Source organism: Phyllostomus hastatus, unplaced genomic scaffold, assembly GCF_019186645.2.
Source record: "Phyllostomus hastatus isolate PE091 unplaced genomic scaffold, TTU_PhHast_1.1 phas_scaffold_39, whole genome shotgun sequence".
Classification (NCBI taxonomy): Eukaryota; Metazoa; Chordata; class Mammalia; order Chiroptera; family Phyllostomidae; genus Phyllostomus; species Phyllostomus hastatus.
In genome coordinates, this window is record NW_025334028.1 from 33,679,581 (window position 1) to 33,823,759 (window position 144,179).

General features: G+C 41.0%; 2 protein-coding genes across 6 annotated transcripts; one reads left to right on the plus strand and one right to left on the minus strand.

Annotated features, from left to right (window-relative positions):
- Positions 1 to 17,216: 17,216 nt before the first annotated feature.
- On the minus strand, positions 17,217 to 93,603 carry LARP4B (La ribonucleoprotein 4B). Of its 5 annotated transcripts, XM_045819963.1 has the most exons (21): positions 93,273 to 93,603; positions 78,146 to 78,275; positions 64,116 to 64,250; positions 63,194 to 63,253; positions 59,940 to 60,019; positions 56,056 to 59,104; positions 51,252 to 51,402; positions 50,804 to 50,944; positions 44,177 to 44,255; positions 42,916 to 43,052; positions 41,004 to 41,107; positions 39,350 to 39,460; positions 38,314 to 38,367; positions 38,021 to 38,230; positions 35,165 to 35,271; positions 34,229 to 34,480; positions 29,849 to 29,894; positions 24,795 to 24,956; positions 21,960 to 22,084; positions 21,778 to 21,877; positions 17,217 to 20,645 (listed from the first exon to the last, which is right to left on the minus strand). In XM_045819963.1, the coding sequence occupies exons 2-21, from the start codon at positions 78,221 to 78,223 to the stop codon at positions 20,373 to 20,375; spliced, it is 5,454 nt and encodes a 1,817-aa protein (XP_045675919.1). In that variant the 5' UTR covers positions 78,224 to 78,275; positions 93,273 to 93,603; the 3' UTR covers positions 17,217 to 20,372. The 5 variants fall into 5 exon arrangements, with proteins under 5 accessions (XP_045675919.1, XP_045675921.1, XP_045675922.1 ...); XM_045819965.1 differs by lacking the exon at positions 78,146 to 78,275; XM_045819966.1 differs by lacking the exons at positions 78,146 to 78,275; positions 93,273 to 93,603 and adding an exon at positions 73,064 to 73,122.
- On the plus strand, positions 69,149 to 69,325 carry LOC123806685 (COMM domain-containing protein 6-like). Its single transcript, XM_045819969.1, has one exon. It carries the CDS (start codon positions 69,149 to 69,151, stop codon positions 69,323 to 69,325), a length of 177 nt encoding a protein of 58 aa, XP_045675925.1.
- Positions 93,604 to 144,179: the final 50,576 nt, after the last annotated feature.

The following is a 144,179-nucleotide window of genomic DNA, read 5'->3' on the forward strand; positions in this document are numbered from 1 at the left end:
AGTCACTCATGCCCACAACCCACGCTGCAGAGGAAGGGCTGGAGCACAGGGAAGCCAGAAGCAGCCACAGTGTCAGAAGCGCCTGCACCTGTCTGCCACAGCTCCTGCAGTGAGGGAGAATTCAGCCCTTGTCTCCTCCCAGCTCCATGTGAGCTCCTTCCTGTACCTCCTTCCTGTGCCCTGTGTTCCTAACTGCGAGCTGCAGCTTCCAGAACCACAGGAGTGTGTTTCTGGGTTTCATTTGCTAGTTACTGCTGCAGGGTGAGGGGCTTCGGGCAATCGCTAGCATTTGGGCACAACATTGTATATAGTGTGTTTCTTTTAATCTTTTAGATTTTAATCCTGAATCTTTTCGATCGCAATTGCTTGACTTAAAGAAGGAGGGTGTTTTCTTCCCCCACAGTTAACACGTGAAGAGTAAAGAACAACCAGATTATAACAGGGTACCAAGGCAGTTTTATTTCTTAGTATTTCATTTCTGATCCCTTTTCTCCTCTTTCTATGTCATTTACTCAGATGATTAGCTTTAATGAGCCCCTGGAGAGTAACTGACAAAACACTAGAGGAATTCATAGCCCAATAAATAGGAAAAGGGTACTGTTCATGCTTGAAAGCATTCCTCCAGGAAACGCACCTGATGGTCTGAGCGCACAGTGTGCCCAATGAAAACGGATGGAATGTGCACACCTGTCACTCTAAGGCAGCGTGTTCCCCATCAGCTTCTACTTTCTCCCAATTACAGAAATCCATAAGGAAGCTGCTGCAGAGTGAGGCATTCATTTGCTCTCATCACTGTAGCACCTGCCTGGGTCATCATTTCTGCCACCTAAAGTGTCCTTCGGAGCCCTGGCTGGGTAGCTCAGGTGGTTAGAGCATCATCCTAATATATCAAGGTTGTGGGTTTGTTCCCCATTCAGGGCACATACAAGAATCAACCAATGAATGCATAAATAAGTGGAGCAGCAAATCGATGTTTTTCTCTCCCTTCCTCTCTCTAAAATTAATAAATAAAAAAATTGTTTAAAGTCTCTTTCAGAACCTAACTGAAGAGTGTTTCTGTAGGCTCTCAAGATCAAAATTTACAATAGCTGTCACAGCCCCGACCCCAGGCCCAGCCCCAGCCCAGCCTAGCTGCAGCACGATCCATAATGAGAGGCAGGAGCACAGTCATTTCCATCCCCTGGCCCTCTCTCCTTCCCCACCAGGAGCATCATGTCTGAGTGAGCTCTCGTGGTAAGGAAGCCCAAGCGCCTGAGTCTCAGAGGCAAAAACCATTGTGTGATGTTCACTGATGCTGAACTTTTCCCTCCTTCCTTCCCACATGAAAGGAGCCTGCACCTGCTGCCCTGGTCTCTGCTGAGGCTGATCAAAGAACCACAGTGCTGGAGCAGGTGACCCAGCTGATAGAGGTGCTCATCCCCCTTCTCCTGCCCACCCCCCACATGCACTGGAATTGAATTTATGTGTGAGCTTTGAAATCTTAACAAATGGAGAACAAAACACAGATGGCAGAGAGCAGTGAGCACCCTGGGCCTCAGCACCTCGGTGGCTGGACTGTGGGTGTGTGCTCTGGAAAACATGGGTGCCGACCTGGAATGGCAGGTACCAGGGAAAGAGCAAAAGTGCAAGGAAGGGAGGTGGCTCTGCTAACTCAGTTGGCATATCCTGCTGCTCTGTGCAGTCTCCATGTGCCCTCGTCCATCCTTTCCAAAGCCACATACATTCCCACGCGTAGCTCCATCCCCCCTAACACCACCACCACTGCTGCAGGCCCAGAACCAGCACGCAGCTTCCTTGTTCCACTGTGGCTGCGGGTTGAGGACCCTTAGACTGAGCCATTCATTGGCAGTGGGGAGGAAGAGCACAAGTCTGCTCTGAAAGGGAAATGGGAAGAAGTCTGGGCTGGTCTGACCCCTACTGGTTATAAGAAAAGAAGCATTTGTTTGAGGAGAGGAAAACGGAGGGGTAAAGGTTCAAACAAAAACGTGTCGTCTACATTTCCAGGCAAACTCTTCAGGTTTGGCGAGCTAAGGAGACAGGAAGAGTCTGAATGCCTACAAGCCCAGCCCTCCAGGATGTCCCCAGACCCAGCGCTGACCATAGCTGCTCCAGTGGGGCCACCTCAGGATCTGGGGTAGCCAGACCAGTTCTAGTTAGAAACCACGTACATCCGAGAAGTTGGCCTCAGAACAAGATAGGAAGCGCCTGGGCCGGGTACACAGAAGCGCGGAGGAGCCTTCCACCTAGCGACCTGAGCACTAACTGAGCCCACGCCCCGGGTCCCTTAGGGACAAAGCTGAGACTTGATTTTGTCGCCTTGGGAACAGTCGGCTGCATTCTTCGGAGTCTCTCTGCTGCCCTCTGGTGGCAGAACTGGGGTAAGGACTCGGGACAAACATGTTGCCTTTTATGGGGTGAAGACTGATCGGCTTGACTGGATCCATCCAGCAGGTGCTGCCGTCACAAAAGGGGTAAGGGCACGATGGACTCAGCCCGGGAGGATAAGTGTGGGCGCAGAAGTGTGACCACTTCCCTTCATCCAGGCCAGCACAGGAGCAAATATTGATTCGACCATGTGCCGGGGATGAATGTCAACTTGAGTCTAAAATTAGGGACTGTTTAGGTGAACTGTCCCAAAGGAGGTGAGTCCTGCTGCTCCCTCTTTTACGGACCTCCCTTCTGTCCTATGTTCCCCTGCTCTTTGCAGAGACTAAATTGGGGCTGCCTGCCCACCCTGCACCTCTCTCGGGTCCTTCTTCCCAGCACACTGCTCAGTCCTCACGAGATCATTGCACCATCCTCCAAACCGTTCCCACGGTCACAGACTCAGCCCCTAGAGGGACCCGGCTCAGAGCCTGGAGAAATCCAGATAATCTTAGACTGTCAGTATGTGTGTGTGCCTTAAAAATCAGTTAGAAGACTGACCCATGCATAAATGAAAACTCTGAACAGACCAATTAATAGTAAGGAGATTGAAGCAGTCATCAAAAACCGCCTAACAAACAAAAATCCAGAACAAGATGGCTTCACTGGTAAATCCTACCAAATATTTAAAGAACTTTGTATGACAACTACACATTTATTCAAAATAAAAAATATTTAAAGAAGAAATGACACTAATCCTTCTTAAACTCCTCCCAAAAATAGCAGAGGAGGGAGCACTTCAAGAGACATTCACAAGGCCAGCACTACCCTGTACCAATCCGGGTGGGAACGGTACTAGACAATCACAAGCAAATTTCCCTAATGATTACACATGCAAAATCCTCAACAAAATACTAGCCAACTGAATTCAGCAATACACTAAAAGATCATACATCATGATCAAGTGGGATTTATTTCTGGGGTGCAAGAATATTTCAACACAGGCAAATCAATAAATTTGATACACCACATTAACAGGATGGAGGATTAAAAAATCATATAATCATCTCAATAGATGCAGAAGAAGCATTTGACAAAATCCAGCATCCATTCATGATAAAAATTCTCAACAAAGTGGGCATACAGGGAATGTACTTCAATACAATAAAGGCCACATATGACAAGCCCACAGATAACATCATACTCAACATTGAAAAGCTGAAAGCTTTTCTTCTAAAAGCTGTAAAAAAGCAAGAATTTCCACTTTCACTGCTTTTATGCAGTGAAAACATAGTACTGAAGTCCTAGCCAAAAGAATGAAAAGTCATCCAAATTGGAATGAAAAGCAGCAAAACTTTTTATTTACAGATAACCTGATTGATTATATATATATATATATTCTTAAAGACCCCACCAAAAAGCTGTTAGAACTAATCAATGAATTTATTAATTCATTAAAGTTGCAGGACACAAAATCAAAACACAAATATCAGTTTTGCTTCTACACACTAACAAAAACTATCATAAATAGAAATTAAGAAAAGAATCTCATCTATAAATGCATCAAAAAGAATACCTAGGAACAAATTTAACCAAGGAGGTGAAAGACCTGTACACTAAAAATTACATGACATGGATGAAAAAAACTGAAGAAACAAATAAGTGAAGACATTTCATGCTCATTAATTGGAATAATTAATATTGTTTAAATGTCCATACTACTCAAAGCAATCTACAGATTCAATGCAATCCCCATCAAAATTCCAATGGATTTTTTCATAGAAATAATTTGTATTGTACCACAAAGACCCCAAAGAGCAAAAGCAATGTTGAGAAACAACAAAAGAGTAGGCATCATACTCCCTAATTTAAAACTTTATTACAAAGCTATAGTAATCAAAACAATACAGTATTGACATAAAACAGACACACAGATCAATGCAACAGAAGAGAGACCCTAAACCCAAGCATATATTGGGTTGGCCAAAAAGTCCATTTAGTTTTTTTTCTGTAAAATGAAAGACACATTTTTCATTTTCACCAATAACTTTATGACTTGAATATTTTGAGTATGTTGGCTATCTCCCATATTGGCTTCTAGTGGGTAGAGGCCAGGGGTGTTACTAAACATCTTCCAGTGCATAAGACAGCCCCATAGCAAAGAATTAATTATTTGGCCAAAATGTCAATAGTATCAAGGAACTTCACAAACCACTTTGACATGTTTGATCAGTCACAGTACCTTCTCCATACACTGCACAAATCCTTTTTTTGCATTTTGGTTGCATTTTTACCTTTTTTTGAAATAATAAAACATAATATGCCCAAAATGCATATTTTCTTCCATCTTCAATATTAAAATGGCTGCACAAAAATTCACCAATGTTGATAAGTTTTTTTTAAATGCACTGTGATACAACAGCTATCACAATGCAATATAACAAAACTGTTTTGAATGCAGTTAAAGACAAATAAGCACTACTAGAGCCATCATATGGGAAAAACTAAATGAACTTTTTGGCCAGCCCAACCCAAAAAACAGTAAATGGTGTTGGGAAACTGGAGAGCCAAATGTTCAAGAAAGAGACTGGACCACAGTCTGACACCGAACACAAAAATTCACTCAAAACAGATCAAGGGCTTGAAAGTAAAACCTGAAACCAGAAGATCCTAGGAGAAACTGTAAACAGTAAACTCACTGACATTGATCTTGGCAATGATTTTTTGGATCTCACACCAGCAGCAAAGGCAGCAAAACCAAAAATAAACCGGTGGGACTGCACCAAACTAAAGAGCTCCTGCACAGTCAGTCGAGGACACCACCAACGAAACAAAAAGGCAGCCTGTGGAACAGGAGAAAGTATTTGCAAATTACATATCTGATAAGGGCTGAATGTAAAAAATATAGGAAGAACTCATACAACTCAGTAACAAGAAACAACTATTTAAAATGGGCAGAGGAGCTGAACAGACATTCTTTCCAAAGAGAAAAAACATGGTAAACAGGTACATGAAAAGATGGTCAACATTGCTAACCTACTCATCAGGGAAATGCAAATTCACACCACAGTGAGATAGCACCTCGCACTCTCAGAATGGCTATTATAAAACAGACAAGAAATAGCAAATTTTGGTGAGAATGTAGAGAAAAAAGAAACCCTAGTGCACTGTTGGTGAAATTGCAAATTGGTGCAGCCACTGTGGAAAACAGTGTGGAGGTTCCTCAAAAAGTTAAAATAGAGGTATCTTATGACTCATCAATTCCACTTCTTGGTGTTTATTTGAAGAAATCCAAAACACTAATTTGAAAAGATATATGCATTCCTATATTCAGTGCAGCTTTATTATAATAGCCAAGGTATGGAAGTAACTTAGGTGTCTATCAATGGATAAAGAAATTGTGATATACAAACATAATGAAATATTATTTAGCAGTAAGCAGGTCCATGCATGGACCTTGAGGGCATTATGCTAAGTGAAAAAGTTAGACAGAAAAAGACAGAGCGATAACGTGTGATCTCCCTTACATGTTGATTCTTAAAAAATAGAACTAGACTCATAGATATAGAGAACAGATTGGTGGTTGCCAGAGGCAGGGAGGGTATGGGGCAGGCAAATGGTGAAGGCAAAAAAAAAAAAAAAATAGGTCCTGGAGACGGAATGTCAAGCGTGCGGACCATAGTCAACAATACTATACAGTAATCCCTTTCCACCCGAGCTCCGAGGCCCCCAGTGGATGTCTGCGACCACAGCAGTACTGAGCTCACGCACATTGGTTTCCCCCGGATGTGCACATCCTCACTGCCAGCTCTTGTCCTGCAGGCTGGGTCAGGATGACTCGAACACGAGCATTGGGGCACCACGGCAGTTGATTTCATGACTAGGATGGCTACAAAGTGACTAAGCACCAGGGAACACACGTGAGGGGACCCAAAAATGGAATTTATTTATAAAAAATTGTGTATTTATTCTTACATGTTTAAATTTCAGTCACCTTCAAAGCGCTCCATTTCACGCACTACACCTATCAAGATGTTCTTTCCACTGCTCAAAACGGGTTTTGAACTCATCGATTTTGATGCCTTTTAGAGTGTCTGCCTTTTTTTGTTTCACCTCTTCCACACTGGCAAAACATTTTCCTTTGAGGACAATTTTTATCCAGGAAAACAAAAAAAAGTCACTTGGGGTGAGATTGAGTGAATAGGGAAGCTGGGGCTCAGGGTCATGCTGTTTCAGGTCAAAAACTACTGAATATTCAGTGTGGTGTGGGCAGGTGCACTCCTAAATCACCCACCATGAAATAGGCAAACACACTGAAAGAATCTTCAGAAAAATATTAACTGAAGCCAAACACAGCCTCTTGCAACAATGCCAGCTGGTGGTACACTGATACAGATGGGTTCCTAGAACACTCACCTAGCAGGGGAAGCCTGTACTGCAAGGGCCTGCCCTCCAGAAGGTGATTCTAGTTTTTTTTTTTAGTCCCCCCTCATATACAGCATGGATGCACCAGACACACAGACAATTCGTGTCCTGTGGGGGACGGAGCAGGGAGGTGCAAAAATTCAGCATGCTGCTCCAAATGGTGCACAATTTAAAACTTATAAATTGGTTATTTCTAGAATTTTCTATTGCATTTTTTTGGACTGTAGTAAACCATGGGTAACTGAAATCACAGAAAGTGAAGCCTCCTATGGGGGTGGGGGGGGGCGCTATTGTATTGTACACAGTAAGTTCTCACTTAACATTGTCAATAGGTTCTTGGAAACAGTGACTTTAAGTGAAACAACATATCAGGGAACCAGTTCTACCCTTGGAGAATTGACGTAAGAGTTAAGACAAGGGTTAAGCTCCTATGGCAAATTTCTAATCACAAAAACATCATCAAACTTCTGAATAAATACCCCGAACACTTTTAATGTTAAACATTGAAGTAAATGTGAGCCATACATATGTTTAAGAGAAATTAATTAAAACAAATTAGATTTTTATTTTCTACCCACTGATCCCATTTCATGGTCACAGGTGGCTGGAGCCTCTCCTGACAGGTCAGGGCACAAGCCTGGACTGCCCCTGGCAGGACACCCTGCACTGCATGGCCATTCACACCCATACCCACACTTAGATGGGACAATGTAGACACAACAGTCACCTCACATGCACATCATTGAGACATGGGAGCAAACTGGGGTCCCCAGACAACCCACACAGACATGGGGAGAACATGCAAACTCTGCAGACAGGCCCCAGCAGGACTCAACCTCTTTCCCTCATCAGTGTCTCAACAAAAGGATGTTGAATGAAACTTCAATGAAACAATGTCATGACATTGAATGAAACAATGTTATTTAAGGTTCTGCTATATTTGAAAGTTGCTAAGAGAGTAAATCTTAATCATCACATCCCCCAAAATTTGTTAATTATGTGAGGTGATGGAAGTTAGCTAGACTTACTGTGGTGACTGCCTCATGATATATGTACATATCATTGTTAATATCAACTATATCTCAATTTCAAAAAAAAAAAAAAGGAACCCTTTAGTTCCACCTCTTAGGAAACACAGTCTCAGGGGGACACCCTGATGTGGACAGGCACAAGGCCACCTCAATATGGTGCCAGCTCCCTGTACTTTCCTCTGTAATTCTCTCCTTTTCAGGCTAACTCACTTCTGAGGGTCCTGGGCTGGACCTTCCCCAGCTGCCCTCATCCCTAGGACTCCTGGGATCATGCCACCCTGCACCTTTTGCCCCTGAGGACAGGCCACCGCCAGGGAGTGCTGGGTAACTGCTGTGGGCCAGCCAGGGTGCGATTCACCAAGTCATCAGAAGTACCGTTTGCCCAGAGATGGCCCCTTACCTGCTGGCAGTGTTATGTGCATCTTCTGTCGGGGGACACGGCTCTGGTGGACAGGGCACTGGGAGCCAGGATTCCAAGTCTCACAAGATGCACCTCTGGTCAGGCCCAGGGATTGTTCTGGACAGGGAGGCTATTAGCCTTGGTCCACCCATCTGTGGGGAGCTGTTTATCTCCATGATGGTTCCACCCAACAGGTCTGGGAATGCCAAGATCCTGGGGAGCTGGCCTGGGGACCTGCTGTGAGAAGGCCTGGACACGACGTTGAGCCTTCATGCAGGGAAGGGAAGGGTGAGGACACCGAGCTCTGTCAGCAAAGGTGCAGGCACACAGGGGAGCAGCCTCGCGGAGGGGCCTCTGCAGGGCCCGGCAGCCCCAGGCTGAGTGCACCAGGCTTCTGGGCAGCCCAGTATCACCACAATCTTGGTGCTTCTGACAACGGGAGCTGCTCTGAATTAGGCGATGCCGCTGATGGAGAGTGCAGGAATCCTGTGTGTGTGTGCACAAATGTGCATACCTGGGCATGTGTGAAAGTACGTGCATGTGTGTGCACAAGTGCAGACACCATAGCCATCTTGAGCATCTTGGGTCACACCTGCCATCAATGACCCTGTGCTAGACAATAAACCCGAATGCCTGTCTTTACCAGAACCGAGTTCTCACTGTCAGAACCAGGTGAGGCCCAGGTTGCTGAGCTCCCACAGAAGCTCCAGGTGATTCCCACAAGGCTGAAGTTTCAGAGCACAGGGTGGAAACCTCAGATGATGACACCCAGTGCTGCCCCTACAGCCCTACTGAGTGGAAACACATGGTCCTCGAGTGGGCAGGGCAGAAACTCGGCAAGTGGCCCCCTGGCAGGTGGCAGCAGGTGGCTGCAGCTGTGGCAACTTCAGGTCAAGGTACCACCCACTGGCATAAGTATGAAAAAATTAAAGTATGTTTTAAATATTTAAACATTAATTTTAAAAAGTTTAAAACCACCCTGGCTGGTGTGGCTCAGTGGATTGAATGTCAGCCTGCCAACTGAAAGGTCGCCAGTTCGATTCCCAGTCAGGGCACATGCCTGGGTTGCGGGCCAGGTCCCAGGTAGGGGGTGTATGAGAGGGAACCTATGGATGCATCCCTTGCACATCGATATTTCTCTTTCTCCCTCTCCCTGCCCCTCTCTCTAAAGATAGATAAATAAAATCTTGTAAAAAAAGTTTTAAACCTCTTTGTGGATTTTTTTAATGGTTATTGTTGATGGCAGTTGCACCAAAGGCCCAAGCTCCAGGTTGCTCTGTCAAGTTAAGTGATTGAACTGAGTGATGACAACCTATGTTTCCATGGATTTCTGGTGTATCAGACACTCCAGAGAAATGCATAAATGGGAGAAGATGGAGCTGGAAAACAGGAGAGATGTGGTGCGACTCTCACTTAGAAACTGAGCTAAAATCACGATTTTCTATCCAGTGTTTTTGCTTGGCCCCACTGGCTTTCTACAGTTTCATTCTCTTAAAGTAAATGAATCTGATGGAAAAACCAGTGCAAAGCCACACTTTTCACACTCGAATGTGTTTTTGAATATTTTTAATACTTAAAGCTTTGAGGGCGGCTTCTGAGGGAGAGGACACAGGGACACAGGGTGGAAACACGAGCTGAGCGGCTCGAGGCCGGGAGGTGCCACCAGCTGTCTGTCTGGACAGTTTACTGCACCAGTCCGTGGAGAGCGTTTCCACTTTCCATGAGGCGTATTTGATCCTGTAAAATGGGCAGGGGTAGCTGCTGATGTTCAGGTCGAAGGCAAATTCACAAGGACTCAGCGAGACTAGACGTGTCCCAAGTGTTAACCAACAACGGGCCACAGTGAGCGGCGGGGCTGGACTTGGAACCAGCAATGACGGCTGAAACGAAATAAGCTCAAGATACAAAAGCCAATTCATTCCATTTCCATATGCTGGCAATGAACAATAAGAAACTGAAAAATGCCTTTGATAATAGCATCAAAATATGAAGTATTTTAATGATAAATTTAACAAGAAATGTGCAGGACCTGTGCATTAAAGCTACAAAACCTCACTGAGGGAAATTAAGAAGACCTCAGAAAAGGGTCAGGGGACTAAAACAATGCAGCTCTCCCCCAGTGGCCGGGGGACCCTGGGCTGATGGACTCAGGCCCGCTCAGGCCTGGCCACGGGCCCCAAGCCCGTGAGAGCACAGGCCTTGAGGAGCAGGTCTCCCTGACATGAGGGGAACCATATAAAATCGCTGATATTCGACCATTTCTCTTACCTCCCAAAATTGCCATCTCAGACGGTTTAAGTAAATGCAACTTAAAGTAACAGATGCCCAGATGCGACTAGGATTTGAGCATGCGGACACGCGTAAGCTGGAAAGGGCGAGCTGCGCCTGTAACTATTCTGCATCAGTAGCTGAGAAAAAGGAGGTAAAGTGAGAGCCACGAGGCTGATCACCCGAAACTGGGCTTGACGCGGCCCCATGACCCAGTTAACCACAGGGCTTGGCACGAGACCTGGTGGAGAGGCAGGAGGCCACGGGCCCTCGGGTTATTTCCAAACAAGCCCACAGGTCTCTCTAAGGAAGCCAATCAAGAACTTTCCATATCAAGAACAGCATAAAGCCTCTGGGGGTGAAGTTGACTAGAGGGGTAAGAGACTAAGAGTGCTAAGCCACTGGTGTTTAGAGCAGAAATCCTGAGGCAAAACCAACGCAAGAAGCTTGTAAAACCTCCACGAAGGAGTGACTGCTGGAGCTGAGCAGCCCAGGCAGGCACTCCGGGAAATCCCTGGTGATAGCAGATCCCTCCCGGGAAGCACCTGCAGAAATTCCCTCCACCCAGAAGCCCTGCTGCAGGGGAGTTCGGCTTTGTCTGGCCACTACCCAGCTGTTTTGTATAAATGACAATGTGAGCTGTAGCACAGCCCACACCTGCTCTGTGGCTACTTGAGTTGTGTCAGCGGCAGATGCCGCCCAGGACTTGGACAAGCTGCAGGAACTGTGAGGGAAGCAGACCCACTACCCCATTAAGTGCCCATCTCTGGCTGGGCTGTCATCAGCGGCTATTCAACCTTCCCCAAGGACACGGGCTGACAGGCCTGAGTTGAAAAAGAAAGGAGTTCAGGAAGAGGAGTTCCTGAGAAGGCCCAGAAAGGCCCCTCTGTCATGGCCTGGACACAGTGAACCCCCATTTCTCAGGCTGAAACCTCATGACTTTACACACTAGGGGCTGGTGCCAGATTTCAGAGGACTGAGCGATAGCAGGGACCAGCAAATCTCCTTTCACCCCGATGCCTCTTTTCTTGGAGGAAATACTGGGCATATTGAGAATTGATCTTGTTACCGGACAGGGGGCCTGGCCCTGAGCAGGTCTGCCTAAGGCTGGCCAGTAGCATGTGTGTTCTTGACTTTGTGCAGGGAAGATTTCACAACAGGAGTCCAGGTGACTGTGAGGACGTGTTTACTGAAGCTGGGGGCAGTGACACAACAATGGGCCTCGAGTAGAAGAAACAAGGAGAGAGCCTAGGCTGGGCTGCCTTAGCTCACTGGGAAGTCAGAGAAAAGGGGGCAGGGCCTTGGGGACAGGTTCAGGAGATGAGCCTGGGACAAACTGACACTGCCCATTTTTCCCCTGGTTGCAAGTCTCCTGGGGCCCCTTCGAGTTTAGATGTGTGCCTGTGGGGGAAGGGAATGGCAGGGACTGCTCCCCAGAGGGAGAGTGTAGTCCTTTATCTTGAGGATTTTTTCTCCCTCCTACAGGCAGGAATCTTAGGGGAGGTCTCCAGAGGTTTCAGTAGAATATTCATCAGTTTTCCAGGTGGGCCTTTTCAGGGTCATGGTCTCCACTGATTGGTCAATGACAGGGCAGGGGGTCATCAGTCACAGCAGCTGGTCCCCACATCACCCACGTGGGTCTGGAGCTGAAATACAGCTGAGGCCTAGATGTTATCCCCAGGGAGGCAAACTTCTGCATCTGGCTATAAGTTGCTCGGCCAGTTTGTTCAGCTGTGTTTCCCCATTCCAGTTATCCTGGCTTACTGGCCTGCCTCATTGTCAAGGACACCTCAACACTCCAGGCTACCAAATCAAAGGGACACATGCTGTCCCAGCCTCTCAGGGCCTCAGCAGCCACGTTGCTCCCTCCTGCTTCCCCACTGGCCTGGCCTGCTGGCCTTTCTCTGGATCCTCCCTCTGTCCACACTCCTCCCCACTCGGAGGTCCAGGCTAAGGTACCTCCTGTTTGTTGGACACCATATTCCACTCCATGGTTTCAGGGGCCTCACAAAGTTAAAATGTCCAAAACAGAACTCTTGATTTCCCTTCTCTCCAACCCATTTCATCCTCCCATCTCCCTCATCTCAGGAAGGCTTCACCACCCAGGTTCTAAAGCCAGGGACTTGTGAACAAAAAAGGGACGATGCAATGCACCTGACAAGCTCAGGGGCCACATGGCAGGTCTGGCAAGCTCGGCGACCAAAACTAACCACACATAGTGGTCTGAACACAAATGACTCACTGGGCAGGTCATAGGGAGTAGTCACGTCACAGGCCCGCAGCTTCCTTAGCTAAAGGCCATTCTTCGCTTTAAGGAGCCCTGTCTTTAAGATAACATACTTTTGAAATGTCAGTCATTTTCTTTTTGGACTGCTCTCAGCACCAGGGCGGGAGACCACAGAACCCCTCCTTGTTGTCCTGTAGACCACATGCCATCTCTATGGTGCTTACTCACTGTCCTGTACCCAGCAATGTAAAAGAAGTATGTGCCTCTTCATTTTGCTTTTTATCTCATTGCAGGTATTTCCCTGCTTTGCTTTCTCCCCCCTCCTTAATCTACCACCAGTGAGTAAATTTCATGTACCTTCCTTACATTTTCTCCTTTGATTTTAAACACATTAAAGAAACTACAAAACTGCCATTCTCTGGAGCATTTTCTGAATCTGTTGAGATTTTGCTTCCTGGCAATTGTCTCAGATATACTCATAAACATTCTCTACAGGTTTGGACGTTTCTTCCATCGACAGATGGAATTCACCTTTGATGACGTCCCTCCCTCTCCACCCTAGGTGCCTGTCGCCAACGGCTCTCCGTGTGCGACCCTGCACATCTGGCCAAGCGTCTCCACTCCTGACCTCTCCCTCCACTCCATTTCCCACAAGGCAGCAAATAGGGCCTTCTAAAAACATAAATAACTTCATTCAACATTTCTTCAAAAAATATTTTTAAGTCCTGGCTGGCGTAGCTCAGTGGATTGAGCACGGGCTGTGAACCAAAGTGTCGCGGGTTTGATTCCCAGTCAGAGCACATGCCTGGGTTGCAGGCCACGGCCCCCAGTAACCGCACATTGGTGTTTCTCTCTCTCTCTCTCTTTCTGCCTCCCTTCCCTCTCTAAAAAATAAATAAAATCTTTAACAACAACAAAAAAAGAATCAGCCCTTAAAAAAATATTCTTAAGGAGTTTCAAAACATTTCCAGGCCTGGAGAAACAGCTCTCAACAAATAAATATACAACTCCCCTCTCCCCAAATCCACTCTGCCCTAACGAATGAAGTGTGCATTTGAGGGGAGGCCAGCAAACAGCAAACAAGACACACGGAAACATTCCATTAGACGGCAGTAGGGACCGTGAGGAATACAGAGCAGGAAGGGAGGGCAGGGAGGCTGGATGCAAGTGAGCCTCAATTAGCAGATAACCAGAGGCCAGTTCGAGGGGTGCATGGCCCACTGAGTCTGAGGACTGGCCAGTTATCCAGGGCACGCTGGGAGGTGGGCCCTTGGGTGGTTCTGAGCGGCACTGAGGTCAACAGGATCACTACGGTGTCACGTGAGAAAGGACAGGAGGGCTGAGCACAAAAGCCGCAGTAACTGCATTGGTCCGGAGGAGGCAGGTCCATGTCCTGGAGAAGGACGTCCATGGCAGCTTGGGGAGCGAGATTTCCTGAGGTGGGACGGGAGAGAAAGCAGTCACGGGCAAGTGCCAGGTTTGGGGCCTGAGGAGTGGGCTGATGTGGCTGTCACTACCAGAAGGGAGCAGGTTGTTGAGGAAGCATCATAAACTCAGCCTCGTTGCCTTTGCGACGTCCACACAGAGACGGTGGGCTGACAGTTTAAGGAAAAGGTCTGGGGCAAGTGAAACCGTACTGGCCTTGAGTCTGCAAGTGTCAGGGTTTGGAGGGCAGGTCTCATCATTGGGCTGCTAAATCAACACAAGAATGAATTTATGAGATGCTTGTAGTGGGCTGGGCTGCTCTGGACACTGGGAAGACAGAGGGAATTTGAGCCAAGAGCAAGTAAACAAATTAGATGAAATACAGATAAACTAAGATGGGAATGAGATAGAGGTGACTTAGGATGGGCTCAGGGACAGGCTCTGTGAAGGGCCAACATGTGAACTCGAACTCGAGTGACAGGAAGAGCTGTCAAACAAGAGGAAGAAGGGCCCCAAGCTGAGGAATCACCGAGGCGGGGCACCTGGCTGGGTGTGGTGAGCAGATGGAGGCAGAGGGCATGGATCAAGGGCCAACCAGTGGCAACGCAACACTGGGCAGCTCACGGGTGAGTGACCGGCTGGCTATGCTGTGTTTGAACTTCAGTTTACATCTTGGGAACAATCGCAGTGTTTAAGCCAGGGAACAACTTGAGGGTCCCTCCTATTGGCGTGATGGGGCCTGGAGTGTTGGGTGACTGGAAGAAGCCAGTTAGGAGGCTTATAAAAGGTGACCGTGGCTCAGTAGGGTGATGGGAGGCTCTTATGAAGTAGAGGTGACAGGAACATTGATGTATTAGATATGGAGAGGAAGAAACGAGGAATCAGGGATGGTTGAGCTGTAAGTCTGAGATGTTGACTAAATTCAGGCAGCCATGTCAGGTGGGCAGTCAGATATACAAGCTGGGAGCCTGAGGGAATGCCTGGGTGGGGACATCCCCAGCAGCCACAGTGGGTCCCGGCCGGTCTCGGGCCCTGCCCACCCTGGCCCTACCGCAGACCTAAATGGTCTGAAAGCCTCACTGGTTCAACAGACATAGGTTCCCCACTCTGACTGAAATGTGAAATTTACTGCAAGTGTGACATAATTCCTAAATGCCACACAGAAACTCCCTTTCCTCCCCTGGATAGTAACATGGCTCGGGCAACATCCTGCTTCCTGGGGACAAAGGCAACACTGCGGTGGCAGGACAGAGATGGAAAGGGCACAGGTCCTTTGGAGACATCTTGAGCTTGCTATTCACTCAGCGACACAATTTGTTGGTGCCAAGCCCCAGATGGGCTTGGATTTCAGGTGCTGTGGAATCACCTGCATTTTGATGAAGTAATGGACCTGCAGGAGACTGCCCAGTAAGAAGGTGCAGATACAGATAAGACACACCTGCCTGCTGGCCCAATGAGATGTACAAGGTGAGACGAGCTGGGTGTGACCCCGACCCCCACAACCCAAAAAGGCCCAGACCAACCGATACACACATTCATGAGCAAGTGCAGTCCAGCTGAGCCTACAGTGGCCTAATCCCCATATATGACTGTCATTTTAGGCCACTGAGTTTTGGGCAGTTATGCAGAAATACCAGTTAAGACATTACTCTATTTCTCCCCAAATTTCCCAGGCCAGTGCTGCCCACAGAGAATACATACTCAATAAATATTTCATTAATTTGACAAATATTTATTGAGCATCTACTACATCACAGTGTACAAAGAACAGGGCATATAATGGTGATCCAGGTGGACTTAATTCCCGCCTTCATGGAGCACATTTAGTTATCATTGTGCTGAGTTTTACAAAGGAAATTCTTAGAAACACAGAACGACGGGTGAATGGCATTCTGTGGTGTCAGCCAGGAAACAACCATAGACGGTGGAGAATGAAAGCCAAATAAAGATGCATGCATATGTGGGAACTCTGTAACAAGAGAAGCATTACACAGCAGCGAGGAGGTAAGAAACTAATTAGTGGTACAGAAAAAACTTTCCATGTGATGCAGAAGTAAAGTTGCATCACAAGTAAAGATGCAGAAGTGAAGTTTTCACCTCAGACCCTAGACACACACATACAGATGAATGAACTCCAGATGGACTGAAAATACACACACATAGATTGTGACTCTGGAGTAGGGAAAGACTTCATAAACAAGACCAAGATGCTTGAACCCAGAGGAGAAGACTGATAAATTTTACATGATAATTAAAAACTTTAAGATAGGAAATACTCTGAATAAAGTTAAGACAACTGAGGGGGTGGAGGGATTGAGCACAAAGGAGAAAAGACTCATGGGCATGGGCAATAGTGTGGTGATTCTAAGAGAGTATAAGGGGACTAAATGGTAATGGAAAATAAGTTAAGACAACTGGTCAAGATTGAGAAAATATTTGTAACACATATAACACATAATTAATAGCCAGAACTGATAAAGAATACCAGTCAATAAGAAAAAAGATAGCCTAACAGAAAAATAAAAAAGGATATGAACAGGTAATTCATCAAAGAAAATTGTTAACATCTAATTGGGCCTACTAAATTAATATATTATACTAAGAAGTTCCATACACCTTCAGCCTTTTGCTAGTGTTGGCATCGCCACTGTATAAAGGTAGATTACTTTGTTTTTGAGGCTCTCTTACGGTCTGAAGACCACATGACCCTAACAGCAGCCTTGAGGGACTTTATGGAGACATCTCAAGAGACATGGCCCTTTCACACAAGAAACAAAAGATCCTGACACAGGGCTATTTACTTTTGTGGTAAATCTTGGGTTTAATGAACAGTTTCCTTATGAATACTTGATTTTAATGGTTGGTCTGAATATCTTAAAACATTAAGCCAACTGGAGAGAACCCTCATGCTACAGATAATTCACACATGTGCTAAGAAGTCTTTAATAATCCAAACACAAGTTGGAGGAAATGCGTATTTCATTCTCATGTACACTGACGGGAATACACAAAAAATTATTTTTAAAAAGGTACATTCTTAAAGAATATTTTAATTTTTAAAAAATCAAAAGAAAAATTGAACAGTGCCTAAATCTTTATTTTTCATAACCTACAATTTTTCCAAATTAGACAGTTTTACACTGAATGACACAAAAGGAAACTTAAATTACCAATAGTTACACATAAGCTTGATTCCAGTCTTAATGAAAAGAATAGAACAAAAACAAAAACCCTCAAGAAAGCTTCCACATTACACTCCTGTTTTGTGAACTGGCAGCTGTTGGCTCTCCTTCAGTCTTCGATTGTCTGCTGCTTTCTGTGTAACCCCTACCGACAGCTCACACCCTCCTCACCTACTGACATCGGGAGAAATGGAACCTGCTGCACTCCTGACTACAGCTAGGGACAGCCGGTGGTGAGACTACAGGAGGGCCTGATACGAAACATCGTGACACTAACTCTTTAAGAAGCAACTACAATACTTGAAATTCATGTCTGGAGAAATGGGGCAGGATTCTTTTATTTCCAAAGTATCATCACACAATTGTACAAGTTAAAATGTCATTTGTGATTGCTGTATCTCTGATTCTATACCTCAAAATACTGCTGGGGAAAAACAAAGAGTTACATTTTTAAAAATGTACAAAAGCTATATACTACTAGCTGTATGTGATAGCTGTCATCTGCATCACAGCTTCCAGTTGTGCCAACTCCCATTCTTTTCTGTGAGTGGAAATCTCAAGAGTAGTATCAGAAAGGCGGTTTTTGGGACATTATACAGCTATTTGGCATATCACCTTTGCTTAATTAAAAAAGATGCTATAAAAATTCATCACAGCAATGTTTCAACTCTGGATGCCATGCACGGTGGCTACAGGAGCAGTGGCTGCAGCGCACGCCTCACCACACCCGCTGCCTGGCCTGCTGCGGTCACAGTGACCACCTCCATCCCGGAGGCAGCTGCTGAACTCCGCACTCACCGGCTACAGGGGAGAGCTCCAGCAGGCTCCAGCAGGCACCACCTCAGAGAAAAAAAGGCTTTTTGTTATGGGGTTTGAGGACAACCATGACTACCTCTTCCAGCAATGACCACAACACTTAGGAATTCCCAGGTTTGGAGCTTGCCTTTTCAACTCTCTACAGGACTCATTAGTTGGGCACTTATTTCTGATTTTTTTTCATTGGCTATCTGACAACCACAAAGAAATAATTCCCATGTTCCTTTTACAGGCATTTGCAAAATATTAGCACTATGGTGTACTTCTTGGTGTGTAAATGATGCTGGCTGCTCTGAGGAGGGCACCTTCCTCTGGCAAGGTAAATTATGCTGGGCTGTTTGTGATTTTCAGTAGATTCTTTTTCACTTCCCTTGAAGATACTGCCAGTTTCTGCTTTCTACATTACACTTCAAAAACCCTTTCACACCAGCTATGATTAGCACATATTTACATACTTTTAGGAAGAGCATGGACACATCCAAAGGCTTTCAAGACTGTCCACTTCCCTTTGCAGTAGCAAAGAGGCAGAATCAGCTCAACACATCAGTTTAAGAGGGGAAAAAACTTCAACAAATTAAAATAATATTCAAACCACAACATTTAGTTTATCTACATCCAGCTCAATAGCAACATTTATAATATATCAATAATTTTTATCAGATTTTTCTCTTAAGGGTACCCTTTTAATATGTTCTGATTATTTACAACTGTACAAGCAAAGCACACACTCCCAAGTGCACATATTTAATACAGTATCGACTATTTGCATTTACAGGATTTTTAAACAATCTGAAAAAAGATCAACTGTGTAAGATCTCCAAGGTATATTACAAACACGACGGCTAGTTCTCGTACTCCAGTACGCTTACTCAGGAAAACTAGCGCCAGTAGATCCCACATCACTGAGTAACTGCAATCCACTCACGCCAACCCAGGGGCCGGTCTCCAGGAACTCTACGCTGTCTTATACAAAAGTTAAGGCAAAGTCATTTTCAAGTTTAAATAAAATTCAAGTCTTTAAATATTGGATGGAAATAATTTTTTTTAAAAAAACCCTCAGTCTTGTTAAATAACATTTTGTGGAATAAACCTGTATGGTTACATTTAGCAGGAAATACTCTTATTTTAATGTCTGCTGCTTAGAATACTTAAAGAAAAAATTTAGGCATTTTAAAAGAAAATAATTTATATTTAACTTTATTATAAACTGCTAGCTTTAGTGCATGCGGGTTCAGAGTGCAGCACTTTCGGAAGGGAATTAGTGAGACCCTCATCTTGGAGGTAAAGAGAGCGAGAATTCTCTTCCTCCATCACCACAGGGCACCGCAAACACATTCTCCCACGATTAAGTAACGTTCAGTCCATGTGCCATTGGGAGGTACAAGGAGGTGCCCACAGAAGCCAACTAACGTGAGGGAGACTTGGCCTCCCACCAGCTCATGGGAACAAAACAACACCAGGGTACAATGTCATGGTAACATGTCAGTGGGCAACAAAGTTTATGTTTTCATTTAAGTTCTATTCACAATGTGCTTTGAATTTATCTTACATAATAGCCACTGAGACTGGAGTGAGGAGCTGGTTACTCGCTTCGCAGTGCATCAAAACTCAAGGTTTTAGGCTCTTGGGGGCTCTTTGCAGGTTCATTTGCCCAGTAGATCAAAAACGGACTGTACTTTTTACAAAAATCTAGGATCTAAATGAGTACTTGGCCCTGGCCAGTGTGTGGCACCATCTAACCCATCTCTCCTTCAGGCTACACCCACAGCATCGCCTTGTGCCCCCAACCACTGTCTTCAGCTTTGCCCGTCAGTCTGATATCCTTAGCGATATGCACTTGCTAACCAGTTATTTTAAAAAATGAAGTAGCACAGTTCCACTTAATTTAGAAAAACTCACTATTTATAGCTTGCATTCATAGCCACATGGAGGCTTAATAAAAAATATCAATTTGTTAGGATAAATGCATTTTCTATCCTGAAAAAAATCAGACTTATGCATCACCTCCAGTTAAGCACCAACCTAAAATAAGGTTTATATTAATTAAATCCTGAAAAATAGATTTTTTTCAAGAGGGGGAAAATCCGACTCATAGAAGAAAAATAACTTGCAGGCATCTCACGGGCCTTGTCTACACTGCAAGCTCATAACCAGTGGCTCATTCTTGGTACCGAGTGCGACAGTGCTTAGTTGTGGCGACCTCAGCTCCTCACAGCCCTCCCTGACCCCGGCGCTCACTGAGGGGACCTGGGAGGGGTGCTCTGTTCTCTGTGTGGACGCTTTCCTGTAGCAGGAGGTGAGGGCCTGCGGCCCGGCGGCCTCCTCTGGTCCCTGGGTGGTCCTGGGTTGGACTTGGGGGCAGAGGGCTCTTTCTCTGTGAGCTTCTTTTCTTCTTTCCCACAACCAACAGTGTTTGGCTTTTGTTCTTTTGCGGGTGGCAATGGGGAGGACGAAGGCTCTCTACTCGTCCTCTGGCAAATCTCGGCGTAGCTGGGTTTTCGCAGTTCCTGGGAAAAGACACAACTCTGGGATTACACGCACAACATGATGTCTGCAGGGCAACAGATGAAAATACTGTCCTCTTAAGGTAAAGAACTTTTTAACTGTAACTAAATTTCCACATTCAAAAGTATATTTTTAAAGACTCCATACATTTCCACAATGCAGTTTCCCCTGTGGTGCAACTTTTCCTCTAAGAAACTCTAGAAATATCTTGTAAAAATGGGTAAAACTAGGAAAGTTATTGGTGCATAAGTGTTGAATGAAACCGTTGCAACTTGAAGCATTCTTGAGCCACATGAGGCCCAAAAAGAGGCCTAAGAAAACCAGGTGCCCCAAGAAGACAGGCACCAGCTTTCTCTGCCCTTGCTTCCTCCAAACATACCGCCATGCAGCACAGTGTAACCCAGCTTACAAATGAACTTCAAAATCGTCTTTAAAAATTGTGTACTTGTCTCTAACTACAGAGGGCTGTGGTATGGGTTCAGGAAAGAAACACAGTTAAAACAACCTTAAAAAAAGTTAGCAGGGTTTTCAGGTAAGTGGGAACATTAAGGCTAAGTGATAATGAGAACAGTTAAAACTATTTGACCTTTATAAATCATTTGTTAGCTTAAAAAATAATTTTAACCTAAAAAATTGTTTTCTTTAAAGAGTCAATCTAGTGGACAGTAAGGGTTTAACTCCTTGATTTGAATGGCACAAGCTCACCCAAGATCAAACTGAGGACAACACAAATCAGAACAGAAAAGGCAGGGTCCCCCCTTGAGGGAAGGGAATGAGGGGTACAGAGGGCACATTGTCCCCCACCGTCTACTGAGCCAGTAGACTGTGGTCACAGTGCTGGCAAGGAACAGCCATGCTCAGATGAGCATGTATCCTATGGGAAACAGGAGCTAGACTCTTGTGATTGATTACTCAAAAGGACTACTTCATTCAGCTGACACTGAAATAGAGTCTATGGCAGTGGTGACAAGAAATAAACAGTTGGCTGAAATTGTTAGCATATATCCAAGGTATCCTGCACAGGAAGCACACACCACTCAGCAATAAAAGCCCATCAAATCAGACTGCACTGACAATGAGCTGATCTGAGGAGAAGGAGCCGTTTTTCTCCCACCATGTGCCCCTGGCACTTACCGTGGTGGTGCCGTTCACCTGCACCGATTTACTGGCGGTAGTGGAAGTAAGTCTGTCTGCACTCAGGGCTTCCCTCGGCTTCTCCGCCACTTTGGGGTCCCTGTGAAAAGGCCACCCAACAGGTGAGTCCCACATGACAACATTCCCAGTGGATCAGGAGGAGGCAGAAAGATGGTACTTACTCGGGCAGGTGAGCAGGGGAAGGGGTGCGCTCGTGGGCCATGGACAGGGTGCAGGGGGCTGGACCTGGGGGCTCTCTGGGGGTCACTGTGGGAAGAGTGCTCGTGCCTGCATCCGTGCTGTGACTCTGAAAACCGTCGAAGTCAGAGTTTACAGTCAGGCAGAGAAGCATGGGTCATATCTCTAATAATCTACAACACACCAACAGAGGTACCAGCCTGACTCACATGGCTGCCCACCCTCCTACGGGGCACCAGCTAGGTCCTGTCACGCAGAGTGCGCAGAATCAGAAAATGAAACATAGTTCAAGCCTGTCCTCCTAACAACTCATTCATAGTGTTGGGGCCCTCTTCTGTGTTTCTGCCATATTATCTGCAAGTTTGTTTTCCTAAATAAACAAATATCAAAAATACCTATTCATCTCCAACAATCCTATAGCCTAGCACAGCCTGGCATATATCAAATACAGATATCTGTTAAATGTGGAATTCCTAGTACAATTAAGTAAAATCAACAAAACCCAAAAATGCCAACACCTCCACACCAATGTAATTTGGAGTGTCCTTAGGTGAGTGGCAGGTGCTGACAGCTGTCCCCACCTGAATTCAAGAACAGCCTCAGGGGGAATGATGTGCTAACTCTCCCAATTTAACACGGGAAGAAATGGAACTCAAAACTTTTAAGTCAATCATTCACGATCATGAGTGAAAGACCAGACATCGATGTTCTTACTCCAGCTACTGACCACCCTTCCCTGCCTCGTGCAGTGACAGCTCATACACGCACGGATCTTCTTCACGATGTACAATTAACAAGATAGGAGGGGAGCAAATAAGTAATTGAAAGTGAGATTGTCAAAAGACAACATTTTCTTAATATTTAACTTTTCAAAGAAGACAAAAGGTTCAGAAGTAAACTGAATAGAGAAGTGCTGAGGGAGACAAATGGAATGGCACCATCTACACCCCTCTGGTCCCAGCAGGGGTGACCAGAGACATGCAGCCTCCCTAAGAATCATCATCTTTTACAGCTTCATGCTCAAGGTTGGTGGGAATGTGGGAAGGGAAAAAGCCTCCATTCTGTAACAGCTCAGTTACCCAGGATCTGTTCAATCCTGACACGCTGGAATGTGAGGACTTAGGACGTGACCAGCACCTTAAATCCCTAAAGCCTCCCCACCAGCTCCGAAACTTGAGTGTCACGGAGACAGAAAAAGCTACTGTAGTGCAACCCCAAGAAGCAGGGATGCAGGCTCTCACCTGGCCATGGATTCAGGCTTTGACTTTTTAAAAGTAGCAATTGTTTCTTCCAAAGAAATTTTACATAACTCAAAATGTAAGACACAGTATTGGTATTTTTGAAGTGGGTGAAGGCCAGCTTGCTCTGCCCACCACTGGGGGGAGAGTAAAGTCAGTCTGTAAACTAGAATTCATGATTTTTAAAATGTACTTTGCTCTATGAGACACTTATAACTTAGAAATTACTGTTTAAGAGTTTAGAATAATGCAGAAGACATCCCAAATCTAATATATGATTGTTATTATAACCTTGAAGGTTAAAAACAGGAACAGTAACCACATACCAGCAGGAAAAGGACTGAAAACCGATTATAAATCCCATGTAAGCCCTGGCTTGGTGACTGAGTGGCTTCATGGTGGCCTTCTTGATAACCTGGATGTAGCCTTTCCACACCCAAAAGCCAAGGGGTTCTGATTCCTGACATTTGGGGGTGGTAGGAAGTGGATTTCCTTTAGAAAAAGACATGGTGGGAGGGAGGGGGCCCTGACTGGTGTGGCTCATGGAGTTGGGTCATCCTGTGAACTGAAAGACCAGGGCACATGCCTAGGTTGTGGACCAGGTCCCTGGTTGGGGCATGCAAGAGACAACTGATCCATGCTTCTCTCACATCAATAAGTTTCTCTCCCTCTCTTCATCTTTCTCTAAAAATAAATAAAATCTTGCCCTGGCGGGTATGGCTCAGTGGATTGAGCGCTAGCCTACAAACGGAAGGGTTGCTGGTTCGATTCCCAGTCAGGGCACATGCCTGGATTGTGGGCCAGTTCCCCAGTAGGGGATGCACAAGAGGTAACCACACAGTGATGTTTCTCTCCCTTTCTTTCTCCCTCCCTTCCTCTCTGTGTGTAAAAATTAATAAATAAGTAAAATCTTAATAAATAAATAAAACCTCTCAGAAGGAAGGGAGGAATAAGGAAGGGAGGAAGGGAGGGAGGAAGGAAGGAAGGAAGGAAGGAAGGAACAGACACAGGGGGATTACACCTGGTAGCAGCACAATTCTCTCTGTACCTTGATAATAGCAGGCCCAGAAGGAGTGTTGGAAATGAATCTCCTGTGACTTCAGTAGCTTAATCTGATCGCTGGTATTATAATCACACAGAGGAATGACAGCAGCTAGTCTAGAGCCTGCAGAGCTCACCAAAAGCCACTAGAATTAAAGTTTTTCTGGACTTCTTATCCACGTAGTTCACTAAAAGTTATATTACTTCTGGTATAATTCAGATTTTTCTGTTTTATTCTTCTGACTTGTAAAATAAAGGCAGGTCCTGAATATCAACAATAAAAATGTAACCCGAGTTTCTGGATGAGCGAAAGCATCTGTACTGTACACTGGGGCACAGGTTTCTCCCTTGACCTTAGCAGATTGGGAACTAAAAGGCTTCAGTCCTGGATTCAACTTCAACCCTATCACTGAAAATGTGTGGCCTCTGTCAATCATTTACTCTCTGAATCTACATGAAAATGAGCTCAGCCAAGTGCCTGGCAGGAAATCAGTGCACAGTAACTGTTAGCAACCACTAGGCTTGTGACATGTATCTTACCCTTTCTTTTGATCCTAATAACAAGCTAGACAGCCTGTTTTCAAACAAGTCCTCAGTCTTCAAGTGGCCTGCCGCTCCAGGAAGTGGAGGGAAGTTAGACAGCCCCAATTCGAAGCTCGGGGACGGAGGTTTTGGTGGTGTTGGAGATTGAGTCTGACTCCTCTGAAAGAGAACAGCACCACAAAGTTGCACAAGTGTAGATGGTACAGTGCTAAGAAACACAGCAAAAGAGTAAGGCAATAATCCTTTCTCTAATCTTCTGATTTCTGTATCTGTCTGAAAAAACAAAAAGATAATCTGACCATAACAACACTTTGTCACTTAATCAAAGGTCACTTAGTAGGCAACTTCCCCTCTGAGAGCAGAGCTGTAAAGCTGAACCCTCAAGGCTGCTACTGGGCTTGATTGCACATGCTGTGCGGGGCTGCTTCCCTGTGACCAAGACCCTCTGGTTCCTGGCACAGTCAGCTGACACAGACTGGGCAGGACACGGATAGGCAGCAAAGTGATAGCTATGAACAAAGACAACACTGTAGAACAACTGGACCCTACTGTCAAAAATCAGAGTAGCCTAGGTCTAGATATTAACCTATTCATCTCCAGATAAGTTTTATGTTATTATAAAATAGTGTGTAATCCAAGTCATATAGGAGATAGTAAAAGAAAACAAAACAAAAGGCCACTCTTTCAACTCTCTACAACATATGGAAGAAATTTTACAGACTACCTACCAAGGAGAGGGAAAACATAATTTAACAAAAAAAGGGGGGAGCTTCTGTTATCTGAAAACTAACTTATGGAAACACTGTATATTTTTAAATCACTGTGTAAAAAGCGTGGTATTAGATATTACCATACTCCTGACTTTAAGAAAGTAAATTCAGCAGAACAATATCCAAGTATATATCATAAACCCAAGATCTCAGGAGAAAGCCAGTGATATAGTTTTACTGAAAAACTATAATCCATCTGTTTTAATATGCTAGGTATCATTTTGTAGGTGTTCAGTTCCTTGACTGAAGCATACAAGGAACAGAAAGGGAGATGAGTTTCTATTTAGGCTGTAATTTTGCTAAATGTTGGCCACGTTGAGTGGACACAATGCTCTCATGGGGCTCATTTAACTAGGAAGGGCTAATTCTTCCCAGAAACTTATACCAACACGAAGATCATTCACTCCAGAAGTAGAATCTAGAGAAAATTTGTTGGAACTCAAGAGACAGCAGGGGAAGGATGACATGGACCCAAGATGGCAGCAATTCCACATCTCTCTGGTCAGCCTGTCAGCCTCTCTTCCTTCCTTACGGGGTAGGTGCTAAGTCAAGCCTCACTCTGCCCAGCCACAAGCCTTCAGAACAAAGCTTCCACTTACTAATTGCAGCCATGGTAGTCTCTCTAACTCAGCAAACCTAGAGGTTATATACAGATATCATGAACTCAAAGCAATTTTCAGCTTTTATATTAGACATCTGCATATTTTCACAAGACAAGCAATTCTAAGGAGAAAGACTTCACAAAAAATTACTCTCGACTTTTAGGGACAAAATAGGCAAGTAACAAGCGCCCAGACACAGGAGTTACAAAATGACAGTGCTTACAGATGAAGTTTGATCTTGAAGGCAGTGTTTAACATTTTTAAGAATCTGATGGGCTTTAGGTGAGGTATGAATGCTACCCTGGTTCTATGGGCTTGGTTGGGCCAATGCTCACAAGCTTTGATGTCTCTAGGTTTCTTTATTTCTTTCCCCTTTTTTAAATTATATTTTATGGCTTAAGCTAAGTTATAACAGTTACCCTGATTTTCCCCTTAGCCCCCCTCCATCCAGCAACACACACTCCCTCATGCACTCCCCCACCACTATTCATGTCCATGGGACATGAGTATAAGTTCTTTGGCTACTCCACTTCCTATACTATACTTTATATCACCATGGGTATTCTGCAACTACCTATTTGTATGTTTTAAAATATTTTTTCCTAAAATATATTTTATTGCTTATGCTATTACAGTTGTCCCATTTTTTCTCCCCTTTACTCCCCTCCACCCTGTACCCCCCCCACTATCATTCCCCCACCTTAGTTCATGTCCATGGGTCACATATATAAGTTCTTTGGCTTCTGTGTCTCCCATACTATTCTTAACCTCCCCATCTATTTTGTACCTACCAACATATGCTTCTTATTCCCTGTACCTTTAACCCCATTCCCCCTCCCCCTCCCCACTGATAATCCTCCATGTGATCTCAATTTCTGTGATTCTGTTCCTGTTCCAGTTGTTTGTTTAGTTTTTCTTTTTTTAGGTTCAGTTGTTGATAGTTGTGAGTTTGGTGTTAATTTACTGTTCATAGTTTTGATCTTTTTCTTTTTCTTAAATAAGTCCCTTTAACATTTCATGTAGTAAGGGCTCAGTGGTGATGAATTCCTTTAACTTGACCTTATCTGGGAAGCACTTTATCTGCCCTTCCATTCTAAATGATAGCTTTGTTATGTAGAGTAATCTTGGATGTAGGTCCTTGCCTTTCATGACTTTAAATACTTCTTTCCAGCCCCTTCTTGCCTGTAAGATTTCTTTTGAGAAATCAGCTGACACTTATGGGAACTCCTTTTTAGGTAGCTGTCTCCTTTTCTCTTGCTACTTTTAGGATTCTATCCTTATCTTTAATCTTGGGTAATGTAATTATGATGTGTCTTGGTATATCCTTCCTTGGATCCAACTTCTTTGGGACTCTCTGAGCTTCCTGGACTTCCTGGAAGTCTATTTCCTTTGCCAGATTGGGGAAAGTCTCCTTTACTATATTTTCAATAAGTTTTTAATTTCTTGCTCTTCCTCTTTTCCTCTGGCACCCCTATGATTCGGATGTTGAACATTTAAACTGTCCTGGAGGTTCCTAAGCCTCTCCTCATTTTTTTGAATTCTTGTTTCTTCACTCTGCTCTGGCTGAAGATTTATTTCTTCCTTCTGGTCCAAACTGTTGATTTGAGTCCTGGTTTCCTTCCAGTCACTGTTGGTTTCTTATACATTTTACTTTATTTCACTTTGCATAGCCTTTACTTCTTCCTCTATTTTGCAACCATACTCAACCATTTCTGTGAGCATTCTGATTACCAGTGTTTTGAACTGTGCATCTGATAGGCTGGCTATCTCTTCATTGCTTAGTTTTATTTTTTCTGGAGCTTTGATCTATTCTTTCATTTGGGCCTTTTTTTTTTTTTTTTTTTGGGGTCTTGGTGGACCTGTTATGTAGCAAGGGGCAGAGCCTTAGGTATTTCCCAGGGCAGGGCAACCCATGTCACTGTGTTGTAGTACTGAGTGTGGGGGAGGGATCCAAGAGGGATAATGCCACTTACTCAGCTCTCCGCTGGCTTTCAGTCACTTCCCATGCTACCCACAAACAAATTGGGCCCTTCTGGTGCTAATTCCTGGGTGAGTGGGCCTCCTTACCTTCTAGAACCCTGTGGGTCTCTCCGATGGACTCTCCTGTGAAGCTAGGAGTTTCTCCCACTTCTGCAACCCCCAGTTTTTTCAGTCAGAGGTTTGAGGCTTTATTTCCCTGTGCTGGAACCCTGGGTTATGCAGTCTGTCTCACTCTCCAGTTGTTCCTCCCAGTTTATCTGCATACAAATGTGGGACTGCCCAGTTCTCCAGCTGCCACCTTGCCACAAGTCCTCTCTGCCCCAGCTGCCCATCTCTGCTCCTCCTATCAGTCTGGATGAACGTTTCTTTTTTAACTCCTTGGGTGTCAGACTTCCAAACAGTTCAATTTTCTGGCAGTTCTGTTTTTTGTTTTTAAATTTGTCATTCTCCTTCTTTTGGTTATGTAAGGAGGCAAAGTGTATCTACCTATGCCTCCATTGTGGTCACAAGTCTGATGACTCTAGGTTTCTGCAGTCATCAGAATGTCCCAGTGCAACAATGGTATACTCTCTGTAATAACTGTGTCATGTGCCTGGGTTTCTAAATGGTTCCCAGGTATTAACACATGAATCAGGTATATGAAACAAAATGAAACAAACATGGCTATGAGAGAAAATTTCACCTCTCACTTCACTTAGGTGATATAGTGAGTGAGCAATGGGAGCAACTCATGTCAGATAAATAGGCTCTGAAGAGATTCAGATGGTAGTCTTGTGAGTCCAACCATCACAGCAATCATTAATTTCAACTGAAATCAGCCGATATAAATTGCCCTACCAAGGGGTTCACCAAAAACTAGACTAAACTGGCCAATAACATAAAATTATGGGTGTTACATCTAATTGGCACTTGCTAAGTTCCAGACAAAGAAAATATGTTCTCTGTAATGGGAAAATGCATACTTGATAGCTTAGGCGGCTGGACCACAAATTTTCTCGTCCTTGCCAGTCCTCCACGTGGAGTTAATTTTTATACCTGCAAGTCCAGTAAATATCCTTCATCCCTTCATACCTTTCTGTGTACTGCCAGGATGTTCTCCACCACTTTCTGTGGAAATGCACCTTATCAGCACTCATCAAAGCTCAGCTGAGTACTGGCTGAACTGTCATCACTCAAGAAGATGCGACCCTACCTCATGTGCCTATCACTCACATAAATCCACCACCATAAGTTACAGCAGAGGCAACAATGCTTTCTGCATAGCGGGCACATTGTTTTGAAGGAAAAAGACTGATAAAGTATTTCCTATGTGGGAGAAGTTTATTCTGCTTGCCAAACCTAATGAGCCCAGTTACTTTAAATTATATTATAAAGTTAACTACATAGCAAGGACTTGTATGGACACTTGCAGATTGACTACATCATGTGTAGAGTATTCTCCTGGCTATACCTACTACATAACATAGGCACATGTGTGCAACTTGTAGTAACTCAGAAAACTAGCCACCACCTTTTCTCCCCATTAGAGAATCAAAAGTATCAGCTATCACTTAATGGATATCACATTAAAAGAAAATGTCTTTTGAAATGTTCCTTATTACACCTTAACTTTCATTCAATTACAATTACACCTCATGCTTCCTTTATATAAATTAGATTTAAATGTCTTGCAGAAATGACACAAGTTTGATGTACTCACTGTAAACTTCTCCTCCCTTTTCTTCCGGTAACCAAAGGAATTCTTCCTGGAGGAGAGAAAAAGCAAAAGACTTGATTTTTTCCCACTTGGAACATTTTTCATTGGGCATATGTAAGAGCGACACAGTCAATCTTTATGACTTTGTAGTCTTTCACAGTGACTTCTGGGTTGAAATCCCAGCTTATACTTAAGAAGTGTAGGCAAAAAAAAAAAAAAAACCAAAAAGAAAGAAAGAAAAACATAAAAAACATAAATTGTATAGAAAAAGACTAAAACTGATGTCTAGATAGGTAAATCAAAATATTGAAAGGATATTCCTGGTAGCTATTCAAAATTTTTATCATGATATCAATACTTGAACATCCATTCACCTCGAACAACAGGATGTGTAAAAACTAACACTAAACTACACAGATGACCTGTTAGAGAATGGTGATGAAATGTATCAGATTTATCATCAACATGCAAAAACTCCAATAGCCTGATCAGCTCTTGCTGCCCCCTCAGCCCTCAGACTGCCAAGTCAATCGCCTACCCTTTACACCAAACACACAAGCATTTCTAAACCTGAAACACCATCTCTACCCAGATGCTGGCTGCACGAAGTGTTCTACAGTCTACAACTTAGACCCAGCCAGACTCCAGAGGCAGCAAAACTGGGCCACGCACCACAGTACATAACTTAAGTGACCACAGCAGGCCCTGAGGATACTAAGACACTTTCATCACTGCCCTATATGGGCTATGTGGCCTAAGAATTCACATATTATTCCAATTTATAATTTCATTTCTATTTATTTAACCCTTTGTCACCTCACGTAAATGCAAAGACTCTGTGGGGGCATTTGTATTACATAAGCCAGGGAGGAGTTTATAAATAGTCTTGACTAATTCCTTTATTTTACAGAAAATCTACAAGCAGCCTTGCCCAAAGTAGCCTAACTAATTAAACTAATGAGCTTACAGCCCTCAACTATGTCAAGTAGGATATGTATGGAGCCTCTGGTTCACCCCTCCAGAAAAACAGTGCAAACCCCTAGGATTCTGGACCAAAGCCACACCCTCTTCTACAAAATCAATTCCAAAAATAACTCCTTGCTTTCAAATGACTCCTGGTATAGCCTAAATGCCTCAGTGTAAATAAACATCAGTGACCACAGACTTGAGCTGCCTACCATAATTGGGGCACTAAACCACGGAGATGGGCACAAACACCAGCAGCAGCCCACCAGCAGCAGAAGCAGCACAATAGAGCCAGGGCCCCAGTCCTGTGCATCACCCCTTGCTCTCAGTCTACATCTACATCCTCATGGGAAGTCTCTCAGCAGAGACAAGGAGTGAGTTCCAGACCCAGATTACTGATGGCCATGCAGTATCAGACCACCTTAGCTCAAACCCCATTTAGGAGCGCCTCCAAAAGGTAGGGGCAGGGGGATCATCCCAGGTAGCAAAACTTTAAGCAACATATTTGTTATCCACTGTGGCTGGAGGCAGAAATGGTCAAAAGTACAGATTTACACTGGTTTTCAAGCAAGGGAGCTAAGGATCTGGCTGGATGACAGACTCACAAAGACTAGGACTCCAAGTGTGTTGACAGAAGACTTTGGAAGTTTTGTGGAAGGAACAGTGCAAAGGCATCTGTGTTGAAGTCATTCACTTTAGAAGAGACCCCTGACAGCAGGGAGAAAAGATGTGGTGGCCAGTTAGCCTCTTCCTGGGTCACCCCAGGTACTCGGTAGTTACACCTGAACCTCTAGTGCCAAGGTTAGCCTGTTGATCACCACCCTAGTTGTGCCAGCCTTGTCCCATCCTCGAGGAGGCAGAGCTTCTGGCCTCCAATGCTCCATCAGCACCATTCAGCAGACCTAAGGGGAAGCCACCTTGACCCCACGGTGCCCGTGCAGCACAGGTCAGACCCAGGGGCCCATCCCACAGCAGTGGAAGTAGTAACCAGACTGGCTGAGTGAAGATAGATGCAAGGCTAGGGCCAACCATACCCTCAAAGGATGGCCCTAACTCAGGAGATGCAGCATATGCTTCGCACATGGCCAGAGCTCAGGCCATGGCAGTGTATAGGTCCAGGCACCACAGAACACAGGATATCGTGTGCTCCATGGTGTCAGCAGACTACTGGGACACACCTAATATTTTACCTGCACAATTTCTGCTTCCTGTGCCCAAAACTTTGAATTCTAGTGGTTTGGCTGTCTTGATCACTAAAGCAGAATGCACTCACCAGGTGACATAACTGAGCATCTGCTCAGCTGAAGTTCTTCCTGCCACTGAACCTGACTAGGTGACTGCTATGCAGGCTGCTGCTACAGAGGGGTTGGAGAACCATGTGTGTTCAAGGGGATTTTCTGGGGTGCCTCATACTGCTCCTTATGCACAACACATAAAGTTAATAGAAAACAAAACAAAACCCAGAAAAAAAGGAGTGCTGGCAGTGGGTACAGCCACTGTGGCTCAAGTCCTCCAGGATCACCCTCTGGCTGAAGAGCCCCGAGAGCCTGATACCTTGTCTAAAAACAAAGGAATTGTGAGGAAGAGGGAAGGAATCACCTATCAGTATCAACCAGGGCTTCCTGACCAGCTTTTCCTTGTGTGTCATGTACACTGCTGCATGTCACCTCAACTCTTGCTAGTGGTGGTTTCAGTCCTCAGGGTAAGACTATGTGGGAGTCTCCATTTTGGGGACAAAGGCATTAACTCATCACTGCTGTAACTTGGAAGTTCAAGTGCTATGGGAAGATTGTATCCATGTGACCAGAGGTGAGCAGTGTTGGTCAACCAGATGCTTCTCAGCTTCATGTGGACCCTGACCCTCCTGTGTGACAATGGGCAGGTGTTCCTCAGGCCCTGTCTTTCCATGACCATGACACATCTTGTTAAGCTTTTCCCAACAGGAAGCGCTAGTAGGAGAAGTGATGGGAAGACATGGGAACCTGTCCTCCTGGTGGTGCTTTTTCTGCATTGTCCCTATAGCAGCATAGCAGGCATGGCCCTTCCTTAGGTCTGGCCTCAATTCCATAAGCCTGGCTCCAAGCCTCCCAGTCTGACAAGCCCAAATGCTCCCAATGTTCCCCACCCCATCGGTAGCAGCTCCTTTCTGAAGTAACTGCCTCTGCATTTCCTCAGTGTTCCCCTTTGCCTTTCAGCCTTCCAACATCTGCTGAACCAATTTTTTAAATCAAATTTCTAATGTGTAGTTCTGTGCCAGTTCACCTGCAGCATGTTGTCTTCAGTCATTCTAACTCTATCTTACAACCCCTCCAAGGCCTGGCCCTGTGGATTAACCACCATGAGTACAATGGCCTGCCTCTGGCCCTTCACACCCCCAATCTGCACTGGAGGCACATACTGAGCCAGGAAGAAGAGGAAGCAATATTACTGGAGTCTCTTGCATGTCAGACAGTGTACTGTACACTCTGTATGAAACACTTAGAAATATGTTCATCTGAAGTTTTCAAAGTAGGTTTAAAAAACAAATGAAAAAAGCTTATGCAGTTTGAACTAGTTATCCACCAGAGGGGACTTCCTTTATGACAGCACATATTGAATGAACTACTAAGAGAACCAACTGAATAAAGCCAGGTTCAATTTGTCAACCCCAGACAGGACAGCAGTGACTCAATGAAAACCGGGAACTCACTTCCACCTTCTTAATCTCACCTCTCTAATCAAGTGTAAGTGGTAGAAGGCAAGGCAACAAGCAGCAGCAAACTGAGTCAAAGGAAAAGGAAAAAGACAGTGAACGCAGCCCACTGTTATAGATATAGTAATGACCCAAGTAATGACCACAGGCATTGCAAAACCAACTGTCTTAGACTGAACACCCAGTGATGTAAATCTTCCCCTAAATGTGGCCAACAGGCAACCTACTTAACTGTAACAGCTTTTGTTTATAAATAAATGTAGTACTAATGGAATTTAAATTCTTAGCTGGTTTAAACTCACGTAGTCTGTCTGGCTACACAACTCAGTATCTGTCTATTCTATGACACTGCTGGCTAGAAAAGAAGCAAGGCTGGGAACAGAAAACATAGGCTCTCTGTACAGACAGGAATGGGAAGAGACCAGAGGCTCGGATTCTGGAGTCTGTATAAATTCCGCTTGAACATCTCACAAATGATAACTGTGACCTAATATAGTTCCATTCCACCCACAGTTTATAACAAAGATGAGACTAGTTAGATCCCTGCTCTAAAAGTCACCCCTCTGTGTTATTATATAAAACCTGTGATGGTACAGCCTTCAATTTGATGTTCTGTGATATATCTGAAAATAGTGATTATAAAACATCTCAATTAATGGAATTTGAAAATATTAATAGTTTATAAGTACATAGTACCCATCCAACAACTGTTCTGAGTAACTCACCTGCCTCTACCTAGGCCAGGAGAGGATTCAAGACTACTCTGCTCCACCCGCCCGGTCCCAGCATCTCTCTTGGCATAAGCTGGAGGGTTCTGTATGCGGGTTCTAGGTTGGCCTGTCTGCCTTGCTTGTGGGCTCCGCACACCATTAATTAATCGATCCGCAGTGAAGTTAAATATCGATGGACTTTCTAACAGCCCAGGCCCTCTCTCTGCAGTAGGAATGGTGTGGCGCAGATGGGATTTACTAGGATTCCTGCAAATAAAATGTAAAGGCTCAGTTATGAATGATCACATGATGAAATGAGCATGCTCACAAAGCAATCACTAGGGAAGGGTGTGCAACCTGCAGGCCACATATGGCCAAACACAAAATCATAAATTTACTTAAAACTTCTTTTTTGCTCATCAGTTTTCATTAGTGTTTGTGTATTTAATGTGTGGCCCAAGACAACTCTTCTTCTTCCAGTGTGGCCCAGAGATGCCAAAAGATTGGACATCCTTGGAAGGTAAAATATGCTCATAATTCAGAAAAAATATAAAAATGGTAAGAATAGTTAATGCGTGTGTCTGATAGTGTTCACAGTGCAAACCTATAACTACAGTACCAATTTTCAAATGAAAAACAGGCACACACAGCTGCCCCAGAATACTTTTTCTAAAGAGATGACCCCTGTATTAGGCACCACTAGCACCACTTTCAGTAACTCTATGCTTCAAGTAGTTTTATCTCAGATGAACATTACTAGTGGTCAAGTACATCATTAGTAATGGTCAGGAATAGCCTCTTTACTTAGTAAATAGAATTCACGCACATAGTGAGAATGACCAAGGTTTAACACATTTTTTTTTTTGCTTTGCTTTTAAAGCATACAATGTGGCAGTGACCTCTTATTACAAACCGTGGAAAAACACCATTTTATTCACTCATGGAACTTGCCTGCTTCTTGGAGGATATTGTCTGAGTGAAGTCAGAGGAGATGCTGCAGGTTTGAAGGTTGGAGACGTAAACCCATTTATAAATCCAGTATTTGGAAATGGAGTTACCTAGATTCATTAAAAACAAACAAGTCAACAAACCATAACCAGACTTCAACTTGGTTAACATTGCCTCTTATGGTGACCTGAGTCATTTCTCGACATGTCAAGGAGGCTATGTTCCATTTCATACTTAAAATATTCATGGGTTTAGGAAGAGCATTGTATAAAATTATTGCTAACGGCCAAAAGTCAAGCTGTGGCTAAGACGTATTCCTAGGCTGTTTCAGATGATCCTCCCAGCAAACCCATGAGGATGCGGATTCCCACATGTGGAAATTGACAAGAGAGGGAAGGGCCTCCAAGACACCACATGCTTGTCTGGGAAGTCCCAGTGCTCAACCTAATGTACTGTACCACGACCTCCAGATTGGTAATAGGTCAGCAATTCCTTCTTATTCCTGATGACTGTAATGGAATTGCTGAAAACGCTAGGGGAGAGAGATGGACTTGAAATTTTGTTAGAATCCCCAGTGCCCTAATGAGAAACTCCACAATCTGAAAGGGTCAGACTATTTAAAATTATGCCAATCACTCCAGAACTAGATTCTGATGACTATTTATCATGGGAAGACCCATCAAGAGACATAGTTTCATGTACGCACTTTCACATGTAGAACAACTCTGATATTTGAGTAATTTTGCTCGAATCTAAAAATAAATGAGTTACTAACATAATAATACAACTTGCTGAGATTTAATAGGCACCATCCTCTTCACTTTTGCTAAAAAATGCAGTGTGTTTTAGAGCAAGCAAAGAGCCTCACACACCAGACCAGGAACCATCCCAAATGGCCAGACAACTGATTCAGGGTCCCAATGGACCCCACTCTGGACAAGGGTATGCATGATTAGAGAAATCAGAAGAGCAAACTAATTCATCAAGGACAGCACAAGCATGGTGGTGGGATCCTTTGGAGAAATTCAACACAGGAGTTTACGGACTCTCTTTCCTTTTACATTTCTCCTGTGCTATATTAACTGTATGGCTATCAGTACACTTTTACAGAATGCAGTACATATGTCAAAAAAGTAATACATTTTGAGAGAACCATTAGGATTCACTCAAAAGAGAGAGACACAACTCTGCATGTGAGCACTTGTCTGCTACTATCTTTCACTGAGTGGTTCTAGACTTGAGGGGCTCGGTGCCCATGAGGACCTCTCCTGATGCATCTCTCTCCCCATCTGTCCTTCTTACATCCCATACACCACAGATGAAGTCCACACATCTCAACACACATTTAAGAACCTGTACAGTCCCCATCTCAGTTGTGCCTTCACTCAGAAACACTGGCCACACCACAAACACCCCAGGCATTTCTGTGTATGCCACTCTCATATAGCTTCCTTCCCTTCCAGCACTTCTGATATGCTCCACTTAGAAGGTGATACATTACCTGATAAATTCTAATTCTAAGTAATTCTGTGTTCCATTTTGTAATAACCACCTACTTGTCACACTTGTTTTTTCCACCATTTTTTCGTGGACATCTTTACATTCTGGCAGGTAACAGGCATCCACCATCCAGCTGAGGCAACGCTCCTTCTCTCAGGCTCACACTTTTCAGTTATCATCCTCTCTACACCCAGCAGTGGTAACAAGAGTCCCAGGTGACATCCCCTAATAGTGGGACTCAGCTCATATCTCTCATTTCCCACACAGCTGATGGACCACCCAAACTTTCCCTGATGTGGTCCATAGCCATATCCTCAAAATTTCTAATTTGATCCCTGTTTTCTAACCATAGCCTTCTGCATACTCTCTATCCTTTCATTGCTATGGTTCCAATGAACCCTGCTGGCAACCCAATATAAACCTCCCATCCAAATCAACCCACCCCACTTCCCAGCCAGGAGCCAAATGATCACTTCTTTTCCTGCACTGATCAGCCCTGATACATCCATTGCATCTAACTTATGCCCGGGACCTACCCAATCTTTCTAACATCTGTACCAGCAGAGTTGGAGAAAAAGGACTGAATCCATTACAAATCTACAGATTCCAACCATAGGCATTAACTGAGCCCAAAATATGTAAAAATTAGTCACGCCAACCAACTATAAGGCTGGTGTGAGAAATAAAACTTATAAGATGGCACATCTTCTACTTGTTCTTGACTGGTAGAAGCCTATTAGAACACTGTTTTCGAGCCCTGGCTGGCATAGCTCAGTGGATTGAGTGCAGGCTGCAAACCAAAGTGTCGCAGGTTCGATTCCCAGTCAGGGTACATGCCTGGGTTGCAGGCCATGACCCCCAGCAACCGCACATTAATGTTTCTCTCTCTCTCTCTCTCTCTCTCTCTCTCTCTCACTCCCTTCCCTCTCTAAAAAGAATAAATAAAATCTTAAAAACAACAACAACACTGTTTTCCTTAAAAGCATCGCCCCCACCTTACCCTGTGCTCACAGTTCCCCTGCTACCCACCCCAGAGCTTGCATCACACTGTTTTGCTAGGGATACATATCCTTACATTTAAAAAAGGAAATGTTAGACAGGAGGGCAGACAAACTGGGCAAAGGACTGAAAGTATAGTGCTTGAAGGTTTTTTTAATGAACATGGCTCCTTATTTATCTCTCAATTAAATTAAAAACCTACCACAAAACCGGTGGAAGGTCTGTTTTTCTACAGTAAACTGTAGATGTATCTGTTCCACATATCAGATGAAGATCTTTATCCTTCAAAGCATCTAGTACAGTGTCCATAACACAACTTTCTGTTACAAAAGTGACAAGACAAGACAAGACAGGACTCACCAAGGGTGGATCGAGATAGCCGTGTGTTGCTGACCATGTCTGGGGAGCAATCAGGCTGTACAGAGGGAACTGCTGCTGGGGGCTATAGATGGGAGGTAAGTAAAAGGATGCTGTGTAACGGTGCTGTGTGTAAAGGCTCATGTCCAGGGGCCTAAATCCATTCTTTGGCAAAAATGTGTTAATAGCTATTGCCTTTGCTTTTATCCGTGCCTGTGTGAAAATATAGTAAGTATCTATTAGAATACTTTAGAATACTGATATACAAATAAAGTATTACCAGTGGTCTTGCTTACCTTAATTGGTTTTCCTTGAAAAGTTTTGACTTCTTCTCGCAGATATTTGTAAGCCTGAGGATAAAATCATCCAAAGTACTATTGTGTCAATCTTATAAACAAGATGAACTGACAGTTAATATGTCAAATAAGAAATTATATAGTTAAAATACTATACTAGTATTTTGAGTGGACAAGACCTAGAACTACGATTCTTAACCTTCTCTGAGTTACAGATTCCTTAAAAAACAAAAACAAAAACAAAAAAACTTGCTAAGAGGTATGGACTCTGTACCCAAAATTCTCATAAACATCTGTATATATTTTGTAAGTATTAATAGGTAACCATGAAAGCGTACCAGAGACCACAGGCTAAGAATTTTGACATAGGAAAAAAAAACAGGCGTTGAGTTCCTAGTGTTAACCCTAATTTGAAACTCAGATTACAGTTTGGGAAAGAATCTCAATGTTCCAAAGTCTTTATTCTTCTCCCCACCTCTCTCCATAACACTAAAGGCTTTGACCCACCTAACTACCTGCTGAGTCGCGCCCCCCATCCAATTAAAACCCATCTTTCAGATTCTCTTTTTACCCTGTATCCACACCATTTAACACTGAACAATCTGTAGGCTTCCTTTACACACGCTACTGTTTCTGCAGAGAAAAACCTTCCTTTAAGGGTAGAGAAATGATCCTAACTCCTGTGTCCCAGAGCATCAGTGCCATTTCAAGTATCTTGTAACACATGTGGTGCCAAGTGAAAATTAAATTCAGGTTAAAACCTTTCTCTGCCCCGATACAAGAACAGAACTAACTGTCCTAGGCCGCTTGTGCTTACAGGTCCTTAGACTATCACGTCACATGCTTTTAATATTGCTAGAAAAACTGTCCACATATGCATATCTACTTAAGTTTCTACAGCTTAAGTTCCTCTGCACTTTATACTCAAACTTAATCCTGTGATGTAATAGTAATCTCAATGCCCAAATTTAGTCCCACTATGTGCTAATTGTTAAGTACCAGTAAACTCTGTACTTCTTGGAGGAGAGGAGCTTACCTGTTGCGCATCAGCTTCAGTTTCAAATGTAATAAACCAATTATCATTATAGGCAAATTCACAGTTTATAAATTTTGGTAAATTATCTCCTTTAAATAGTGCTTCTACTTCCTACGGGAAATAGAAAGGTTAGAAATTAATTCTCAACCATGCCACCCTTTGTCCTCACCAAATAAAAATGTTGCATGCTTTTAAGACAGATTCGTAGACAGAATCTAACATACTGATATCCAGTAAATCTTTCCTTGAAAATGGCTCAGCGTGGCTTTCAGGAAATAGTCCACAACTTACTGACAGCTTTCTCTACTACCAAGATACCAATAAGCTAAATTAATGTGAAAATACCATTTCATTTTACTAATAGGCTGATAGCTGGTGTGGATAGGATAGTGGAGGGGTAGTTGTAATTTAAGAAATTTAAAAATTAGCTGGACTTTTGCTTCTGGCCAAGATTAGCCAGATTTATCTTCCAACACAAAACAATTAAAAACAAAAGACAAAAATACATGGAGTAACAGTTTTCAGATAGTGGACCTTAGGCTGTGCAGCACAGGTGATCTTGGGAGAACAAAGCTCACGCCTGGAGTTTCTAGACTTCTAGGCAGCAGTGCTGGGAGGGTGAGCAGAGCCACGAGCCAAGACAAGATAAGACCAGCCCAGCCCCTCCAGGCCCTTCAGCAAGGCAAGCAAAGGGCTGTGCCTGAATTTGCATAGGGAAATCAGCTCTAGCTAAAAAGCAGCTTTGCTCCCAGCTAACAAACACTCCTAAGGATCAAACTGCTTCCAAGTTCGTCAACTGAACCTCAGAACAAAGTTTGAGAATATTCAGAGGAAGGACTACGAAATATTCAGCACCCAATAAAGTCCAAAATGCCTGGCATCCATTCAAAGTTTACCAGGCATGCCCCACACCCAAAGTGATCTATAATGAGAAAACTCAAATGATCAAATACAAATAGATTCTTACAATACTCTATACGAAGACTTTTCTTCATTCTCTCAAGGAACGACTATCAGTGTGTTTTACTACACAATGCAACTCAGTTTAAACAATCTGGACAAGTCACAGCTTTTAGAGCAATTCTTTAAGAGTAGGTTACTTTTCATGACTCAAACGATCAAATACTGTGGTTTCCTAAAATTATTGCCTAAGTTAATAGTTCTCAAATTATGACCCACAGACTCCATTTACATAAAAAAGGTGCCTTTACCTTTTTAGTGTGACAACATCTGCACTGATGCAGTCCCATCAGCACAGATGAAGAACAAGCTACTCTAGTGTTCACCGCACTCTTTGCAGTGTCCCTCTTGTCATGAAAATACTTGCTTTAAAAAGTTATATTCTTTATCTTCACTTGTGTTTTATTATTATTTTTTTTAAATAAATGTTTAAATCTTTTCTTTTTATTTCTAAGTACTAAAATCACCACTACTTTTTAAAAAGTATATAAAGTGTATAGTAGAGTCATGAGACCAAAAAATTTGAGAACCACTTTCACATATGAATCACAATGTAACTATCAGTGTGTAAATCCTGCAAAAAAAGTGTTACTACATATATGTGTTCTTTAAAATAAATGCTCCCAAAACCACAGAAGTAAACAAAAAACCCATAATAAAAATCCAAGTAGCTTTCTGGGTAGGAATGACTTACTTCTACAGGGGTGGATTCAGAGATTTCACGTAATATTACTATGCAACGATTTTGATTTGGCCTTACTTTTTCTCCCTTCTCATCCACTTGGACTAAAGGTAAAGCTATAAAGAGAAAGAAAATGAATAGTAAAAAAAAATATTAAAACAAATCAATCATTTACATTTTATTATAATATAAATACTCTGATGAGATGTTATACTATGTAACTAAATACATTAAAGAAACCTGTGTACAACTGTAAACTGGTAAAAGGTTTTAAGCTAATCTTGCATGTTACATTTCTCAAAACTACAGAAGATGGGAATTTTTAAAGTCACATAGGTCTAAAGAGCCCAAGTAACTAACAATTACAATTTTACAATTCAAGGTTAATGACTTTTCTACAAGTCCCCAAAATAAAATAACTTTCTTATTATGAGTTTTCATCTTGAATTCACAAGAGGTAAAGTGGTTTTAGATTAAGTTGCAAGTAGGTCAGATGGAACCAAACTCAAGTGACACATAAAATATGTTTCTGTTGTAAGTGAACTACATTGCCCCCCACCCCCCAAAAAACAGTGGAAAGCACAACTCAAGAAAGAGTGGTACAGTTTTTCAAATTCAAACTTCATGGATTATGTTTGCCAGTTTCTTCATTATGTGTTTCAATAATTTAATGACCTTATGACCTGTTTCCTAGAAACAGAAAAATAAGAGGAAAACTTTCAATTTGTGAATAGAAAACCCAACTCTGTTTGCAAGGTAAGATGTTCATCTTTTTCTACTATTATTAGGTCAAATACAAGGAAAAAAATCTTCACTGATTGTCTGCACTATAACTAAGGCAGGGAAAAAACAAAAACATTTTTGCAGAAGATTCAGATGAAAAGTCATGGCAGTAGCTTAGAGAAATGGGCACAGCGATGTCCCATCATTTAGAAATATTTAGGTGGGGCAGGGGGCCCACATCACACTGTGTTCTTTATGAAGAATAGCCATCGGAACTGCTCAGTAGTGCAGTCCTGAGAAGGGAGACTACAGAAATTATTCATCTGGTACTTGTAAACCATATTATAAAAAGTAAATTTTTGTAATTAAAAATAATCCCACTTAAAAAATCTAAAATATCATACATTTAATATAAAACTAATTCCCACTGAAGCCATTTTGAGTAGCAGGGGAGGGACAAAAATGTTACAAAGGGCAAAAGGAAACTTTGGATAGTGGTGGATATGTTTGTAATCTTGACCATGATAAAGGTTTCACTGATGAATATGTATGTCCAAACTAATCCAACTGCACCATTTAAACATGCACAGTTCACTATGTCAATTATACTTCAGCAAAATGGTTTTTAGAAATAAATAAAATGGTTAGGTTGCACAAAATTCGATCTGCAAAGCAAACCAGGGCACCAGCAAACTACACCTGTGACACGGCAGATGACTCTTTAAATATCCACATCTCCTGAATCACTGTGGGCCTATGATGTACCTGTTTAAACCCTCCTTTGATGTTACCAAATGTCTAGGTAACAACCTCATTAACAAAATTCTTTTAAGAGAAAAATACAATTTCAACAAAACTTAAGCAGAAAGGGAAATTTGAAAGTAACTACTTTAGTGGTATTCCTTTACCCTAAATACCACCACTTAACTTCTCATTCATACCACAGCTTCTGTCATCTCTCCCCTGGTCTTTTCCACACCCTGGACCTATGATCAGTTATGGAGCCTATCAACACCCAGTGCCATGGGCACTCCACCAAAGCTGGGGAGAAAGACCCAGGTCAGAAAGGCCCAGATACTAGGGAAGACTTCACTTGCCATGAAAGACCTTAGCACTGAATGGCTGTAGATCTAACCATCACACCGGTGAGGAAATGCTGCGAAGACCAGGCACAATGCAGCCTATATTGTTGTTTACTTACATCTCAGCACTTCGACAATCAAGTCCAAGTCAGTGCTGAGCTTCTTGATGTGGTCCAAATTAGCCACTGTGGTGATTGGCACGTACTGATCACTGTCCATCTGTGATATAAGGTACATGTCACTAGCAAGGTTCTCCCTGCAGAAAGAAGACAATCTCTCTTAATTAACACCTCTTTAAGTGGAAGCCTTGCAAAAATATGATTGTGGCATGAAATCACTTCAGAGCTAGTTAAATCTGAGTTTAATCCCACCTCTTATTTGCCTTGGGTCAAAGAGATTTGGGGAGGCAGAAAGAGCAAAACTAAAAGTATACTGCACTTTATACAATCAAAACTAATGAGAAAGTAAATCTCTACAAAATGTATTTATACTTTATTTGTTCTAAAGAGTTTTAAGTAGCTTATTCAAAATCCAATTTTTTAAAGTAAGGAAATCTACCTTAAAGGACAATAAAATAAGAAAAATATGAAAAGACCAGATCCAACTCTGGCTTCCCAGCACTTTCTAGCAACCAGGATTAAAAAGAAGGAAACCTGATCATAACATGACCTACAGGTCACAAGGTAAGTCACAGATTACCAGTAAGTGTGGGTGAAGATGAGCTACTTCCTGGTATTTTGGCCTATGATGAACACTTTCAAGTATTAAAGCAGACCCAGAGAAAAACCTGAAAAATCACCAATACTGATAGAAAATTTTACATGTGCCAACAGGTTATCTTCTCACGCAAAAAAAATAAAATAAAATAAAATAAAAAATTACAGTTAATCCCATCTTCTTGTTTGTCCAGTTCTTCCATTTGAACTTGAAAGGTTCTATTCTACTTTCGAATAGAAAAGGTATTATTCAGAGGAGAAAAAATACACCTAAAAATATGAGTGCTGTATAAATAAAACAAGGTACTACAGCAATGTTTGACATATTTTGAGAACTAGTATAAGGAATTTGTTCTCAGACTTTAATGTGATGAAAATCTAAGGCATGGGATGGAGGCGCAGGAACCCAAATCTCAAAAAGCAACTTGGATAATGATCATCGAGATGAATTTGTGGACAACTTTGGGGAACTCTGGCCTAGAGGATTATGTTCAGTTCTCCTACATGTCAAATGTTACTTACTCACTATTCTAGATTTCCTAATACACAGACATAGACAGTAACAGATATATACTTCTTCTATGTAAAATGTCACATCTGTATATAAAAGCCAATGGACAACATCACAGGTATTAGGTACTAGAAAAACCACCACCATCCTTACCTGGATAAGCAGAATTCCAATGTTTTTTTGAGTACTTCTCGGGGGTCTTCCTGGCTTTCTGGTTGAGAATCATTTCCTCCTGCATAAAAATAATAATCAACTCAGGAAAAATGTCTTAAAATTTACCAGGCAGATAATTCAGTATAGCAATTCTAATGTTTTCAGTATATATTAATTAATCTAGTGTTTAGAATATAAGAACAATAAGGACACAATAACACACATAAGGACCACAATTTCTACACAAGAGCCTTATAAACAAGCCTTTAAAGTTCCAGATTGTTAAAGTCACAGGTAAGAAATTGCAGAGTCATAGGAATGCTAAGAACACTAAATACACAGATCCTCAAGAGGGAACTTTACAGTTGAGAAACCTAATAAACCTACTTCAGCCAGGTGGTCATGGTCAACATCATAGTGATAAATCATACTGATATTATGTACCCTTAACATGATAGGATAAAGACCACAAGACCTCAGAGGTCTTCCTGCCCCTGATCATAAAAAAAAAAACAAAAAAAAAAACATTAAACAGATTCGAATAGAAAGAGAAGGGTAGCATACACAATAATTGACCAGTCCTCCTCTAGACTATCAAGGTCATCAAAAACAAGCAAAGTCTAAGAAATTATTACAGCCAAGAGGAACCTAAGAAGACATGAGAACTAAATGTAATGTGGTATCCTGGAATAGGTAATATATACCAATAGTGTGGCAAATATATCATACTAATAATGTGAGATGTTAAGAATATAAGGAACTGGATGCCTGGTCTATGGGAACTCTCTGTACTCAATTTTCTCAATTTTTCTATAAGTTTAAAACTGTTCTAAAATGAATAGCAAGATGAGAGATTCAAACCAAACTATAACAATTACCACAGTAAATGTTAATATTCTAAACACTGGAATTAAAAGCAGAGAACATTATATTTGACTTTTTATTAAAAAGAAAAACACAAGATCAACTGTTACATTACCTATAAGAAATGTACTTTATTAAATATAAATACCCAAAGAGGTTAAAAGGATGGAAGAAGATATACCATTACCAGGGATAAAGAAGATCATTTCATAATGACGGAGGAGTCATTTATCAAGAGGCCATACTAATCTTAAAACAGGGCTCCAAAATACATGAAGCAAAAACTGGGAGAACTAAAAGGAGAAACAGACAAATCTAAGAACTGATAGAATACCTACCTCTCTTAATAACTGATACAAGTAGACAGAAACTAGAAATATAGTAAACTTGAACAACACTATCACCAAACTAGACCTGACTGATATTTATAGAACACCCCCACAACAACAGCAAAATGCATTCTTCTTTAGTGCAAAAGGAATGTTTAGATTGCCTATACTTTGGGGCACAGTACATTTAACTAAATTCAAAGAGATTCAAGTCATACAAAGTATGTCCTTTGACTACAATGAGATTAAATTAGAAATAAAAAAAAAACATTCACTGGAAAATCCCTAAATATCTAGAAACTAAGCAAAAATACTTCTGAAGTACCTGCAGAGTGGAAAAAAATAAGAATTTGGAACTGAATTTTAAAAGAAAGACATCACAATCTATAAGACTGTGCTAAAGTAGTACTGAAGAGGAAACTTATAGAAGTAGATGGCTATATTACTAAAGAAAAATGGCTTTTGTCTTACCAGATACTAAAAAAAAAAGAGAACAAATTAAACCCAAAGTTACCAGAAGAAAGTATATTATATAGATTAGGGGAAAAAATTAATGAAATGAAGAAAAGAAAAAACAGTTGAGGAAAATTAATGAAACCTAACAATGATTTTCTTGAGAAGATCAACAAAATTGACAAACCTCTACCAGTTTGATCAAGGGGGAAAAAGAGAAGACACAAATTACCAATAACAGAAGTGAGTGATATGATAGATTCTACAGATTAAAAAGATAAACAGAATAACATGAGCAGCTCATATACAGTAACTTGCACAATTAAATGAACTGGTCCAAATCTCTGGTATGTACAAGTAACCAAAGCTCCCTGAAAAAGAAATACATAACCCAAGAAGACCCACATAAAATACATACATACATACATATATACATAAACTCCCAAAAGTTGTAGCTTAAAACTTTCCCACCAACAAAACTCTAGGCCCACATGGCTTCACTTTTTAATTTAAGGAAGAAATAATAAAATCACCCAAAAACTGAATAGGAAAGAATATCTCAAAAAGAAAACTACAGACCAATACTACTCATGAACACAGATATAAAAATTCTAATCATAATTTTGCAATCTAATCCAACAATCTATCAAATGTGTTACATCATGATCTAGTGAGGCTTATCCCAGGAATTTAAGTTTGGTTAAACATTTGAAAAACCAATCAGTATAATTCACCTTTAACACACTAAGAAAGAAAAAATATATGACCATTGCCACAGATGGAGGAAAAACAAGACATATTGCAAGAACCATTCCTCATAAAAGTCCCCAACAAATAATAACAAAAGATACCTCATTAACATGCATGTAAAAATAACTAACATTGCCCTGGCTGGTATGGCTCAGTGGACTGAGCACTAGCCCGTGAACCAAGGGTCATTGGTTCAATTCCCAGTCAGGGCACATGCCTGGGTTGTGGGTCAAGTCAGGTACCCAGTGGGGGCACGTGAGAGGCAACTACACATTGATGTTTCTTTCCCTCTCTTTCTCTAGTCCTTCCCCTCTGTCTAAAATAAATTAATAAAATCTTAAAAAAAAAAACTAACATTATACTCAATAGGAAGACTGACTGTTTTCCCACTAAGATCAGTCAGATGTTTGCACTCACTACATTTGCTCCCCTTTTAATGAAGGATCTATCTAGTGCATCATACAAGATAAAGAATAAAAGATACCAGACTGGCTAGGGAATAACACTGAATTTATTCACAGATAAATTCACATCTCTGTTGAAAATGCAGTATAATCTACAGTTTCGAAAATGAAGACGTCAACTTAGCAAGTTTGCAAGTATATCAATTTATAAAAATTAATATTTCTATCTACTGATGACAAACAATTGCAAATTAAATTTTTAAAAATCACAACAGCAGCAAAAAATATAAATACTCAAGAACAACTTGGACAAAAGACGTTAAAGACTAATATACTGAAAACTATAAAAAACAAACAAAAGCCCTGGCTGGCGTAGCTCAGTGGATTGAACGCGTACTACGAACCAAAATTCCCAGTCTGGGCATGTGCCTGGGTTGCAGGCCACGGCCCCCAGCAACCGCACATTGGTGTTTCTCTCTCTTTCTTCCTCCCTTCCCTCTCTAAAAAAATAAATAAATAAATAAAATCTTAAAAAAAAAAAAAAAACCAGCCAAGAGAAATCAAAGAAGACCTAAACAAGTAGAAACATATACCTTGCTCATGAGTACTATATTTAAAGATGTTGATTTTCTGCAATTGTGCTATCAATTTAATGCAATCTCAATAAAAATCTCAGCATTTTACAGTTACCAGCTTATTCTAATTTGTATGAAAATGGAAAGGATCTAGAAAAGCCAAAATAACTCTGAAAATGAAGAAAATGAGAAGGCTAACACTACCTGTTTTTAAGAGTTACTTACAGTAATCAAAACACCGTGGCACTGTTGTCAAAACAGACTAACGGATCAATGGAACACAAGAGACAGGCTAGAGATAAACCCACACACGTATGGACAGATGGTTCTGACAATGATACAAATGCAGTGCAGTGAAGAAAGGAGAACCTTTCTGGCAAATGGTGCATTTCTACATGTGGGGGAAAAAATAACTTTGCTCCATACTTCACAATATACACAAAAATTAACTTGAAATTGCCCATAGGCCTAGAAAATATAAAACTTAAAGTCATACAAGTTCTAGGAGAAAACTTTTGTGACTAGCATTAAGCAAAGATTTCTTAGATACAACACCAAAGCAAGTTCCATAAAAGAAAAAAAACGAATAAACTGTACTATATAAAAAAATTGTAAACTTCTGCTTTTCAAAAGCTGAAACTATTAGGAAAACAAAAAGGCAAGCAACAGACTAGGAGACTGTATTTGCAAATCATGTATCTGATAAGGACTTGTATCCAAAAAAAAAAAAAAATTCTCAAAATGCAATTAATAAAGCAGCCCAATAAGAGAATGGGCAAGACTTGAATGGGCCCTTCATCAAACGACAGATGCTTATGAAAGTATGCTTGACACCATTGGACATTAGGAAAGTACAAATTAAGAATACAGTAAGACTCTACTACCTACCTTTTAGAATGGCTAAAATTAAAAAGAATGACCATATCAGTGTTGGTGAGGGTATGGGGCAGCTAGATCTCTGATCCATTGCTGGTGGAAACACAAAGGGAGGCACTACGGGACACAGCTTCACCATTTCTTTTGCAGAGGTCCCCAACCTCCAGGCCATGAACCAGTACAGGTCTGTGGCCTGTTAGAAACTGGGCCACACAGCAGGAGGTGAACCTGAATGTAATACACTTGAATCACCCAAAACCATCCTGCCTCTCCCCAAACCAGTCCGTGGAAAAAATGTCTTCCACTAAATCAGTCCCTGGTGACAAAAGGGTTGAGGACTACTTGTGTGCATGACGATCCCCCAACCTACTGAGCCACCTGGCCAGGATAGCTTCACCATTCCCTAAGCAGATAAATATATGCCTACTGGATGACCATCTATTCCATGTCTACATATTTATCCAAGAGAAACAGAAACATGTGTTCATACAAAGTCTTGCTTATAAATGTGCACAGCAGCTTTATTTGCAATAGCCACAGCCTAGAAACAAATCCAAGTATTCATCAACAGATAAATGGAAAAATATACTGGTTAATAATGGAATAATACTCTTCAGAAACAAAAAAATGAACAATTTGTGAGTATTACAACATGAACCTTAAAATTAGTAAGCCGAGTAAAAGAAGCACTGATCTTGATTGTGGTGATTGTTTTATAGGTATATATCACATTTGATAGAAAAATCAATGAGGAATGGAAGAGTTACCAAATCAATTTCATAATGCAATAAATATTTTGCTTTAATCTAGGAAAAATAAAGCTTATACAAAAGCTGGGATACACTTTAAATATATAATGTTTATTTTATAACAATTATGTTTCAAGAGGCCCTACACCCAAAAATAACAAAGAAGAGAGTACTGGGTCTGAGGTGAGACCAGATATTGTGAAACAGATGTCCAGAAGGGTGACTTCCCTGGGCCACTGTGGGCCATGCTAAGGACCCAGTGGAAGTTTGTGATCATAACTTAAAGCAACACCACTGCATACTGCTAGGTAGTTTTGTTCAGCCACACATATCTATCCACTCAGGAATAGGCACATAGTACGTAGAGAATATTTAAGCAAGTTTGAAGCATTTGCTAAGCAACTACGAAGGAAGTAATGAAATTATCATTGGGGTGATCAGGAATAGTGAGGAGGGAAATAAGGTGCAAAGCGGGCCATGGGAGATTACAGAGGTCAGTGGAGGCATTCATCCAGTACTAGCCAAATTAGCAATACTGCAGACAAAGTCTTCATCAATGTCACCCTTTGAGGGGAAAAATAAACAAATACGTGATGCCAAACACTTACATGGTGCTTACTGTGTACCTCTTGTACGTAACATAACGTTTGGTAGTGAAAACGTCACACAGAAAGGGAAGGTGCTTTCTATTCACATACCACGTCTAAATCAAGTGTATCTTTAGACAGAATCGCCTGAAAGACTAAGCACACTTCACCTGCATCAGCTCTGGCTAGCCAACTTAGGGGAGTCATTCCTTTCACTCAAGCTGCTCCATTCAACTGTCAATGAGAATGCAGCCTGCCTCTTAGGTATGTGGGGGTTTTAGATTATGTCAGAGACAAACCTGGAGGTGAACTTTGGTGTCCCATAACCTACAGGCATTTCTATACCTTCCCCATCTAGGCACCCAAAAGAGAATTGCTCTCTTCTCTTTGTTCTTCTCTTCTGAAAATAGCTTTAAACAGCCCTTAAAAAAACAAAACAAACAAACAAAAAAAAAACAACTTCTTTTGGGCTTGACTCTCAATTTCACATTAACGTTCCCTGTCTGTGCTCTCACATTTTGCCCCATGGTAGATCTACTGCTTCTCTCAGTGCAATGGGACTCGCATTACAGGAGGTGCTCAGGTCTCACACTTTTTCCATGATGCCTTCCCCGACCAAAACACTTCATCTCTGTCCACACAGGAATGAGTTTAAGGTAGAATCAAAGGAAGTAATGATAGGCACGTTGTGCAGGGAAATACTTAAGAAGCTGAATTTTTAAAAGCAACATAAGCCCTAGCTGGCGGCTCAGTTGGTTGGAGCATTGTCCTACTGACCAAAGGTCGTGGGTTTGACTCCTGGTTAGGGCACATGCCCAGGTTGTGGGTTTGATCCCTGGTTGGGACGTGTTCAAGAGGCAGCCAATCAATGTTTCTTACCCACATTGATGTTTCTCCCTCTCCCCTCATTCCTCTCTCTAAAAAAGTAATGGGGTGGGGGGGGAGAGGCCTCCAGTGAGGATTAAAAAACAAACAAACAAAAAGGCAACATAAAATAAGCCCTTATTCTAGATGACAATGATTTCATAAAGTATCTTTACCTGTTTCGCTGTTTTCAGGCAGAGATTCATATTCTGAGTGATCCAAAGCCAAAGTGTTCATGGCTGTTTGATCCGGCTCCTGTAAGTCTGACAGTGCTGCGTTCTCATGACTTTTGTCACCATCACCACTGACATCCAATTCTGTAATTAGGAATTTTACCCCAAAAAGAAAAGTTAAAAGAGTAACTTTCTCTTAAAACAAAACAAAAATTTATATTTGCAGTTACTTTAATTTTTTAAGTTGGTGGTGAAAGATCACATGGCTCTTAAATAGTGTCACAAACCAGGATACAAATTTTAATTAATAATTTCTCTTTTTTAAATTTAATTTAATTTAATTTTAATTGTTGTTCAAGTATAACAATTTCTTAAAGATGGATTAAAAGGAAAACAAAAACCAAGCCTGGAGAGTAAAGCTGCTTCTCATGGCGTTGGGCTCACCACTCACCCTCCTGGCCATAGCTGGGGCACTGGTCAGGTGTGTCCTCCCAGGCTGCACTCACACTACCGTCCGCTGAACTACCTGCCTCCAAATGTAACACCGGCGTCCCCCACACTTTTGCATTGGGGTTTAGTTCTGAAACCTTGGCTGTTGGTACCTAAGAAAAAAATTGAGAGATATATATATATATATATATTTCTATCCAAATTCTAATCAAATGCAGTTGTACTTATTCGGAGTTAAAACACATCTATGTAAGAGAATTTATTCTAAAAAGGCTTAGCCTATCTACACATACTATGAGGATGAAATCGGGGTAACAGTAACAAAAGTGGATGCACTCAGAACTCAACTCAATTCATCATTACAATCTAAGTTCCTACTGTGCAAGGCTCTCTAGAGACATGTAACAGAAAAATAACTGCTGATCCAATTACCATCTCTGCCCTAGACTACCCAATGCAATTTCTGGAATTGCAAATCTGAATGGAATATAGATGGATAAAATTTGAAAATAAAGCTCACATAAGCAAAGGATGTAGAAAATGAAAGTTCCTCCATACACAAAGGTCTGTCAGAGGGGTGCCTAATGTGGCACCTCTGGGACCCTGCTCATTTCCAGAATCACTGGCCTCCTACTGTCTAGACACACCAGCCACTTACACTCCACACCAGACACTCCACTCTCACTGATACTCACATGGCTCTCACCTTCACCTCCTTTAGGGATTGGTGAGACCTTTTCCAGGGCACCTTATCAAACCTATAACCACTCCAATTTTTCTTCTGCTCACAAACCTTGAGCAGCTCCACAAGTCTAAGGAAAAGTTAATGTCATCTCAAGGACAGCTGTTCCCCAAACTAACTCCAGTTCTGCTGCCACAATCATTCAGCAATCAGAGCCAAATTATACACCTTTTCCCAGCTACCAGAGCTGACCCCACTGTATAGGGGCCAGAGCTTCTAAAGGGAGGGACCAGGTCCTAGGAGCCCTCAATTGTGCCCAGCAGGAGCTCTGAGCTGAGTATAGCCTTGCTGTGCAGGTCCAAAGAGGTGCACATATTACCCAATGAGTTCTCCTAGTGTGCACAAAACATGGTCAAGATAAGCAATCAAAGAAACCACATGTGAATTAACAATCTTTTTTTAAAAAAGATTTTAAAAATCTTTAGAGAGGGGAAAGGAGGGGGAGAGAGAGAAGGGGAAACATCAATGTGTGGTTGCCTCTTGAGCACCCCCTACTGGGGACCTGGCCCACAATCTAGGCATGTGCCCTGACTGGGAATTGAACCAACAACTCTTTGGTTTGCAGGCCAGCACTCAATCCACTGAGGTACACCAGTCAGGGCTGAATTAACAATCTTAAAAAGACAAAACAAATTTACTCTGGCTAAGGTGATTAAAGTTTGCAGTGAAAAACAACTATTTCTGAAATTGATAGCAGAGGCTGATATGGTTAAAACCATGGTATCTACTTTATTCATATGTAGGAGGCAAGGACAATGAACATCATGCCCACAAAACCAAATGCCTCAGTGAGTGCCTACCTGGAACTCTTTTTTACTTTTTAGGTATTGGTGAAAGGGCAAAGAACTGGGCTCCCCCTTCCTTTAAGTATTCTATACTCAACAAGCACTAAGTCTTTAATCCCCTTCCTTACATGGCACCGACAAGTTCCAGTTCATTTTGGCCTCTGCTTCTACACAAAGTGTTTCTCTAGTTGTCTCTGTCATCCCCTTATGTCTCCAATGAACACTCCCAAACGCTCAGTAAGTGCCAGGCACAGCAGGAAGCCAACAGGATGGAACAAAGCAGACACAGCCTTCATAAGCAAAGAGCAATGTAGCAGGTATTCCACATCTAAGATACCACTACTATCTGTCTCAGCATTCACACCTTTACCATTTGTTTTTTTCTTAACTCATTCCTCTATTCTCTTTCCTTTTCTAGCACTTGTGTATACCACTCTCTAATTATAACTGCTCTCTTTCTACCAGGCAACACACACCAAGATCCCCTAGGTTAGTGCTCTTCCATCCAAGGAACTGACTCCCCTGATCTTTTGTATGTACTATACATTCTCTTAACTTCTAATACTAACCAACATCGGTCTTTTCCATTTTTAGCACCTTCTGCAGCTGCCTGTACTACTTCACCAATGCATATTTTGAAGTTCCCTAGTACAGATCACACTTTATCCTAGAGGTGAACAACACTCTGAGAGCCTCAGGTCCGCAGCAGGCTAGTCTCCCACAGACCTCGCACTGCTAGAATGTGCCTGGTCTGTCTTTCCCACAAGCCCACAAATTCTTGGATGTCCATTTGGTTCACCAATGCATTGCTAATACCTAGCAGTTCAGAATTCACTACACAGGTGCTTGAGAAATATGCTGAATATTTAATAAAGTAATAATATAGAAAACTATACTTTCCACTATTTGACATTCTGTGCAAGGTTTTTTGCCACATCCAAATAGAACCATATACCCTCATGTAATTGACTACTTCATAAGTAGTAGATACGCAAATCCAAATCAACTACTAGGGACTTCACAATTATAAGCAATTAATCAGTATTCAAAAGATACTCTGAGATGTGACAAAGAATGAAAAGAGGGAGACTTATAATTAAGACCTAATGACATGACAACTAACACTGGAGAGTGTGCTAGGTACCAAGATATTCTATGTATTTACTTGTATTTAATCATGACAATCCTATCAGGTAGTAGCAATCACTGCCTCCATTTCACAAATAAGAAAACCAAGGCAGAGACAGGTTAAGTAGCCTGACCCCAAAAATGATGATAATCAGAAAACAGTGGCAGAAAACATTAGCAAAAAAAACACACAAAAAACTATCAAGAGTTCATTAACTTTTTGTAATTCACATAAGAAATAACTTACTGAACTTATTTCTTTGAAATGTGGTTATTTTCCTACAATTACATGGAATGCCAAGTGATTATCAACAACTCAAGTTTCACCTGCTTGGCCAACTAAGTCTTAGCCACCTGAGTCTTATTTTTCCACTGAAAATCATGGCTAAGCAATGATCATCAGAACCAGAAGTGAGGTGACCTTAAAAAGCATGTTTTGAAGCAATTTCACTTAAATGACCAATGTTACTCCTTGGAGAGTACAGCATCCCTAAATCTGACACTAAAAGAATTCTTCTACCCCCTAAACAATGCTCCATTAAAAAAATAACCTAACAGCTCATAAATTTATTTTTTTTCTCAACATGAGACAGAATGGTCCCACTGACAAGTTACCAAATAGAAATCAGAATAACTAGTATCGGGAAGGGAAAGGCAGGTAGAGAACATAAGATAGGTAAGAAAATAAAAGGAAAGAAAAACATGTACATTTATTTCAAATTAGCTCAGATTTCCTGGATTTGCCACTAAGTAGGCTTAATTCAAAGCAATTCACTGGCATTAGAGTCATGCAGTCTCTGTACTTCTGGCTCTTGATTTGTAAAATGGAGTAACAACTGCTATATATAGATTATTATTTAAAAAATGTCCGTACAAGCACTATGAAAACTGTAATTCTGAAAAAAAAAACAAATAACTGTCCTTAAATGTAGTATGTTAAATTAGAATGCTCTTTGGGTATATCTCATAATGGAAACGCTGATTCAGAACAGTACACATGTACCTCATATAGAGGTAGAAGAGCAGGACAGCAACAGGACTCATGTGCACTCTACATTAATGTTCCAAACACTGAAATTAGCAGACAATTGTTAATTATGCCCATTTATATAAACTATTACATGCACATAATTTAAAGGTCTAGTTTTATAGTGTTTGCCTTTATAATTATTTAATAAACAAAACTAACTGGAACGTAACTATGCTAAAACTCCCAAATGTGGGCATGAAAAGGAAAAAAAAAAAGGTTAATGGATAATTACCTAAATTATAGGACTTAATTTCTGCGTGTTTATTTCCCTATAATAGGCATTAATTAACATTTATACTCTTTAACATTACATTGCCTATTACCAAACATTTTTATTGCCTAATGCAACAAAAATCACTAATAATAAACTACTGTTTACATAAATGAGATTTTGTTACAAGTATGTCCTTTCAATCTCATACATGTCCAAAAAACGACTGCTTTAAAAGCAAGACCAAGTTTCCATTTATTGATTTTGCATTTATTACAGAATTTCTAGAAAGGTGCCCAAATTAGCTACCCATTGCAGAATCATCTGTGAAGGTTCTTCCAAATGAGCAGAGCCTGAGCACCGAGGTCTGAAGAGCTCTGCAGATGTTTCTGACAGAAAGGAGACAGAGCAAGATTCCAGAGCAAATTAAAAGTAGCAAATTTTACCTGAGTTAAACAGTTACCATAAAAAGTAGCAGAAATCACAGATTTAATTCATATACACACTGCAAGTGTCACCTTTTAGAAACAACTTTAAACATCTAATGGGTCAAAAGCTTGTTGTTCCAGCAAGAGACTGGTGATGAGGAAGGACAGGACTGGGCATGTCAGCCTTCACAAGTATATACATGCAAAGTCCACAAACAAAAGATGATCTGCACAAAGCTGCATCTGACCACCAGCAGTACAGGTTTAGTGCTAACAAGAGTTGACACAAAGTCTGACTATAACACACCAAACACTGAACTGAATTCATAGTCTCCAATACAAAAATATAACCAACAGCTTTACATAAAGATTCAAACAACTGCCCATTGTTTAGAATAAATCTTTGTTAATTTTAAGCTAAAAGCAATAAAAAAGATTAGTATATCACAGCACAATAATAAAACTGATAAAACATACTTACTAACTGTGCACCTCTATTTTGCCATCCCCAAATAATACCATCTTCTGCCACTGGTAGCTGATAAGGGAGCTTTTCCATCCAAAAGGAAGAGATCTCGAAGTCTTGTGGCTGACTGTGCAGGTCCCCACTAAGTATTTGTTCATCTTCTAGTGCACCTTTCACAACTGTGTTAGTCCACAGACAGCCCACTGGATATCTACAACCATCTGCCAGGCTTTCAGAAAACATCTGATTTGCCAACCCTCCTACAGGGTAATAGGAAAGTTCATTCAAAAACTGGGAGTACAGTTCTTCTGGGAAGCTCTGCAAATCCCCCTTTAAGGGATTTTCAAATATATTTACAGCATCTTCTGAGAATGATAAAACATGGTCCTCACTACTTGGTACTACTATTTCTTTGCTGTCACCTGGGTTGAAAGGAACTGCCTGCAGTACATCATGAGGAATAGCTGTATGTCTGTCCACTTGGGCAGGATCCACACCAGCCAAGCAAGAATAACCATCAAGAGTGTCATGTAACTCCATTTCTCCAAAATTTGCCCTTGAACTTGCCACAAAAACTTCACTGTTTAATGTAGGTCTATTAACTGTAGCTGTGGCATTTCTTTGTGCACATGTGCTTGTCCCACATGTACTTCTGCAGTAGCTGCTGCTGGAGTCATTGTTGTCTCTTTCCCTGTAACGTCCCTCTTCCACCTCTTCCCCTATGAGTTTTGGTTTGTGCCCTGTCACTGCACCAGTACCTAAGGCATCCACAGAGACTTCAGTGCATGTGCAGGAAACCTGCTCCTGTTCTGGACCTTCACCACAGTTACAAGAGCGAGTCTCCTCTGCTCCTGACACCTGCGTACCTGAACTCGCAGATGGTACAAGATGAAGATCTTCATGTCTGCAGTTATTCACTCTGCAGGTTTCATGTTTTTCTATTTGATTTGTTTCAAAATCAGAGGGGGTTGTTATACTAGAACTAACGCAAGCCATTATGTCCTGACCGGGCACTACCTTGCATTTTAGTTTATTTGTTTCCCAGTAAAAGACTGTTTTAGAGTCTAACTTGACATTTTCTATATCATTTTTACTTGTCTCTCTCTGATTAGCCTTTAGTGGTTGTTTTTCACCATTTTCTAGTTTGTGAGGGCCACTCCCTGAACTCTTCACACACAGTTCATCTTCTGTTTTATGATTCAGGCCTCTTTCACTCTCTTCTTCTTCACTGCAGGTGAAAATAAATGCAGAGGACATAAAGTTACTCTGAACACATCTGGGGTCATCAGGAGTCTCACTGTTCAGGGACATTTCCTGTGAACTCCTGAGGTCTGAGGTGTTTGTTGTTTGACATAAGCCCTCCACGTTTGCTGTTCGCACTGCACAGGTTAAATCACAAATCTGAGCCTGGGCTATGCTGGCCCCAGTATCTGCATACAGATCTTTATGACTCAAAGATCTCCTTTCAAAAACCCTTGTACCATGATCCTCATCTTGATAAGATGAACTATTTTCAGGCTGCAAAGCCAATTCTTCACTCACAAGCTGAGTGCTCCTAGTTCTTAGGTTGTGATCACCACCGTACTGCCTCTCCATCATGGCTGGTCCCAGGTGTTCAGGTCTGGGATCATCACATCTGTCAGGAGCTGCTTCTTGGAAATTAGGGTGAACAGGAAGACACTCACTTCTAAAGCTCACTGAAGTGATATATCTTTCTGAGTTGTCTGATCTGTTAACATCTAAATTGGAACAATCACTATCTTTCACAGATTTTATCAAGTTCTTTTCGCCTACTTTTTCAGAACTTAAACTCTGATCTACACTAGCTTTTATAGCCTCAGATTCACCATTTTGTTCAACATTGGAAGTGTCATTAATTAGATTACCATGTGAGTCACCCACTGGACTGACTAGTGCTGAGCAACGGCTCTCCCCTTCTTCAGGGATGGCACACATACATTCTAGTGAGTCAGTGTCTATGTTAGTATTTGATTCAGGTATTCTGCCAATATTAAGTGAGGCACCACTTTCTGTGTAATCTTTAGAGAAGCCAGTGTAAGTGTCTGCCCTTAAAGACTCAGCCTGCATTTCACCAGTATTTATTTTACATGATGGGTCACTGCCAGTCAAAAGTTCAGAACTAGGCTTAGTTTTCTCATTAGAGACTTCCTTCACTTCAGTAGGACCCTGCAGGCCATGAGAGGACAGCTTTTCCTGTGGTGCCTCTAAGTCCCCCAGACCTTGAGCAACATTATCTGGAGGCCAGGCCCCTCTGCACACCCCCTCAAAATTGACAGCTGAGCGGCTCTCTTCTGTTGCAGCTGCTCCACACCTGCGTGCACACGGCTTGTCGTTACTGTCCAGGCTGCCAGGATCTATAACAGAGATACTGTAAAACTTGTTCTCTCTTGAATTCCAGCATTGTTTGTGATCCACACAAATGGGGTTTGCAAACTTCATCTCCCTATCAAACACACCTAAAGCATTATTCTCACTATCACAACTGATATGAACATTTACTGCAATTTCTTCCTCTACCACAGAGCTTTTACAAGTGATGACGTGATGGCACAGATGGTTATTTACAAGGGCTCCTTCCTGAACACCCTGGTCAGAAGGCCCCGGAACATGTGAAAGACACTCATCCTCTTCAGAACCAACACCTGCAGAGAAACCCCATGTGCTATCGGTGGTGTCCACACACACACCCTTGCAGACAGTCTCACAGGCCTGCTCAATAGCAGCAGTACCTAAATTCTGGTCAGTCTCTTCCAAATTTTCATACCTAGCTAGAAACTTACACATTAAAGAAGAAATCGAGTTGAACAACTGTCTCGGCCTGTGAGTCCGTTTGTGCCCAGATCTCACAAATACCCTTGGCCACATATCAGTCTGAGCAGCTGCCCTGCTGGCTCCATGTTCAACATTGTACAGCTCCTCACCTTCCAACGTATCAAATAATGCAGATAAAGTATTACTTATCTTGTTCTCCGGTTCCTTCTCTTCCACAGATTTTTGTAACAGGCCAGTTTTTTCATTGTCATTGTCACCACTTATTTCTTTGCTGAAACAACAGCCCATGTTCAAAAGTTCAAACACTCACATCACAATGCCTGTCGCTGTCTAACTCCACAAGTGTGTCTCATACTAACTCTCCATGGTTTCTGATGAGATGCCAACACCCAGACACCAAAAATAACCCCTTGCACAGCAGTCACATGTCCCCGCCACTCAAATCCAAAATCCTAATTACAACAGCCCCTGCCTAACACAATCCTACTTACTCCACACACTAAAACCCAAACAACACATGGAACCCAAAGACTCTTAACAGCAACAAAAATTTTCATATTATTCTTTTTACTCTCATAAACTCAATTAAAAAGTAATTAAAATTATTATCCCAGCCTGAAGAAGGAAGTTCAGACCTCTGCTTTTCTAGTGTTTCAGCATTCTCTGAACTGTATTGCATGAGATGAAGGCAACCAAAGAAGGTAGCTTGTATAGTACACACACAAAAAATAAATAAATAAAAATTTGCTCTTTAAAGGTAGAGGTACTTATAACTAATTTTCTGCAAGAAATAACAGCTGTGGGCATTCAGAAATAAAAGTGCTAGGCACAGAATTGTAGTGGTGTCTTTCAGAGATGGATGTTGAAATGTTTATGGTGAAGAGCATGTTGTCTAGGATTTACTTTAAGAAGTAAATACGTAACTTTTTTTGAAGTATGTTTGTAGAGGGTAGAAGAGGATGTAATAAAGTAGCAAAACATATATATATATATAAAATAGTTTTAATAGTCTTTTCTATATAAAAAATATAGTGAAACATCTTCTTGTTTATTTCAAATTTACATCTCAGGCTCCAACTTCTCTACTGCAGTCCAACTGGCCTCACCTGCCCACTTCATTGATCGCTTGGATTTCTGTCAGGTAGATTTTCCCTCCACACACCTTTACTTCTCCAGTTTTTTCCATCTTAAAATAAATGAAACCATTATCCATCAAATTGCTCAACTAACCTTATTTATCTTTCCCCCACCCCATCTCCAACATCCAATCCACAAAGTAGTTTGGTTGAATCTACCTCCAAAATAAATTTGAACTCCACTTACTCTTAGTCTAAGCCACCACCATTTCTCACCTTCATGACATAATAGTTTTTAAATTTGGTTTCTTTGCTTCCATTCTTGACTCACTATAATCCATTTTCTTAATACAACAAGGTCAAAATAATCTTCCTATAATACCTCATACTATTCCCCACCTAAAATCCTCCAGCTTTACCCCAAATTAATTTCAACACTTAGACAATGCAAATAGTTGCCAAACAGCTGACAAGAGCTGGGTTTTGGTTTTGGTATTACTTTCTACTTGTTTCTGCTTTTAAATGAAGTATCAGATGCCAAAGAGGAACTATCTTATCTTGAGTTTTGGATTCTGAACCCAGGTTGCCTAGGATCAGACCCTGTTTCTGCCAAGTTCTAGCTGAGTAATCTTAAGGAAATTACTTAAGCATCCTCAGGTCTCAGTTCCTCTAGTTAGGATCACTTTTTGGTGCTCACTAATTAGCTAGGATTATAGTTATTACTCAAAAATTTGGGGAGGGGGGAAGAGAACAGAGGGTGGTATGATCAATATGATTGATATTACCACCAAATAAATGCAAATCTGCTCCTGAATTACACATTTATTTGGCCATCACTATGGCTATTCTCCTTTGACTCACAGCACGTCCAACTCCGGGAAAAACTAAATCTTAAAGACTGGTTCCTAAATCAGACTGCTAAGCATACTCATTGCCAATCATAACTGCAGACTACTGAGCATCAATACTCAGAGCCACAACACAAAGTAAGATGTCTACACATTCAGTGTGCCCTAAGTAATGCCATTTAGAAAAATGGTCAGAGCAATGCCATTGATAATAGCAAGAAAAAATAAACAGTATAAATGTCCCCCAAAACAAATGGCTAAAGAAATGAAGGCTTATTGACATAAAGAAAGCACTGCAGGCCAAGTACAAGGAAATACCTAAATGAACTCATGCTATGTGGGAAAAAATGATGTGAAATATGTATCTACTGATTCCAACTCTTTAAAAATGGGTGTACTCTTTAATAAGACTTTTATTTTCTGTAAAGATGCTTAAGTTTGTTGTAAGTTTTAAAGGACACACATGTTGTGAACCAAGATGGTCTCTTATGGTACTTCCAGCTTAAGTATTTAACAATCCAATGAAAACCTAAAGTGTGCATCACACTGTAAAACTGGTAAATAGTATATGCAAAATTTACAAAGTCTGGTGTCAGAGATATGATCTGTGCAAGGAATGCCAGGGGTGCTGAGTAGCAGGGCTGGACAAAGAACTCACCACATGATATTCTGTTACGGCCATTAACTCTTAAAAATAACAAAGAAAGCACTGTAAGTAGTATTAGTTGCAAATTATTTCTCCACAGAAATAAAATATTGAGTTCTCCTCTAGATAGGTCTCATTTCAACAATTCTTACTCACAAAGTAATTTAAAGAAACAAAACAAGCAAAAAAAAAAAAAACAAAAAACAAAACCCCACAGAATCCAAAATCTGGTTTTATGTCCAGCAACAGGTTTTAAAGACATCTGAATATCACGTTATACTTCAAATCAACCATGGGGAAGAAGAAGATTTGTTCTTAAAAAAAAAAAAAAGGAAGAAAAAATTTTTTAAATCCCTTGATGATTTCTGTATAATTTCCTCTTTCACCACTAGAAGACTTGTATTTGAGTTTTCAAGTACTTAAAATATTACAAAATTCATTTAAAAAAATCAATGTAAAATACAATATGCAAAAAAAATCCTACACACTTCATAGAATAACAACAATGACGAAATACTATAGTTTAGATGGGGGTGGTCTTCTATTTGTTAAGTTTTCCTTATTAAAAAAAGATAATCTATCTCCTCTAATTTCTACATGAACTACTTATAATTTGGAGAAATACAGGAGGTTTACTATAAACTTTGTGAGATTACTTTTAAATTTTTTACTTTTAATAAAAGAATTACTTGTTCAATTCTGTATAAAATGCATTAAGATCATTTACAAGATTACCAAGCTAAATCTGGAATGGTCCAAATGTACCTGATATATGCAGATGCAAATGGTATAAAGCAGGATTTAAAAAACAATAGATGTCCATTTCCACAATCTTTCATTAATCACAGCTAAAATGTGAACCACTTTTCTTATAGTACAACCTTACTATGACTTTTATGCTTTAAAAAAAAACCATAGGATATCAATATATAAAGCTAATCATATCTACACAATAGATTATCAGTGAATCATTAAAAATATTATAATGAATATCATGGTATCAAATTCATACACACAGCACAGTAGAACTAACTATACACATAACACACACACAAGCCAGAAGAGAATACACAGTATTGACATCTACTGTACCTAGCTGTGTCTTCTCTACCCCTTTTGGGAAACATCAACATTCTCTAGTTATTTTATAATAAATATTTGTTATAAGGAAATATCTGTGAGCCTCCACTGTGATATATGAGGGAAGACCCCAGGAAATTATCTTCAGGAGAACAGGTTTCTTGTAGTACAGACTTACCCCACTAGGTGAGTGTTTTAGAAACCCATCTGTATCAGTGTACCAGCTGGCATTGTTTGTGAGAGGCTGTGTTCAACTTCAGTGAATTTTTTTAGAAGACTCTTTCAGTGCATTTTCCCATTTCATGATGGGTGATTTACGAGCATACCTGTCCACCCCGCACCTGAGTGTTCAGCAGTTTTTGAGCAAAAATGGCATAACTACGTGCCCCATCCTCCCCATTCATCTGATCTTGCGCTGAGTGACTTTTGTTTTGTTTCCCCAGTGGAGAAAGTCCTCAAAGGGAAACATCTTGCTAAGGTGGAAGAGGTGAAACAAAAAATGGCAGAAGCACTAAAAAGGCATCAAAATCGATGAGTTCAAAAACCTCTTTTGAGCAGTGTTAAAAAAAAACACATCTTGATAGGTGTCCTACATCTAATTGAGAGTACTTTGAAGGTGACTGCAGTTTAAACATTTAAGAATATACAATTTTTCATAAATAAATTCCTGGGGTTTCTTTGATTCCCCTCATATCTCAGGACTGAATTACCTGACTCAAAGCTGGGATGGAGCTTGTCTGAGAAGTGGTTTGAGGTATGGGACCATTCATCTGTAAAATTGAAAACATCAAACATACCATCACTACAACATAAAGAAACATATTTTCAAACCACAGTAATTAAGCAAAACAAAACCCACTGAGAAAAGCACATTTTTATATAACAAAGGAAATTCAGTGAGATATTCAGAGGAATGTAGGAGCCTTGAAATTTAAAGTATGTTGAAATTCTGACTGAAAAATCCCTTAAATGCCGTAAGTAAAATTCCTTGTAGTTTCAATGGGGAAAATTTTTTAATTTTACTTTTCCCAAAGCCATTCAGAAACTTCAAGTATTACTACTTGACATGATAAAATCTTACAATACATGAAGGCAGTCAAAAAAAGTTTATATTACAATACTAATTAATTCTTTCACAACATACCATTCATTGCAAAATGGCTATGTTATAAAAGTATTTCTAAATCACTGTTTTCTTGGTGATTTAAAATCTAAGGCTTTGCCCTGGCCAGATAGCTCATTTGGTTAGAGCACTATCTCAATATGCCAAGATTGTGGGTTCGATTCTGGGTAAGAGCACATATAAGAAGCAACTAACAAATGCATAAATAAGTGGAATAATAAATTGATATTGATGTTTCTCTTTCTCTCTCTCAAATCAATAACTAAATTTTTAAAAATCTAAAGATTTATGTATCTAGAGCTATTAATTGCTATTGTTTTTCTCATTTCTTAGTGCTTAAGTTGCCTCTACTAAGCTACTCATACATTTATTCAGAATATAACATCTATATTTAGGTAATAAGACATGCCAGTGTTACTGTTTTGATTTACATATTAAATCCATGTAAAATCTGTTATCAGAAAAAAGGGAAATGCACATGGCCATCTTGGCCTGGGGCATGCACTCACCAGATGATCGCTGTCTTTCCCTTCCTGGACTCGCTGGCCCTGCGGTTCAGCCACGACCTTAGCGTCCTGATCAGAAGTCATGAGCTGTTTACTTTGTGGCTCCACTGGGAGAAGTTTAACGTTAACTGCAGGATGCTGTAAAATTACAAAAACAGTAAATTCTAACTTGAAGTGCAGAGCACAACTGATTCTTAAAATGAAAATTACTAAGAAGTTTTAAAATCCTCAAGTTGTCCAGTACATATGTTTATCCCTCTGGAGTTTAAGTAGTTTGGAGACATCTGCACATTAAATTGCACCTTACTTACCTAAGACATAACTTGGCTTTTAAAAAAAATAAGTTTCCTTTTTCACAATAATTTGGTGACCAATATAATGTTCTAAGACTTAGAAACTAAACTCATTCACACTCGTAACTCATATTTTAAAAACAGAAAATTACAAAATTAATAAAATTCCAACTTGGAATTTGTTGAATCCTCCCCACTCCAAAATATATATGTATTTTTGAACAGCCTTATTAATTTCCTTTGTTCCAAGACAAGTTATATGAAGAAATAAACACTAATGAGTTAAAAAGAACTCCTTCATAATTCTGAACCACTGGACTGCAAAGGGGCCTTTGCTACAAAGTATTGCTTAACTTCATGTGTAACACCTCTGATTTTCCCACATGGCTTACAAAACAACTCTGGTTCCAAAGGGATGACAGTTTTCTTGATTTCCTATTATGAGTGTCAGAACCAGGATTCCTGGACACCCAGATCTGACTTCAGGCTACACTGCTTCACAAGATAAAGACCTTGATTTAACACATGTTATCTTTTTAGGCTCTTCTGAGTACTTGATAAAGAAATTTAAAAGCTAACTTTTGTATCCCTGGTTAATCATGTAGCTTTTTGTTTCTATGATGGTGCTCCTTATTCTCAATAACCTGCTCATAATTAATGTTCAAAACTCTGGTTAATGAAATAATCTGATGATTAAAGGTAATCTCATCCAATTGCCACGAGTATCATCAATCTCTCTCTCTCTCTCTCTCTCTCACACACACACACACACACACACACACACACACACAAATCCCTTAAATGCTATAAGATAGATTTGGAAATGTAAACCATTCTTCTTATGCATACAGAAGAAATGCATAAAACACATTAAATCAGTTACAAGAGGTCAGGGTTTTCCAAAATGTAGGATAAATGACTACTACGTTAAAATGTAATAGAAACTGACATCAATTCTTACAAATAAAGATGTGGATTGGCACCCAGAATGACAAATCACAGAAGGTGGCACTGTAGATGCTTTTTACCACTATTAACTTCTAGACTTTTAAGATTCTCAAAGGAAAAAAATATTTGGTTGAAAACAATATATGATAGCAGAAAGGGAAAAAAAGAACTAGAAAAGTCCTTGCAAAGTTTACAACTACTGGGCAAGCAGCCTGCAGTCTTCCACACAAAAGAAAACAAAGCACACATTGGCCAAACTATGGCTTTATTTATTAAAACAAAAAGCAAGAGGGGATGAAAAGTTCTGGCCTACATGAATGCATAGGTAAATATGTGTAGCCTCCTCACACAACCAAAACAAGGATAACAACCAAGACAAAAAGAAAAAACAATCAGAACTGCCATAAAATTGAACTGTATGGAAGTCTGACAATCAAGGAGTTGAAGCAGAAACATTCATCCGGACTGGTAGGAGGGGTGGAGGTGGGCAGCTGGAGCAGAGAGGATGTGTGGCAAGGCAGCAGCTGGTAGACCAGGCAGCTCCACATTTGCATGAGGATAAACCAAGAGAAACAACTGGGGAATGAGACAGATTTCACAGCTCAAGATGCCAGTGTGGACAAAATAAAGACTCAGAACCTCTGGCTGTAAAAAGCTGTGGGGGTTGTGGCAGCAGGAGAAACCAACCAGCACTGGTTCCCTTCTGATCCCTCCCCCATACAGAGTGCCACACAAGTGAAGTGGGTTGCCCCAATCTAGTGAATACCAAAGGCTCCACCCCTCACAACATAATAGATGAGCTGAGACAAAGAAATATGGCCCAAATGAAATAACAGATCAAAACTCCAGAAAAAGACCTAAGCAATGAGGGGACAGCCAACCTAGCAGATGCAGAATTAAAAACACTGGTAATAAGGATGCTCACAGGAATGACTGAGTATGGCCGAAAAATAAAGGCGGAAGTGAAGGCTATATAAAGTGAAATAAAGAAAAGTATACAGGGAACCAAGAGTGAAGGGAAGGAAAATGGGTCATGAGCCAATGATTTAGACAGAAGGAAGAAACAAACATTCAATCAGAAAAGAATGAAGAAATAAGAATTCAAAAAAATGAGGAGAGGCTTAGGAACCTCCAGGACAACTTTAAATGCTCCAACATCCAAATCATAGGGGTGCCAGAAGAATAAGAAGAAGAGTAAGAAATTGAAAACTTATTTGAAAAAATAATGAAAGAAAACTTCCCCAATCTGGCTAAGGAAAGAAACATGCAAGTCCAGGATGCTCAGACAGGCCCAAAGAAGCTGGACCCAAGCAAGCACACATCAAGGCACTTCATAACAACATTATCCAAGACTAAAGACAAGGAGAGAATCTTAAAAGCAGCAAGAGAAAAGGAGACAGTTACCTAAAACAGAGTTCCCATAAGACTACCACCTGATTTCTCATAAGAAACCTTACAGGCAAGAAGGGGCTGGAAAGAAGTTTTCAAAGTCATGAAAAGCAAGAAATTACATCTAAGATTACTCTATCCAGCACAGCTCTCATTTAGAATGGAAGGGCAGATAAAATGCTTCCCAGATAAAGTCAAGTTAAAGGAGCTCATCATCACCAAGCCCTTATTATATGAAATGTTAAAGGGATTTAGTGAAGAAAAAGAAGATAAAAAATATGAACACTAAAATGACAACAAATTCACAACTATCAACAACCAATCCTAAAAAAAAAATACAACAAAAATTAAGGAAACAACTAGAACAGGAACAGAATCACAGAAATGGAGATCACATGGAAGGTTATCAGTGGGGAGGAGGAACAGAGAAAATGGGGGAATAGGTACAGGAAATAAGAAGCATAAATGGTAGGTACTAACAGATAGGGAGAAGTTAAGAAAAGTATAGGAAATGGACAAGCCAAAGAACTTATGTGTACAACCCATGGACGTGAACGTAGGGGAGGAATGCTGGTGGGAGGAGGGTTGCAGGATGGAGGGTAATAGACGGGAGAAAAAAAGTGGGATACCTGTAATAGCATAATTAATAAATTATTTTAAAAAAGGAAAAAGAAGCATAATTGGTAGGTACAAAATAGGGAGGCTAAGAATAGCATAGGAATGAAGAAACTAGAGACCTTATATATATGACCCATAGACATGAACTAAGGGGGGATAGTGCTGGAGGGAATGGGGGTACTGGGCAGAGGAGTATAAAGGGGAGAAAAAGGAATGGGGCCACTGTAATAGTATAATCAATAAAATATACTTAAAAAACAATCAGGGATATAATCCTGATGGGACATTTTGTTATTACAAGAATTACTGTTTTCTTAGATATGATTATGATGTTATGATTACATTTAATAAAGAGATCCTGCTGTGACTGGTGTGGTTTAGTGGACTAAGCAATGGCCTGGGAATTGAAAGGTTGTTGGTTCGATTTTCAGTCAGAGCACATGTCTGGGTTGTGGGCCAGGTCCTTAGTTGGAGGCATGTGAGAGGCAACTGATCGATGTATCTCTCACATGTTTCTCTCCCTGTCTTCCTCACTCCCTTTCCTTCTCTTTAAAAGTAAATAAATAAAATCTAAAAAAAAAACTTGAAAAAAAAAAGAGACCCTGCCTTTTTGAGAAGCATGTTGAAATATTTACTGGGGAAATAACACAATGTCTAGAATTTTCCTCAAAGCAGTATGTGTGGCAGAGATGTGGGGCTTCACCATTGCTCCTCCTGGAGAAGGGTATAGGATTCATGATATGGTACTGTCTACTTTGGTATGTTTGTTCTTTAATACAAAAGCATCTCAGCTCAACAAAAGCAGCAGTCCTGATCTGACCCATGCATGCTATCCATAAACAAATAATCTTCACATCATGCCACTATGGCTCTCAATTACTGACCTGACATGTATACAGGTTTCTAAAAGTCCAACCAAGTCCAAACTTGGTATTACACTACCAAGTTTGCCAATAGAAGGGGTTATTAATAGGCATATCCTTTAAGCACTATGACAGATACAAAGCATTAAAATTAGACTTTATTATCAAATGTCTGAATCTAAAATAAGATTTAAAATATGATGATGATGATTCAAGTACTGAAACCCCTCCAATAAATAATAACTTTTACTTGTTCAAGAAACCAAAACTATTTTAAGACAAACTATAAACTATTGCTCCTGGTATGGCTGAAAAGCAGGTCTCTAGGTTGTAAAGAGAAATATGCAAGAGGGAAAACCTACTGCCAAACCAAAGTACTTTCTGGCCCAAGACCCAGTAGTCTGGAACCATGAGGGTTCAGAGATAGCCTCAACATAGTCTTAATGAGTTGAACAAGAGGGGTTATTTCTCTGATTTCATTTCATCACTCTTTATAAGAAAATGCAGAGACAAAGCAAAGGGCCCTCCTCTCATTTGGTGGACTCTATCCTAGCAGTACATTTTTCATTTCAGTGTCAAAGCTACACTGAAAGTTTTATCAACCTTAGTAAATTCTTGAGAGAATATAATTCTCTTACCTTTGTTTCTAAATTCCTTTCACATATACCAGAAATACCTGTTTCATAAAACACTCAAAGCAATAAATCAATCTCAAATTTTACCAAATATCAAGTTGGTGGTATAACTATTCAGAGAATTATTCTAAGTGATTTTAAGACAGTATTTGCAAGGTGGCCCAAGAAGCATCTACCTGAGTTGGTGGTACAAGCCTTGGACACTTGCTATGGAGAGGTCTATGAAGTCAAGGTGGAAAACTAAGGCCAAGGTCACCAATGAGCTTCTAGATATTCAATGGAAACTGGGTATGGCTGTGAAGTCAGACAGTTGCAGATCACGTAAGTATCCTTATGTTGCAGTAATGCAAAAATTGGCAGATCATTCAGGCCACATAAAGAACAAGTCTCTTGAAATGACAATTCCACAGTTTCAGAATTTCCACAGACAGTTCAAGAAAATTGCTGTACTTGCTGAGACTGTGTAAAAACTGATTACTTGGTTAATAAATTACCACCATCCTTCTGAAAATCATGGACTCCATTTTCTGCAACAAATTACATTTTTGCCTTTCCATTATTAAATAATAAAAAAATCAAACAAACAGGAATTAGGTAAGTGGTGATCAATGCACAAGTTTGGGAATATACTAAAAGCCAACGATTGACACTTTAAAGGGTGAACTCAGTGGTACGTGAATTACATCTCAATAAAAACATAAGTCAGACAAACAGCTGGAAAAAAAAAAGATGGTATTTGAACACAAGAGCCTAAAAATTCACCAAGAAATCCTAAAAAGCACTCAACTGGCTTGTTCTTTGGGGGTAAATGTTGGTATTATCTTGAAAGTAATTTATTTTATATATTATACATACTATCATAGGATAAAGTACAAATTACATTAATTTTAAGTACTCAGATTATCAACATAAAAGAGATACAAACAAATAAGCTGAGTAGAATATATGTAGTCTGTTGTTTTGGGGTTTTTTGGGCAACAGGATATATAACTTTTTAACTAAGCTACAGATTTCTCTTCCTTTGGTTTTCACCATTTAACTAATGTCCTCTTTGTACTCCAGGATCCAATTTAGCTTCCCACACTGCATTAAGTTGTCACTTCTCTTCCATTTCCTTCAAATTGTGACAGCTTTTCCAGATTCCCTCATTCTTCATCTACACTTTACACTTTATAAGAATTCTGGTTAATTATTTTGTAGAATGTTGCTTGATTTGAGGTGAATACTTGGGACACCTTACCATGACAGCAAGGAAGCTGTATCAAAGAAAGACTCCTGTAGTCATGTCACGGGAGCAACAATAAAGGAAGGAGGACTCCCGATAATAACAGATGGACAATATGGGGATCAGAAAGCATCAATGGACAAACATAAAAATCCATGACAGTTCAAAGCACCACCACCACCACAATGGTCACCTCTGGAGGCTGTTATGACACCAAATCATTTTTCTAACTATTACTAAAGGGAAACAATGACTAGCCTGCCTTTCCTGGATGAGTATTTCAGCACAACCAAATAGCTAATCAGGGAAAGTTGCTCCCTATACAGGAACCACAATTAATAAGTAGAGAGTGAATGAGAGAATTAGAAAATCAAAACATTGCAACATCTAATGAAATAACCAAGGCAGTGATCATTAACCTCTGCTGAAATAAGTGAGGAGCTGACAAGGAACTGTATAAATGGTTGGATCAGGTGGACATTGACTGAAGCTACTTTTCAATCTTTTCACTAAAAGTCAAATGAAATATTACATTCTTCTTGATGTTGTGAGAGAGCACCATCTATGAAGTATTCTTGCAACAACAATAACAACAACAAAAGCCTTATTTAATCAAACCTCTAGATCTGATTCCCAACTTAAAGGAAATTCTAGGACAACACATGTTAAATAATACCAACAGAAAGACATTAGCTAAATCCAAAATGTAGGGCATGCTACAAGTCAGATGACCTCATGTCTACAGCAAATTTAAGACATGAAAAAATGGGAGATTTGTATTGCTACAAAACACAAAAGATTTAGTTAAAATAGCCTTATATAATGAGAACTATATCTGCATTCAAAGTCAAATAAATTAAAATGAAGTATTTGACTGAAAAAATGGAATGTTGCCTAGGTGATAAAGGATATTATGGAATGATTATCAATTGCATTGAGTGCAATCAAGGTGCTGTGGCTATTTGTTTTAAGTGGTTTTACCTGTAAGAGATACAAACTAAAAGACTACAGATAAAATTATACATCTGGAATTTGCTTTAAAATATGCTAATAATTTTTTGTAAATTTAAGAAAAGAGAAAAAACAAAAATACAAGCATGCAGCAAGTTGACAATAGCTGAAACTAAATGATGGGTACGTTGAGGATTCCTGTACTAGTTTCTCTCCTTTTTTGGTTAAAATCTTCCACAATAAAAAATAAAATCTCACTAGGATATAGTATCAATATACTTCTAAAACTTCATATATTTACAACTATTTAAAATCTGTACAAATGAAATAATACAAAACTATGTAAACCATTTTATAAACAATGTTCAAAGCAGCTCTAGCACACAAAAAAAGAAAACCACAGAAAACCAGAAACTAATGCATTTATATTAAATTGTTTAAAATATTCACAAAAATAATATAAAATTTAAAAAGGTGGATATAAAATGATAGGCAACATAATTACAACAATGTTTAAAAAATTCACAGAACTAAAACTGAATATTTTTTAAAAAAAGCAAACTAAACTTGAAGGAAATACACCAGATAACTAACAATATGTAAGTGTGAAAACTCAAAAAACAGTGTTTTACTTGGATGCATTCCTGTAGTCTCAATTTTTACAATAACTTATTATTTTTATAATCACAAATACTCAAAAAAAAAACTGATCCACCTTGCTGATTCCGTGTTTACCCTTTAGGTCTAGCAGTGTCTTTCATAGAGAAGATCAAGTACTGACCGGGGAGGAAATGTATCCAAATCCCTTCCTAACTATTTGTCAATACACATAATAAAACTTTCATTCAGCCCTGGCTGCTGTGGCTTAGTGGACTGAGTGTTGACCTGCAGACCAAAGGGTCACTGGTTTGATTCCCAGTCAGGGAGCATGCCTGGGTTGCAGGCCAGGCCCCAGTAATGGCGGACAAGAGGCAACCCCACACTGAGGTTTCTTTCCCTCTTTCTCAATCTCTTCCCCTCTCTCTAAAAACAAATAAATAAAGTCTTTTTTTAAAAAACTGTTATTCAGTCATCATGCCATTTTGTTGCAAAACTGCACTATTCAGTTTTGTTCTTTAAGACACACTTATCTCCAAGTGTGGCTTGGGCTGTTGGGGATCCCAGAGACTCTTTCTGTGGGCCTGCAAAGTTAAAATGACTTTCATTTACCTATTTCATTCTCATTCTCTCCTCACAAAAGTGCAGCAGAGTTTTGGTGTAGTATCAAACAATATTCAAAGTTATATAAAAAGACATTTAAATACTCCTCACTTGCCCAACTATGCATTTGTGTGAAGCCAGATTTCCTTCTCATATTTCAATCAAAATAGCACATTGTAAGGGAACAAATGCAGAGGCAGATGAGAATCCAGCTGAGCTTCTATTAAATCAGACATTAAGGAGATTTGCAAAATATAAAAACAATGCCACTCTCCCCATTAAATTACTGTTTTGGAAAGGACTGCTATCTGTTCATAAGCAATGCTATTTATATGTAATGGGTTTTTAATTATAAAAGAAAAAGATATTTTTTAAATTTGTTAGCCTTCACTTTAAGAGCTAGAGATCTTCAATGTTGAAAAGTGCAAGAGGTCCTGAGATCAAAATATTTGAGAACCACTGCCGTAAGAAAGTAGTTCTGTTGGACAGAAACCTGGTGTTCATGGACAGAATACATCTCATGTTCACATATGGGAAAACATGCTGCTCTTAAAATGGCAACACTCCCCAAAGGAACCTACAGAGTCAATGCAATCCCTAGCAAAAATCCCACCTGCCCTCTTTGCAAAAATTGATGGAAATTAATCCAAAAGACCTATGGAAGCACAGGGTACCAGGACAGCCAAAACCATCTTAGAAAGAACAAAGTTGGACGAATATAGCTTCTAATTTCAAAACTACCACAAAACTACAGCAATCAATGGTGTGGTAATGGCAGAGACACACAGATCAATGGAATAGAATTGAGAATCCAGAAATAAACGCTTACCTTTATGGTCAATTAATCTTCAAAAGGCTGCCAAGACCATTCAATGGGGAAAGAATACTCTTTTCAAGCAAATGGTGCCACAACATGCAAAAGAATGAGGAACTTAGTGAGAACCTCAACATTATAAAAAAGATCCAGTCAGAAACAAAGGATTCACTGATTGAAATAAAAAACAATGTATAGGGAAACAACAGTAGAGTGGACAAAGCCAAAAATCACATCAATGATTTGGAACATAAGGAAGCAAAAACAACAACAACAAACAAAAAATACACCAATCAGAACAAGCAAGAAAAAAGAATCCAAAAAAATTAAGTATAATATAAGCAGCCTCTGGGACAACTGCAAGAGGTCCAACATTCACAACATAGGGATGCCAGAAGAAAAGAAAGGCCAAGAAATTGGAAATCCATCTGGAAAAATAGTGAAGGAAAACTTTCCTAATTTGGTGAAGGAAACACACATGCAAGTCCAGGAAGCAGAGAGCATCCCAAACAAGATGGATGCAAAGAGGTGCTCTCCAAGACACATCATAATCAAAATGCTATAGGTAAGATAAAGAGAGAATCTTAAATGCAGTAAGAGAAAAAAGTTAGTTACCTACTAGGGAATTTCCAGAAGACTGTCAGCTGATTTCTCAAAAGAAACTTTGCAGGCTAAAAGGGATTGACAAGAAATATTCAAAGTCATGAAAAGCAGGGATCTATAGCCAAGATTGCTCTACCCAGCAAAGCTACCATGTAGAATTGAAAGGCAGATAAAGTGCTTCCCAGACAAGAAAAATAATGAAGGAGTTCATCATCACAAACCATTGTTATATGAATGTTAAAAGGACTTATTTAAGAAAGTTAAAACTATGAACAATAAAATGACAATGAATACGTATCTATAAACAATTTAATCTAAAAAACAAACTAAGCAAACAAGAACAGAGACAGAACCATGGATGTGGAGAGCATTTTGATGGTTGCCAGATGGGAGGGGGTGTGGAGAAATGAGTGAAAAGGTGAGGTGATTAAGAAGGATAAATAGGAAGTTACAGAATAGCCATGGGGATGCATAATACAGTATAGGAAATGGAGTAACCAAAGAAGTTATCTGCATGACCCATGGACATGAACAATGGTGTGGGGATGGCTTGAGGGATTGGGAGATACTGGGTGCATGGGGACAAAGGGGGAAATATTGGGACAACTGTAATAGCAAAATCAATAAAAAATAATTAAAAATATATATGTAAGAAATAAAGCAACAAAACTCAGAAACCACTGGAGTTAATCTTTGTGAGCTTGAATCAAGCAATGGTTTCTTGGGACACCAAAAACTCAAGTAGCAAAAGAAAAAAATAAATTGGTCTTCATCAAAATTAGTAACTTTTGTGCTTCAAAGTACACCATCAAGAAAGTAAAAAAATAACCAATAGAATGAGAGAAAATATCTGCAAATTATATATCTGATAAGGAGCATACAGGGTCTGGCAGAAGTAAGGCCTGCTTGAGTATGCTTGGTAGGGTAATAACATGGGTGTAGTAATTTATAGTTTTAATTTGAACATTTCACCTAAAATGTCATATGGTATGCTTGAGTGTAATATTGTTAAGTTACAGAATATACATGTTTATGACTTTATAACAAAAAAACGATGATATTTGTGACAGACCCTATGTATCTAGAATAAAGAATTCCTCAAACTCAGTATAAGAGACAAGTCAAAAATGGTAGATAAGCACATGAAATAACGCTCATTGTCATAGGGGAAATGTAAATCAAAACACAAGATACCACTTCACTCTCACTGGGATGGCTACAATCAGAAACACAGTAAGAACAAGTGTTGGCAACAATGTAGAGAAATTGGAACCTTCTTACATTGCTCGTAGGGATATAAAATGGCATAGCCACTTTGGTAAACAGTTTCAAAATATTTATCTAGACAAGGAAGCTCAGCATAGTGCCTACTCATCCTGCGCCCACCCACTGGCTGGGGCCCAGAGGTGTCAAGGGAGTGAGGGGAGAGGACTGGGGAGAAGAGGAACGAGGAGCCCGCCCACACCCGCTCCTGACCATGCACACTGGGATGCACATGCTCACTTCCCTTCCCTCAGTTATTCCTTCTCTTTCCTCCCAGTCCAACTCTCCTTTCTCTCTCCCTCTCCTTCTCTCCTTTTCTCCCTCCAACACACTCTCTCCCTCCCTCTCCTTTTATTATTTCTCATCCCAAGCTTTATCTCTCTGGGTCTATTCTGGTCTCTGAGCTCTTTTCTCTCCCTTTCTCATCCTTCCCTCACTCCTCCTGACATCTATTCTCCCTCCAAGGGTGCTTACCTCCACAGCTTGTCCCTCAGTCTAACTCAAGCACACATACACTGTTATCTTTTATGCTGTATTTTCACTGAACCTTTTCTATGTTTAGATGCACACACTTATCATTGGGTTACAATGGCCTACATTATTCAGTATAACAGGCTATGCCAAACAGTCTAGGTATGTAGTAGGCTATACCTTGTGCTCCATATGTGCACAACAAAATCACTGCACTTCTCAGAACAATGTATCCCTGTCATATGGGACTATAAACTATTAGAGGTTATTAGAGTTCAGGAGCTTTACTTTCATACTTGTGTCTAGTTTACTTCAGTGGATTTTCAAATAACGGTGAGAGACTCACAGTTTGAGAATTTGATGATTTCTAAAACAAAAAGATATTCTCCTAAAAGGCATAAAATTCCTTCTCTTTGTACATAAGGGTGATGTGGAAACATGATTTCTCTCTGAATCAGAAAAGATCAGAATTAGATCTCTGAGTTACAGAACAGAGCATGAGCAAAGGAGATGGAAGAGGTGGACAGTATAAGGCACCACTGCACAGTATAAGAACTCCAGTATAACTACTAGGATCATTTTATAAAAACAAAAACAAACAAACAAAAACAGTAAGTGAACAGTCAACTAGATAAATAAACACAATTTGACTAAAGATGGAAAATGAGTTTAGGAACTTTACAGACTGCCCTAATTAAGTACTACATGATCCCCTTTGAGAATCAATTTAAAAAGTCAAAATTTGTTACTTTCAATGTCTAAACATAACTTTGTAAAAAGCAGTTTACCTTCCAAACTTTTGAAACTAAATAAACCCATTAGAAAAAAACAAAAATGATCAAAGAAGCAAAATCAAATCTTTAAAGCACAATGACAGCATTTTGGGATTGGAAGGATATTTGTTAACTTTCTTTACTGAACACCATATGCCTATTGCTAGAGGAGCATAAGAAAATAAAATACCAAAATAGGAATTATAGTTCCTTGTTCATTTGCCTAGTGTTGCTGGTTGGGTTATACTATGTATCTCACAGCTGCTGGTATTAGTAAAATATCTAAACTGCATGTTCCTGTCTCACAGCAGAATAATTTGTATCTTAGGTGTTGCACCTTCCACAGATTATACGAGTTTAGCCTTGAACAATGCTGGGGTGAGGAGTACAGACCCTTGGGTTCTTAAACTCGAGTGTAATTCTTAATTCTACAGTCAGCCCTTCACACCTGCAAACTCAACCTTGAACCAAAAACAGTATTTTCCATCAGCGGCTGTGGCTGTTAGGAATGTGAAAATGCTGTTTTTTGATCCAAGAATGTTTAAAGCTGATGATGTAAAGGGCTGATTGCATTTATTGAAAAATTCTACGCATAAGTAGACTCACATAGTTCAAACCTTGTTCAAGAGTCACCTGTATACTCAACTGAATTTGTAAGCTACAACTGGGGGGTTATTTATACAGCAACAGATGGCTGTTTCTAATAGATATCATTCTAGCTCTTTGTGTTTTGTTTAAGATGCAGTATCTTTACAATAGTCCTTTCTTTCTATTGACTCGCTTCACAGTAAATGTGTCACTCAAAGACAATGACAAATGAAAGAAAGGAATTCAATCTCAGGAGAGGAGTTGTTTATTTACATGTTTAACTGGCACCTAGTATGGAAATACACCTAAGCAGATGCTGCCAATAACCTTCAAGATTATCTTTTTTTAAATTGCCTTTTATACATCTTCATCTGTGCTTCTATTGAAAAGGATAGTAGTGGGTAAGGGGGATTTATTTTTATACCTTGATCTGGTTCTGCTCCTAGGGAGGGTATAAATCAGGCACAAGATGAAAAACTTACTTGTTGGCCAAATAAGATTTTCCACTAATTACTTTTAATTCAGAACTTACCCAGAAATTCTACAGCCAAAAAAGAAAGAAAGAAAGAGAAAGAAAGAAAGAAAGTCCTTTATAGTTTTAAGCCTTTTAATTGGTTTATGACATGTTATCTTGCCCTGGAAAGGACAATTATTTAGAAAGATCATTTTAGTTAGGACTCTTATTATAATCCCAAACAAAACAAAGAGTTTAGATCATCTCATTAACGCTCTACTAGGAAAGAAGTATTTCATCCATTAAATCTCTGAGAACTCCAAACAACCACTCCAATACCTGGTTACAAAGAAGTCTAAATAAAATGTTATGTGTAACAATACGAAGATTAAAAATCCTATCTCTTATTTTGCTTGTGGTTGTAATGGTTATTCTGTAAAACTAAGTGTAAAGTTGATGTGGGGAATAACATCCTTAGAGACAAAGCCTATTCTGCCCTCAAAGTATAATTTCTTGCTCTTTATCAGGGATACAATGCAGCACAACTAATTCATTTACCCTAAAATGGAAGGAATAAAATATAAGAAATACTTTTAACAAAAATGGTCAATTCCAGGGGTGAAAAGCTAAGTGTCCTCTGTCCAGTCTATTTAGGATACATTCTAATACCCATTTATCTATCAACATTCTGTTCATTTAAAACTACTTCCCATTTGAAAATAATAATGCCTGCCATGCCCGATTTGCAGCATACTAAGCTGAAAGTCCCATTTTTCTTGCCTTATTCAGGTCCCCTCACTCCCACCCCCAAGTTTTCTCTTTTGCTGTAAAGGCACTTTCCACTGAACTTCTCTGTTTCTCTTTTATTAGCCTCACACACTAACATCCCTCAATAGCAAACAAAATGCATCTAGAGTCCAGAGTAGGGGAAAAAAAACAACTTACTGCTGATATTTCAGATGTAATATCACCTTTTAGACAAAGAACAGAACTGCCTGGTTCAGGAGCTTCACTTTCTTTCATTCACATTTGAAAACAAAAAATGTTGATGGCCAAATCTACCATTAGTATTCACCTGTATCAAGGAAAAGTCAGAATCAGTACCACAAAAGCCTTAAGAGACCTGAAATCCTCTTTAAAAACGAACTCTGTCTCTAGCCAGTGTGGCTCAGTCGGTTGGAACATCATCCTATACTTAGACCGAAAGATTACATGTTCAATCCCCATTTGGGGGTGCATATGAGAGGTCAACTAATTGATGCTTCTCTCCCCTCTCACTGTTTCCTCGAAGAACAGTGAAGAAATGTCAAGTGAGGAATTTTTTAAAAAAATGAATTCTGGATAGTGCCTTATTCAGCTCTTCAGTGGAATGTCTCAGTCTCATTCACCTCAACCTTCTAATGAATTCTGCTTTTCTTCAAGGACTGCTGGTCACATTCTATTACACTTTACAATTTATTACCACATAACTACAGATTTTCAATTCAAAGTACCTAATACTTAAAGAATAAGATAGGGTGGTGGCAAACCTACTTAGACCTCAACAGTTTAAAGAATGTCAATGTCTGAGCTGAAAAGCAACTTGGACATACTTGAACCCTGTGATGCTGAGACTGGGCCATGCTAATCCCTAGGAGGGCGCTGAAGAACCAGAAGTAGAGGTGGTAAAACTGTGAAGTCCTAGAACTATACATAGATTGATTTAGGACAAAAAAAATACAAAAAACCCCCACCCTGACTGGTGTGGCTCAGTTGGTTGGGCATTGTCCCACAAGGCGAAAGATCAGTGGTTCAATTCTCAGTCAAGGCACCTGCTAGGGTTGCAGGTTCAGTCTCTGGTCAGGGCACATACAAGAGGCAACCAATTGATGTTTCTCTCCCACATCAACTTTTCTCTCCCTCGCTTCCTTCCTCCTTTTCCCTCTAAATACATACATAGACAGACAGACAGATAGGTGTGCACACTTGATACTGATAGAGTATTTCACTGCATCCTGTAACAAAGCAATTTCTTAAAGTACTACCAAGATACAGTTTTCAAGTAAACTGAAGTAAGAATTTTGCTGTTGGGAACAGATACTTCTGATCTACGCTAATCAAACAGCAAGAATGTGTAACATTTCCTCAAATAAAGGACAATGAAATTCAGCAAGTCATGGAGAAATTGCAAAGGGTCTGTAGAGTTCTAACAGAGTAAACTGCTGTTTGAAGCAACACATGGTTGTGAAATGCCCAACCTGTCTTCCTCCTGTCCTGACCAAAGCCCACAGAGCTCCTAAGATCTTGTTAATCAACATGTAAACCACCTTCCTTAAAAATTCAAAGCCACTGAACAGCTTTATAAATAATGATAAAACATGCCTCATGCCCAGGCCGGTGTGGCTCAGTGGACTGAGTGCCGCCAGCCTGTAGACTGCAAGGTTGCTGGTTTAATCCCAGCCAGGTACATGCATGGGTTGTGAGCCAGGTCCCCAGTTCAGGGCATGAGAGAGGCAACCGATTGCTGTTTCTCTCCCTTTCTCCCTCCTTTCTTTTCTCTCTAAAAATAAAAAATTCCCAGGCTCACAGGAGAGTTTATTGGAGAGACCCACAGGGTCCTAGTATGTATACAAAACCACCCACCTGGGAATCAGTACCAGAAGGGTCCGATTTGCTTGTGTATAACAGAGGAAGTGATTGAAAGCCAGCCAAGAGCAGAGGAAGCCCCTCTCCAACCCCGACCCCTCCCCACATACAGCATACAAAGCAATGACCTGGGTTGCTGTGCCCGGGTTGCCCACCCTGGTGAATACCTAAGACTCTGCCCCTTACTACATAACAGGTACACTGAGACAAAAAAAAATATGGCTCAAAGGGAAGAACAGATCAAAGCTCCAGAAAAAAATATAACTAACAGCAATGAAGAGATGGCCAACCTATCAAATGCAGAGTTCAAAATACTGGTCATCAGGTTGTTCACAGAAATGGCTGAGTATGGTCACAAAATAGAGGAAAGAGTAAAGGCTATGAAAAGTGAATTAAAGGAAAATGCAGAGGGAACCAACAGTGACAGGAAGGAAACTGAGACTCCTATCAACAGTTTGGAACACAAGGAAGAAATAATATTCAACCAGAACAGAATGCAGAAATAAGAATTCAAAAAAAAAAAAAATGAGGAGAGGCTTAGGAACCTCTGGGACAACTTTAAACATGCCAACATCTAAATCATAGAGGTGCCAGGAGGAGAAGAGGAAGAAGAAGAAACTGAAATCCTAATTTAAAAACTAATGAAGGAGAATTTCCCCAATCTCACTAAGGAAATAGACTTCCAGGAAATCCAGGAAGCTCAGAGTCCCAAAGAAGTTGAACCCAAGGAGAAACACACCAAGGAACATCATAATTATATTATCCAAGATCAAAATGAAGGAGAGAATCCTAGAAGCAGCAAGAGATAAGGAGACAGTTACCTATAAAGGAGTTCCCATAAGACTATCACCTGATTTCTCATAAGAAACCTTACAGGCAAGAAGGGGCTGGAAAGAAGTATCAAAGTCATGAAAAGCAAGCCTCCATCCAAGATAGCTCTATCCAGCAAAGTTCTCATTTAGAATGGAAGGGCAGAGAAAGTGCTTCCCAGATAAAGTCAAGTTAAAGGTGTTCATCATCTCCAAGCCCTTATTATATGAAATGTTAAAGGGACTTATCTAAGAAAAAGAAGATCAAAACTATGAACACTAAAATGACAACAAACTCACAACTATCAACAACCAATCCTAAAAATAAAAACAAAAACTAAGGAAACTAGAACAGGAACAGAATCACAGAAATGGAGATCACATGGATGGGGGAGAATAGGGGAAAAGGTACAGGGAATAAGTAGCCTAGATGATACATACAAAATAGACAGGGGGAGGTTAAGAATAGTACAGGAAATGGAGAAGCCAAAGAACTTATATGTACAACCCATGGACATGAACTAAAGTGGGGGAATGCTGGGCAGAAGGGAATGCAAGGAAGGGGAATAGAGGAAGAACAAAAAGTGGGACAACTGTAATGGAATAATCAATAGAATATACTAAAAAACACAAAGAGAATGAGAAAGGTGTTCACTGAATTCACAACTGGTAGCTAGAGGGTGGAAGAAAAATGTTGAGACAAAAGGAGAAAGATGGCAGGCTGTACAAAGAGTTCACATAGCTGGGCCACAGGCACTGCTAATGCAGTGCGTGGTCTTGCTCCCCATTAGCAGAGTTGTCCCAGAAGCAAGAAGTTCCTGGGTGTAATCCCACTCCATCCTCTGCATAATTACAAAGGTCAGTGTATTTAAATGTTTTTCCCAGCTTGGTGAGTTGGCCTAAAGTTTGCTCTACTGCATTTATGACAATTTGTGACCACTGATTCACTTTGCTGTGCTGACAAGGCGTTACCACCAGTTGCAGTTTCTATGGCCTCTTTCACAGTGTGATCCCTTCATCAACAAAAAAAGTCTCTTGGGCCCCCCAGTAGTCTTCCATCTTCTCTCCTGCACATTGCCTCTGTCACCCTCACTCCCCAATTTTTCATAGTTGTCTTATCCATATACCTAATTTAACTGCAGTCTTCTTAGTGATTTTCTTGTTATCGAGATGCTCCACTGTTATTAAATTACTCTTCCTATGAGTAACTGTTTTTGCACTATTTTTATCAGTTTATATTAGTTTAATTGTGTAATTGAGCTAATGAATACATCAGCCCTAAACAAGTTTAGGAACAAGCAGAACTGACTTTGTATGCACAATTCAACTGGTAGGAAGAAAGAAAGAGACATTGAAAATAGCCAGCTAGCCCCAGCACTTCACTGCCCACAAATAAACAGTCTAACCAGAAAAGAATCACACCTGAAGCTCCTACCTTCCTCACTGTGCCTCAGTTCAGCTCTTCTACTCTCAGCTTTTCAGGGCTTCAGTTAATACAATATACTGAATTTCAGTGCAAATAAACAAATTTCTTGAAAAATTATTTTGACCTACAGACTCCACAAATCATGCTCCCACCCATTTAAAACAAATAAACAAGCCAAAACTGACTATGGATCCCTTGATCTCAAGGAAAGACAGAATATCATCTATCCAGCTGCCCCAAAACAGAAACCTAAAAATACATTTCTAACCTCTTCCTCCCAGATAAGCTTATATCTCCCTTTCTGTATTATCTAAACAGTTCGGATAACTATCATCTCTGAATTACTACTCCAATTTTTCAAGTCTTCCCTAACCCCAATTCTTCTATAGAACCACCCTCCTGAACATAAGACTCCTCTCCCACCTCTCAGCTTACACTGAAAACAAGCAAGGTCAGCTGAGATGTCACTCCCCATCACCACAGAGCCTGAGTCAAAAACCCTTTACACACAGTGACACAGCATATCAAATGAGTCCTGTAGGGCAGGACTATGTCTACCTTCTCAACTGTTGTATTCCTGACATGTACCTAAGAGAACAGAATCTCACGAAATACATATTCAGTAGTTTCATCTTTTGTACAATAAACCTGTGGGAAGAAATTCCTAGCATTTAAAATATAAAGCTCAGAAAATGAGATAAATCCAGGTGAAAGCCTCTTTTGCTACATATTCTGAATGATGTGGTAATAGGGGAAAAGGCAGTATTTTTAGGTTAGGGTAAAATTAAAATTACTTGAATTTATTTTCATCTTATTTTAGATATTCTCTAGATTTTGTATATGTATACATGTATGTATATATATAATTGTCCACTTGGGATCTAAACATATAGAACAATTAAATACAAAGTAAGGGTTACAATAAAAGATTACATTACCAAAACAACAAATCACTGAGAGGTTCTAAGTGGCAAACATACTAAATTGTTATTTGTATTGAAGGAAGAGGTCAAAGATCCTTCTGAAATCTGCCGAAAGCTATGAGCCCTATCACTAGAAAAACAGACACATATAGAAACGTTAAAAACAGACTCAGAAGCACAAGGTCATTCTCCCCTCCATCTATGAACAACAGGCTGAGAGTCTGAGGAGGAAGTTAACCCAAACTCCCCACTCTCCAGGTGGTGATGCTAGGTACTCCCACTTTACCCAGTGTAAGCATTTTTAGAGCATATATAGAACAGAGCACATGCTTTTCAAACAATGCATTCACATACTAGCCAGATGACTCAGTTGGTTGGAGCATTGTCCTGTACACCAGAAGGACGAGGGTTCAATTCCCAGTCTAAGCACGTACCTTAGGTTGTGAGTTCAATGCCCAGTCGGGGCACATACAAGAGGTAATTGAGCAATGTTTTTCTCTCACATCAATGCTTCTCTTTCTCTTTCTCTCCCCCCACCCACACCGCCTCTAAAGTCAATTTAAAAAACTAAAACATAGCCCTGGCTGATGTGGCTCAGTGGATTGAGCACAGGCCCGTGAACCAAAGGGTTGCCGTTTCGATTCCCAGTCAGAGCACATGCCTGGGCTGCAGGCCAGGTCCCCAGTAGGGGGCACATGAGAGGCAACCACACACTGATGTTTCTCTCCCTCTCTTTCTCCCTCCCTTCCCCTTTCTAAAAAACTATATAAATAAAATCTTTAACAAATTAATTAATTAAATATAAAATCAAAATTTAAAAGGTAGTCATTACTGTTACTAGAGAAGCCAGAGGTCAGACCTGGGCAGCTATGAAATACCACACTGTACTCAAGAAGCCACTGTGTCCAAGCACCAAATCCAACCCTATTCCTTAAATATTAGAAGTGACAACTGAACATGCTTTCACTTGTCCAAGATGACAGTGCAAAACAGCTACTATCAAAATACAATGAACAGCCCCTAAAATGAAGTGTCCCTTACAAAAGTGATACATTTAAAAAACGAATTTAAGTTCTAGAATAATAAATTCAAAAATATATACAACTTTTGAAAATCTCAGTTTGATATTTTAAGGGCATAATACATCTCCACTTTACAAATAACTGGATCACAATTCCTACACCAATTACAATTACAGTTCAACAAACAATGTACCAAATAACATCACAAAAAAGTTCTGAGGAAAATATCAGAATCAGGTCCAATAACCCTGAATTACTGTTCAGCCTTAAGGTATGAGATATCTCTGACCTCAATGATTGTAACTATTAAAACTACCATTAAAACTTCTAACCCTAACTGGTGTGGCTCAGTGGATGGAGTGCTGGCCTGCAAACCAAAAGGTCACCAGTTCGATTCCCAATCACAGCACATTCCAGGGTTGCAGGCTGGGTCCCTGTTAGGGGGCATGGGAGAAGCAACCGATCATGTTTCTCTTGCATATCAATATTTCTCTTCCTCATTCTCCCTTCTTTCCCCTTTCTCTAAAAAATATATTCTTAAGTAAAAAAACACAAAAACTTTTTAGTCAAAGCCAACACATCTGATACTTAGCTATGCGGTGTGGCTAGCCCTCACCTCTATCAAGTTATTTGGGCCTAAAGTACTATACAGGACACACACACATTTTCAATGCTGCAATCTGTAGGGGACTTAGAGGCAAGAAACTAGACAGATCCCATTTTCTGCTCTTTCCTCATTTGGCAAACTGTCTCCAGGTCTATTTTCCAAATAGCAAAATAGATGTTATGAAAAACAAATAAGCAGGGGTAAAAAGCAAGGAATTTGGCCCTGGACGGGTGGCTCAGTTCATTGGAGCAATGTTCCATATATGAAATGGTTGCTGGTTTGATTCCCAGTCAGGGCACGTACCTAGGTTGTAGGTTCAATCCTGGTCAGGACGCATGCAGGAGGCAACCAATAGATGTTTCTTTTTCACAGAGATGTTTCTCGCCCCCCCCCTTCCTCTCTCTCTCAAATCAGTAAAAACATATCCTTGGGTGAGAATTTAAAAAAACAAGGGCTTTGGATCCTCTGAATTATCACCAAATATAGTTTGGGGGTGGGGGGAGAACTATGGTAATCTTTCTTAATTCCTCAATTCTGTAGGAGAGCTGCAGGCTGTTAAATCTGAAATCAGCAGCTATTAAGTAACAATTGTTGAGGATAGTAAACTTTACCAAGAGAAGTGACACAGTGCTCACAACAAGTCACTTCTCTCTTTACAGGAAGGTGACAGGTATTGTAAGGACAGAGGTGCTAACAACGCCAAGGCCTAAACACTGAGCCCTAAGCCAGCAGTGTGGACATGAAGGTTCACAACTGTCTGAATGCTTCAGGAAGGAAACCACTGAATTTATATAAATGTCTCAAAAAACTGGATGGCCTATTAGCACCTTCCTAAATGGACTAAACCTAATAGGTTATCTAAAATGACAAACAAAACCCTTGATTTTCCTGAAATACTTTATTTCAATGTTTTAAAAAGCATAGTTTAAGAGCTGCTTTAAAAATTTGCTTTTAAAAAATGTCTACCTAAAACCTACAGCATATATATAAAGCTAACACTTTCTCCAATTCCAATTTTTATTTTGAAATAGCATTGTTAGGACTATACCTGGAGAATATCTTATGTGAGGTCCATAATTATAGTCCAATGGAGAATTGAACTTAGAGAAGAAACCAACATTATAATCTTTACTCTGCCACAAACTAACTAGCTGTATTTCTAATTAATTTTATCTCTGTGGGCTTCAGTTTCTGAGTCTCCAGAGTTCTAAAATCTTAAGATTGCTACTGCAATGTATTTTCTGGAAGTTATTTTCAGAAACTAGTTATCAAATCTCAGTTATAAAATAATATAGATCAGCCCTGGCTGATATGGCTCAGTGGACTGAGCACCGATCTGTGAATCCAAAGGTCACCGGTTTGATTCCCAGTCAGAGCACACGCCTGGGTTGTGGGCCAGTTCCCCAGTTGGAGGTATGTGAGTGGCAACCACACACTGAGGTATAATTCCAAACAGACGACAATGGCACAAAAACAAAATACTCCACGCTACTGGACTAAAGCTGATTAACAGTACCATTAATTATTATTAAACATTTGATAAATATACTCTTCACAAATTATCAATAAACTTCCCTAATCTCACCTCCATATAGCAAACTGTAAAGTGAGAGTTGGTAAACCAGCTTTTATTCACCTGCTTATAAAATTATCTAGTAATAAATACAATTTATGGCAATATAATGACTTTTGGAAAACACCTGATCTGTGTTTTTATCTTGAGCTATAATATTGTGATTTCATAAAAACTTATACTGTTACAATTAAAAACCTCCACAATGACAAGCAAATGCACTCTCAATATTCTGAACTTGAAAGGAAGAGTATGCCCAGAGTGTTGCGGGCATGACTTCAATACTAAAACTGATGGTCATTTAGGATTTCAAAGCACTCTCTGCCAAAAAGCATTTCACTCTGTGACTGGAATTCCACAAGTCACAGAGACTTAAATGCTTATGTGCCTGAATGCCCTGCAGTTTTACTTGGCAATTCTATTTTCTCCTTCCAACTCATAAAAGAAACAGGAGGAGACATGAAAGACATAGGTACAGAGAGCAACTTCTGTCAACTGCCTTATTCACATTGCCCTTTGGTCTTCACTGATCACCCTTCCACTCCCTATATACCTAAGGTGTGAAGAAGCAAATATTGCTGATTCATCAGTTACTCATTTGTACAATGATCTGTACTCCAAATGACCCACTGAAAGGAAACCAGAAACAGATTCTAGTCTGATAACAAGTATCATTAAAAATTCAGATATTAATAAAAAAGGAACATGGACCTTACAATAATGGTAGGGAAAGTTGCATCCAAAATGGTTTTCAAATTAAGCTTCCACACTAAATGACAGCCAGCATATACCATCAATTGTTTGAATGTTTTTATGTACTTACTAAAAACACAAGAAAATGCTTTTGACTTCCAAATACCTGGATTTTTAAAAGGTAACTTTCCAATGGAACTTCAAGTCTACTTTTAAAGGTTCTTGGTATTCTCCAACCATACAGAGTTGTAATAAGCTAGGCAGTAATGGATGACAGTACTATATACAGTCTGTGTAGAGATTATGTGTATATAAGGCAGAAATTATACAGATGGTAAAATCTCAACAACGAAACAGATACTATAATGTAATCAACAAAGAGAAAGAAAAATCGTGTTCAAAAAGTATAATATCTTTGAAGAACAGATTTTAAAGGATTTGATATACTCAGGAAAAAATGTTTTACAAGGAAATGTTTAATGCAACTTTGTAAACCTATATCAAATTGGTCACTGTGTTTTTATCTCTGTATCTTGAGTTTTGATAATAAAACAAAGCTTTTTGAATCCCCAAAACAGAATGTTCTCATTTTTCAAAGATGTTTCCAAAAAAGGAATCTTGTTAATTAGTCTGCCTTAATAAAAGCTGAAATAATAATATACTTTAAAAACTGAAAAATGCTAGCAAATTTAAGGCATAATTTTAAAGTACTTTTTAAAATATACATTATTACATATAACACAAATGAAAGAGGTTCTGAGCAAGCTATTCCTCAAATCAAGCAGGGCTTGGCCTTTTCCACTGTGATAATAAACATAGTGAAAACAAGAGAGCTCTCTTCTCTAACCTGGGGCCAGGTAATACTCGTCTGTGTGTGCCCATTCTTCCCCCTCCATGCCTCTCTCCACAAAGCAGAATGATCACTTTAAAAGGGCAATTCTGGTTTAAAACCCTCCCAACTGTTCTTGAGATATATAGAAAACAAAATTCTCATCTATGCCAGGACCTCCCAGACCCAGTAGGATGTAGCTGCCACCTCTCTCAGTCCTTCCCCCTGACTCGGTCTCACTCAAATCAGTTCCTCCAAATTGCTCTGCTCCTCCTCAGCTCTGAGTGTTTCCACACTTATTTATCCTCTCTGCCTAGAAGGCTCTTTCTTCAACTTCACCCCACCCTTCCTTAGGGAAAGAAGGCTCCAGATCCCTTAAGGCCTTACTGGACGATTTCAACACAGTCTACTCTTGTATCCAATTGTTTCACCCTCTACCTGCCTCAAAGGACAGCACACTCCCCAAAGGTAGGAAATATATCATTATATCATATATATCATATATATATATCATATAATGATATATATATGATATATATCATTATATCATATATATCATATATATATCATATATATATCATTTTGTTCATCATTATAACCCTGAGATTTATTCATAAATTATTTAGTTCATATCGTGTGCTGTTCTATAAGATCTGGTTTCCTATCAGTAAATAAAATAAGACAGAAACCCCTGACCTCAAAGTTTACAATTAAGTACGAGAAGAAAGATTATACATAAAATATGAAAATTACATGGCATGTTATAATGTAACAAGTGCTACACAGAAAAATAAACCAGGGAAGGGAGATGTGGGGTGCCTGTCATAGTACGGCTGGCTCAAGGAAGTGTGGAGTTGAAAGTGATCAAGAAGTTTCATGTATGGAAGCTTTGAGAGTCTAAATGCCAGTTTACCTTCCTTTAAATAAAATAATTCACTTTACTAATTTCTTCTAGGCTACAGCCTTAGGGAAAAAAGTTCTGCTATCATTCATCACTGTATTGCTAGTGTCTGATAAAAAATATCTGCCCAAGGAAGGAATGAATCCTTTCTTTTGTCAGTGGTCCTCCTCCTATAAAGCCTGTAGCAATGATTCTCAAGAGGCAATTCACTTAAGTTTAAAACTACATTTTCACTATTGTAATTGTTTTGTTTTGGGTTAATAAAATCTGTTTTAATTGTAAAGCAAAATAAAGGTAAGAATTATTTGTTATTAAAAGGGGGCACATTTTTAAAGACTGAAGAAGTATAATCTAGATAACATAAATTACTCCACCTGAAACAGTACTGTTTGTACTACATGCAGCTATCAAGATAGTTACATCTTATAAATATTTTATGCACCTTCTACTGTACCCTTTTCTAGTGAAGGTCTTCATGTTTGTTTACTGAAGTATGCAAAGGGATGATCTGCAAATAATTTCTCTAAAACTGAGGTGGGAGGTATCTTCAGATATGCCTTGATCCCTCTAGTTGAACAAAGTTTACTAAACATCATGGCTGTGGGCTGAGCAAAGAGATTACATACATAAAAGGATCTTACCCACAAGGAACTTTCATTAATTAATTAGGTGCCATGCCTAGGATACTATGGAAGTGGGGGAGCATTCAGCACCACCTTAGAAATGAAGAAAAGGGTTCCTAAGGACTCCTGAAATACCTTTATAAAGATAGGTTAAAAAAGACATTCAGTTTCAGGCAAAGAAACTATGGAGACCAAAGGCAACACCATGGTTTTGGGGGGTGAGGTGGGCAGGAGGCAGTGGTCAGTGTATGTTGACCAAGGTGGCTCTGTCAGCAAGGAGGAGGCAGATATGAAAGGCCCCATGGGACCAGGCCTGCTGTGCTAAGGGGCCTGGACACTTCTTATTTAGGCAGGGGCTAGTCACTAAGGAGTTTTTTAACCTAACAGTCAAAATACACCTTTTAAAGAAACCTCTGGCTGTAGTTGAGTAACATGGTGTGTGTAAATAAAAGAGAGCATTTTATCTTTATCATGCAAACAAATACCATCATAATTTATCAGTTTACAATCCAAAACTTCTGCATATCAGATTTCATAAAGAACATTTTCATTGAAGATTGTCTGTCTTGATGATAATCAATCCCCCCCCCCCAATTAAGTAGCACGCTTTCAAATTCAAGTAAATATCAAATGTCCTCCATGTTACACAATGCACTCTATGGCCTGGGTCTCACTACCAGGCATATAGGGCTGACACTAAAGAAGGAACCAGACCCTGACAAAGAAGCAAAAGTGGTGGTTTCGTTCACCTGTAACCCTTCATGATTAAACAAGAGTCACAACAGCTTCACCATAAAAATTTTGAAAAGACAGTGTTTATAAAGACATTGAAAGGATAAAAGGTATAGGGGCTTGAGGAGTTGAAGGTGGAAGGAAATGTAAGTTAATTTTCCCTGTTCCTAAGGAAGACATGTTACACTCAGGAAAAACAAATTAGAACACTAGGAAAAAAACATGTCCATGTTGGAATTATCATCCTTCTTTTCATGGGAGGATCTAATGGCTTTTTACCTTACAATTCCAGATGCCAAAAAAAAAAATCATTTTCTAATCACAATAACTCCAAAGTAGAGGAGATCTAAAGACATTAGCCAGTGTAACAATTAGGAGCAAAAAGTTTAAATTGAACTAAACTCACATCAGCTCTGTTGAGTTTAACCCTTTCAGAAGGCCATGCCTCATTCATTGTGTACTCTAAAATTCGCTTTTACAGAAAAAGGAAAACTCTTTACAGGAATAGTTTTACAAAAGAGCATAACCAACAAAACCTCTGCAGCAGTATGTTTTTTAACAATGTATTTTTCATAAACACAACATCACTGTTTGTTTTCTTCTATTACCAAAAGGTTAAGTCAATAGTCTTACAGGAAGAATTACAAGAATATTCTCAAGAGATTTTCCTGCAATTAAAAATCTGAAAAAAAGAAGTCTTTAAAAATGAGAACTCTGCAAGAGTACAAGCATGTGTCAATGAAAGCATATTTAAAACTCGTGCCTTAAACATTAGGACAACAGCAAATGTATTTAAACTAACATATCTATACACTTTTTGCAATCTCAAGGAAGCATCATAAAGATAACATCACTAAAATTAAACCCATATTATAATCCTAGTTATTATACAAAAAGTATGAACTCCAGCACGACACTGAAATAAGAGTGAAGGGAGTTTCTCAGCCACTTCTTAGTAACATTAACCAGGGTGTATCACTACAAAAAATTGTAAATATTGTTGCAAATCCATAGAGTAGCAGGGCTACTGGCAGACAATGTTACTACCATTAACAACTTGATGTTGCCAATTTGTAGTTAAATATTTTAGAATGTTTCAATTGCTTCATAAAAATAAGTTACAAAGTAAAATATTTGTTTCCACAGAGTTTAACTATGTATTTGTCAAGATTTGTGCTTATTTGTGGAAATCATATTAAATTCAATAAACCTCCAAATCTCAATTTACTTTAAAAAACTCAATTCCTAGGAACAATAAATAAAATCAAAATTTTCCCTGAATGCACTGCCATTTAATTTCAGCTACTCTTTTCTAAAACGTGTTAAAGTGAGTGCTAGAAACTTTTGTAACCTATATTATCATCTATTTTCTCTCTGGCTCCTACTCAAATATAGTGTGACTCTTTTCTCCAAACATACATTCTATCCTCAGAACCTGATTTCTCTACCTAGACACATGTGATGGGAAAAAAAAAAAAAACCCAAACACCTCTCTGTTAATAATTTAAAACAGACAATCACAAAAAGAATATTGACAATAGTAATAAGCACCATTTTAAAAATTCTTAATAAGCATCTCAGTAATTTAAAAAATAATAAAAACAGCCAACATCAACATGTTACAACAGCAGTATGAGGCTATTATCCATCTCCTTTTTAGAGATGAAGAAAGTGAAGCACCAAGAGGATAATTTCTAATAAATAAGAAGCCATGCCATTATTTCATGTAAATAAGTCATCTCACATTAACTTTTCAAAATACAGGATGAAACTTATTCCTAACCAAGCATAAGTTTCAAAGGAAGTACACAAATCGAATTTATGGTTGAATAAACTTGCTAATCTGATGCCTTTCAGAAATTATTTCACTTTAAGCAATTCAAGCAAACTTCAGTCAAGCAATTTCTTATAGCTTGATTATAAAACTGCTTTTCAGTATATTAAACACAGAGAGAAGTTGAAGAGTTACAACCATTTCAACTTCTGTAAATTACCGGGACTGTAAATTAGAGGGAGCCAGGCAGGTGGGGAAGCATGGAAATTGCAGATTGCACATACTATCTGACCACCACAGAGAAGTGAACATCACTCTTACCCCACCCCACCCCTTGGTCTTTGCAAACTACAACTTAGCACCTGTTTTCAAGTGCGTTTTAAATACTTAATACAACTTAAGAGACCAGCTAAATACCAAAAGATTTAAAAAACCTTTAAAAGGGAAAATAATTGTAGGCTCACTTTACCATATTCGCCTTCAAGTTGGCATTATCTTGTCTACAAAGCCTCACATTTAAAAACTAAATTCCCTGCACAGTCCAGGGAAATACTTCTGTTCCTTCAGTTATGTGAAACTTCAAACTTCACTTAAGATTAGGACATTGCAGGGAGGGGCTCTCTAAAACGTAAGACTCACCCTACAGATAATTTCCACAAGTTTCAGGTCAGCCCAAATTAAAGACTATTTTACGAAAAAAAAAAGGGGGGGGAGTAATATTAAGTGCACGAAGGACTGCAATACAAAGTTACATTAAAGTCTTAACTCTCAAGTTTACGTTCTGATTGGACACGACCGAGAAGCAGGTGCGTAAGAGATTCCAGACCTGCCCTTTTCTCTCGAATGTCTCCTAGCCCTATATCCAACACGGGACATACTCAGATTTGAATTTTCTTTTTTTATATAATTCTTTCAGAATCTGCCTCTGCTCAGGCCTATCAAGAGAATGGAAGCTTCCCAAACACACACCAAGCAACAGGATCCCCACTTCCTGGTCCGAATGACCCTGTCCCCTCCCCGCCCAGCAGGCCGGCGGCCCCGGGCTCCGGGGCGGAGGGCAGGGCGAGGCCGTCGCAGTGCGGGCCAGACCCGCAGCAGGGCCCGGACCCTGCCCTGTCCTGCTCGGACTCGTAACCTGCTCCTGCTGGGGCCTCAGCCCTGCCCGGACCCTGGGCTGCGACTCCGTACTTGCAGGGCCCCCGAGCTGTGACCCCGGCCCTGCCCCTGCCCAGCCCCAGCCCTGACGGCCCCCAGCCCTGTTCTACCTGAACCCCAGCCCTTCCCAGGCCCCTGCCTGCCCGGACCCTGCACAGACCCCGACCCCAGTCTAGACTCTGGCCCTGCAAGCCACCGCCGCCCTGCCCGCCACCCTGCTCTGTCCGGCCCGGTCCTGCCCGCCGCCCTGCCGGCCGCGTCCTCCGGGAAGATGGCGGCCCGTGACAGGCGGGCGCGGCGCGGGTCCGAGACGGCGGGTCGCGGAGGGGTGGAGCGAAGGGAGAGATGGGGCCCGAGACCAGCACGGCCGCCTCGCTCACCTGTCAGCGCCGCCGCCGCCCGGCCGCCGACCGCCGCAGCCCCGGTGCCCGGTGACCGCGCCACACGCGGACGGGCCGTGAGGGAGGGGCGGGAGCAGGGGCGCGGCCGGCCCGGGCGAGCGGCGGGGGACGGCGCGGCGCGGGCTGGCGGCGGGCGGCGGCAGCAACTTCCCGTTTCGGGCCCAAAAATGCCTCAACCTCGCGACTCCGGCGCCCCAACGCTCCTTCCCGTTCGCATGAGAACACACAGCTCCCGCTTCCGGGACTCGGCGGAAATCCCGCCCCGCGCGCCCGCGCATTCGCGCGCTCCCGCACTCTCCCGCCGGGCCCCCGACTGACGCTCAGAACCGTGAAAGCCTCCCGTCAGGAAAGCGCGTCGGTCCAATTGGCCGCGAGCGAAGTTCAACCCGCCCCCTCCTCCCGCCGTGCTTGCACCCTCCCTGCCTTGGCGCCAGTGATTGGCAACGGTGCGCACGCAGCCAGGCCCCGCCCCTTGCACATTTCCCAACCCCGCCCCCCCCCCCCCCCCCGTCCCCAGCTGAGTAGATGTGGTCGAGGGGACTACAAACCTTGGCCTTGTCACCTTGGGAGCGTATCCCCGCGCCCCTCCTCCCCTAGACTGTCCTGGCGGTGTGCAAGTCTGGTGGAGGTCTGGGAGCCCCATGAGCGTGCTGAGGAGAAGGCGGTCAGTTCGCAGGTATCTTCAGTCTCTCCTCGATCCTCGGCCGGTCAGCAACTTTCTCAAAGATTTCAGGGGAAGTGCTGAAAATTCGGGTGTCTTCCCAAACACGACAATGTGTCACCCACCTCTGACTCATTGTATGGGGAGAAAGAAACAAAAGAAAAGCATGTACACCTCCTTAAGCTTGCTGCCCGACTCCCTGTATACCTGCCCTAATTGATTATTGATGGTATAGACATATATATGAGTCAGGCCAAATTGCAGGATTTAACCCCTGTTATAAAGGTTTTCTGGGTCACTCCGTCTAGACTTACGGTGCACCTGTACTTCTTATTTGTTCTTCCTAATGTATTCTGCATTCCAGACTTACATGTACCTATCGGCAGGGTCACAGTATCGCCCTCAGTGTGGGTGCTTCCTGCTTTGAGATATGTTGTCACATCCTGGCTCTAAAACTTAACATGTAAATTAAATAAGGATATTCATAACACTGCCCTTAAGGAGAATAATCAGGTAAGACTAAGATTTCTTCTAACTTAGTACGTATCTAACTAAGATATGTACTGAAATCATGTACATATTTTAGAGGGAGGAAAAACGACGTTGAAACACTTTCCAAGAGAACCTACCTGTTGGATATGTTGCACAGCCCTTCTCAGGTGCCTCATTTACATGTATGTCCTCTTGTGACCTTTCAAACCAGGGCCTCTACTCTGGGCCCCTGACATCATCCCTGGGCCCAGTGATGTGGTCTACCTGTGAAATATCAGGAATTCTTCAAAGTTGGTAAATTAGACTTCTGCCATTTTACTATACAGACAAGTTCCTCAATTATGAAAAAGACCAAAAACCTAAATGATAGGAATATACATTATATTTTAATAGTATCTCTTACTTTCTGTCTATGTCATGTGACCCTTCCTGAAAAATTGACACTGGGATTTTTGTTCCCCTATGACTTTTTTTTTTTTTGACCTGTGTTTCAAATGAATCATCCGTTTTCACCTTGAGATGTGCAGATACAACATAAAACACATTTTTATGTCATTTCTACTTTAAAAGATAAGATAAAGTTTAAAAACCCATTTTAACATAAACTTATCAAACTACATATTAAGCAGTTACAACCCCTACCCATCTATCCTATCTAAACCCTTTACTTCTCTCCCTAAGGGTGGATGTACTCTCTCCCAATTGTTTTCATAGCATGGAGGCTGGTCTGTGCTTCCTGGTCTCCTCACCCCATCACTCACCATGCCAACAGAGATTTCCTTTCAAAGCTTCCTCACCATCCACCTGTGAGTCCAAGACCTGTTGTGTGCCCCAAAGGGCAAAGTCCACATTGTGTTCCATGGACTAGAAGGCCCTAGCCTGCTTCACCCTGTCCTGTCCATCTCCTTTTCAGTCCTAGGGTCAGACAGCCTAACCTTTTGATCACACTCAAGTAACAAGCATTTCAAAGTCAGTGCTGTAGTTATTGGGTGCAGATGGGAATAACACACAGGCTTTACACTATGGGACCTTACTGGTTACTGAAAGGCATATCAACTGACAATAGCCATAGTGTGTGGTGAGTCCTGTTAAAGACCAGAACAAAACAGGATCATGGGTTGCCAGATGTTTGCTGCTCCTGAAGTTGAGCATAGGGTGTCTTTTCATTCCTGAGCACTGTGATCCTTTAGTGTCCTTCATCAGAGCTTTTCCCTCTGCTGGAAGCATCCTTCCTCTGCTTCCACTTCTGGTAAAATCTGGCTAATTTCTGAAGCTTCAGCTCAAATGTCAACCATAAATCTTTTCCTTTTACATAGTCCAGTTCCCTTCTGGGTGCTCTTAGCAGTCTGTTCATAGCTCTGTTAAAACTGTTATAATGATATTTACATAACAGTCTGCAGAACAAGGGAAGAGACCAGTAAGTGTGATATCTAGCACCATGTGGAAGGTAGGGGCATAGGGGCATTTTTAAGGACCACCTTAAAAATGTCTGTTGACTTAACCAATGAAAAAAGCAAAATATTATTCTCGTAGTAAAAGCCTAAATTTCAGCTAATATATGAGAACATTCTTTTATTTCCTGTTTAATAAAACACCTTTTCTCCATGTGTGTATCATCATTGTAAATTAGTTTACCTATATATTAGCAAACTCATTTGCAGCACTCAATCTATATTCCTAATGATCTAGAACTATCCATTTCCCCATGAATTCAACACACGGCAAGTCCCTACTTTGCCCCAGGGAGCTGTGCTAAGTGCTGGGGAGACACAACACAACAGCACAGACCAGAAGGAAGGGGAGCAGTGAGGGATTGTGAAGAATAAGGATGACTACGGAGTGTGCACAGAGTGCCCAGATAGCAAACGCATGGCAGATGTTGACGCCAGCTTGGCAAGGAATCAGGGAAAGTGATAACTAAGCCAAGGCCAGGGAGACAGTAGTGGAGGGGCTCTCAGCAAACCTCCCAGCAGGGAGGGAGAAACCAGTCCTGGCCAGAGAACAGGAGGGTTTAAACATGGCAAAACATAAAGTGAAGTTGATGAGAAGTGGGGTGGGCACAGAAGCTCAGAGGGGTAAGCAAGGCAAGAACCCCAAGGGTCTTGTGAGCCACTTCAAATGTTTGAACTTGATAGTGATTCAAGACTTCATAATGAGGTAAGAGGGGATTCGTAAAAACTTTTAAGCTCTGGAGGATCCCTGACCCTCAAAAGCCAGCCAAATAGAAATACAATAAGGAACTGGCTTAGGCAAAATTAGGTGAAAATATTAAAATGGATAGTGACTGTAAATATTAGAACACTTTTTTAAAAAGAGTACATCAGTTCATACGAAGAAATATAAATATAAATATTAAAAAGGGTAAATGACACATATAAGTTATCATCATTTCCATTTTATATATTAGGAAAGTGAACTTCAGAGATATAAAACAACAATCTGCCCAAGATTCCCAAGCTAGTGAGTAGAAAATCAGACTAGAACCCCAGACAGGGTGCATTTCCCACTATACCATAATGTTTTCCATTTTCTGTCAGCAGAATGGAAGTCCCTTTGTGGAAACCTCACATTTCACTCAGTGGAAATTTTTTTGCTATACGTTGCTTAACACAGCAAAGTGGAAAACAAATAGCTTTCTATCTAAAGACTTAACCAGACTTAATCTATTGCTCTCTGATAAAATCCAGTCAGACTTTGACATTTGTGCTCAGAAAAGAACAGCTTCAATTATCCCTGAAGACATTAGTGTGTTCTATGGGTTCAGCTCTGGTTATATAATGTTTCTGAATGAAGATAGGAGTTATTTTAAGTCTGCTTGAAATTAGAATTCTTACCATCTTGAGGTCTTGATCCTATTACCATATCCTAGTATATTTGCTGAAATGTAGGTATATGTGGCTCTTCTTGGTTTACTCCTCTAACACCCCCCCAAAACAGGATTATTCAGTGAACCACTGTAAAGTCCCCATTTTGATCTTGAGCATGATGTTATTTGCTAAGGGATATGCAACAAAATGCTTCTTTTTGTAAGTGTACAAAAGAAATAGTACGTATGATGTAGGCTATGTTCTCAAAGATACCACAATGTTTGTAGAGAGATGAGATATTGTGAACAAGACAATGTGTAACAAAATACTAAATCAGAAGATGAAATGTGTTACTCTGAAACTAAGTTCTATGGCCACCGGGGTAGGGAGGGGACTTAGCTAGCAGTGTTGAGACTTCAAGGAGTGATAAGTTTCTGGACTGGGAAGACAGTATAAGCTTGGCTTTTATGGTGAACAGCAAGAAAACTGGAGTATATATCGGAGAATGCATGAATGGGGAGGTAGCAAGAGGCAATATGAGAGACAAGAAGTGCAGGCTAGTCCCAGGTTGTGACTGTCAGCACCAAATCAAGGAGATTTGACTGCATCCTGTAGGCAATTAGAAGACTTTGAAAAGATATAGTTTGACTTAGAAGTTGTTTAGTTCAGATGAAACTAGAGGTTGATCTAAATACTACAAAGTCTTGAATGTTGGGTGGAAAGTTGGGCCTTAAGATCTTAAACAGACAAAATCATTGGCTCAGGTGGTGAGGTTAGTGGTGGCAGAGTAGCAGAACCCTATTCCTCTAAGGTGACAGGAGCTAAGACCCTGGACTCTCAGGCCAGGTCTTTTGCTGAAAATGAGGTTGCCTAGCAGGTTGGAGAAGTGACAAAGTCTGTAAAAGTGGCTGTGAGGGATGTGCTTGGGAGAAAATGAAGGTTGGAGATGGCCTCTTTACTGCTAAGTCACTTTTACAGATTTTAGGGTCTCAACCCGCTTTCCTCGCTTGTCTAAGGTTGTCGGTTGTCACATATCTTATTGACAGAAGTCCTTCTCCTGCCTCCATCTGAGAATGGATGAATGTGGAGAGTCCCAATACCCTATGACATTGCTATTCCTTTTAAGTGATTGCAGTTCCAGTTGGTGTTATAGTAATCCAGATATTATATTATTGCATAATATCTATTTTGCCTTAATTTATATTTCTTATGTTAATTAGTATTTTCAAGCATATTCACATATGTGTGTTAGTCGTATCTATTTTCTCTTGGCCAGTTTAGATCCAGGTTTATTATGAGAAGCATCTGATGGAAACAGCTTAGAAATGGAATGAGGGAGCATAAGTATGTTAAGGAAAATAGGAGAAAACAGAAATAAAAAGGGAAAACAGAAATAAAAAGGTACAGAAAGGGAGGGGACTACTTGGATCAGACTTCTAGACCCTCCTAAGAGCCTGACCCCCTCATTTTTTCCAGGACCAGATTTCTATATGTTTCTCCCTACCCTCTTTTATTCTCTCTGGACCAGATCCATTTTCCTAGGTCCCAGTTTCTTCCAAATAATTTATTTTAGCAAGATCTTCTTTCTCAAATGTCATATTTGCACACACTCAAACCAGAGGTCAAAGAGACTTTATACTGGAAGTTGGTTCTGTTTCAGGTGGAACAGCCTCTGCAAAGTGTAGAAGGCAGTGAGCTACCATATCTAATAGTGGGAGTATTATTGATATTCAGGTTTGAATGACTAGGGAACCACTATGGATCATCATAAATATGGGAAGTTCTTTTAATTTGATAATATAATGACATTTTTGGAACCAGGGTCCCCTCTCTTGGGTTATCACATTGAGGGAAGCCTGCTGACATGTAATAAGGACACCCCAGCAGTTCTAGGTGGGTCCAGGTTCCTTCCAATGGCATGGAGACCCCTAGGAAGTGGGTCTTCCAGCTCTAGCACAACCTTCAGGTGAGATCACACACAGCCCAAGATGCTTCTCAACTGAGCCTTGTGTGATACCCTGCATGAGAACTAACCAGCTGAGCCATTCTGAGTACTTCATTCTTTTTTAAAGTGGTGAATTGGACCTTTGCTTGTTGTGTATTATTCTGAGGGTTGGGCTCAGCCAGCTTCCCTCATGCTCTAATTTTTGTCTAATGGTGAGACATGCATTGGTGCCTTCCCCAGGAGAGCATTTTGAATGTACATAAGTATGTATCAGAAGCCAGTTTTTAGCCTTAATTCTGAACAGGAATGATTTCTGCCAGGTTTTCTTTTTAATGAGAGTTGATTGGTTGAGCTAAGATTGACATTATAAAGTTTCTTTCTTTTTTTTCTTTACTAACAAAGTTATGCAGGAGAAGTGGGCAGTGAGAGTGATGGGCTTTGAGAACTGGTACATAAGATGCTGCAGGAGACCAGGAGAGCAATGGGAGAGCAACACCATTTGAGTAGTAATTGTAGTTGTTTCTGATCTTTTTGCCTACCTGCAAGCCCCATGATACCAGAGGCACTGTTATCCCTAACACCTGCAAATGCCCGGCACCCAGTATCATGGGGCTGTGTGTGGCTGGGGTCCTAGAAAAAGATGGCTCCTCAACATTCCTGTTGAAGGAAGAGGGCATCCTGAGTAGGAGAATAGGGCAGAGAGAAGAGAGGAAATGTGAGGTGAGGGTGAGGACATAAACTCAACTGTCTCCAAGGCCTCAGAAAACAAGGAAGAATGTTAATAGCATGACCCAAAATCAGTCTTTCTGGTATATAACAAATGTGAATTAGAAAAAAATGAACCAAAGGACAGGAATTCTAAAGTCCAACTTCTCCACTGACACGGTTGTCTTACTTTAGGATACTCAGTAAGCTTCTGCACATTGGAAGCTCTAATTATTTACTAACTTAACACCATGTCCCTAAAGACTAAAACTTCCAAATTCACTCAAAGATGGGCACATGTAGTGATCAATGTTTGCCTCACTGTAAGTAGGGAAATGTAAATAATCTAATTAATACACTTGTCCCATCACACTTCTTTGGTAGGCAGTTGGTTAGTTTTCACAACAAGGATAAGGTGGAAATCTTGTTCAGCATCGTGGCCTGAGTTTAAGACACTTAGAAAATGTGGGGAGGGGAGCGTGGGTCTTAGACTGAGCAGAATTGGATTTGAATTTCAAGTTACACACTAGCCCCTTCCCAGTTCAATGGACAGGTGCTTGTCATTTTTATTCAGAGGAAAGTGAGGTTCTCTTCCTGCCAAGCCTTGTGCTTTGAATTTTTATTCCTGGCCCCTAGAGTGGTGCTGACTCCACCCTGCCCTGTCTCTGCAGTCTGCCTTCTGGGCTGACCTGCACCTGACTCAGTCCCTGCGTCTTATCTCAAAGTGCTTCGTTCCATTCCAGCTTCTGCTTCTGGTGCTCATCTTTGACTTCTTGTTAAAATCAGCCCATAAACAGTTTGTTAAAAGCTAGTGTCTGAAGGTTGGCTAGAGAATTAGATGCTTTTAAGCCTTAGGGGACACATGATAGTCCTAGTTGTATGCATGGTTCATGGACAGCAAATTGTTGATAATATTGAACAAAATTTGAAACTCAGTAAATATTAGTTGATTCTTATGTTTATGGATTTTTAAATGTTTCCAATTTTTCATGCATATTAGTAAGCATAGATTATAAATTATGGTTATAATTTATATTTTATATTATTATACTATTAACATAATTTAAAGAAACTTTAGCATTACTGTCTGTTACAGACTGAGTGTTTGTATCCACCCCAAATTTATATATTAAAGCCCTAATGCCCAGTGTGGCTGTATTTATCATTGTTATTTTTACAAATAAATGCACATTTGTCCATTTATTTGTAAAAATAACAAATACATCCTGTCCAAAAGGATGTATTAAGGTAAGCAAATTACTTTTCTGATAATTTTAGGGCAATTAATATGGCAGTTTCTTCAGTTATTAAAACAATCTTAGAAGGTTAGGAGAATAAACGTTTCCTTTAACATCATCTGTCCTCTAATTCATTGTGGAAACTGATGGTAGTCCATGCAAGGGGCTAGGGCCTGGGGAGCTCATTTCTCTCTCTAGCGTTTAGCAAGTTATTCAAGTTCTTTGGGCCTCATTTCCTCAATTTGGGATTTTTTCCCCTCTTAATAAAAACTTTTATTCACTTTTGTTCTCTTTGTACTTGACTTTGCATACTTCCTTTTGCCTTGTCATGAAGTTCACTGATCTTTTGCATACAAAAATAGATTAAAATATTGTTCCCACTATTTTGGTCTTTGTTTTTCTGCCTAAGTTTCATTTTGGATAATTTCTACTGGTGTGTCTTTAACTCCACTTATCTTTTCTTCTGCATTGTCTAACCTGCCATTAACCCCATACACAGTGTATGTTTTACCTCAGAAACTGAATTTTTTATCTCTAGAAATTTGACTTGGGACTTTCTTTTCATTTTTCATACCTCTATTAACAAGGTTTACTTTTAACCTACTGGTGACTTTAAGTGGGTTTCTAGAGGCACCATATAGTTGGGCCTTTTTATTGTATTTAGTTCATTTATATTTAATGTGAGAATTAACATGGTTAGGTTTAAATTAACATGTAATACTCTGTTTATCCCATTTGCTTTGCTACCCTTTTCCTCTTTTTCTACCTTCTTTTGGAGTAACCAAGTATGTTTTATGATAATTTATCTCCTTTCTTGGCTTCTTAGTTGTAACTTTGTTATTTAAATGGTTCCCTTGAGTTTATAGCATGCATCATTAGCTCATCAGCATAAGTTCAAATGTTATTTTACCTCTTTACATATAGTAACAGAATCTTATAATAGTATATACTTCCATCTTCTGTAGCAAGGTCAGTCCATGTTATTAAATTTGCCTGATTCGCAAATTATATTCCTTCTAACACAAATCCCATAAATGTTCCCCAGGTTTCTACTGAACACATAAACAATATATAAAAACGATAAATATCTCATGACCACATTGGACTTATCCAAGGATGCAAAGTAGGTTAAAATGTGTCTAATTTTCTAAGTAATATAATTTACCAGTATATCTGGCTACCATAATTAATACCACAGAAAGGATAGTTTAGACAGCAGAATTATTTTCTCACCGTTCTAGATGCTAGAAATCCAAGATGAAGGTTCCAGCCAATTCGGTTCTGGTGAGATCCTCTTTTTTGGCTTGGACAGCTGCCTTCTCACTTTGTCATCATATGGCCTTTTCTTAGTTGTCTGCATCTTAATGGCTGCACCCACATAGCTCCTCCCTAGCCTTAGGCTCAAAGGTCTTAACATCCAGGACCATCTCTGCCCATCCTGAGGGCACATCTGGCTGCCTTGAGCTTCTGAATAGCTAAGCACTTTGTGTATGCCCCTTGTGAATGTTGCACAGTCTGTCTCAGTGGCTCAAGTGGCTCAAAAATGCGGTTACACAGGTCGTTTTTAGTTGCTTCTCACTATTTTGAGCCTTCTGGGAAAAAATAGGGAAAGATAGATTACTCCTATGGTAAAGGGTAAAGCAGTTAGTTGGATACTGCTTTACCACAGGAACAGCAAATGGCTGCTCTGGGTAAAATCTCCTCAATTTGTTGAATCAAATGATTGAACTAGAAAGTATACTATGACTTAACAGAGCAGATGTCTTAGACCAAAAATACCCCCTCAAAAGTATTATTTTTCTTGTTTTGAAAACATTCTGGGATGAGGACTTGGGTCAAAGCTAACTGGAAATAAGAACTGCCATAACTGTGACTCAGATACTTTCATCTTTTGAGCTCAGAGGTAAACCTACTTCAGGGTGAAAAGGAAGCAAGAGCCAGCATTTCACCACAAAACCAGTAGACCTTGCCAACAAACAAACAAACAAACAAACAAACAAAAAACGTTGTGTTCTGCTTCTTTCAGGCGTGGAAAAAATATGACTCAATTCTGTCCAGTAATACAAACGGCAGAGGTGTTGTGGACTTTCTGGGCAGTGAGTGACCCGCACATTTCAGCTCAGAGGCTGCCAGCCCCCTGCCACGGTCAGTGATGCACAGTGTGACAGTGGAATGAGGGAAGGGGGTTTTGAACTTCTTAGAGCCGAGAAGGAGGCATTCTCTGGCCCTGGAAGAGGAAGTTAAGAAGTCTCAGATTTCTTGACTGACTGATGAATAGTGATTTCTTCTTTAAGTTTTAAAAACTCTCCCAGTCATGAAGTTAATTACATGATTTTTAAAAATTAGTAAACCAAACCAAGTGGTTTAAAAGGTGACACAATAGTGGACTTGAGTAGGACAAGAAGACATCATGAGGGCAGGGGCCATCCAGCATGTGGTCTCAACAGGCAGTTTTCCCCTCTGCACATACTGTGTACAATCACCCAGTGTGGAAAACACAACTCTGAATACAGAAGGCAAACTGCTGTGTTTTTAAATTAAACTTTTAATTTTGAAGTAACTATAGCTTCCTGTGCATTTGTAAGAAACAATACGGAGGGTCACAGGTTACATCTTCCTAGTTTCCCACACTGGTGGCATAGTGCACAATGGAAGTGTAACCCCACAACCATCTCTCTGACACTGATAACCCACTGAAGATATAGAACACCCACTTCTGCCTTAATCCTGGTAACCAGTAATCTGTTCACCATTTCTAGAAGTTCATCTTTTCAGGAATGTTCTACAAGCAAAGTAACCTTTTGAGTAACCTCCGAGTATGTAACCTTTTGGCTTCTTCAGCACAATTCTCTTGAGAGTCACTCAGGTTGTGCATGTGTACCCACAGTTTGTTCCCCTTCTTCAGCTTTTTAATTTATTTCAAGTAATCAAAGTTGTACAAAAAAAGGAATTATACATAAGAGATATTTTGGTAATTTTATGCAGGAAAAGGTTGAGATATCTTTTTCTGGTTTTGTTTTTTAAAGTATATTTTTCTGATTATGCTATTACAGTTGTCCCAATTTTTTCTCTCCTCTACCCCCCTCTGCCCTTCATCCCCTCACCCTCTAGCATTCCCCCCACCCCCACTTACTTCATGTCCCTGGATTGTACATATAATGTATTTGGCTTCTCCATTTCCTATACTATTCTTAACTTCCCCCTGTCTATTTCCTGCCTACCAATTATGCTTCTTATTCCCTGTACATTTCCCCCCATTCTCTCTCTCCCCAACCCCCTCCCCACTGATAATCCTCCATGTGATCTCCACTTCTGTGATTCTGTTCCTGTTCTAGTTGTTTCCTTAGTTTGTTTGGGGTTTTTTTTTTCAGGTTCAGTTGTTGATAGTTGTGAGTTTGTTGTCATTTTACTGTTCATAGTTTTGATCTTCTTATTTTTCTTAGATAAGTTCCTTTAACATTTCATATAAGGGTTTGGTGATGTTGAACTCCTTTAGCTTTACCTTGTCTAGAAAGCACTTTATCTGCCCTTCCATTCTAAATGACAGCTTTGCTACATAAAGTAATATTGGATGTAGGTCCTTGCTTTTCATGACTTTGAATATTTCTTTCCAGCCCCTTCTTGCCAGCAAGATTTCTTTTGAGAAATTAGCTGATAATCTTATGGAATTCTTTTGTAGGTATGTGTCTGCTTTTCTCTTGCTGCTTTTAACATACTCTGCTTATCTTTAATCTTGGGTAATGTTGTTATGATGTGTCTTGGTGTGTTCCTCCTTGGGTCCAATTTCTCTGGGACTCTCTCAGCTTCCTGGATTTCCTAGAAGTCTATTTTCTTTGCCAGATTGGGGAAGTTTTCTTTCATTATTTTTCTCAAATAAATTTTCAGTTTATTTCTCTTCCTCTTCCCCATTTGGCAACCCTATGATTTGGATGTTGGAATGTTTAAAATTGTCCCAGAGGTTCCTAAGCCTCTCCTCTTTTGAATTCTTGTTTCCTCATTTTGTTCTGGTCTAATGTTTATTTCTTTCTTCTGTTCCAAATCATTTATTTGAGTCTCGATTTCCTTCATTTCACTGTTGGTTCCCTGTATACTTTTCTTTATTTCACTTTGCATAGTCTTCACTTCTTCCTCTACTTTGCATGTGTACTCAATCATTTCTGTGAGCATCCTGATTACTAGTATTTTGAACACTGCATCTGATAGGTTGGCTATCTCCTTAAGACTTAGTATTTTTTCTGGAGTTTTGATCTGTTATTTCATTTGGGCTATATTTGTTTGTCTTGGTGTGCCTGTTATATTATGAGGAGCAGAGCCTTAGGTATTTGCCAGGGTGGGGCAACCCACTTCCCTGTGTTGTGACACTGTATATGGGGGAGGGGTCAGAGAGGGAACAACACCTCTTGCTTGGCTCTCACCCTGCTTTCAGTCACTTCTCATGCTACCCACAAGCAAATTGGGCCCTTTGGTGCTGATTCCCAGATGGGTGGGTTTATGTGTGTTCTAAGACCCTGTGGGTCTCTCCAACAAAGTCTCCTGTGAGGCTGGGAATTTCTCCTGCCACTGTAACCCCCACAGATTTTTACAGTCAAAAGTTTTGAGGCTTTATTTCCTCACACTGTAACACTGGGTTGTGTGGTCTATCTCATTCCCCAGTTGTTCCCCCAGCTTATCTGAATGTGAATGTGGGACCATCTGATCCAGCCACTGCCTCGCCTGCCTGGTCCACCAGCTGATGGCTTGCAGTGCACTTCTCCACCCCAGCTACCCATCTCTGCCCCTCCTACCAGTCTGGATGAATATTTCTTCTTTAACTCCTTGGTTGTCAGACTTTCATACAGTTCAGTTTTCTGGCAGTTCTCGTTGCTTTTGTTTTTAAATTTGTTGTTGTCCTTCTTTTGATTGTGTGAGAAAGCAACAGAGTATATCTACCTACACCTCCATCTCAGCCGGCTCACTGTTTTAATTCGCATCCCTGTTGGCTCATTATGTGGAATGTCATTATGTTGAACATCTTTTCATTTGCTTACTTGCTATCCATAGATTCTCTTTGGTGAAATATCTTTTCAGATATTTTATCCATTTTCTGCTTGGGCTGTTTGTTCTTTACCATTGATTTGAATTTTGAAAGTTCATAATATAGTTGAGATACTAGTCCTTTGTTAGAAATGTGTTTTTTAACATTTTCTCCCATTTTGTAATTTGTCTTTCCATCTTCCAAACATGTTTTATGTAAAACCATGCAAAAGGTTTTATTTTGATGAAAACCAATTTATTAGTTTATTCTTTTATGTGTCATGTTAATGGTGTGATATAAGAAATCATTGTTTAGCCCTAGATCTCAAATATTTTCAGTCTTTTTTTTCTAAAAGTTTTATGGCTTTCTATTTTATATTTAAGTCTGTGATCCATCTTGAAATGAGGTAGACTGATTTCTTCACTTTATTCTTCTTTTTCAAAATTGGTTTAGCAATTCTAGATTCCTTGTCTTTCTGTATATATTCTAAGATTTTCTATATCTATAAAATGTCTTTCTGGCATTTTGGCAAGCATTACATTGAATCTGTATTATATCTATGTGGGGACAATTGGATCTTTACTATGTTTAGTCTTCCAGTCCATGAACTCCCTATATTTCTCCATTTATTTTGATCCTTTAAAAAAAAAGATTTTATTTATTTATTTTTAGAGAGAAGGGAATGGAAGGAGAGAGAGAGGGAGAGAAACATCAATGCATGGTTGCCTCTTGCGCACCCCCTACTGGGGACCTGGCCCACACCCCAGGCATGTCTCCTGACTGGGAATCAAACTAGCAACCCTTTGGTTTGCAGGCCCATGTTCAGTCCACTGAGCTACAGCAGCCAGGTATTTTGATCTTTTTGATATCTCTCATTGGTATTTTGTAATTTTTAGCACACAAATTTTATACAGGATTTATTATATTTACACCTAAGTATTTCATTTTTAGTGATTATAAATTATATTGTATTTTTAATTTTGGTGTCTATATACAAATACTGTAAAGTTAACTATGTATGTTTACTGTGTATCCTGTGATCCTGCTGAACTCATTGTAGAAGTTTTTTGGTTGATGACTTGGGATTTTCTATGTAGAGAATCATGTCATCTGCAAACGACAGTTTTCTTTCTTTTATTTACTTTTATTTCCTTTTCTTTGCTTATTGCACTAGATAGAACTTCCAGCACCATGTTGAAAAAAATAGTGAGAGCAGACCTCCTTGCCTTGTTCATGGTCTAAGGGGGAAAGCACTATCTTTACCAGTAAATATACTATTAGCTATAGATCCATGTGTTTAATTAGGTTGAAGAAGATCCACTTTATTCCTATTTTTCTGAGAGTTCTCTGTTTTCTTTTTATCATGGGTGTGTGTTAATTTTATTAAATGCTTTCACTGCATCAGTTGATATGCTTTTTCTTCTTTAACCTATTAATGTGGTAGATTACATTAATTGATAATTGAATAGTAAGTCAGCCTTCTACCCCTGGAATAAATTTAGCCATGGTATAGAATTCTTTTTATATATGCTGAATTCTATTTGCTATTTTGTTCCTAAGTTGTATATCTATATTTATGAGGATGTTGGTCTGTAGGTTTCTTTCTTGGTACTATGTTTGGTTTTAGTATCAGAGTCATACTAGCTTCATGAAATAAATTAACAAGTGTTTTCTCCTCTTCTGTTTCATAGAAAAGATTACAGAGAGTTGTAGTTAATTCTTTAAATGTTTCATAGCATGCTGCAGTGAAATTATCTGGGCTTGGAGATTTTCATATTTTGGGCCAAGTACTTGCTTTCTAATATGGTTTGATGGTGTGTCAGTGAAAGAAACTCATAAAGAAAAGGTATTATGTAAGTTGGTGCATATTAACATGCTGAAACTTTAATTAAAAAACTTTTGCACTTCATGCAGTGAGTTAGTGTTTATGCATACATATTTCCTTTGATCATCATATCATTGTTGTAAAATCAATGGTGCAGGATTAGTCTCATCTTTTCATTTTATTTCTGTTAAAAAAATGGGCTCAAATGTTGAATGACTCAGCTAAGTTCACTTAATAATTTAGGAAGGAACAAAAATAAGCTTGACACTCAGATTTTCTGATTCATATTTTTTTCCATGATGGGAAATATGAGGTTATATTACCATGGAGTTAAAAAAAATTAAGCTATCCTAGAAAAGGCAGGTGAACATAAGAAAGGGTGATCATAAAAACTAATTGTCCCTAGTTGTTTCTCCATAGAAACATGTGTTCTCGAGGCACTTAATACTTTAACAAGCATTTTAAAACATGCATTGTGACAGGAGTTGTGGAGGATTTTTAAAGCCCAGTAGCAGAGATACTTTTAAAGGCAGCAGTCTGTACTATGGCCTTATTGTTTACATATTACCTTTTTGAGAACAAAGGTCCAGACCAAGCTACTCTCCAAGAAGTATTTCAGTAGGTTAACTCTGCCTGTAACTATGGCATCCTACCATGTCTAATAAGCAGAGAGGGCAGTTGGAGGTGGGCAGGAAGTAAGAGGACAGAGCAGCAAGCTTTCCATTTGTTCTTCCAGACAGCTTTTCTTCACCCTGATATCTACGTCCCTTACCAATGCTCAGAGATAATGAGATAATTAGGAAAAAAGGCAAATAGTCAGTAGTTGCACTTATGTTTCCCAAAATGACCACACAAATATTCAGAAAGCTCTACTTTCCCCTTCCAGATTATCCAAATCTTGCACACACTTTACAGTATTGCTCACTTATCATGTCTTTATAAAGGAAGGGCCTTGTACACATGTAATTCCTTCTGCCATTATTAACATTTTGTTACACACTTTTTTGCAGTATTGTGTGCATGGTCACTCTCTGAGCAGACAATAAGCTCTTGGTTTCTGGGATCCGATTCTGTATGAGTTTATTCACTGTCCAGTTGAGTGTATTAGACACAGGAAGTGCACAGGCCACCGTTAGGCCACCTGGTCTATTTGCCACACCCTGGGCATGCAGAGTGCTTTCCTCATTCATTCCTAACCTGGCTCTTCCCTCTGACTAGAATGTTCTTCCCTTGAGTTCCAGGAACTTTGTCCCTGAGCTATTCTAATATGAGCAAATCTGTTAGGGAGTAAGAATGGTTTGTGCTTAAAAAAGGGGGTGGGATTTATTGCCTCCCCACCACTTTATGTGCACATTTCAAACAAGTTGAAATACTGAAAGAATCCTACCAGTGACATTCATATAGCAACCATTCACATTCAGCTGTTTCTATTGCATATAATTTTGAATGGTTTGTACCTACTTTACCTTACAATTCTTTTTCAGTGAATAAAGTAGCACAACTGAAAGTACTTATAGAAAAAGTCATTAGGTCCAAGGTTTGGACCCAGGACTGGCATCTTTCGGTGGCTGGGTGAGGGGCTCCTGGGATTCGGCCTTCCACCCTTGCATGTTAGCTTGCCTTTGAGCTAGCTTCTCTCATACCTTCTTCTTGAAATCAGTCTTGCCCAGAAACCTAGCCTATTTGGCTAAAGTCTTGACACCTTTTGCCAGTCTTCCTTTCCTTCCCCCTAGTCTTTTCTCTCCTTTCTTTCTATTCCTGGAACTATGCTTTTTCCTGCCTGCAACTCTGAGTATCATCCACTGTTTATTTTTGCTGCCATGACCCACCTTCTTACTGCATTCTTCCAGGAAGTGAGTTTCTCTCCAGTTCAAGTCTGAATACTGCATGTTGGAATGCAAGGCCAGCATGATCCTCAGGGTCAGCAGCCTCCTTCTTGACCTTGGTTTCCTTCCCCCTCCTACCTTCCCCAGGGCCCATGACCCTGTGGTCCTAGTGTAGATTGTGGTGGGTGAAATCACCTTATTCTTCTAAGTGTCTGTAAACATCATTAATATATTCATCTCTGTCTCCTTGAATTGTAGTTATTCAAAAACATCTTATTTTTCTTACCAAATGTTAACCTCTAAGTGGCATAGACAATTTCTTACATTCTTTATACTACCAATAGTGTCCCCATATAAAAAAGTGTTCATTTCCTAAATTTATTGAATGAATTTACTGATAAGAGGAAAGAAGGGAATAATTGTCATAGAGTGGACTTAGAAAGATTTGAAGTCATCGTGGTGATCTGGATTTAAAGTGAGGGATAGGCCTAGTAAGGAGGAAGGTGGGAAGCTCTAAGTCAAAGTGCCAGAAGAGAGGGTCCTCCTGCAAACAGAGGAATGCACACATCTACACACAAGTGAATACAGGTGTGCATGGTGGGGACCAGGGCAGTGCCTGATGGATCAGAAAGTCAGCTAGAAAAGGTAGAAATATTACAATAGTTAATGGAGTATGTGGACATGGCAGGTATGGGGTCATTTCAGGAAGGGCTTTGAGCTGCAGGCAAGCATGGCATGAGGACTGCTTCTCTAGATAACAACATGCAGGATGTAGATAGGTAAGGAGACTGAAGTAAGGAAGGACAAGGATTTATAACAAATAGTATTCTATCTTGGACTCTTTTTGTTCCTTTGCGCAAAGGGGACATCCTCTGCTGACATCAGCTTGAAAGATGGCAAATTGCAACTTCTAGTTTTACAAAAAGAAGCCAGATTTTTAAATCAGAAGTTTGGTATGTGGTAAATGTTTTCACAAACTCTTCGAAAGGTAATTGGGAAAGAAGTAAAACAGAACATCCGATTAGGAAGGTTTATTATGGGATTCCTTCCTGGAAGTCAAATTTTTCCAGCAAGATAGATGAACGGGCCCGTGCCACCATTCTTTCCACATTCCAGAAAGTTTAACAGTGTTTTTACCCAGAAAATCACTGGGAAACCTGACAGCAAATACATGGCCTGAATAATTTCCAGGGTTTTTATTAGTGTATGCTTTTTGCAGGAGTCCAGGGTAAAGCCTTCTCCCCTGTTCCACTAGATTGCTTCAATATTCTTGCTATTCTGGATACTGAGGGCAATAAACATGCTGATTTCCTATCACTCCCTTCTTAGAACCCCTTATGTTTCTTGACTTGAAGACATCTCTCTTCCTATACTATTGCTCAAAGTCCGGGATAATCTTCAGTTTCATATTCTCTAACTTCTTCTCTAACCTTCAGAGAAAACACTTGAATTCAGTTCTGGCAAGTTGACATATGGACTTTCAGAAACTACAGGGTGTAAACTCCACAGTTATCCCAGAGCCTATGATACCAAGGTCCGGGCCTGTGACTGTGACCTCCATGGTCTACTGCACTGGGGGGCATGTGGCTGCCACTGGCAGTTCTTTGGTCAGTTGGGTTACAGTTTTAGTGAATGTGAACCTGAAGAACACATTTTAACACAGAGGGACCTCAGCCTCCTGTCACATGAGCGACATTTATAGGGCATGGCATGTTCTTCATGCTAAGCAATGTGCCTGCCTTGGTGAGTCTCAGCATGTCCATAGGGGCTCAGGCTTCTCTCAGAATCTGAGGGAAGTGGTGGACACTTTCCCTACAAAGATGCCCATGAGTTTTTGTCATTCAGGGTTCCACAGTCCCTTCCATAGAACTACATCATGAATCCCACCTTAAGGCTTAGAATATGGCCTCCCTTGACCCCACCACAAAGGAGCCCATGACCTAGCAAACATTTGACAGTCACTCAGCAAAGGCAGAGCAAACAAGGAGATTTAGTCATTGTCTTGTCTCAGGAATATTTCCTTTATTCTGGTTTATTTGTCATATTTTGATTTTAGTTCAAGGGGACAGGTTTTATTTTCCACACCAGAGTGGGGGAACATGGGGCCCCTTGGTCCAGTTTGCGGAGGTCATTGGTTCCGGCACTACATTTTGAGTCTTTGCACACAACAGAGTCTGAACTGCCCCTGCCTCCATCCGAGTCCTCACCGACTCCTTGCTACCCACAGACCTTCTCTGGCCCTCAGGGCTTCTGTGTATGTTGTCATCTTTTCTAAATAGACTTTCCTGTCATTTATCACCCAGAGAAAGCCAGGGAGCTGGGGCTTGCCCAGATGGAGGATATAAACAGGGACTGGGGAAGAATAACAATAGGGTGCAAACTGGGTGGCCAGGGATGGACTTTCCTGAGGTGGTGACATTTAGGCTGAGACTTGAAGGGTTCCAGGCAGAGGGCATAGCATGCTCAAAGGCCCTGAATGATAAATGGCTGAGTGGGGTCCCAAGAGAGAAAGAAGGCTACACTAGTGGTCATGGTCAGACCAATCTGCCCAATAGAATACACAAACTAGGGGCTTAAACAACAGACATTTATTTCTCAGTCTAGAGAATGAAAGTCCAGGGTCAAGGCAATAGCAGATTTGGTACCTGTTTAGAACCCACTTCCTGGCTCATAGGCGACATCTTCTCTCGATCCCCTCACATGGAGGAAAGGGCAATGGAGCTCACTGGAGTCTCTTTTATAAGGACACTAATCTTATTCTGAGGGCTCCATCCTTGTGACCTAGTTACCTCCCCAAAGCCCCACCCCATAATACCATTACCTTGGGGGTTAGGACTCAGCACATGAATTTTGAGGAAACAGACATTCATCCTTTGGCAGGAGCTAAAGGTATGAGTGAAGGGGGAGATTGGGGCTGTGTGAGGTGTCTGGTGATACAAGGCGTCCAACATCTCATGGTAAAGATTTTGGAGTCTAATCCAATAAGGGATCATTGAGCATTTTACATCAAGACTGTGAAATTATCTGGTTAGTATTTAAAAATATCATTGCTTCATATTTCTTCCTGGGAAGAAAATGCATTGGAAGAGAGCATTGGTTCTCAACCTGTGAAGAGATGGGCCCCAGGAGATGTTCAGCAATGCCTGGAGATGTTTTGTATATCACGATTGGTAAGGAGCATGTGGAGGGGGAGCTGCAGGCATTGAATGGGTGGAGGCCAGGAATGCTGCTCAACACCCTACAATGCATAGGGCAGCTCTCCCCACACCCTGCCCCCACGACAAAGTGTCATCCAGCCCCAAATGTCAACAGTGTTGCTGCTGAGAACTGGAGTCAGGTGGCAGCTGGCCAGGTGGACTTGAGCCAAGCCGGTGGCCACAGAGCCAGAGTGGTGGACAGCTTCAAATATATCACAGAGGTGGAAAGCAGGGCTTGCTGATGGATTGCAAGTATGGGGACAGGAGGCAAAAGTCACACAAGAGTCCCAGGTTTCTGAGTAACCATGCTGATACTAGTTTTACTCAGCTAGAGGAAACTAGGAGACTATGGGGGGTGGGGGAAGTGAAGCCAAGATTTCTGTTTGGATGTCATTGGTTGGAGATAAGTAAGTATCAGACATCCGAGTGCAGATGTCAAGTCAGTTGTCTGAAGGTCAAAAGAAATGTGAGGACTGATGTAAAACTGTTGGAGTTTTCAGTATATGGGTCTTGGAACCTTTGAAACTGACGTGACTGCTTAGGAACAAGAGAGAACCGGAGGCACAAGGTAAAGCCCTGGGGTTCACTAATGACCACTAGATATTCCTTTATGCTTTTGCCATAACCAGAAAAACTCTCCACATTCTGAAATCCTCAAAGCTGAAAAAACCTGATATTTACTATATGACAATGTAAATTTCAAATATTTACTTTAAAATATTATACTCCTTTTTCAAAGCTGTACTATAATCTTCTTCACCAAATTTCTAATCTTTGAAATGCTGGCATGTGTTTATTATCAGAATAACTAGGGACACTCACTCCAATCGCCTGTAGATACGTGGCCCCGGTGGAATGTGGACAAGGCTGAGGTGGGGTTGGCAGGGTTGGTGGAAAGTTTCTGAGTCAACACACGGGCTGGAGTCAGGCTTTGATGCTCCAGGGCCTCCGCAGAGCAACTGCAGTCACAAAAGGGCTCTGCTGCTGCTGCGGCCATTGGCACTGTCTGTATGCATATGACACTCAGCAGAATCTAGTGCACAGTGGGCTTACTGCTGCCATGTTTCGAGACACACAGGTATTCATTCTGAATAGTCATGTATGCAAACATCCCATATGAATGTGCTGTTTTACTTTGTTGGTCTGAATATCCTATCTCTGAAATACCTCAAACTCTTACTTTATGTCTAAAAGGCACATACAGGTTTGCATGGTAATGAAAGCAAACTGTTCCATCACAGGACAATGTACCCACTAAGACATATACAGCATCTACAGATATAAGGGTAGATGATGATGAAGAAGAAGCAACACCAAAGGAGCTGAGACCCCTGAATAGGAAGTAGAAACATTTGCCTTGAATTGGGATGCTCACTCCAATGTTTAGAAATTCAGGGTTCTCTACAACAACATTTCACTAGACTCTGAGAGGAATCAGTGTCCTCCAAGGTGGCCCTGTGGGTCTGGCCCCCGGACAGGGCAGAATCCAGTTTCTTCTATGGTCATCAATAGGCAGCCCCTGGCTGGAGAGCGAGCTTAAAGAGTGGTGCCTGCACTGGTTCAGATCCAGCCCCGTCATGGACCAATATGGAATGTTAAAAGGACCTGTAGTTTCTGAGAAAACACAAGCAAAATGATTCAAAGTAACTCTTCCTCCCCTGGCACCTGTTCCACTTCACTTGGGTGCACTGCCAGCAATCGTAAAGGCCCAGAGACCTGGTTAATACATGACTGCGCTTCTAGGAAGGTTTAATCCACTCCTGCTGGGGGAAGGAGATGGCTATTGAGAGGGAAACAGACCACTTTGGGGTAGGGACAAGTGTGGCCAGTGTGGAAGGGAGTTGGCACAGTGGCCATGAGTGTCCTGTGAAAGAAATGCACTGAAGAAAGGTCAGGGTCCGATCCTGTGACAAAGCCCAGCTCTGCCCAAAGGAGGTCAGGAACTTCTCTCTCACGGCCCTTTGTATTTCTGGAGCAGTACAGCCCCATCTGCAGGACCCCAATGCCAGGCTGGGACTCGCCACAGACTCACGTGCAGCAGAGTGGCAAGAGTGAAAAGGAGGGCCTGTTTTGGCAGTCACCCTCTCCTGCCTTGGCTATTTATCTCCACTGTGACCTCGATTGAGTTGCTTATCCCTTTCAAGCCTCAGTTTACTTATCTGTAACATGTGGATCATGACATCTGCCTCAGGGGACTGCTCCAAGTTAGGTCACTCAGTAAAGAGGAACTCTTATTTGCCCCAAAAGCCACTGTTATCAAATTCACTGGTCCTAATTCTTTATCATCATATCTTAGCTGCTTGGCATGATTTATGCATATGTGATACTTTAAAAAGACATAGGGTTCACCCTCAGTTGTACTTGGTGAGTCAGCTGGGAATCGAAATACCATGGGTGACTTTATTCCAAATGTCATATATGGATTAGCTTTGGGACTATGACTTATTTGTAACCCGGGGACCCCCTGAGCCACCTTCAGAGGTAGAAAGCCTCAAAGGCTAATCTAGGTTCCTTGTGTTTATCAGAGACTGTATTCAGCACCACTGAAAAGCACTCTATGTGAAATGATGGAGCTGTCTTTCAGCTTGGGCTGTGTTTATTTCTGGAGAATAATGACTCACCAAATGCTGCAAGTATTGCTACTGGGATTTTTCTGACGGCTACTCTAGGTTTCCCTTCTTGCAGTGCCATTTCAGTTAATTATAGCATGGTAGTAAACTGCAGCATTTCAGCATATTCACACGGAGAAGATGCATTTATATGTCTGTTATCAGTGGGAACTTCTTGAAGAAAACACGTGGTATTTGCTTCTAGTGTTCTTGTAGGTATAGACAAACAACACTGCTATTTAAAGGCCCCAGTGTTAGCTCCTTTGGGACAACCTTCTGCCTTTCCTCTTCAAAGTACTCCAGTTAGCACATTCTCCTCTCCCCAGGACACAAGTCTGCCCAGCTTGCAGTGCAGCCAGAACAGGCTACATAAATTGTGATTAAGAGTCTCTTCCTTCTTCATACTTAACAACCTACAAAGCTGTGGCTGTTTTTGTTTTTGGGTGGGTTTTTTTGTTGTAGATTTCCACCCAAAGAGAGATGGAGTTAGCCCAGACAGAAAGAATACAGAACTGAAACATAAACACTGACTTACCCATGATCCAAAAACACATACTTCATTAGTACACTGAACTCTCATTTTATCTTTGGACTTTCTTTGGCCTATTTATAGTTTTTCTCTGCATCTTATTGATCTGAAGGATCAATAGAAAGTGACCCTCAAGACTAAAAATGAGACTACCCTTTGAGACTATAATGAGGAAAAATGGAGATAGCATGTATGGCAGAGTCACATAACTGAGGAAATTCCCACACCAGCTCAAGACACTCATAGACTTAGCTCTTAATTTGCAAACCTGGATAGATTTCCAGGTACTTCTGGGGCTCCCCAGACATGTCAGGACAGAAGGACCACAGGTAGAACTAGAACAATCAGCCTGGATGTGATGGTGCTAATTCACAAATAGGCCAGAACTTTAAGAAAAGTGAACCTAACAGAGGTTTTGAAGACAATATTATATCCACAAAATAAGACTAGACTGCCAGTGGGAACACCAGTGCAAGAAAAGGTTGTAGGAAGCTTAAAATGTGTTTTGTTTTGTTTTTTTACTAAAATGAATTACAAAATTCAAAGGCTTAGCTGACTAACAGGATGTACTCAAGTATATAATCCACAGGATGTATCTGAGGAAATCTGAACATACAGTAAGAGCACAGGGGCAGGACCTGGGGTTTCTGCTTCTACAGTGCTAACCAGAAACACCTAAAGAGGCAGGATATTAAAAGCTCCTGGAAAACATGCAAGGACTGACCAAGATCCAGGGAAAAATGGGAATCTGTTTTATGTAGCTTGGGAGGTATTTGCAAATCAGAAAGAGGGACTGCAAAGATGGAATGGGCTTTGACCAAGGAGCCTGCATGGGGAAGCCACTCACTGACCATCGCTGAACCCCAAAGTCCTGGAGAGCCAGGAGCAATCAGCCCTACAGAGACTGTATCCTAGTTTTGTGGCCTTGGGGGACCCAGAGGCTAGATGACTGGTTTCAGGTGCTGTCGCCCTCCAGAACACAGCTCATTTGATGTGTGTCATCTGTGGTCACTTTGCATATTGAGAAATTGTCCTTTGAAATATTTTTACCTTCGGTTTTTCATACATGAAGGATTGATGATATCTGTTCAAAGTAAAAGTAGAACAAAGATGAAGAATACAGCTGCCAAAGAAACTGCTCCCAGAATACTTTGGTGGGATATGAACAAGTTCACTACTGATTGTCATGGTGGTTTTAGTCCTATCACAGTGAGTTAAATATTTACTATGTGCCAGAACTTGAAAGGGTGGCAAATAACTGCTAACCCAGCAGTCAATGGTCATCTGCATGTCAGAAGCAGAAGAAGAAAATCCCACTTCAGTCTAGCAGTCCCCTGCAGAGCATGCCTGCCCCTAACTAAATCACTCCTATTTTGTTCAAATAAAAATTATACACATATGTATTAAGGTGTACAATGTGATGGTTTGATATATGTACACATCGTAAAATGACCACATATCAACCTAATTAATACCTCCATCACCTCACATAATTACTATTTTGTGTGTGTGTTGAAAACACTTAAAATTCACCCTTTGGGCAAATTTCAAGTACACAATGCAGTATTGTTAACTATAGTTACAGTGCAGTATATTGGATCTCCAGGACTTATTCATCCTGCATAACTGGAACTTTGTACCCTTTAATGAGCACCTCCCCATTTCCTCTCCACTCTAGCTGCTAGCAACCACTATTCTATTCTTTGATAGTGTAAGTTCAACTTTTTATGACTCTATATGTAAGTGAGATCATGCTGTATATATCTTTCTTTGTCTGACTTATTTCATTTAACATAATCTCCTCCAGGTCCATCATGTTGTCGCAAATGTCAGGATTCCTTCTTTTTTAAGGCTGAATAATATTCTATCATATGTATATGCCATACTACATTTTATTTGTCCATTTGTTTGTCAAAGGACATTTAGATTATTTCCATATCTTGGCCATTGTGAACATGGGAGTGTGGATATCTCTTTAACACATTGATTTTCTTTCCATTGGACATGCACCCAGAAATGGGATTGCTGGATCATAATGTATTTCTTTTCAAATTTTTTAGGAACCTCCATACTGTTTTCCATAATGATTGTACCAATTTACATTCCCACCAACAGTGCACAAGGGTTCCCTTTTCTTCACATGCTCACCAACACTTGTTCTCTTTTGTCTCTTTGATAAAAGCCATCCTAACAGGTGTGAGATTATATCTCACTGAGATATAGATTTTCATTTCCTTCATGATTAGTGATGTTGAACATTTTTTCATGTACCTGTTGGCATTTGTTTATCAACTTTTGTGAAATTTCTATTCATATCCTTTGCCCATTTTAAAATCAGATTATTTGTAGGGGTTGTTAATTTTATATTCTACAACTTTACTAAATTTGTTTATTGGTTCTACAATTTTTTGGTGAAACCTTAGGGTTTTCTACCTATATAATTATATCACCTATATACAGACCACTTTACTACTTCCTTTCTAATTGGGATGCCTTTTATTTCTTTTTTGTGTCTGATTGCTTTGGCTAAAATTTTTGATACTGTCCTGAATAGAAGTAGCAAGAGTGGGAATCCTTGTCTTTTATTGAATCTTAGAAGAAAAGCTTTCTTTTTTTCACCAGTTATGATGTTAGCTGTGGTGTGGGCTCTGGTTATCTCTGACAGCTGGAGTTTATGTCAGCCAAGACTGTGGGGGTCCTTGGCAGTGCAAGGGCTGCAGAGTCCTCAGTGGCAAAGACTGCTGTCATCTTCCTTCTCTCCTTTCCCATGCGAGGAACTCACAGTGGAGGGGTTTCCTTTTGGCACTGAGATGTGTCAGTCTGGGGGTTGGTGACATAGGTAAAATGATTCTGTGCCTTTCTTTCTTTTTTTAATAATTTTTTAAAGATTTTTATTTATTTTTAGAGAGAGGAGAATAGAGGGAAAAACAAGGAGAGAAACATCTATCAGTTGTCTCTTGCACCCTGTCCCCCAAACTGGGTGCAACATAAGGGTGTGAACCCTTTTGGTTCGTAGGCTGGCACTCAATCCACAGAGCCATAGCAGCCAGGGTGATTGTGTGCCTTTTCTATGTGGTCTTCTTCAGTTTTTGCTGCAGTTTCTAATTGTACCCCAGAGCATTCTCAGAGCTAATATCACCTGTGGGTAGTTGTTAAATTGTTGGGGTTTAGGGGAGTGTCAGAGACCAACCAGGGCTGAGACCACCTAGTCTACCATCTTGCTGACATTACCTACATCTCTGCTTTTAGGTCAGCCTGCCAGTAGTGTAGCCAGCCAGCTGGGGAGTCCCACACCACAGGCTATGTGATGGGAGATTAGGCAGGTGCCGAGCATACCACTCTTATGATTAAATAAAAGCTTTGGCTTAGCTCATTGCCTTTTCAATAAAATATTTTACTGCCTAAGCAGCATGTGTCTTTACCTGTTGCCTAGGATATGCAGCTTATGTTTCCTACTCCATGGATTTAAGAGAGCTTTTCCAGTCCGCCTGATGTACTGCAAAACCTGAAGAGCTTAATACTCTTTCTACTTTAAGTTGTAGCAGGAAATAAATAAAGTAAACACTATCTTGTTAGCTGAAATAACTGAAACTGCACTGTTATTTTTTTTAAAATATAATCCTTTGAAAACCTTGGCAAGAAAGAAAATATGTGAAGGTGTTTGGAACCTTGGGTCTTAATTTCTCCCTCTTAATCCTGCCTGACACAGTGTGTTTCTGGCTGGCTGAGAAATCTCTCCCTCTGCACTCTGGTCCCCATAGTTTGCCTCTCAGGCTTTGCACACACATGGTGCCTGCTAGCAGCCCTACAGAGAAGGGGGTCACACATACTGCTCTGCAGGAGAAGAGGCCCAAATTATGTTTCTGGTCTGCCCACCAAGCCAGATCCTTCTTGGTACAGCTGCCCTAGGAGCTGACTCAGACCAACTGTCTTTTCCCAAACTTCTGGCCTCATGAACCCTGAGAGAATGATGAAATTGTACATGCACCAGCCAGTCCCTACAACAAAGTACAATGGCAGCTAGGAACCTGATTTGCATCACAAACTGCAAACAATGTAGTTACATTACAAGGTAGTACTGACAGGGCTCCTGTCTACATGCTTGAGGCTATACCTATATCCAGGAAGCACTAAGAAGCATTGTCTAATGCAGAAAATCTCTAACTTATCATTTTGTTCAGCCTAAAATGACAAGAATCAATCAGGTTCCAACTGGACTGCTTTCCTACTGATGGTGGGCTGTGTGCTGTTTGCAGCCATGTTGCCTTCCAGAGCTGCTGGTAGAACTGCGTCCTCTTGTAACCAACAAGAAATTTCTCCGAGGCCTAGGGTGTATGTCTTGGAGTTAGACATTGAGGGTAAATAGAAAACGTTAAGATGCTCCTTACTGGGGAAAGGGATCAAGGAAAGTGATGGAATGAGACTACCATGTAGACCAAGGTGTCAAACTGATTCTCACTGGGGGCCACATCAGCCTCGTGGTTGCCTTCAAAGGGCCAAATGTAATTTTAGGACTGTATAAATGTAACTACTCCTTAACAGTTAGGCGAGAGCTTGGCGCTGCCACTGGGTAGAAACAAGGTACCAGGCCGGATAAAACAAGGTGGAGGGCCGGATTCGGCCCGCGGGCCTTGTATTTTCCACCTGTGATGTAGACAAATATTGAAAGAAGAGCTTGACATTCTCAAGACCCTGGTATTTACTTCTGCCTCATCAGTAGCCTGAGCTGTTCTCCACATTTTGCTTTAGAGTCTCATGTAGTGAAGAGAATAAATTCCAAATCAAAACATGATTAAGCCTAAAATCCCAAGTCCAACAACCCTTCAGTCTATTTGTAAACATTTTGACAATGGAAGAGTAGAAGTTGGTCCTTCTGGTGAATCTAAAAATGTTTCTTTCCCAAACTGTAACATACTCCTGCCCTCTTCTCTCTCTCAGCCACAAATCAATCCTCTTGATCCCTGGGGTACATCAATACATTTCCTCTCTTTTCTTGAAGTGATTTTTATTGGACCTTTCTTACTACAAAAACCATATGTTTATTACCATTCATATGGAAAATATAGAAAATCTATCACACAAAATAAAAATTTCTTATATCCCCACCACCAAAAATTAAGCACTCTTTAGTCATGGATAAAAGCCCTTTTAATGATGTGTATGTTTATAAAAGTGGCACTTACTGTGTGTATAATGCTTGTAAAGTGGCTTTCCCACAGTTATAACCAAAGGTACAAAAATGGGGCATGTTCTGTTGTGGTTTCCAGAGCTCTATTTAGAAGTCCACCTTGGACCAGGAGGATGAAGCCACCCTATAGGGATGGAAGGGCCATCGAGGCAACCTGAGTCCCTGAGGATTTCCTGGAGTGGCAGCACCAGCAGCCTGAACTGCCGACCTTCCTGCTTCTCCAGGAAACAGAAACACTGTCCACAATTTAGATCATTTTTCTGCATTTCTTAAGTCACACCTAGTCCTAACGCTGCTATACTTATGCTCAGGAACTCCTGTCCCCAACTCCTCAAATTTCTGTTAGCCTTTCCTTGTTTTTACTTATCCAGGAGAATTTTATTTAGCACCCACTTTTGTTCATTGCTGTTCAAAGCCCTGGGGACACTATAGTGTGGCCCTCATCCTCACAGATTTATATCTAGAGCAAGAGACATGATATAGGTGAATAAATAAAATTATTTGATAGTGATAAGTGCTATGAGGTAACCAAGTGGGGTATGTGTTATTTTCCTATTACTGCTATCACAAATTATTGCAAACTTAGGGGTTTAGAAAACAGAAATTTATTATCTCACAATTCTGGAGGTCAGAAGCCCAAAATGATTCTCACTGGGCTAAAATTAAGGCATCTTTTCTGGAAGATCCTAGGGGACAATTCCTTTTCTTGCTTTTTCCCACAAATAGAGGCTGCTGTGTTACATTCATTGACTCCTGGCCCCTTCCTCCTTCTTCACAGCCAGAAGTGACAGGTTTAGTCTTGCTCATATCTCATCCCCCTGAAACTGACTCTCCTGCCTCCCTCTTCCACTTTTAAGGACACTTGTGATCATATTGGGCCCACCCAGGTAATCCAGAATAATCTATTTTAACATCAGCTAGTTAGCAACCTTAATCCATTTGCTCCCTAAATTACCCTTTGCAATAATGTACAATAACATATTCAGGAGTTGCAAGAATTAGGAGGTAGACATCTTTTGGGATAATTATTCTGTCAGTTATAGAATAAGTGATGAAGAGATGTAGCATATCCATATGGTGGCTTGATGAAGAGAGGACTCTCTGAGGAGCTGCATCCTGCTTGATAAGAGTGAGCAGGAGTTGCAGATTTCTGGAGGCAGATCATTCTAGGTATAGGGAACAAAAATAAGAACAAAAACAAAAGCAGAACTGCTGAGGATGATATGATATCCTCTTGTGTTGAAGAACAGAATGGAGCTCATGGGTCCAGGGAGCATACAGGGTGAGGTGGGAGATGGGAAGAGGGTCCAGGGAGCTCATGTTTATTCTCTGTGGAGTAGAAACTTATTAGAGATTTTGAAGATCAAGGTGATGTCATTTGATGTGGTGTGTAAAGATCACTTTGTTGCTGTGTAGAGAATGGGGTGTAGATGGCAACAGGGTAAGTCGGGATAGCCATTAGGAGGTTGTTGCAGCAACTTGGTTAAATAAAATTAATTTAGGGTGGCACCATTGGACTTTGTGCAATGAGAATGGATTCAGGATATATTTTGAAGATAGAGGCCACCAAATGTGCTAATGGATTTGCATAGGGTAAAAGAAAAGAGGAGAATCAAGGATAAAGCTGGGAATTTTGGCTTGAGAAACTGGTAGGCTGACAACTGCATTTACTGAAAAGCAGAAAAGTCAGTGAAAAAATGGATTTGAAGTAGAAATAAAGAATTCTGCTTTGGTTGTGTGAAGTGTGCGGTGTCTAGCACAGTTCTCACTAAGGTTATGGGATTCATGTGTTTGGTCTGTGTAAATGTACTCAAGCTGCCATAAGATGCCACCGAATGGCAGCTTAGACAACCGGCATGTATTTTCTTAGCTCTGGAAGACGAAAATCCATGATCAAGCTTCCAGGGCTGGTTTCTGGTTTCTGGCCTCTCTCCTGGCTTGTAGACATCACCTTCTCACTATGTCTTCACATGGTGCTTCCTCTGTGTGAGTGGAGAGAGAGATTTCTGGTGTCTCTAGGGCCTACCCTTATGACCTCCTTTAAGCTTAAGTACCTCTTTTAGATGCCCTGTTTCCAGATGCAATCACATTGGGAGTTAGGAACTCAACAGATGAATTTGAGGAGGCACAATTCAGCCCATAAGAGAGCCCAGGCAGAGGTCATAACTTGAGATATAAATCTGGACTTCCTTTGCACATACATGACTTTACCCTCCTCCTGTATAATCCTCTCCCACTGCATGTGGGTAGGACCTGTGAATATAATGTGATACATACTATGCCATCATATGGTAAAAGGAATTTCAAAGATGTAATCAAGGCCCCAAAGAAATTCCCTTTGAGTTAATCACAAGAAAGATTACCTTGGGTGGTCATGACCTACTTGGGTGAGCTCTTTAAGCGGTGAGGGTTTTTCATTGGCAGGAATACCTCAGACATTCCATGCAGCAACATCTTCACAGATATGTTCCCTAAAGAAAGGGACATAAAAAAAGAATAAACAAATGGGACCTCATCAAATTAAAAAGCTTCTGCATGGCTAAAGAAAACAGCATTAAAGTGAAAAGAGAGCCAACTGTATGGGAAAACATATTTGCAAATGACACCTTAGACAAGGACTTGATCTCCAGAATATATAAAGAACTCACATGACTCCACTCCAGGAAGACAAAAAAACCCAATTAAAAAATGGGCAAAAAACTTGAACAGACACTTCTCCAAAAAAGACATACAGAGGGCCCAGAGACACATGAAAACATGCTCAGCATCACTAGCCATCAGAGAGATGCAAATTAAAATCACAGTGAGATACCACCTCACACTGCTCAGGATGGCCATCATAAACAAATCAACAAACAAGTGTTGGAAAGGATGTGGAGAAAAGGGAACCCTAGAACACTATTGGTGGGAATGCAGACTGGTGCAGCCACTGTGGAAAACAGTATGGAATTTCCTCAGAAAACTAAAAATGGATCTGCTTTTGACCCAGCAATTCCACTGCTTGGATTATACCCTAAGAACCCTGAAGCTCCAATCCAAAAGAACCTAGGCACCCCAATGTTCATAGCAGCACAATTTACAATAGCCAAGTGTTGGAAGCAACCTAGGTGCCCATCAGTAAATGAATGGATCAAAAAACTATGGTACATTTACACAATGGAATTCTACGCAGCAGAGAGAAAGAAGGAGCCCCTACCCTTTGCAACAGCATGGATGGGACTGGAGAGCATTATGCTAAGTGAAATAAGCCAGGTGGTGAGGAACAAATACCATATGATCTCACCTTTAACTGGAACATAATCAACTAAAGAAAAAAGCAAACAAAATATAATCAGAGACATTGAAATTAAGAACAATCTAACAATAGCCAGAGGAGGGGCAGAGGACTGTGGGGAGAAGGGTTTTCAGGAACTACTATAAAGGACACATGGACAAAACCAAGGGGGAAGGTGGAAGCAAGGGAGGGAGGTGGGTTTGGCTGGGGTGGGAGGGAGTGGCGGGGAGAAAATGCAGACAACTATAATTGAACAATAAAATAATTAAAATAGTAATACATAAATTTAAAAAATAAAAGAAAAAAATTTTTTGGAAAAGAGTTGAGGGTTTTTTTCTGGCTGACCTCAGAAAAAGAAAGCACAAACCTGTGGAGAGAGGTGTGTGCCTATGGAGAAAGGTTTCTCCTATGAGCTGAGAGTGATCCAACATCCAGCAAAACTCAGGGACCTCAGCCATACAATCTGAATGAGCTCAGAAGAGGATCCTGAGCCCTAGGTGAGACCACAGGCTCTGCCGACAGCTTGATTACAGCTTTATGAGACTCTGAGGAAAGGACCCAGCTAAGCCATACTTAGAATTCTGACCTACCAAAGCTGAGATAATGAATGGATTTTGTTTTCAACACTAAGTTAGAGGTAAATTATTATGCAGTGATAGAAAACTAATATATGCCCTCTCTACCAAAGCCATATAACAAGCTGCATTATTTTAGATCTTCTTACAGAGTTTTCTACTCCCCTGCCCTTGCAGCTCTGTATCACCCCTGCTTGGAAAGAACTCAGCCTAGGACTAATCCCACTATATCCTGTCCCTGTCCCACTCCAGGACTACTGAGGGTTTTGCTAATGGAAGCTGGTGATGTCAGAGACTCTAGGGTCTACTCAAACATGCTCTGCAGCCTGTAACTCTCCTCCTGCCCCATTCTCCATGATCCTGGTTCAGGCCATCCCCCCTCCTCCTCAAACCACTAAGCTCCCCCAACTCCACCATAATTCAATTGCACAGAGAAAATAAAAGCCACCATACAACAACTCCTTTGTTCCCTGACACAGAGTCTACTACATCTGTGCCTCCTCTTTCCTAGAAATAAGCAAGGTCTTCCTGGGTCAGGCTGATCACACTGTGGAAAGAATTTTCTACACTTGTCACTCCCATCTCCCCTCTTCCTAGTCATCCTCTTACCAAATAGCCTATGCCTCTCCCTGTCTATACAGACTGTACCTGCTGAGTCTCTGACAACCTCCCGAGGAATTCCCTTACATGCTTGACCCTTTGCCTCAGTGGGCCACAGCATCCTTTCTGAGCAGTGTCTTCTCTGGGCTTCTGGTCTCCTTTTCTGTCTCTGGGGCCCTTCTTTGTTTCTTTTGTAGGGGCCTCTTCCTCTCTTTTCTAACTCCTGGTGCACCTCAGATTTCTGCTGTGCACCCTTGCTCTGCCCACTCTCACTGGGTGACTTTCCATCTTCATGTGTTTCAATTACTCCCAAACCGAGAACTGGACAGCCACGTGCAAAAAAATGAAACTTGAGCACCAACTTACACCATATACAAAAATAAATTCAAGGTGGATAAAAGACTTAAATATAAAACATGACACCATTAAAGTCCTAGAGGAGAATGTAGGTAAGAAAATCTCATATATTTCACGAAGAGACTTTTTTTAATGACGTGTCCCCTAGAGCAAGGGACATAAAGGAAAGAATAAACAAATGGGACCTCATCAAAATTAAAAGCTTCTGCACAGCTAAAGAAAACAGTATGAAAATTAAAAGAGAACCAACTGTATGGGAAAACATATTTGCCAATGACACCTCAGACAAGGGTCTAATCTCCAAAATATATAGAGAACTTACACGACTGTACTCTAAGAAGACAAGGAATCCAATTAAAAAATGGGCAAAGGACTTGAATAGACACTTCTCCAAGGAGGACATACAGAGGATCCAAAGACACATGAAACGATGTTCAATATCGCTAGCTATCAAAGAGACGCAAATTAAAACCACAATGAGATACCACTTCACACCAGACAGAATGGCCATCATAAACAAAGCAACAAACAACAAGTGTTGGAGAGGTTGTGGAGAAAAGGGGACCCTAGTGCACTGTTGTTGGGACTGCAGACTGGTACAACCACTATGGAAAGCAATATGGAACTTCCTCAGAAAACTAAAAATGGATCTGCCTTGTGACCCTGCAATTCCACTACTGGGACTCTATCCTAAGAATACTAAAAACACCAATTCAAAAGAACCTATGCATCCCAATGTTCATAGCAGCACAATTTACAATAGCTAGATGCTGGAAGCAACCTAGATGCCCATCAGTAAATGAATGGATCAAAAAACTATGGTACATTTACACGATGGAATTCTATGCAGCAGAAAAAAAGAAGGAGCTCCTACCCTATGCAACAGCGTGGATGGAGCTGGAAAACATTATGCTAAGCGAAACAAGCCAGGCAGTGAAAGACAAATACCATATGATCTCACCTTTAACAGGAACCTAAATAACAAAACAAAGAAACAAGCAAAATGTAACCAAAGACACTGAAATAGAGGACAGGCTGATGGTGACCGGAGGGGAGAGAAGAGGGAATTTAAGGGGGACAGGGGGAAGGGTTCACAGGAACAAACTTAAAGGACACATGGTCATAGACTAAGGGGAGGGTGGTAATGGGAGGGAGGGGGGCGGGTGGGAGGGGGAACTGGATTGGGAGTAAAGGGGAGAAAACTGTACATGAACAATGATTAATAAAAAAAAAGAAATGAACAATACAGAAGACTAGATTAAATTATTAACCAAGGACAAAAAAAAAAAAGAAAAAGAAAAATAAAGTTGAGAAAGAACCTTAAAAAAAAAAAAAAAAACAATTACTCCCAAACCAACTGTCATGTATATATGCCCTGAACTTAAATTTTGTGTCCCCAACTACCTACCCAGCACATCCCAGAGCACTGAAGAAAAGCTCACAATCAAGTGAACAGAACTGGTTTCTGCCTTTCCTCTACTACCTGTCACCTCTCCCCTACTGCCTTGTGCCCAAACCATTTGCACCTTTTTTGTAACCAGTCTCTGTGAGAAATGCTAGTGATCAGTTCTGCTCCTGACGACTACTCAATCCCTCCATGTATCTCCACTGGACACTGTACTAGTTAGTAGTCCACTTTCCTCCCCTACCTGGTCACTACAGCATTCATTCTTGCCACACCCCAGTGCAGTGTCCCTCAGCAGAGAGGGATAATGTTAACACACAAATCTGCTTACCACTTCTGCTCTGTTGGGGGCATTGTCCAAGTCCTGTCCAGGCACCCAAAGCCCTTTCTTATCTGGCTCCTTTTCTTTCTGACACTCACTCCTTCTTACTCCCCTCCTCAAATGTCACACTCCATCCATACTGGATGTTAAGCATTTCCTAAGTAGTTACACCATAGCTCAACTTTCACAAGTACTTTTCCTTCACCAATAATGCATTTTTTCACCTGGAGCTCAGACAGAGGCCAACAAGGGCTAATCAGAGCCTTCCAGGGCTGACCCAGCAATGAGTGAGGTGGAAAGGAAAGAACAGGATTGGCATTGCTGAGGGCTTCTGGGAAGTCATAAGGTTGCTCAGAGGAGAACAAGAACAGTATCATGAAGAGATCAGATAAGAATCTGTGCTAAGAACTGATCTTGATAGGTGGACATTAGAAAGAAGGGCATTCATTTGCCAGTAGGGATGTAAGGGGGAAAGGTTGGCAAATGTGAAAGAGAGCAGAGACAACTCCAGGAAACGGCTTGATCACTCTGGCTAGAAGGTAGACTCCTTCCAAGAAGCAGTGAGAGATGTCTGGCAAGCAGTCTTTCCTGTTGAACCTGCCTCCATGTTGTCTCTCTGTCTGTGCCATAAATGACACTGACTGCTTTTTTCCACATTAATCTTCCTCCTGTGGAAAACAGCACTTATGCTACAAACCAGGAAATACAGCACTAATTTATATTCTTTGTTCTCTGATTCTTCCATATGCCTTAGCCTTAATCTTCAAACTTCAGTTATTCAGAAAATACTTTTTGAGCATCTACATCGTGCCAAATACTGTAGCTGGTGAGATTCAATAAGGAAGGTATGGTCCAAGGTGTTGTGTGTGAGTCAGTGAGGCAGACAGAGACAGGAAATACGCTCTGAATTTAGCAACCAGTGGTTCTTGATATGTTGTTGATCGACTGGTAGAGTGATGTCAGGTAAGCGATGCATTAAAAAAACCATAAACTATGAGTTTGGTAAAAATGCACATCCCTAGGACTGCCTCAGACATACAGTCAGAATTACCTGCAAAGGGGCCTGCGAGTTGCATGTTTTATAGGTTCTCCAGGTGACTCTTGGATGTATGAGAATTCAGTGGTTCTCTAGTATGTGAACAAAGTGAAAGAACCATAAAAATGATGAATCATGGTCTTCATCCTTCAGCAATGTAGGGAAGACATGGAATGTCCCATAAAAGGAGCTCTAAGGAAACAAAAATGTGGGTGCCCACATTTATAAACTTGTCGACAAGCCAAGAGGGACTTGGTTAGCTTTTTAAAATACAATTTCAGTAACATTCACGACATGCTGTGTTTTTGTAATGGGCTAAGTAAGCCCCCAAAATCTGTGGATTAAAGCCAAGGACTATGAAATAACCAGAAAACAGGATGTCAAATATTTTTGCAGCAAATCATCGATTTGAGCTAATTAAAAACTGACCATCACTGAAGTGAACCAGAGGCTTGGCTCAGTAGTCATGACAGAAGTCAAAAGCCAAGTCAAGATGAAAGGTCACAGGCCACAAAATGCAGGGATCTAGGTCCAAGTCCAGGCGACTCCCAGTTTCCAGGCCCTGCTGAGGCAGTACTGTATAATGATGGCATTTCCACGGACAGGTGATTTTGGCCACACTGACCAAAGCTTGACAGCTGGGGAGAAAATGGCTCCTCTCAGTCAGAGCAAAGCCTCAGAAAGTTCAGATCTTGAAGAGGAGTGGAAAGCACAAGTAACTAGGGTGGCAGAGGGAGAACTGGAAGCTCTGGAAATGGGGGTTGTGAAAGACTAACATGCACTTGGTGTGAATGTCCTGACCAGAAAAGGAAGCCAAGCTGACCTTCCACCCTGGGCCCTGCCTTCTGCACTGAGCCTTTGAGACAGCCACTGCTGGGGATTGGAAGTGAGGAGGGCACCAGGCATGTTGAGTGGACTTTTGTGTGACTGCATATCACCCATTGCCCTTGTTCTACACCTGCTGGCCTCCTTGGAGAAACATCCCCTCCTTGGTTTTGCCTTAGTGGGAGTGCCAGAGCTGCACAGATGCAGTGACCAAAGAACATGGGAGACCCAGGCTCACTCTCTCTCTGACTCAGTGAGAATCTCATAGGAACAGAAGACTGACACCAAGTGACTTCTGTGGCCGGCTCTCATCTTGATTCTGAGCCTGACACAGTCTGGGCTCTGTCTTCTGACTTTTTTTCCTCCTACCTCCATCTTCTTCACATGACTCATGCCACTCGGTTCTCAACAATGACCTCAAAGATGCTCTGTAAGATCCTCCCTTTTCAGGTTCTGTAATTCTGAGATAGTCCATATCTTCAAATAGCTGATAATCCAGCTACAGAGACCAAAAATGCAGCAGATGATAGGAAACAAGCAAAGCACAGGTATTTGTATGTAAGCAAAGCAAACTAAAGAATGAAAAGGAAGAAATGTTGTCAGTTTGAGTCATTTCTACACAATCAGCTATTTAATATTCAAATAATCAATAAGGCCATTGTATATTCACGGAGCTGTTCAGCAGACGCTTGTCAAGCACCTACGAGAGGTTGAATCCTAAAGGTAAAAAGGAAATGTGGGAGCGTTACTGTGTTGAGGGATGATTCTCTTTTGGAAGAGACAGTTATGTCCACTATTAATGTAATAAAATGTTACAGGAGTGTGACAGATGAAATTTTAGGTCTGTCTTTCAGAACTGCCCACTGACTTATACCAAATAACTAACAGAGGGAATTCAAGCAAGCACTCCCACCCCTCCCATCTGTAAAGGAGAAAGTCTTCCTGGTGGATCCATTTGTTATTTTCATTTGTCCCTGTGTTTGGGGCGTGTTGTTTAAAAAGTAGAAAGGAGCAGCCCAGCGTAGCTCAGTGGTTTGAGCACGGGCTGCGAACCAAAGTGTCGCAGGTTCGATTCCCAGTCAGGGTACATGCATGTGTTGTAGGCCATGACCCCCAGCAACCACACATTGATCTCTCTCTCTCTCTCTCTCTCTCTCTCTCAGTCCCCCCTTCCCTCTCTAAAAATAAATAAATAAAATCTTAAAGAAAAAAAAAGAGAAAGGAGCTTGGGGGTCTTAGTGAATTCAATGAGCAGGCTTTCCTTTGTTCCCATCTGAAATCTCCCCAAAACGCTCATAGAGGCAGAGAAGGAAGGGAAGAAGAAAACAGGGAAAGGACAAGGAGCAGGAAGGGGAGGGAGGAGTGGGAAGACTGTGAGAGATGGAAAGTGGGTGAATCATCAATCACCCTGAGGACAGAAGGAAGCCAGTAGGGACGTGTATGCCTGAAGCACTCCTCAGGTCACAGAGATAGGAAGTAGCAGGGACCTGTGAATGGGGAGAAGGTGGGCCTGAAAAGGAAAGGCTTACAGGAAACTTGAAAAGAAGCCCCTCCTTCCACCACTCACTATAAGACAACTTCAGCCTGGAGAAACTTGGTCCCTGCTGGGGTCAAAGAGAAGGTCTCTGCTGAATGGGTTAAGTGAGTGATCACACATTGAGGGGTGAGGCCACCCCATACCCCTTTGCTTTCTTCACATGAGTTTCCTAACACTGGTGGTGCAGGACAGCACCTTCCAGACAAGACATGGACGCACTTTTTTAGAGTCTCATTAATCCTTGAGACAAGCCCCGTAGGTTCTAACATGAGCACCCCAATGACACCCTCCCAACACACCACTCCATGCAGGCACATACGCAATGACCATCACCCCATCATTCCTATATGTGGACAGACCCAACTCACCCGACTCTGCAGAAAAGTGGCCAGTGTTGAATTCACACCAGAACAAACAGAAGGCCATTCAGACAAAAGGGACGCAATGCAGGGAAACATAAAAGCACTAGGGATGTGCTTCCTAGAGAAAGGGGAGTAGATACTGCAGGCAGGACACAAGAACAAAGATATATTTGTGGTTTGGAGAGTAGGTAAAACATTTAAGGGAACAGCTGTGGACTGAGGAATGACCTAGACCTTCCACAGGGCATGCTATCACAGCATTACTGAACTTGGGGGTAAAGGATGGTCCTGAGAGCCGCAGTCACAGGGGGAGAGTGCAGCCACGTGTAAGATTGGGAACAAATGCCACCTACAACTGGAAGATAATGCTGGGCTATAGGAGATGATGGAGCAAGGAACCCTATCCTTAGAGACCTCCTGCTAGAATCCTTATCAAGCCCACTTATTGGACCTGGTCACAGGGAGAGCTTAGATTCTCAGACTTTCAGAGTCACTTTCTCGGGAAGCTAGTGGAGATGTGTTCCTATTGAATGAGGGAATAGATAGACAAAAATAAAAGGACACTAGGTTCAGAGAGAAAATCCAACACAAGAAAAAGGGAAAAAATCCCTAGCATCCCTTGGTGGACCTTGAGCAAACCCAGCACAGACTGGAGAGAAAGAACACAGCCTTGGGAGCTCAGCACCAGAAGATGGGACAACTGGGATGCAGATGTGATGTGCATGTCCGAAAGAGGTTTATGAGGGGGGACCCCCCAAAAAATGGAATTATTTTCTGGAAGGCAGGCTCTTTGTAATACAGGCTTCCTGCTAGGTGACTTGTCTAGGAGCCCATCTGCATCAGTGTACCAGCTAGAGTTGTTTTAAGAGGCTGCATTCAGCTTCAGTGATTTTTTTTTAAAGATTCAATGCATTTGCCCATTTCATGATGGGTGATTTACAAGGATACCTGTCCACACTGTGCTGAGTGGTCAGTAGTTTTTCACCAAAAACAGCATGACCCCCATGCCCCACCCTCCCTATTCACCTGATCTCACCCTGTGCAACTCCTTTTTGTTTCCCAGGTTGAAAAAAATGTCCCCAAAGGGAAACATTTTGCCAAGGTGGAAGAGGTGAGACAAAAAAGTGCGGAAGCACTAAAAGGCATGAAAATCAGTGACTTCAAAAATTGTTTTGAGCAGTGGAAAAAGTCTTGATAGGTGTATTGCATCAAATGGAGAGAACTTTGAAGGTGACTGAAGTTTAAACATGTAAGAATAAATACACAATTTTTTAATAAATAAATTCAGGGTGTTTTTGTGTCCCCCCTGTATGTCCAGGGCCAAGAGTGTGGGGTGGATTTATTATAAGTGCATAGAGAAGTAAACAGTAGAAAGACTGAGGCAGTTATTCACTTTAAGGAGGAAAAATATAGAAGAAAAGAAATGGAACACAGTTTTTTACGTGAACAGTGTTTACATGGATACAAGTCAAATAACCCAGTGTTTGCGATAGAGCAGGCTGAGAATTCGATGGCTTGGGGGAGGGGGAGAGGTGCGAATGTGTGTGCTCATTTGTGTTTGGCAGTGAGCAGCAGCCAGCATGAACAGCTAACATCCTGACACACAAGATGGGAGTCAGTGGATGACCCTAGGCCTTAGAACAAAAGGAGAAGGAGGCAACGTTATGAACACACTCAGAGATATATTTTGTGAGCTGAACTTATTGGTCCAGTTGTGACCTGGGCATCACATGATTTAGTGTATAGCCAAGATTAAGATTCTGTGAACAAAGATATCTAGGGGCCATGATGCCCATGAAGATGTCCGCGGTCAGTCAGGGTCATTGTTTCTGGATTGCACCTGCTTCTCCCTTAAGCTCTTTCATAGAGAAGCAGAATGTCAGGATCTTGGCTGATGGTGTCCCTCTGTCCTTTGTGTTGTTTAGGAAAGGGAGGAGGCAGAGAAAACCAATAGTTATCAATCTCCTCTATCTGTCAAGGACTGTGTTAGGTATTTTGCACACAGTACTACACTTAGGAGTCATACAGATATGGAAAGTAAGGAATGGGGCTGCCTAGAGACTAACCCAAGTCCAGGGAATCAAAACTGTAGTCAGCTGTTCCTCAGTGGTGCTCACCTGGGCACCGTGCTCTGTGAGTGCTGTATGCTGTGTGCATGGGTGCCATCATATAGTGTGCTAGGGAGTGGGAGGGGCAGGAGGGTAGTTACCTACCCCTATCCAGGTGGCTAGTGTTACTGGTATTTAGCCTGTGACAAAAAATTATCACAAGAGATGATTTGTTTCAGAAAGCAGCTCTAAAACAGGGAGTTGGAAATGAACCAGAGGATTTTGGCCCAATTAAAACAAGTTCTCTCTCTTTCTCTCTTTATCTCTCCAGATATTCTCTAATATAGTGTGTATAGTGTGTACACATACACACTATATTACATACCTCATGCTCAGGAGAAATATTCAAGCAGAGGCTCTTTAGCAATGGGTGGAAATTTACAGTCAATATCCACTGAGGTTCTGTCTCCAAGACCCTATAATCCTTATGGCATGAAAACCTCATTAAATTGGAACCTGGTAATTTGCAATAATCATCCAGAGCTCAAGCTATAGTATACCTTTGAGTTAATAAAAGGGCTGTCCAAAGCAAGTCATGCTACTTGAGAGCATGTTGAGGTTAAACATTACAGACGTGATATACAATTTGTATGCTAATTAAGAGAATGCTTAGAGATAGTTTCCAAAGAATTTTTTCTACTCAGCAACCCTTTATTAGCATATTTTTGGTTACCAAATGTACTTGACTTTTCACTAATTCCATTGGCCTTTCCTCCAATTAGCCTACACTGATAAGGTTTTGTTCCATGTGGGCATCTTAACTACAGATGCCGAAGGAAGGTTTTAATGAGGTTCCTCTAATCAAGGAAACATGCAGAGAAGACATTTGGGACAGAGACCTCCACTTCCTGGCTGGCTGGTGTCAAGGGACACCCCTGGAAACTCATCACTTGAGTTTCATTGGCTCTGTTGGTGCTCTCTCAACCAGCTGAAGTTCCTTTGAACCACATAAACAGCGATGAACCAAAGTGATGAAAAAGCATTGGGAGGAAGAGACATCTTCTTTCAAAAACTGTGATGTCAGAGGAGGTGAGCACACACAGCTGTTCCTGAGTCAGCAGTATGCTCTGGAGAAGGTGCTAGAAAGAGAATGCGATCCTGTGTTGACTGAAAATTCAGTATGGGTCCACAGTATGGTGTTTGGGGAGAAAACTGATGTCACCTTCAGCTTTTTGTGCATTATCCACACCAAGGACAGTCCTGGCACTGTGACCCTCTGCTGAGGTCAGACCACACCCAGGCACTGTGTTTAGGTCTCAGCTCCATATTTTAAGGAAGACTTGGGCAAACAATAACAGGTTGGGCTGGGGATTAAAAAAATTAAAAACCTGGAAACTATGTTTTATGGTAAATAATTGAAATGGAGACAGTTTCTGAATTGGATAAGCTTTTGAAGAAACATTGTAGATATTTTCAAATATTTGTAAGGAAATTTAGAAAATGATTCATTTTTACTAGGTGTGGCTGTTAAAACTTGCATTTGGTCTTCCCACATTTACCTTCCCTATTTGTCTTTCCTGCCACCTCACCCATTGCAGGAAGGGTCCAGACTAAATTTTATTGCCCGGGGTCTTTGCAGGGAAGTTTGACGACAAGGGCTCCTCCTGGCTTTTACAAAAGCTTGTGAGAAGTTAAAGGTTTCAGGTGGTAGGATAGAGACAGGAGTGATACTTTTATTAAGAGAAAAAGAGATGTTCTGGGAGCCAGGGAATGGAAGTGGGCAATCTGACTCCCTTTCTGTGAAGCTGCCCCTGGAAGGTATGTCAGGGGGCTGCATGCCCCACAACAGCCCCAGTAGGACAGGAAGTTAAGTGGCCATGAGCATTCCAGTGGTAATGAGCATGGGCTGATTAAAGTAGGAGTGGCCCTGACCTTTGGCTCTGCAGAGGCCCTGGTTATTGGCTAATGACTGGGAACTTCATCGTCACTGAGATGGAATACCACCACCAACACTGCCAGAAGCCCAGACATGAATGTAAGCTGACTTACAGAAATGGCAGTTTCTTTAACATCTCTCTTTATGGGTTGATAACTATATATTTGTATAGCTCAGTGACAGAGCAAGGACCAGTGGGTAGAAGGTTCTGGAAGGAGTATTTTAGTTAACACAAGAAAGAGCTTTGTATGCATCAGCCCTGCCCAGCAATGGCATGGACTCACACGAGAAACTGTGAGCTCTGGTCACAGGTGAGAGCTGGCGCCTATCCTTCTCAGGTATTTTACAGGAAAATTTCATGACAAGTGGCACAAATTGGGTTAGGTGTCTCTTCCATCCCTTCCACATCTTGGATTCCTTGGTTTTGTGAATCATTGGAATCCCTGGCTCAAAAGTGAAAGTGGGACTGAGAGTCTAAGGAGCTTGTATGTGTTCACACAGGCGTCCTTTAAAAGCAATGATCATGCCTTCTGTATTGTGATCAGGAACTTTGCACTGAAAACAACTGAGATGTTCATTTTACTCTGGCTCCTAGAATGACTGATGGAACTTGTTTTCAAAAGGAGAAAAGACAGCTGCATCAGCTTTAACTGTTCTCAAATTTGGGGGTGGGGGTTTCTTCTCTGTTGTCTATTGTGGTTACTATAAGACTGTATTGAGCATCTGGAAAGAAGAGAGTTAGGCAAAGACTGAAAGTACAACTGGAAAAATTATAGGCAAAAAAAAAAGACAAATTGAGAAAGAAGAATGGAGACCTTGCAAATGCCACTTCCAAGCCACGCTAAAGGTTTATTACAGGATGTGCTGGCACTCCCAGTGTTGGACTTGGCTCGGCTGTCCTCCGGTGATCACTCTGCTGTGTGTCAGATGAAGTTGTCTGTGTTTACAAACCAATTAAAGTGACATTAGTGTGCACGTGCACACACACACACACACTAAGCTGTCCACACAGTGTTCATGCCCAGCTCCTTGGCAGTTGTTCAAGCCCAGATATTATTTTAGAAAGAGTTATTTGGGTAAACTTTTGGAACACAAATTCATTCTTCAATGTTAATTACTTTTCACTTTATTGAAAACTTCAAGAATTCCATTAGTTCAAATATTGGTTCAAATAATGAAGTGTGGAAAGGTACATTTTTATTTTTTTTATAAGCTTATGAAAATTATTTTTGTCCCTCTCAAGTGAACTATCAACAAGTTCTATATAAATGCCACATGTATTAAATATGGGCAAAGGGAGGCTATAAATGAGGAAGAAATTACCCTGATTTATTGCTCTTTAAATATAGAATGTGTCAACTAAATTTCAACTGTTCGTATTGCACAATTTAGGGATACTAAAAAGTTGAAGTGACCAAAGTTATTTTGTAACAACAGTGGGAAAATAACTTTGTCTCAGTTTATAAGGATTTCTGATCTCGATCCCAGTTTATCTGACAATCTGAACACACAGAAGAATACTTGGGAAAATCTGTGGTAGGCCATGGCAGCATTGCCCTTGTTGGACCAACTTTCCTGCTGGTAACAATCATAAACTCTGTATTACATATTAAGAACAATAGTCTGAAGGCATCAGAGATGAACAAAAGCAGATGGAAACTGGAAACACAGTTCTGGAGATAGCATAAGCAAACTAGGAAGTGTACTTTACCCACATGTATCTGACTTTTCCCCCTCGAGAATATTTCCTGTTCTGTCAGGCACCTGAGAACAGACGTCAGGCAAAACCTAGGGAGGAGCAGGACTGCTGAGGGTGAGCAGCTGTAGCCGTAGCCCCTGGTCAGGCAGAGCTGGCAGTCGACTCAGGGAAAGGAACTGTAAACACCAGGTAAAGGGTTACCTTTGGCCTTCATAGGCCAAGTAAAGCAATATGTCTGGGCAGGTCTAAGAATATTCATTTGTTATGTTTCCCAGGACATGCCAGTGGTGTGGACCTGGTTTAAGAGCCACTGGTCTAATCTCACACCTCAGGCTGTGTTAGTGGCCCAGAAGCGTGGAAAGCAGAAGCCTGCCTGGGACAGTGAGTCAGTTCCCTGCTCCAGGAGGCAGGCAGAATAAGAATGGATAACCCTGGCTGGGTGGCTCAGTTGGTTGGAGCATCATCCATACACCAAAAAGGCTGTAGGTTTAATCTCCAGACAGGATACATACCTAGGTTGCAGGCTCAATCCCTGCTCAAGACAAGTAAAAGAGACAACTGATCTATGTTTCTCTCTCAGATCGATGTTTCTCTCCCCACCCCTCCCCATTCTCCCTTACTCTCTTTCTAAAATCAATAAGCATATCCTTGGGCGAGGGTTTAAAAAATAATAATGGCCAGAATGGCTAGAAATGCTTATTGGTTCCTCAAGGGTCATCCCAATGGTCATCCTCTTCCCGCCTGTGGACCTTGAGGATGAGGAGACAATGCAGTGATGCAGGTGAAACAACCCTGCTGTCATTCCAGAGCACTGTGGAGCCTCCAATCACAATGACAACACTTATGTAAAAGAGCTATGTGATACAGGCTGTGAGTAGATGCTCCAGGTGTGGAAGACCATGAATGTCTGTATCGTATTTCCTCTATTGAAGCAGAGTCCCTGTTTAAGTGACACTGGATAGCCAGCTAGCTAATGGTTCAATGCCCGTCAACCCTGTAAGAAGAGAATTTAATCCGGCTGGGGATGGCACCCATGAACCACCACACCAATGTCTCTAGCACCTTGATTTCTTTTAGCACTAATTTAACAAAGTCACCAGGACTCTTGGTGACACTAAATTCCTGCCCTTGTTAGGATGGGCCAGGTGGGTGAAGAGACTCCATTCTCTTAGAAACCACTGGGGGAAGAAGAGGCCCAGCCAACTCCCCCGAGGGGTAGGGGGAGTCCCACATCTAGTCCACTGACGTGGCCTAAATCAAGTCAGTGCCTCAGTGTATACCACACTGTCCACTCAGACACTCACAGATATGTAGCATGGCCTTGACTTAGGGTTGGTCTCGTGTTGCTTGTTTCATATGATTTCATTGAAAAGTGCTCAATTCTGTCAGTCTTCCTTCTCTCTGTAACGCTGGTTATGGGTTCAATAATATCCCTGCTCCTGCATCTCACAGGGTAAGGATGCTCATCCACCCTGGCATGGGGTGACGTTTTCCACAGCTGAGGCATGAATGTTGCTTGATGGATCAGATGTTGACTAGGTTATAGGTTAAGATCTGTCACCAATGTCCAAAATAAGGAAGAGGCAGCCTTTGACATAGAAGAATAAGGAGGGAGAAGCATGTCCCAAACACAGTGATCATAAGATCTGTTCGCACGTCGTTGTCAAAAAACAGGGCATTTAATTACACAATTGACTGATAAGAGCGAAGGAAGGAACAAGCTTTAAGGTGTTTTAGGCTCAATGGTATTGTCATAAAATAGCTTGATTTTATCATTGGTCCTTGATTCTTTAAAGTTTCCTGACAAGGAAATATGGAGATGAGTTAGTTTGACAAATTAAATGTAAAAATTCTAGTAATATAGAAAACATTTAATATATTTGAAATATAAATATTTCTCACAAAATAATGGACACTTGATCTTATCAGTCTAAGCACTTAAAAGCGGCCCTATTTCCGCATAGACCTCCCCTGCTGCCAGTGCCCTCCGCCAGGGAGGGGCACGATCCATTCCTCCCATGGCCTGAAGTCACAGACCGTGCTGGCAGGTTGTGACAGTGGTCAGCTTACTTCATGGTAGAAGACTGGAATTTTTGTAGACTCTGTTTGTCCTGGGCAGACTTTTGTGACTGTGCCCCAGTGTATCCTCTCTAGGGTATCAAACCCAATGGGAGGGACTCGTGTAAGTCCGATGCACATTGAGAGGTTGTGAACATTTCACAGCTGATAAATTCTCATTCACAGTCTCTGTACAGTTGAAAATAAGTCACACCCACAAACTGGGGTTGGTGGGTGGGGGTAACACCCCTGACCATGAGAGAAACCACCTATCCAACTAACAATTTGCCTCCTCTGCTGAACACCAGAGAAACTGCTAGGCGGAATGAATGGTAACTGGAGAACAAGAAGGAAAAATGACTGGAATTGTCAAGAGATGGAGAGTAAAATGTAAATAAAATTTCAGCGGTGGTTGCTGATAGGTGTTGACAGTATGAATGATTTTAGTTTTCTTAATTATTTTCTATATTTCTAAAAGTACATGTATTTCAAATTCAAGAAAAGGAAATAATGTTATAAAATTGTCTACCAGATTGTGAGCTCTTTAAGCACATGGTAATTTTTTTTATACTTATTTATATTCCTGGTGCCAAGGAGGTCCTGGAATGTAGTGTGTTCGCCATAGGGTCTGATGAGCGCATGAAGTGTGGGCAGTTTCTGTGAGGATTCTGAACTTGTTTTCAGCATCCCTGACCATGGACAGGTGGTGGGGCATTCAGCAGATAGGACCTGCAGCCTGTGGGCATTTGGCAGACTAGCCTTAGAGCTCCTACTGGGTCAGAGCCTAGGCTCTATCCATCAGGGCTCTCCCAGGGGAGTTGGCACTTGAGGCTCACTTGCACATGATGGCCAGTTAGCTGGTGAGCAGAAGAAGGAGGATGCTGGGAGAGAAATCCAGCCAGGGTTTTTAGCACTTCTTAGCACTTGCTAGAAGTGCTAAGAGCTTTTCTGTGTTTTATGATAATTTCTTATTATACATTGTGCTAGCAAGACAGTAGGATGGCTTCCTGATGGGACCCATGAACATGAGAATCTCTGCTTTTGGGAGGGGGAGTGTGAGGAGGATTCGAGGACCCCATCTCTAGGGAAAGAGGTATCAGCCCCCTAGCCCCACAGTATCTATCACCTAGGCTCCCCCAGAGCAGGGCCATCATCCGTGACATGCATTTCACTCTTTATTTCCTCAAGGAAGGAAAAACTGAGAAAGGCAAACTATTTAGATTTCCCTGAAATACAAGAATTTTAGGAGATAAAATTTTATGATGGGGTCAGAGAACACTGGCAACACTTTCTGGAATGAGGCCTCTTCTCACTTCCATGGGCCTTGGTTCCTTATTTTCCCTTTCACTTTCAAAATGCATTCTGATCATTTTAACACAGAATCAACACTTAATGTATCATCATCCACCTTGAGAACTAAAACATGACAGGGGCACTGAAACGCCCTCCCTTCCTACCATGGGCACTGGCTCATCATCCCAAGCCTGCTCCTTCTGTTCCACATCTGCAGAGCTGCGGTTCTAGGTGTAACAGACATGACACCCAGCATGTGCCCACATCCACCTTCCTGCCAGTCGCTGCCACTGTGTCTGGTCAAGCTCTGGGCTTCTGCCTACCTCTCCTCTCAACACGGCAGCCAGAGGTATGCCTGTGAAATAGGAGCCAGGTTGAGTGACTTTTCCTGAGCCCTACAGGATTTCCCATCTCACTGGGGCTGTGTGAAGTTCCAGCCACAAGACTCCCCAGTTCTCAGGCATGTGCCCACTTGTGCTGTCCATCGAAAAAAGCCCCTCAGTATCCATGTGGTTTGCACCCTCCTTCCTGTCAGGTCTTTGCTCAAACATTGTTTTCCCATGGGCCTTCCTTGACCACGGCCCCCGCTCCCCTTCCTGCTCTGCATTTCCTCTCCACAGCCAATATCTGACATGTCATGAACCACGCAAACCACCACCAGTCCTGAACCACCCAAAGTTTCTCACAACAAGTATCTGACATGTCCCCCACTGTAATTTGGCTCTCTGAGGTGAGGGTTCTGTCTGTTTCACTCCCTCTTATATCACCAGAGCCTGCGACAGTGCTTGGCATGTTCGTGTTAAATGAACAATTTGAATGCATCTCAGTTGGGAGCTTTAGCTCTGAGCCACCTGCCCACCTCCACTGCACTGCATTACAAGTCAGGAATGGAAATCCTGTTCCATACCCCAGGAGAGCCAGCCCTGCCACAAGAACCTAGGAGAGAAACAGCCACAGCAAGCTCATCCCAATGGGCAGACTATAAATGGAACAGGAAGCTTAAATCACTCACATGATTCTAATGAACCAGAAGGAGGCTCCTCAAATACTAGAGGACAGGAAGCCATGTGGCCCAGTGAGTCACCAGTGCCCCCTGACCTTCCTCCTTAGCCACCCCTGTACCAGCGGAAGATAAGCACCCACTCTGGAGGATCTTAAGTTAAAAAAGTGCTGACCTGGCCATGAAGAGATGCGGGTTCCAATTGCAGTTTGCCATTAACTAGCTATGTAGTATGTCCTGTATCAACTCTGGGCTTCAAGTTTCTCCATCATAAGCATGGAAAACTGATCAAATACAATACCTGCTCTTAAGTGATGCTTAAATAAAAGGTTAAAAGAGAACATTACTATGCATTTATTTTTTTTCTTGGTTTTGGTGCATTTATTAAGTGACTCCATTTACTTTTCTGACAAATGTCTATTGTAGGCCTCACATGTAATACATGTGTTCACATGTCTACTATATGGCCTCACATGTAAAACTGTGTTCAATAGAGATGTTTGTTGATTCCTCACATTCAAGCCTCTATTGTTCCTCCACCTTCACTTCTAGAGTAACTGTAGTTGAACTCCTATTCCCACAGTAAGTACTAAGTAATTGGTTTGTTAACTTGGCAATTATTCATTGGGAGTTGGCTGCCCCTGCCAATGATGCAAACCTGTAGCAGGCTACCCAGGGCCGCTGTCCATGGGGGTGCTGAAGGCCTTGTAGGAGGCCCACAGCTCAGACATAGAACTCTTTAAAACATGTGTGCTTTCTGAGGAGGGCACTATCTGTAGTGACGCTGCAGGGGAATTATAGCAATGAGTCTCAACCTGAGAGTTATTCTAGATCCAACTTAGGATTCCATTTCCACTGTTGTAAGAGTTCTCGTCGTTTTGTATTTTATGGACAATATCTCTGAAAATTGTTTCTTTCAGTATAATAAACCTATGAATCAGTCCTGAACCACCCAAAGTTTCTCAGTTCCTGAATCCTGTTGTCACCATCATTCAGTTCAACAAATGAGTTACAGGTGAATGTGTGCTGCACCAGGAATGTTGTGGAATGCCCTTCCCACTCCCCTTTGAGGATCTGGGTGGACCTGTGCAATCCCAGGCTGTGAGATAGTTAATAAGCTCAAAGGATATATGATATCATGGAGTTTATATATTGGCCCCTTAGATATTCTGGTCTCATACTACATAGAGACCTCAAACATCAATATTTGACTCAGGTGGGACCTCTGTTATGTTTAGAATCATAGAAAACTTTTCTATTAACTATGGCTTGTACAAGGAGAGGGGGAGAGAGAAGACAGAGAAAGATTGAACTCTGATGAGAAAACTGAAATTATAGATGAAAAATCACACAAATAACTTTAAATCTCATTTTAGGCTGTTAGATACCTTATCCAGCCATCTATCCATTAGTCCATCCATCCAGCTTACCCACACACCCATCCACCTACCCACCAATCCACCTGCCCATCTATCATCCATCCATCCATCCATCCATCCATCCACCCACACATCACCCTTTCATCCAGTATCTAGTGACTGTCTTTCATGGTAGGACAAAATCATCAGAAGACCCTTTCTAGCTCTAGCATTTGATTATTTAGTGGACCCAGTATTGTCCTAGGTACTGTGAGGTATATGGGAATGCAAAGCAAGTATATTGCCCCTAGGTTTATAACTGGACTTGGAGATCACGGTCTAGTTTGCAGTCAGACAATGGTTCACATTACTGAATCTGTAAATGTACAATTACATTTAAAATTGTGAACTGTCCTCAACACACTCTTATTTAAATCATGGTGGTTAGCAAAGGAAATTATATCACCAAGCATGGTGTCTGGCATATTGTTGGTATTATAAATAAGAACAATAGTTGCCATATATATTAGTGGTTCTCAGCTGTGGGTGACTTTGCTTGCCAGGGGACACCTGGCCATGTCTGGAGACAGTTTTGGTTGCCACACCTGGGGTGGAGAGGTTAGTGCTACCGGCATCCAGTGGGTAGAGGCCATGGATGCTGCTAAGCATCGTGCAGTACACAGGACAGCCCCCAACAAGGAGGTAATGACACAAAATGTCAGCAGTGCCAAGACTGAGAAACCCACATGTGTCCATGAGCGTGTGTGTGCATGTGTGCATCTGAAACACTGTTTACTAGGTGCAAGTAACCTCATCTAATACAACAGTCCTGGGAGAAAGGTGTGTGCTTCCTGTGGCTGTTGCAACAAATTACCATGAACTTAGTGGCTTAAAAGGACTCAAACTTGTCATCTTACAGTTCTGCAGGTTAGCAGCACAAAGTGCATCTCACTGGGCTAAAATCCAGCTGTTGGCAGGACTGGTTCCTTCAGCAGGCTCTAGGGGAAGATCTGTTCCTGGCCTTTTCCAGCTTCTAGAAGCATCCACATTCCTTGGCTTGTGTCCTCACCCTCCATCCTCACAGCTAGCAACCTCTCATCTCTCAGACTTCACTTTCATTGTCATATTTCTCTCTCAGGACACAGTTGGAAACAATTCCCTGCTC

Coding starts and splice junctions, on each gene's coding strand:
- LOC123806685 (XM_045819969.1), top strand. CDS start 69,149: ATGGCTGTGAAGTCAGACAGTTGCAGATCACGTAAGTATCCTTATGTT.
- LARP4B (XM_045819963.1), bottom strand. CDS start 78,223: ATGAAAGAAAGTGAAGCTCCTGAACCAGGCAGTTCTGTTCTTTGTCTA. Junction 21,878..21,959: donor TCCCCTGCTCACCTGCCCGA/GTAAGTACCATC, acceptor GCCTTTTCACAG/GGACCCCAAAGTGGCGGAGA. Junction 20,646..21,777: donor AGGTGAACGGCACCACCACG/GTAAGTGCCAGG, acceptor GTCTTTTCCCAG/GAACTGCGAAAACCCAGCTA.